The sequence below is a fragment of the Prinia subflava genome, chromosome 1, assembly GCF_021018805.1.
Source record: "Prinia subflava isolate CZ2003 ecotype Zambia chromosome 1, Cam_Psub_1.2, whole genome shotgun sequence".
NCBI lineage: Eukaryota > Metazoa > Chordata > Aves > Passeriformes > Cisticolidae > Prinia > Prinia subflava.
The window spans coordinates 84994718-85119730 of NC_086247.1; the positions used below are offsets into that span (position 1 = coordinate 84994718).

The window sequence follows — 125013 nt, forward strand, 5'->3', positions numbered from 1 at the left end:
GGCTGCCCTGGCATTCCATCTGCCATGGCTCTGCTGGGAGGGTGCTCGTGGGGACAGGTCCCAGTGCTCAGTAAAGGTCTGGCCCTCTGCGCTCTGGCTGCAGCCCAGAGCAGGCCCACCCGTGAGCAGGAGCCTGGCAGCAAGCGAGCTCCTTCCCCAGCTCTCCTCTCAAGTGAAGACCCTGAGCAGGGCTCTTGAGGAACCCAGCAAACCTTATGCAGAAGCCCTTGACAAATGACATTGGTAAAAACATTTTCAGAAGTGCATTAAGCACCTTAATGGATTTCTGGAAAGCCCACAGCCACCTGTCCACAACTTTAGCTGTCCCAAAACCTGTTTTCTGAGTTGGAGGTTGCTGGTGGCAACCATAGGTTTCTACCATGGGGTTTTCATGCCTCAGAAGTCTTTGCCAATCCCTGGTTGCAAGTCCCTGTGGAATGATGTCCTCCACTGCCCAAAGCAGCAGCACAACTCAGACCCAAACAAACCCAAGCTGTTAAAGCCTCCCAACAACACCACAGTCAACAGCTTCAGTCAACAGCTCTGAGGCATAAGGTTGAGTTCAAAAGTCATTCATACATCAGAAAGATGTCTGTGGATGTAATTGAATTAATTCAGAAACACTGTGGAAATTCAGGGCAGATTTCTGATTACTTTTATTTATTCCAACAAAGCACCTGCTCTGTAAGCAATTCAACATGACTTAAACAAAAATAAACAAACAATTTTACATATCATCTATTGTAGTAACTTTGACTTCTCGTGTCATAAGAGCTGCCTTCTCATTTTGGAAGGGTATTTTGGATTAGTTTCTCCATTTAAAATAGTGACTCCTAAAACAGTACTAGTCAGTCATGTATTTTCCATAATATTAATTGCAGAGACATTTGAAACTACTAGAAATAAACCAAACCGGTGAGCATAGCTATGTCTTTCAAGCAGAAGAGTCTCGTAGCCCAGCTGACACTATTTTAGGTGGATTTGGTGGATGTTTTGTTTTCTTTTCCTGTACTTCCCCTCTGCTTCACAGCCAAGAATATTTCAAACCAATTCCCATTAGGCTGCTTTCATGCCTCTGTACATCAGCCTGTGCACAGGACTGAAAGAGCCCTTCACCACATGTCCTCACTCCTGAGACATTATAGAATCATGGATTCAGTTACATTGGAAAAGCCCTTTAAAATCAGCAAGTGCAACTGTTAACCTAGCACTGACCAAGTCCACTGCAATGTAAGACTATGCATCAACTGCAAAATCTATTTTTTAGAAAAATCTGCAAATTGACGTCACATAAAAATGCTATTCTGTGGCTTTCCTTTGGAGAGAAGAAACTGGCAAGCACATCCAACCAATGTGGCACACAGGCAGTGTGGTGCCCTTCCCCAGTGTCCAGATGTCAGGCCAAGAGCTTGGAAACCCTGGACTGACACTTTCACCTCTGAAAACCAACAGCAATATTTTTATGGACTTCCTGCTCCTCAAGGAAGGAGACTCCTTGCCTCCTGATTGAGCTCCCCAAAGCATTTCAACCTATGGTATTCCAGCTACTTTCATCAGCAAGCGGCAGTCAGGAATCCAAAGGGAAAAAAAGAAGAAAAGTATAGGAAAAGAAAAAAATTAAGTGGTTTTCAAATTAAAGTATATATATATATATATATATATATATATATATATATATATATATAAGGAAAGCACCTGATGCAGGTTGTTGAGAGCAATGTGTCCCTTTACTCAGATAATCTGAGATCCCATCTTTGCAGGGCAGCTACCAAGGACTGCCCAGGACTGCTGGAATGGAGGCAAGGGAATCGTGGTCCCCTGCCCATGATGGGAGGCACAGAGTGGCCGTGTGTCCCCTGTTCCCTGGAGAAACAGGTCCAGCTCACTGTCACCCAGGAACCTGTGTTACCTTTCATCCAGTGGAAGAGGCAAATCTGACTTATAGGTTTTCTCATATCCAACCTCCTTTATTTGCAGTAAAAAGATGGAGTGACAGGTAGGAGCTTCAGACCATCAGCCCACCCAAATTTCTTCAGCTATGTTGTGTCCTCAGAGTATTTCCCATAAAGGCAGTTTATAGACTGCACTCAAAGACATCCTAAATATGATGAGCACTGACAAACAAAACCACTTACTGCAGTTTGATCACAGAATAAAAGGCCTAGCTAGGGATGGACTTTCACCATAGTGGAGAAGGGGGACTGCTCCAGAGCTGGTACCTGATTTAAACATGATTTATTACAAAAAAGAACAAGGAAAAGACTGAATTCCTGCCTTGGAAACATTCCGTGTTTGGAGTGCATTTCTGAACTGTGGGGCACACAAGGAGAGGGCCAGGATGACTGTTGTGGGACAAGTCTAGAGCTGGTGACAGGGGTGCTGTCACCTGTGTGGCTTCCTTGGGACACCGCTGGGATCACTGTCTTAAATCCATTCCTCCAGCAAGGAAGAAGTGAGTGTGCAGGGAACTGGGGAGCACTGAGCCCTGTGTGGCTGACACACTGTTTGATTCCTGGCACATTCTGAGCTTGTCAAGAGTCTGTGGCTGGATGACACTCCAAGTGCTGGACACCCTGGGACGCTGTGAGAGCCCCATGCCCAGGGGAAGGGAGGCTCCACTTTAAACACTTTTCTCTTTAACCTATTGTTGCCAGCTTTCACACTAGCAGATGCAAGCAGTGTGCTTGGGTTCCTTTTTGTCTAAGTTCAAACCCACATAATTTCCTGGGTTCAAAAGATCAGTTTGGTTTTGTATATTTTGGGGTTGAGGTTCTGTTTCCAAGGAAGTGAACTGCAAGGAACCCTGTTAAAAAACAAAATTACTTGGAGAGGGAGGGATTAGGGTGGCACAACTAGAAAACTCACTAAAAACTAAGCACTAAATATTAAAAACCCACAAGATATATACTGCATATGTATCATCCATTCTGCTCCTGCTACTACAATCGTCCTTTAAATTTAAAACTGTCTGCAGTTTCTGTTCTTTTGAACTGGAGCATCTTTCCGAAAAGCAGTGCAAAGCAAGAATTCAAATGACAGAGACAGGAACTCAGGTGGAAGGAAGCTTTGGGAAGTTTCACAAAAGTCACAAAAGGTGTGGGTGCCACTAGGATTTCCCTGCTTTAAAGAAACTGTGAGGATCATCAGTCGCACACTTGGGGCACATACAACACTGTATATATTGGAGCTTCACAATTTCAAGCATAATTCGGTTTCATCCTGTCTTGATTAGCAAGGGGTAAATCCCCAGCCCAGATTTACTGAACAGATGGTGATGACATGCAGATCATTGTGAGAAGGAGGTGGTGATGGTCTAGCAGTTTGTTACATTCTTCTTTCTGATAGACAAAAGAGGAACCCAGAGCCCCAAAGGAAAAATACTTAGTGAGCAAGGAGGTCTATAAATTAGTGTATTTAAATAAAAAGACAAACCAATTTATCTATTGCTCTTCTTTGGACAGCAACAAAAATAACGTGCCTACAGTTTTCTGTTGAGGAGAGACGTGGCTTATCTTTCACAGGGGTGCAATGTGAGTTTGGCTGAGATCTACAGGGAGTGAGCGATCAAGCCCTAAATGAATGTACCGTGGTATTTCACTTTGAAAGAAGCAGGTCGGCCCTATTAGATGTGCAGGAGAATGATTTAAAAGGAAACAAGTCTTTGTAAACAAGGATTTCGGTGGAGGGCGAGAATGGGGGGCAGCAAGTCAGAATTTCTCCTGCTATCAATGATCAGTCTAGCACGTACATAAACTGGTGAAGGCTTTCTGAAAGTTTTAAAAACATGTAACAGGAAATCCAATCAAAAATCACTTTAGAGCACACCACCAGATGAATCACTGGATGCTCAGTGGTTTCAGCTCTAGCCCTTGGATCAGCAGGCCACAAAACACTCCACTAGCCAGCTGTCCTGGGCAGGGGCTTTAGTGCAAGATCCTGCAGGGGGAAATCCATCCTTCTGCAGTCCTGTGACAACTGGGACATTTGTGTTACAGTCCTCCTTGTGAGGTACCTTTGTAAATGAGAGGGAATGAGAGGGAATAAGAGCATGGAGAGTGCTTGACAAGCTTGAAGTAACCCCTCTCTACTGGGATGTCAGCATCTTTCAGCCTAAAGCAGCTTTGGCACGTTTTTCATCCTGGGTGATGGAGGATAAACCCACTAAATGTGAGGGGAAATGCACAAGAGCTGAAATGTTGTCACAAGACAGGAGGGAACTTCACAGCACCGAGACGTTGTGGCCACTTCAGAAAAAGAGATTTGGCTGCTTTTGGAATGTCTTCTGGAACAATGAAGATGTGAAATCAGAATAATGATACACTGCTACATCTCCTCCCACCCTTCTTCATCCCAGATCACAGCAGCTTTTGGTGTCCTTGGAAAAGGAAGGGCCATGGCAAGTGTAGTGCTGTATCCACAACTGTCTCATGAGGGAACAGCATCTGGGACCACCAAGGGCAAATTTGCAAAGGTACATGGGGAAGTTCTCAATGGCAGTGAACTGCTGCTTTCCTTCCAGTGACATGGGAAATGCTCCCCTTATCAGACACATTGCCTGTGTGGCTTTATTTTGCTCTGTCTTGGGAAAATTCTGAATATTCTCTTAATTTTGCCTGACAGTTGATGCAGGCCCACGGTGCCTTCTGAGGACTGAACAGCTGCAGTGACTGTTGACAGCTGATGCTGCCTGGATGGCCTCCTTCATTGACTTTTGTACCAGGTTGCTCTTTTTTAGTGGTGAAAAAAGAAGAGATCTTTGCATGCATGGCTACTCATGGTTAGCATGAACAGGAAGGATGCTCTGAAGGGTGACTTACTAGCATGGGGGAATGCTTCCCTTTTGAAGCAAAATAATTTTTTTCACATTGTCAGTGATGAAATCTTAGCCACACACACTTCTGCTGAAGGTAGCTGCATGCTAGAAAACACCAAGAAATTCCCTCACCCACTCAGCATTACTCATTTTGTTACATAATTTTTTTTTCCTTTTGCTATGGATTTGGTCAATAAATACACTGGCCCTTGAAAAACCCAGCTGTCTGTTGCACTTGGTTATATCAAATGCAATTTTGGCTGTGACTGAGCAGGAAGGCACCATGGACTACTGGTCCCAGCAAGATGGCATGAATACCTTGCCACTGGTTTGATTGCAGCACCTCAGGCCTATTGTGGGACAGTTCACCTCTGGGTTTTCAGACCTACCAGCCTTACCAGGCCTTTGAAATCCTCTTGCCGTGCTCCCCAGGTCTCACTGTCCAGAAGGACACAAGTCACTGCCACTGGTTGCTGTAAGAAGCATGTTGTCAAATGTGCTACATTGTTTTAAACTTTTTCTAACCCTTTTCTTTCATTCAGTCCTTGCAGATGGGAGAATGTATTGGTGATATGAGAAGTGAGATGAAATCCCTTTGCACCTCTATGCAAGGCAAAATCCTGTTACATCTCTCTGTTGCTACATGAGCCTTTCCCCCACACTGGTGCTGCAGCTGTCTGCCTTGTGAAAGAGGGAAAAAATAAAAAAAGAAATGACCATTTGGTGGCCCTAAACTGCAACTCAAAGCACCAGAAGTCAGATCCTGCTGACACTGAACTGGGGGGGAGCTCCCCCTCTTTGTTCACTGGGAACAAAGTGTCCAGGCCAGGAGCTGCCTGTTGCACAGGGACGGACAGTCCTGGTCCTGCCAATGCAAGGGGCTGCCTGCTGCTACACTGCCCCAGTAGCTGTGAATTATGAGGTTTCCCTCCACAGCTGCAAGGCAATGATATTTTAAAAGACTTTTTTAAAAGGACAGACAGCATCCTTTAAGGGGATGCAAACAAAATTCCCTGCTGACACAGTAAAGCTTCTTGAGTACAGTAAGTGCTCCACATAAAATGGCAGATGTATTGGGTTTCTGAGGCATCTCTGGGGCAAGGACTTTACTGCCACAGTTGCTTCCAAGTCACCACAGCACTGACAGCACCACATGACTGACAGCAGTCCCAGGACACAGATTCAGTGATGTTGTTCCCAATCCATCTAAACTCCAGCCTAGACCAATATGAGTTTAATGTGCAATGTGTGACAGAGACCAGTGCCTAGGTAGTCCTGTCATCCCACACGCGGGATAGGTGTGTGCCTCCACATCAGGCACTCAGATAAAGCCCTGTCAGGTGGATTCTGGGAAAGCTCCAAGACTGGTGTTTATTTTTCATAAAGCAAATTAGGAACATATCATACAGTGTTGGAGAAGCAGCAGGACAGGCTGTCCTCATCAGGAAAAAAAAGTGTCTTACAGGGAACTCAAGAACATCACTATTGCTGCCTGAGGCTCATTTGGGAATCCATATTAAAAGGGCTCTGCTTGGGACCAATTTTTTCCTCTTCCCTCAAAGGTGGCCTTGAATCAAGTTCTCATAATTTTGACACTTGCCAGAGATCAAATAGGATCCTTTTAGCAACTCTCAGTCAATAAATTTACACTTCAAAATACTAACTCACAGTTCCAGAGCACAAAGAAGGTCACAGATGTCTCCAGGGCCTTGGGTGAGGATAGCTGTTGGTGCCACTAAAGAGCACAAGCAGACGATCTGATGTTACACCTGCAGTACTGAGAAGAACTGTTCAGCTCAGTGCACTTTCATGAAGCTCCTCAGACCTTAAGGTAGAAGAGGTTATTGGTTCCTTTCACCTTTCTCTATGGGCAGGAGTTTAAAATATAAAATATCAGCACCAAGTGGAGCTGCTCAGGAGAACATCAAAAGTCAGCATAGGCTCATGTAGCCTAAGTCTGCAAGTCCTAAATCTTACCATGGAATCACAGAGTACCACACTGGAAGGGACCTCAGGTCCCTTGGAAATCTGGTACAACCTTTCTTGGCAAAAGCATGGTCTTGACAAGATGGCTCAGCCCTGTCCAGCTGATTCTTGAAAGCATCCAACGTTTGGAGAATCCACCACTTGCCTGGGGGGATTATTCCAATGCTTGATTCTTCTCACTGTGAAACATTTCCCTCTTGTGACTAACAGTAATCTCCCCAAAAGTAACCTACGCCCGTTACCCCTCATCTTTTCCCCATGACTCCACTTAAAAGGGAGTCTCCATCTTATTTGTACTCACCCAATGAATACTGGGACATGGTGATAAAGTCCTCTCTGAGCCTTCTTTTCTCAAGCTGTTTGTCCATCAGGACCAGCCCCCGGTATGGGTAAATCCCAACCTGTGATACAGTCCTGGATTATGTGTTCCAAGGTACAAGATATTACACTTGTCCTTCAAAAGGTTCTTGTTCACTTGCTCTTTCAGGCTATTCAGCAGGGTGTCTCTACCTTCCAAAGTGTCCACTTCCCCTCTCAGTTTGATATCATCACCAAATTTCTTCAGGGCATCCTTGATCTCATCATTCAGATCACTTAGGAGGATATTGAACAGCGTTGGGCCCAATACTCTCTACCGATGCATTCATCCTTCCTCGTATTCCTGCTCCACAATACTGGAATGGTGCTCTAACCATTGGCCTGTCAAGTGCAGCTCACTGGCAGCCAGTTTTGTATTCACTCTGGACTAGAACCACCTGGTCATTATTGGGTTCTGGGGGGATTTTTGATGCACTGAGGTACAAGTCAATGTAATTCTCCAAGTGTTTCCTTTTCCTTTCAGTTTTCTGATTACATGCAATATTAGCCATCTTTTCTGCCCTCTCAGTAATTCCAGAACAGAACCTTTACCTCACTGTGTCTTTCTCAGGAAACTTACACGGCTCCTCAAAGTTCCTTCAATTTTTCCTTCCAGCTCCCACACGTGCCTATTTGTTTGTAGAGCTTTTCCCTTGCGATAAAGCAGCAGGAAAACAACAGACTAAAATCAAAGCCTGAGTTGGCTTTCCTCTAAAAACATCATTATGCTTTTCTCTTTGCCTTCACTAAACTAGAGCACCACAAACCCCCTTAAGATCAGCTTGTCTGTTATGACTGTTCACCTCCAGAGCTTCACAAGTGTGCACCATGGCTGCCCAACACACCAACAGTGACAGAAACTGAGAGTCACTGATGCAAAGCTCTAGAAGACCATAGGAAAAAGAGAAATTTGATGACAACCCAAAGTCCTACAATGACTACGAGCTTTTCTACTAAATGCTATGTATTACTTTTAAAGATGATTGCAGCAGATACCTGCATAACTCAAACTACTCTCTTGTTTGTTGTTCCTGCTATCAGATGGATACACCACCTTGCTGGAAGATCTTTTGAAACTTTAACTTTGTGCTATACTCCATTAGTAGTCTAGTCTAAATAAATAAATTATGCCTCTCTGGAGGGGATCTTCATAATCTCTTCCCACACCTAGTTATTACTGAGAGGTGGAAGGGAAGGTATATCATAGCAGGGGTCTTCCTTTTTGTGACTGCTATGACTCCACTCCAGGAATGGCTGTGTACCTGCAGGGCCTGGCCAAAGTCATCCCTGAAATGTGAAGCTGCTGTTCCATAAAGCTGCAGCAACACGGGACAGACCACGAATATTGATCACTCTCCTTTGAAGGATGGCCAAAAAGCAAAACTGCCAAAAGCATTGTTGGCTTCTGAAAATGTGCATTAAAGGCTTATCTTAGGGTTGCACTCAATGTTTACAGCTTCCCCTGCAGGTGGTCAGGCTAATCCTTTCCCAAACTGAACCAGCTCAGTGTCTCCAGTGCACAATCAGCTCCCAGCTCCCTGGGGTACAGCTCAGCCAGTAAACCATGCCGTGGGCCTGTCCCAGCTCATCATCCCTCTGGCAAGCCAGGGCAGGCTGTGTCGAAGCACAGAACCAGCTGGGATGCACAGCTGGCAACCCTCCTCACCGTGCAGGTTTCACTCTAGGTGATGGAGACACGACCCTATTTATTACCATCTCCCAGGAGAGTGCAGCCATTTCACACAACTCCATTGTCGAGTGCTTCCTTCAGGCATCATCTTGGCATCTTCTGTTGAAATGGGGTTTCTAGTGTGTCATTGCATCCCTGCTCAAAGAAGTAGCTGCAGACTAGCACTACTTACAGAAGGCTCCTTCTTGCTTTAATTGCAACTTCTTGTTTAAAATATCCACTGCCCATCTTGCCTTCCCTCTCCCCCACCAAGCACACAGGTGGAAATTCTCTTGCTCAGAGGTTCACAGTACTTCATGAAATATTAAATTAGAAAATGCCTGGTTTAGAACAGCTACTAATGCCTTTCTTCTACAGCCAACCACAAAGCATTCTTGTAACCAAAGCCACAAAAAAGGAGGTATTTTTAAATGAGCTGTGTGGATTTATTCACCGATTACCGTCTCTTCCTCCCCTTTATTGTTTCCTATCAGAGAGCAAATCACTCTCAGAGCACTCACCAAACCATGCTCTCCCTACTCTTACCTCTGCTATTTCCACAGCCTGGTCCCCACATGAGTTATTTTCAGCTAGGTAAATCATCTATTAGTTTATAATCACCCCAATATACAGGCTTACAATTAAAAATTGATTAAACTGTTCGGCTTTCTTGAACAAGTGATCAGCACAGAGTCCAGCAACCACCTCCATTCAGTCTTGAAGGGAGGGAGGAAAGCCTGGAGGGATTAATAGGCTTCTTATTGCCCGACTTAGTGCTCCAGGCAACCCCGGAGAGGACAAAGACTTTGGTCATCAGTAGAAAGACAGGGGCTTCTCCAATACACAGTTTGCATCTACTCTGGCTGGAAATTTAAAGTTTTCTTGTTTAACTGAGGTGCCCAGAGCAGGCACTGCAAGTTCCCCAACCCTGCACAAAGTTCAATGTGTTTCAAGCCACTGAGGCTCCCTGATCACTCCATCTGAGTCCCCACACAGTGACCTTGCCTCAGAAATTACCTGAGAGGGGGCACTGACGGCATTTCACAGAGGGCAATGCATTCAGAGAAAAACAGCTAAGTCAGGGGGGAGTCCCTTCCTCTGCAGCCTGGAGTTTCCAAGCTGTCTTTGGAAATGAATCAAATTCATGCCTTCCATGAAGCAGTCCAAAAGTAGCAGCAGCAGCTTGGCCAGGGAAACACTGATTTTGTTCTTCCTTCAGTTCTCATTTGCCAGAACAGCTTTTATTAGATATATTCACCATATGCACTTTCTTTCTAGAATAAGAAAATCAGGACAACACATTTTTTCTATCACCATAGCCATATATCCAAAGTACTGTGGAGAATCCCTTTTTTTTTTAAGTTTGCAGACCTTTTCCTGGAGTACATGGAACATATCAGCACATGCATCAGGAGCTCTAACCACATTACCCTTAGTTATTCCAATGCTTTTTTTGCCATGTGCTTTTCCTCCTCTGCCTGCTGCTCTCCCCATCATTCCTGAAATCACAAGCACATTACATATCCCAACCATTTAATTTTTACCTATGATTTTATGTCCAACCAATGCAACAGAGGAATTAATTTCATCTACGACAGTCACAACCAGAGTTGCTCTGGGCCTCTTTCTCTTCACTCCATTTTTTTCTCATATAGAAATTATGACAGCTGCACTTCATTGTTCATGTTGAAATACAGCAAGCGGTTCTTGGGGGAGTAAGATCTCGAATTTTCTCCCATCTACATCCAGCCACCATCCTGTGCACCTTCAGATGCAGGTGGGATGAAGGTGTTGGCACCCCCACAGCTCCTTGCCCCGCTTCAGGATCTCTCTGTTAAAAACATATTTTAACACCCCTGAGATGGAGGGCAGATTTGTCATTTGAGAATACACAACCAACATTGATGCAGTGCTTTTCAGCAGGGGCATCTCAAAGCTGTACCAGGGAAAGTTGTAGCTGCTTCCCCATTTTACTGGGAAAATGAAGCAAACCAGACTGAAACAACTCGCATAATCACACAGCAAATGATAGGAGATTTGGTAACAGAACCCCAAATGCGTCTCAGTCCAGCATTTTATGGATTGGACAAAGGTGACAGACTCAGTATGTCTTCCTGGTAAGTGAAAACCACAAGTCCTTTGTTTCAAAAAGGACTGTGGAAACTCATAGCCTGTCTAACTGCAACGCTGGTGCTCTTGCAACCCTTTCTATGCCATTTATGCAATTTGTGCATTATCAGGGAAGTATAATTCTACGGGAGAGAAGCCCAGCTAGAAACATGTGAGATCTCCCAAGGAAATATTGAAGCATGGTGACCAACCCAGGGAAATGAAGGTCAACTCAAAAAGAAAAGAAAATATTGTAAAGTATATAAGACTCTTTCAGTGACAGCAGAGTCTAGAGTGCATTACTATATTACATTAATATCCACTGGTGGTTATACCTTTTCCCATTTGTCCTCCAGACTTATTACTGATGGTTAACTTCATACAGCCTTAACCAGCGGTACACTTGCACAGCCTCCAAAAAATGTGTGCAAAAATAAGATTTTGTTTGTTTGTTTGTTTTTCTCTTTTCTTCTTTTGAGACACTGAGGAACTTCACAAGCTGTTTTTCTGGGAAAGTCACATGCTGCAGACCTAACTTGCAAAGACTTCCAAAATGCAATCCTTGGAAAAATACAGAGTGAGCATGCATACATACAGCTGTAATCCTGACACCTTCAACATATACTTCCTCTAAACACAGGACAGAGATTTCCCTACTTTCAACAAAGTCCCATCTTGCTTTAAAAGAGAAGGGAGAGAATCACATTAAATGTTTGCAATCAGTAGTAACCTGCACAGGATGCTTGTCCACCAGTGAACATTGCTTTTTGGCATACAAATCAGAAATAAAATATCCCTTTTTAATGTTTTCAGTGACAGGCTCATCATTGTCATGGATCAGTGTTACTTATCCAAAGCATCCAGTGCTGTACAAGAGCCAGAAGGCCACAGAGGATGACAATATCCAACAGAAGGCACATCAAGCTTTGGAGAAAACCACCCCAACCATACCAGGACAGATACACAGACAGCTAAAGTGTACTTGTTAATACAATTAATTAAATCAGCAACCTTATAATAAGACCATTTATTCATATAAATATATACTTACAGGAAACAAATTGTTTGCAAGCCACACAATGGCACTTACCCTGACTCAAGTGGTCTGGGATAAATACTAATTATTTAAACAACAAAACAAAACAATGCAAAACAACAAAAAACCAAACCAACAAACCCACACACAGGAAAAAAAAAAGGATGGAAGGAGGGAAATAAATGTAATAAATTGTAACAAAAATCCCATTTGCTGTATTACCTGCTGACAAATTAAATAAAAAGTCACTTCCAGAGAAAGGGAAAAAGGAGAATCAGAACTCAGAATTTCAAAGGGTCTATTTGTAAATGTCTCCTCTCAGGTCTAACACTGCTTTGCCAATGCCTGTATGAATAATGACCAATCAAGCAAACTACCTAAGAACACTTCACACTTCAAGTAGCTTCAATGTGTTGGTTCTGATCTCTCTACTTATAGTTCAATAAATGATGGAGGATACAAACCTGCACATTCATAATTGTCTCATCTAAAATGGAAACTGGGCTCAGGTCTGGCTGAAAATCCCACTTTTTGAGGCTGCTTGCAAGTGAGTTTTAGTCCCAGTTCACTGCAGATGTGTTTGGCTCACATGAGCAGAACCACGTCTCCTACAGCAGCTCAGTCTCAGGACTGAGCTATGCAGCTGCTCAATGGCAAAAGGACACCTCTTGCTCACACTTCATTAATGCCCACTCCTAATATTTACACTAGAAACTACATGGAAAACTACAGGAAGTCACCTTGCTACTCACAAGCTCCTCACTTTTGGTAAACCACAGTTGGCATAATTCACTAGAGCAAAGCACACATTCAAATATACAAAGAAGAATTTGTTCCTTGGCCAAGGGCAGAATAATAATATTGGAGAGAACAGCTAAATGTAGCAGTGAAATAGTTAAGCACAGGAGCTGGGCCACATGGAAAACAAGACCCACATTTAAAGCTCTGCTGGGAACAAAGTGTGAAATTAGCTGTTTCTGTCACGTGCCTTGTGTCTCCAGGGGTATCTACAGAAACACTGCACAGTGCAACATCATCTTCCTCATGCTAATATTTCCTACAGACCATCATCATTTTCCCTCTGCCAATGCAATCTCCTTGAGGAGGTGGAAGGACTCATAATTTGCTGGCAAAGCTGAAACTCCTTATCAGATTATAAGCACATCTAAGGACATGCAGGTTTGCCCTCTACTTCCCTCAGCCCACTGTATGGTGGGACAGGACTCCAGGAATCAGATCAAGACTGCCCCTTTCCAGAACTCACAAAAGCTCCATGTAACACTGGAGGGAACGAGATACACAGTCAGGAACAGCAATACAGCACCACGGTTCCAGCACCATTTTTGCATGTGATTTGGTTAAAAATTACCCTTGAAAAGTACTAAGTGGTCAACAGGAAGATTAAGCAGTAAAGCATTTTTCATTTGGAAACTGCTGTTTTCCTTCAGGCAGAGGAGAAGCCTTCTGTCAAACCTATGAGGTTTCCCTAGTTCAGAAGAGATTATACTTTAGGCATGTTTTCTGTCTCATCCGTGTCATAGCACATATATGTGAGACACTGCTATGGATAACAGATGGGAGAAAGAAGGCAATTACACTACTAATTCAAGTGTCACATAGCAGGCTGCACTGAATTTAAAGTGTCTTCATAGGACAACACGAAGAGGACAGAAACACACATTAATAAACTCCAAGTCATCCCCTTTACACTGAAGATGAATAATGTATTATGTATTATGAAATGTATTTAAACAAGGTGCAGCTATCCCCTTCAGAGATACCTACAGACACATCTACTTTATTCTAGTGGAGGATATTACAGATTTAGTTGAATGCCCAAGATTCTTTAGGAATTACCATCCACACATTCCCAATAGTACACAAAATAACAAGTGCTGGGAGAGGAAGGAGAGGGGAAAAAAGAGAAGATTCAAAACTCACTGTGCCTGAACATCTAATTCTGCCTTCATAAGGGAGTCCCACTGCAGAAACAGTTGAGCCTTCAGCAGTTATTGAAGTGGCCATGAGATTTGGCTATAATCTGACTGATAATACCTTCAGGTTGGGGGGCTTTTTCGTTTAGGTTTGGATTTTTTTTTTACAATTGCCCAAATGTCAGAAATACTCTCTTAGCAGAGGTAGTGTCAAACCAGAAATTCAGTGAGTTATCTGTGGGAATTTGAACAGGGCATTTCCTCCATTACACTATAAGTTTTTAATGTTTTCCCCTGAGAATCATCTGCCACTTACATCAGCTTCCTCTGACAGACCACTACTGAGAGCCTTGAGCACTGGCAGCCTGAAAACCAGGTAGGTTTTACAGCTGATTAAGCCCTAAATCAGTGTGCTATGAAAAAGAAGGTATTTCAAAATAATAAAAACGTTGGATTAACCACATAGCCTGTTGCAATGATGGGCCAACAACAATCAGTAAAACAGCAACATGCAAGATCTTCTTGGGAGACTCCCAAGAGGTGCTTGTGCTGAAGATTCTTGAACTCACCTGGAAGAATTCGGTGAAGAGAGGGGAAGTTTCACGAAGTCTGTGTGCAGGGGAAAAAAGTAATCCAAACACCAAAATGAGTTAGTCTTGTACTCTTACTGTACCCCCAGGGATACAAACAAGGCCAGTAGAAGCCTTCTGGACACGATCATTGATTTCAAGAAATACAAAAGCAGATCAGGTGTTAACATTTGATTTTATTTATAAAAAAACTGTAGAACGTATTAAATACAAACATTTGGAAAAAGCAATCAAGGCTTGTCTAAGATGCCCAGGAAGACAGAGAATCAAGAAGCTTACCAGATTTAGAGTTTTTAAACTAGTGGAACAATTGCTATAATTTTTTTCACTGACATCTTTATACGTGGTGGCCATTATAGCAACCAAAGTTATTATCCCTTTTAAAAAACAGATATGATTTGCCGTATCTTCCCACTCAACCACAAAATGTAAGGAAGCAACTTTTTCCAGGTTAAAAAACAGAGTAATAAATACTATTAATGCATTTACCCATTACCTACATTCTATAACACTAGACATTTGCTTATAATCACACATGGATATCAAGTTTAGCCCAAAAAAAATCGATTATACATTTCAAATCTGGATATCCAATAAGGTGTTATAAACTTTATACATTTTCCAGTGAACATCAAAATGAGGACAGTGTTTTGAAGTACAGAAACAAAATAACTGAATGCATTATCTACACTACAAAGGCCAACTGCTAAGAGGTGAATTGGGTCTAGTCATGTTCCAGATAGCTGGAAAGTCCTACAAATTGCCACTGAAAGGCTGGTTGGAAGACAAATCATGTCACATTCTCAGTCTGTGTTAGCTCCCCTCTCTCTCTAAAAGGCTAAAGGTGAGAACTGTAGCTCTCTCTTCTGCCCCTGTGGTGATTAGAGAGTAAGCCATCATTCTGCTCTCTACATGGACACACCAGACTCAGGTTTTCTTAGGCTGCTGTTGCTCTTACACTGCTCTTACCTGCAGTATGCAGTACACACAGACCCCTACACGAGATGCTGAAGGCAGAGACTGCAGAAAATACCCCTTCTGCCTTTCAAAAAGAGAGAAGCACTTCCACTCACTGACAATACGGCATTTCCTCCATCTTCCCAGCTTACCCTGTATCTGCTTTGGAGCTGCAGCATAACGCACACTGATGTGGCTACATGGCCCTAAAGCCCAACTCAGTTCCAAAGAAATCCTGTTCAGGGGACTGACTCTTTGGAGATAATCAAACTATTTAAAAAAAAAAAAACCAGTGCAGATTAATCTTGGACACATGAAAATAAACAGGTATCTCCCATTCTGCCTTGTATGTGTCAGAACAGTAAAAGAACTGCCAACTTACCAGCACCCACAGCGTTACTACTGAAAGGACAAGAGTGCCAGGAGTGGTACAGGATACACAGTGTTGGCAGCCAGCTGCAGGATGGGCTGGCTGGATACCTGCAAGACCACAGGCAGAATACTTCTGACAAAGCTGCCCTTCGGAGATGGGCTGATGCTGCCCTACGTATCGTATTATGAGTAGAGGGTTGAACAAATGGACCCGCATCCTGAACGTGTGTCAGACCCTGTTACCGAGGAAAACATTTTCCAATTATACCATCTACCCTCAGAGCACAGAAGGGACTGCCAGCGTGGACACTGCTGGGCTGGAATTGTTAAGTGATTATTTGCAGATCAACATCTTCAGGAACAGCTAAATACCTCTCTTACCAGGCAAACACAGAGCAACTGCTGGATATACCAAACAGGGTGTGGTTCATTTAGCTGCAAGCTTGAAAACAAAGTCAGTTCCAGCACTTTTCCCAAATCCAGCAACATCCCTTACTGCAACAAAGATATGACTATCCTGCTCTCATCGTGCTCAGTACATTTAAAGCACTTAGTGCAATGAGAACCCTGATGGCAGGCTTGACCTCAGATGAAATGGACAGGTCAGTTCCACCCCGTTCCCTTTTTTCCTTTTAGGCAATTATTGATATGCATGACCTGTATTTCACAAGTCATAACATTATTTTTAAGATACTTAACAACAGATATTTAACAGCCAAAAGCCTTGCCCCCATCCAAAAAATTCACTGCCACGTGCAAGCAGGAAATCACACACAGAGGAATCTTGTGGAGGAATGGGAGGCCAGAGTACTGAAGAAATTGAAAGAGACACAACAGTCTATTTAGTATGCTGATTGCTTCTACTCAGTGCTCAGCTTTTAGCCTGATATACACCACACTTGAACAAATGAAGGGTTTAGTTTTCTATCGTGGCTTTTGGGTGGTATTTTTAATTTTCTAAAATCTTCAAGAAAAGTGGGCCTTCCATCCTCCAAGTCAAAGACAAGAAATCATGATCTTGGCATCAGGGTCACCCCACATTACACCATCAGAAATCGATATACTGCCCAGCTGATCCCTACTGACATGTTTGAAGTTACACTCTCACAAGCCACTTGAGTCAGGCAATGGCTCCATTCCAGAAACACACAACGTTACCAAGAGCGGAATATGGCCCCTAGTTTCAACCTAGTTTAAAATATATTGTACAAATGCATTCCTATAAATCTGATCACAGCAAAATACATAGTGGTGTTTAAATGGCAGGACAATTGAATTCCAACAACTCAATCTTTAAACCAGTGAGAAATATGAGCATTTTTAAAAGAAAACAACAAACTTCTCAAATAGAGACATTTGTGAAATATACATGCACACGCACGCTCTCGCACACACACGCACCCACTTACTTCACTCAGTGTTAGATTAAGATTACACAAGGCAATTTTCAAGGTTGCATTTACAACCACAATGACAAGAACAGCATTTTTGAGGTAGCTGAAGTCAAAGAGCAAACCACAGCACAAGCAAAGAAACAGGTGCTCGCACTCACACAGAGCCCACTCTTTGGAGACGCGTTATCGTGCGCGCAGGGGCGTGTGCTGAAGAGGCACGTGTTCCGTGGGGAATGAAGTTCAGCGGCTCTGGAGACATGATAAACTACTCTCCAGAAAAGCTTATGTTGGGAGACCAGATGCACAGTCAAGGGACCACGGCTTAAATCACTGCACATCAGCTGAGCTGTGGTAACAGCCTGGGTGCTCTTGGTCTGTGGCAGCTCTGCCGACAGCTCAGTCTCACGGGCACTGAAGCAAAGACAACTGTGGCGGTTGAAGGTGTTATTACTCAGAGCTGTCTGTCCCACTTCTCTCCTAGATGCCACTGCTGGGGGAAGGTATTGGGCCCCTGTCTCACCTGCTCCAGCCCTCAGCCTAGCATTCAAGTTCACACCCACCTCCACGCCATTACTCGCCAGTGGACTGTGAGAGGAGCAGCAGAGACACAGACTTGAGTTCCCTTCCTCAGGTGCAGTAACACTTCTGCCACACTAAGAGTGCAGAGATGCCAAACTGCCACAGCTTGAATCACCAGACCTCATCTCTCCAAGCCCTTTGCTAGCCTACAACAAGAAGAGTTAGTTGAGCTAACCTCACAGCAAATGCCAGGCAATGTGGGCAGAAGGGGATATAGCTGTGGCTGGCAGACAAACTGCCCCAGCCACAGTAACTGGATCCTGTCTCTGGGCATAAACAGAGCTTGATCCTGCCCAAATTACAAAACTGTGTGAAACACACTCATACACACACACATACATAATGTCACCAAGAAGCTTTCCATAAATCAACAGTTTGCATGGTTTGCTGCTGAAAGTCTTGAAGATGGGACGGAAAACATGGCAAGATGTTCTGCAAAAGTGGAAAGAAAAAAAAAATCGACCTCTTGCAATTAGGTCTCTGTTGTGTAGTTGCTGTACGAGAGTGATGGCACAGATGAGAAGTTGTTATTCCACTGCCTTCCTCCAGTAGTCTGATGCAACTCTGCCTGCTCTTTGTATTTGCTCAGAAGATTTTTGGCTTCTTGCAGATCCTGAGAAGAGTTTTCCCCATATTCTTCTTTCAGCCACTGCCTGAACTGCAGAAATTAAAAATACATATACAAAATGATGAAACAATAACATGAAATTGATGGAGAAGTAATTCTTCTTCCTGTCCTACAGAATTTCACTAACCTTTAGGACCATACGCAGTTTTAAGAAAAGCACTCCAAATATTGCATGTCCTTCAACAGCAGCACAAGAATGCACAGCACAGGAGCACATATTTGAAACCACTGAGACCCCTTACATCTCCTGAAATGACACATCTGTGGAACAGCTTGGCTGACTGGAGTAATCGAGAGTAAGGAACACTCACTGGGAAAGGACATCCTGAACTTAAAATCTCCCTGTTCCTGCTGCATACACAAACAATAAGAGGAATTAGCATGGAAGCCAATATGATCAGCCAACATGCCCAAGTCACATTACGCTGAAAGAAAGTTGAAATCCAAAAGTGAACCACTCTTACAGGTTTTTTATCTTGAGCCCACAAACACCAGTAGTAAAAAATGCAGTGTGGGTATCCTACCAGGTGTCTTCTAGGAAGAAACAGCAGACAAAGAAATAGTTTTACAAGCTATAGAATAGGGCCCCATATGTTACCAATATGAATGACTGAATATGATACCTGGTAACAGATGTACCAGGCCCAGCTGATGGTCAGTCCAGCTCTGTATCCTGCCTTGAGAGGAACCAGATACAAATGATGAAGAAAGAATCGAGCAATGGCAGGGCAATAATGCTGGGACCTTTTCCCTGGTCATTTCCTCAGCTTGCGGCAATTTTCAGCTCAGGTGCTTTCAGAGGCTGAGGCAGTATCTTTGTGTTTGGTAACACAAATGAATTCTTTTGTCATGAGATCTCATTTTAAACCCACATTTTTTTACCACGAGATACCTGTATGCCAACAAGCTCCGTAAGTACATACTGTATAAATTACCCACTCCTTTTCCTTGATTTGGACCTGCCAACAGGTAACTCTGTCTCATAGGAAAAAGTGGAAATTTCACATGTTCACTTTTTCTATCCACTCAACTCTGACACTTCTTTGCCTGTTGGAAGAATTTGAGACCAGCTGAGGACAATTCCAGCTGAGGAACTGTCCAGTTCCTGACAATTTTGTTAAGCTTATCTGCAGAAGCAGCTAGTAAACACAGATTCCAACTGTTGTGTCCCAGTGGGGATAATATTAATTTTCCAAACCTTAATCTTCATAGCTTTGTTCTGTTTGAGGCTCATGAACAGCTTGATCCATAAAGATCATTTACTAGGTCATTGGGAGACAAGACCTCAACATAGATACTTCCTCCCATTCCTTAAAGAGGTCCTCAGGCAAATCTGAAGCCTCAGACTACCATGTGGAAGTTTGGAACAGGTGCAAACTGTGTCGTGACTTTTAGTGACTAAACCTCATCCTATAAGACCAGGACCTAGAGGGCAACATTCCAGACAGCCCACAGGATACCACCACCCTTTAGTGGCACAACAAAACACCAAATGCTGCTGAAATCTGAAAAAAGTTCACGCCCTTGGCAGATGGCATCATTCCACTGAAATCAGGTGTGTAAACAGACACCTGCTAAGGATGTGGTTGCTCTCAAGAGACGGTAAGAAACTACAGCCCAGCCAGTGAATACAGGTGGACACTTCTTTTTGCAACCTACTGCCTCCCCCTCAGTGAATAAAGACAGAATGCACGGTCCATGGTGGATGAAAAAAGAGAGACGTTACTGTCTTTATCAGGCTATTTGCATACAGCCTTAATTGTCATTGCTGTTAGACCAAACCAATTAGAGTAGAAATGACTGTAAGGGAGGAAGGAGACAAGTCTGGAAAGTCCCTCTCTGACTTTTGTCTCTTAAAAATCAGTTATTCTACTATTTACACCAGTTCCAAACAATCCAGGAAACATTCAGTTAAATATTAAGAAAACGCAAATATTTACAGTTGCTAACTGCATCATGCAAAACAAATGGTAATTTCTAAACTCTGAGCTTTCTGCAGCAGAATGAAAGGGACGGAATAAAAAAAAAAACCAACATCCTTTGTCTCATGTATTTTGCTTTCTGATTTTGCTTTGTTTCTGTTGTTATTTTTAGTAAGCACAATAGGCAAAAAAGCCCACACAACAACAACGTGCTGAGCAATGGAAAATGGAAGGGATGGCCACAGCAGGTTGGTAACATAAGTGGAAGTCACCAATCACCCACAGGGAGCTGGTCTTTTGCGTAGGATGGGGCTTTTCTGGAGTAAGAAACTAATTTTTGTTTTATGAAACCCCTTTGGCAGTCCTACTCTTTTGTTGACTCTCCTAGTCTTACAAAATGTTCAAAGGCTAATAAGGAAAAAAAGGGCGATATCTGAAGTTGCCCTAAACATCAGAAAACTCATTAAATCTTAGCCACAGAAGGTGAGAGGGGGTCACAACATGCAAATCATAATGAGGACTTAGTTTAACTCCTGGACAGGAAAGATTTGTGATGATGATTTCTTTCCTGCTTACTATTTCAAATGAATATGTTGAAGGGCCTTTTTGATGTGTTCTAAGAACTCACCCATTATCTTTTACCCCCCTAAAGGTGTTAATTTTAGCTCACATGAACTGTGTCTTAGCTCACATGAAGCAACCATGAGATTGACAGCACAGTTGGGCAGGAGGTGTTCAGATGCTGTGCCTCATCCCTTCTCCCACCTAACATTCCCTGATACCCTCAGATCTATCTGTATCTCCTTCATGGAGCAGGCTGGGCTAAGAAGCCATTCCCTCAAAACAAAAGCAGGGAGTCAGATAAACCACACCACAGACACACCACAAAATAATGAGAAGTAGCCCATGATCTGACTTGGAACTGTGTTTCACAGCTCCTTCTGTGCTTCATTTACCTGATCAACATCATGTTTTTCGAACTCCTGTAGCTGTCTCTGGAAGCCCATGTTTGGATTGGCGCAGGATCTCGCCACGCGGACAACAGACAGCGCATCTTCCCAGCCTAAGTCTGTGATGGTCATGATGTAGGCAACCACCAGCGTGACACTCCTGGAGACACCTGCAAGGCTGCAGGGAAAAGGGTGTGCAGTACACTGAAGCAGTGCTGTACTTCACCTGTCACAGCTAAAAGCCATCACTTATCATCACAGCAGACTGCTGTGTTGTTTGCCATGAGGAAGAAATATTATAATATATGAGTTAAATGGTTCTGGTGCTGCTTTTTCAAATGCAGCAGAACGAAATCTACATGATCAGGAAAGTGAGGTTTGGATGGTAATTCATATGAGACTGAAAAGGAAGAAATAAGCATGAAGTAGTCACAAGAGCACAGGAGAGTGCACACATTCTAAGTTAGAGTTGGGTTTTAAAAAGGCAGAAGTAAGTCACCCACTTTCTTTCATCTGTTTATATAGATCAGAGCACTGAAATAAGACTGTTTCCTCTCCATCATGAATGAAGGCTGCAATTTCATGGGGCCCAAATGAACTTTAACTGAACCAGTAAGAGGCATAAGTGTCTGGCTGCTTGAGTTCCTCTTTCTGCTATCCACTGCATTGTGCAGCTTAAACTCTCAGGACTCCAGTTTCCCCAGATGAAAAGCTGGGATAGAGTAAGAACCATTCATTATGCCTGGTTGGACAACACTGGACAAACTCAGAACTAATTCTATTGAGAGTATAAAGAATGTGTTAGAGTTGCATTTACCACACTAAAGAGTTACCAGACTCTTCCATAATTTTACGTTTCTGAAATACTTCACAAATTTAAATATATGTTTTTTAAAACTCTATCACTATTCAAACTACTTATTCCTGTTTTCCATACACCAAGACTGACCAAATGGCTCATGCCCTGTAATGAGTCAATAGCAAAGTGAGGATTTATGCTCAGAGCCTGTGTACAAGTCCAGTGTTCAAATCATGAGATGACTCTGATGCAGATATAGACTCAGATACGTCCCTTGGACATATAGCACAAAGACCACAACCAATAGCAGAGAGCAAGAAAAAAAACAGGGTGGGATTTCCTTTTCTATTTTTTACAGTCCAAAAAGCATCTCTCCAATCAGGATCTTGCTATTAACAAATGCAACATTTGAATGCTTCAGCAGTTTAAGGAAAATAAAGAGGGAAAAAAATCAATTTCTGTTCAGACATGTTTCTTTAAACAACTCTGAAGTCACCAAAATAGCTGTTGGAGAAACTAATCACATTATTAGGATTATGGGAAAAATACTTAGCAATACAGTGATTAAAATGATGGGAAATAAATAAGTCTCCAGCCAACACATTCCTAGTCAAATCAATCCTATAAAAATGTTTGATAAGAGAAGGTCAAGAAGAATTCCATGGGCTCCTTTCATCTCCAAGCAGCTGCCCACCCTAGAGACTCAAAAGTCCTAGCATAAGGCTTTAACAGCATTTGCAAATCTTCTGGGGCTTCTTCAATAAAGGGGGCAATTCAGTCCAAGAGGATTTTGCTACAGAGGGGAGATGCCCACTAATTTATTAAAATTATGAACATCTAAATCAAGGTAGAGAAACCCTTAAAAAGTTTTTTTTAGCAAGCAGTATACATACCAGTGAACCAAGCAGCCTTCACCTGCGAGCCGGCACTCATGGATAAATTTGATGCTCTCTCTGAAATGCCTCGCTCTGAAAACAAAAGCAGAAGGGGGATAAAGAAAGTGCTGTATTTAGTAAAATCACTACTTAGAAAGAGCGAAATTTATCCGAAAGCTCACTGCATGCTGTTTCTAGAATTTAGAACTGAGTACAGGTCTTATAAAGTAAAAGTTACTGTCTGCCAATGAAACACAAAACTCACTGGCATAAGTTATTCACCACTCCATCCAAGTAAGAAACGGGTATTTTAGGCACTATAGTGTGATAAACTTTATTCTGATGACTATCAAGTCTGTATTTTGGTTTGTGTTTGATTCTTCTTTAAAGCAGTGACTTGACCTCACACATCCTTGTGTGCTCAGATGGAACTCAGCACAGCTACACGAGCAGTTCTCCAGACATAATGTCTCTTTGGGAGAGACACTACCTGCTACCCAAACTTATGCATAACTTTACCTCCTCCTTCAAGACATGTGCTAGGGCATATCTAAACATGACGACTTTCTGCTTGGTTATGTGAAATCACTCCCTTTTGTCTCTGCTATGAAAAAATGCTCAATTCAAGACCTGTTTTCTTTAGTTCCTTACAGTCCTCTCCTTTCAGGCAGCAGTACCCCTTCTGCCTGTATTCAGGGTGTCAGCCTACAGCCCACCCGTTTTAAAGCAGCAGAGAAGAAAACATAGAGAAGACTCCATTTGCGAACTTCAGGGTTTCTGATCTCATTATCCTTTACACATGCCCCTCTCATTTTAAGTGGGGCAGAGTGAAGGATAGCAAGTGGGCAGCTGTTATCATCTGAGAGGCTATGCAGCACTGCCTCTTTGCATCCCAGTCCCAAGGTGCTCACCCCTCCTTTCCGACTGGGAAGCCTTTGGCGCTGCCTGCAGTTTGCCACAGCTGCAAGCAGCATCTCTTAGTTCGACAGAGCTGGAGTTCACTGTGGCCTTTGAGTGCTCCTGCAATTCAAGCTCAGAAGCAGTAGCAATGTGGGCAACATAGGCAGAGGAAAGAGGTTCTTAGGGGGCAGTCATTACCAGGCCTGTTGGCAAGGGCAAACCTGAAAGCACATTGCGCTCAACACCCATGAAGCACAATGTCCTGTATTCAAGATGTTTCCCCTTTCTGGGTGAATATTATACCACAAGGGTAAAAGAAAAAAACCTCAGCCCAGCACCAGCAGCCACACAAAAATCAGGAATACCCACATAAAAGGAAGCTTCCCTTCCTGCCTAACAGTACAGCTGCTGATACTGTAAACATTCCTGGCCTGAAGGACAACACTGATGCAACAGAGTGTCACTGCCTGCAGAACATGCAAAGGCAAAGGTATCTAACTGGAATAAACTAAAAGAAGATCCCAAAGCCCAGGACTCCCTATTCAATGCAGTTCCTGCATCACTGGATATAGCATGGAAAACACAGCTAGAGAAGACCTGAGCAGCTTTTTTCTCAAGGCTCAATGCAATCCCAAGCTTTAGGACAGCAGGTCAACTCAGGGTTTTATGTTTCTCAAGGAGCTGATGAAGTATATGGGATAAGTGAAGACAAAGCCTTACAAATGCATGTGTGTTTGGACTGCCATGCCAAACCACTGTCACTGGCTGAGTTCTAACAAATCATGGTGCTCAGGTCTGCCAGAGGAGCACAAGAGGTTTCACATAAATAAACGAGAGGACAAATGAGATCTCTGGCTATGTGTACAAGAGGCTTTGCTACTGCACAATGAAGATCTTAATTGAGATGGAAAACATTCACTCAGATGCAGCTTGGTTAGGTCTATATCGACAACCTGATCTTCTCTTTTCTCTTTCTCTCTAGAAAATGTGGCCAGGAGGGCAGCTTCATGCACCAGAGAATTCATTTCAATGGTCTCACACAAATTTTGGTAAGACACATCCTGAACTCAGTTCACCCAGTTTTCTTCATCCTTCCTCACTGCTGATGTGCTTTCAAGTGTGTTTACAGGCATTCATGAAAATGAGAAGAGAAACAGTCACATCTAGAATTAGTGCTGTTCTATAGCACCCTGGCCCTCCTCACCCTGAGCCAGAGAAAAGGAGGTATGTACTCCTCCACAGCCCTACGGCATCAGGGGATCTTCTGGAGCCACCAGACACAGCTGCCTAAACTCATTTTCAAAGTTATGGTAAAATCATGTTCAGATGAAAACTAAGATTGAGGACCAGTTAGCTGCGTGGCAAGGGCCAGACACAAAGAAGAATGTAAGTCTTACATTAACCACAAAACAGTTGACTATCATCTCTAACAGGAAAGCACTTGACAAACGTGTTGATTTGCAGCCCATTTGTTGGACTTCAGGACAATTTATTACACCGTATCTGGCTCTTATCTTCCAGCTGAAAGCTGGGTCCTGAACTGCATCATCTTCACAGTGGGAAAACACCACAGGAAGAACCACCACCAGTACAACGCCCCTACCAGGATGTTGTAAAAGTTATCTAAACTTACACATTAGCACACCGCATAATTCAAAACTAGACCAAGAGCAGAGTTATGATACCAGAGCTATATTTTCATTCTTTGTTAGTTGGACTTCTACTAATATTTATAAAGGTTAGAAAGACAGCATCCAAATCAGATAGGATGAAGCATCTCAATGTTTTTTTTCCTTTGGTGGTGTAAAAGAAAAAGCAATCTACCAAAATTTTCTCCTCTTAATAGGTCATCTGGCTTCTGTATCATCACCATTAACCACCTGACTGTTGGAGGTTAATTCCTTAGAAACACGCAGCCAAAGACAATTAACTGGAACAGGGCAGGAAGGGAAGATTATATTTCTATAGAAATAACTTTTTAGTGACGAGTTCTACAGAAGATGACATTTCTGGAGCAGTTACTGGCCCAAGGTAAAATTCTCACAGTCCAGGGAAAACATTGATTTAACATCTAGGAAGTATCTTGAGTCTGAAAAGCAATTGCTTTCTTCCTATGCTTGCTAGGGGCAGAACAGGAGAGTAATATAAAGCTTTTGAGACACTTTAGTGAAGACCCACATGCTAACAGGGGAATCCCTGCTGTATTTCCCTGGCAAGTCATTCCTCTGAGGAAAAGAACTCCACTAAACAAGTTTTCTAGGAGTAAATGTGTATTATGCACACAAGAATAAGTGTGGAAATGGAAGTGCATTAAGAGCTCACAGTCCCAAAATTCAGTGGGTAAAGGCTTCCAGTTGGTCCTTGCTGTTGGGAAACAGACAAGAGAGCAGCGTGCACCCTGTTAGTTGTGCCTGTCAACCATTGCTAAAAGAACACAAGGACCTGCAATACAGGATGCTGCTTGGTTAGTTTTTTTTTTCTCCTTGACGCCAGCAGAATCCATCTTTCACAAGAAGAGGGTAGACACACAAAGATGTTGCAGAGGGACCAATTCCTTTTCCTGTTCCCTGGCTATCCCTCCCTCCACAGTGGGCACAGGCAGTATGGTTAACCACTCCTAGATCAGACTGCATCCAGTCCTAACAGGCTGAAGACAGACAACTTCCCCTTGCTTTCAGAAGATTGCATGTGCAAAGCAAGCAATGGTGCTATTTGTGAGCATCATGATTTGATTTTACTTGAAGGCCTGGACTGTATAAAGCCAAAGAAGAAAAATCGGTTACTCATCAAGTTTTATTTTAAGTGATAGAATGTATCAGTATTAGAAGTAATGACGTTTGCTTGCAACCACCTGATACCAAAGCAAGTATTTTAGATGCCTGCAGTGTAACAGAAACAATACTCATGCAAATATTCTATCTTCTTACGGAAGCCTTAAGAGCCTTGGTACTGCGCCAGACAGCTCAAGCACAGGAGAGGATTTTTCAATATAACTCCTTGATATTTAACAGTGAGGGAATTGTAATTGATTATTGCTCATCACAAATGCCATCCTTTCTCTTTCTATTCCCAATTGATCTCTATTAACAAAAGAAGGAGATTTAGAAAACGTTGTCAAAAATGTTACACACCTCAAAATGGCAATGAACAATTAATGACATGTGAATGTTTTCTTCTAATCTCATATTAGCTTTCCTTCCCAAAAGGCTATTTATTTATTTTTATTCTAAATATTAAGGCCATGGAAGTTGTCCATGACAAAGGCAGTTAGCTATCTGCCTTCTCATTATAGACCTGAAATTTATGGGTTTTAGGGTGGTTTTTATTGCGGGTGGGGTGTGGTGCTCTTTTTTTCCCCTTCCCCTGAAATCGTGACAGAAATGCAGAATGAAAAGGCAAATCATCACACATCAAGTGCCACACTGGAATCTTTCTAGAATATGAGAAACACACGCCCTAAAAATATCCCCCAAAAGCACGAGCCGGAATATTGCTGTGATACCAGAGAAAAGCAGTGCTGCACTTCCTTCCATACCTACCAGGCCTCTTTCCACTACTTGTTTCTCTACCAAAACTTGGTAGCAGGGTGTGGATGAAACCCCCTCACCTCTCCCCAACATAAACAGTGAGCTCTGGAAGAAAGAGCTGGTCACCATCCAAGTTCTTGTTTTCATTTCTCTTTGGAATCAAGACTTGCTATGCTCAGTTAAAACCAGGGGTAAGTCAATGAGCATTACGTGCACTTTAGCAGAGATGAGAAAGAGCAAGGCTTGGACACCCTAGCTGCAGTACCTATGTCCTCAAGGTGCGAGTCACTGCAGGGCTGAAAACTCCCTGCCATGCCAGCTTGTGCTAAGAGCAGCAAGGACTTCTGAGGCAGCTCCAAGAAGTCCCCAGCAGATAGCTGCAGGGGTAGTTTGCACCCAGAGATTTTGTGTTGAAGGCCCACTGTGAGGAATTTATTTCAACCCTTGAGGCATTGGGCTTCAAACCTCTTTCAAATATTTTGTTTTGTTAATGGCTGCACTGAAAAAAAAAAAAAAGAGGAGCAAAACATGAAGATTTACAAAAACAGTGGCTAGAATAAACTGTGACTGAATTTGGCCCAGACTCACTAAGGAATTCCTGAAGTTTAAGGCCACAGATGAAGCATGTTTACATACTGAGCCTCCTACAAACACAAAAAGCAGGGTGAAATGAAGTGTTACTGTGTTTTCTTAAAAGATTAAACCTCACATTTGTGTCATACTCATTAGAGATCAGTATCAGGGCTTTCAGTAAATTTTAAAATAGGCATCATGGTACCATGGGATTTCTGGGGCTTTGTGACGTATTTTTAAAGAATACTTACAAGTTCTGCGAGGGTGAGTCAGCAGCAGGAATGCACAGATACTTCATTCCCTGCGAAAAGAAGCAAAAAGGTATGAGAAGAAAAGATTCAAGTTAAACACATTTATCCAGCACAGCACAAGTCCTGCTCTAGACAGATGGAATATTAATGATTTTGAGGAAACAACACCATCATTCAGACAAGCAGAGATCATCTCTATACAGCCAGATTTTAAAACACTTGCCTTCACGTTGCTAAGACACCAGCATATAGCTTAGTCATGCTTCTCCCAAGGCTCAATAGTGAGCTCTTAAAAAAAGGAGTATCTTTACTAAAAAGATCTAAACTCCTTTCTGAAAATATAATTGTTCTTACACTTCTAGGAAAATGAAGTTGCATCTTCTCCCACCCTTCCCTTTCTCTGAACAGATGTTACAACCTGAAATTGTGACATGCAGCTGCCTTTAAACTCACACAATCATTTTTCTTTACCCAGTTGATAAACCAAACAAAATATATTTCAAAGAACAAACATGTTTGTGGTATGGATTTTGGGTTTTTTATTTTTGGAAACCTTTAAGAAGGATTTGCACTTAATAAAACTCACTTAATAAAACTCACAGTTTTCATCCACAAAGTTAGCCTCTCTTTCTTAGTCGGCTATCATAATAAGTTACAAGATTGATCAAATTTCTGATGCATTAAAAATGTTACTGGATATATTTAAAACAACTACTAATATCTACTGCTTTGCATTGTCAATGCTCATTTCAACTGTCATTTTATTTTTGAAATTTTCTTTGCTCCTATGACTGTTAAGAAATAAAACACTTCTGAAAGCACATTTAGCTGACTTCTCAAATAGGACTTCCAAGAATATAATCTGCAGCTCAGACACACAAAAACTACATTATTCACTAGAACTCTTTCGAATTATCTCAGATGCCACATTATGAATTTTTCAGATGCACTTATAGAGATAAGGATTCAAGCAAAAGGATCATTATAAAATGCACCTTAATCTATCCTTTTGTAATGATGCACACCCCTGTAATAATTCCACATGTTCAACACCACACATGGAAAGTCACACTTTTATGTACAAGAGATCCTTTGCCAACAACATGAACACAATCTGCACCTACCAGGCATTTTATTTGCCAGCTGGGGGAAGAAGAGGAATTTTCACTGCTCAAGTGTGTGGCTACCTGAGGCTGCATCATCTACAACCCCTTTGCTTTGCTGGCTCAGAAACTCCTCCAGTTGTCCCCTACACACACTTTGTTTCTTCACTTGCCATTGCACAAACAGCAAGTCCTTTTACAAGAGATCCTGACCTCAGCACCACGACACACCTCTGCAAGGTGCACAAACTTCACCACTATGTCAGAGAGATTGTGGGAAACAATCAGAAACACACAGTAACAGTCAGAAACATTGAGGGAAACCAGGAGGGCTCTACAGCCAAAAGCTGATCCAAAACAAACTTTATACACACATTCATTTAGAAAGATAATGTAGCAGTAATACTAATATAGACATTGATAGGCTGCTGAGCCAAGGATAGTTAATTATATTGACAGATTAATTACCATAATAAGCATTTGTATGACACATCTGAGAGGTTTATCTTGGACACTAGTATCACTTCAAGTGAGTCACTCCAGTAAAATGAGGGCCTGAGACCCGAAAGTAAATTTACATGCTATTCTTTCCCCATCACCTCTAGCAACTCCATGCCATTGAAAAATTGAAAACTGAGGGCAGAAGATGGGTTAGCTGTGGAGTGCAGTACATGCCAGAAGGTTCGCTCCTCCAGCACGCACTGACGCAAGCTGCTCCGCAGATTTCAGAAGCTACGGCACATGCTGAGCGCTTTTCACAGGCTGAGTGCAGAGGGGCTTTCAGATCGTGTTCACCCTAAAAGCAGAAGTAGCACCAGCACCAATTTAAGTCCTGCAATGTTCTTTTTTTTGTCATGGCTGGTTAGTTCCAACTACTGCAAGCAAGCATGAAACCAGCACATGAGAGACCACACATGGTCCTGAATGGCTCATCCAAAGCCTGATCCTGGACATCTTCAGCACTTACAACTTCCAGTGAAGCCCATAGCACACATTTCACTACTGTGCTCACAAGTGATCAGCATCAGCCTGTCAGCTTTATTAGTGAATCTTCTCAGAAAGGAGATGGTTTAAGTTACTGGAATCTGGTATTTTGACTGATGTATATCACCTGTGTTTTTGGAAGGCTGTGGTGATGGACTCCTCCCTGTGAGGAAATAATCACACACTCAACTCAAAAATAGCTAGAGGTGGGATTTCAAAAGTACTGTGCAGTGACCTAACCCATCTCCCACAAAAATCAACACTGAAACTCTCAGCAACTTCGAGCCAAACACAGTTTGGCCAGAGCTGGTAACTCCTGAAGATCCCACCCTACCATCTAGTTTTGCTTCTCTTGGTTGAAATAATGATTATAATAATAGGATCAAATAACATTCATCATAATTGGATACTTGAAATATAACACCACCACAAGATTGTATGAGGCAGGTATTCATACATGAGACTCAGGATTTTTCAGGTAGATATTCCTACACTGATTACTGGAATTAGATTTTCCTCGCACATGCTGTAGAAACTTTCTCTTTTTTCAAACGTATCAGCAATAGGAAGACAATTGCTGAACCCCACTGCTTGCGACTCCTTTTGAAAAAAAAAAACTACCCAGGATCATAATATTTGTATATCTGTGCCCCAAGACACTACTGTCCTTTCTGTGCACATACCCTGCAGGTACCATCGAAGAACTGTCCCAAAGGGACCTTTTAAAGCACAGTTTATGCCAAGCAAACCAACAGCTACCTACAACATTTAATACAGGGTATTAGCATGGAAGAAAGACACAAACATCACTGTTTTCTTACCTAGCAGTTTGTTTGCCATTCTCAAACTGCAAAGCATAAAATGTTAGGCAGCAACAATCATTGGAACAGTGACTACAACAGAGTAAGCTAAATCAAAGACTGTTGAAGTGAAAATTTCTTGTGAAAATTTCAACAGGCTCCAAATCAGTCCCTAGTTAGCAGTTTCATTAAATAAACCTGAATCCAGTGCAGATGCAATATTCCAGGTTGAACTAAAATTGCATACTAGTAAAGATGGAAAGACAATTATGAATTTTATGTCAACCATATGGAAGTCTTTATTTACATATTTTTAAATTAAGGACACTTCGTTCCCTAAGAATAACAATTCTGTAAAATTACTCAGTGAAGGAAGGACAGAACAACTCAAAACAGGTATTGTGTCACTTCACCTACACACACTAAATTAGGTACTACAGAGCAGTTACTCATTTCAAAACATGGTATTTATTCAAAACAAAGGGAAAAGCTTGCAAAGCATAAAAAGTGATGAAAAGAGAAGTACCACTTAAAACACTATTTAAAATCTTATACAAAGTAATACAGTCCCTTGATTTATTGAATATTCTTGCATATATATTGTTATTCAAACATTTCTTCACCTGACAGCTATATCAGTCATGCTTTATCTCTCCAAACACACTTTTCCTCAGAGTACCCAACTAAAATCTAGCAATCCAGCCTTTTTAATTACACCGAATCTGTTTATTATTAGATAATAAAACATCCCAAACATATGGCATGGGTACAGACCCAAGCTAATAGGGCAATGAAATTCTGAAGACAGTATTTTTCTGCTCATCTCAATTCACTACTATTTTCCACTTGTTACTTTGAAATCACTGCTCACTTTCCTTTCTTCATCAATCACCTTTACCACCAAACACCCCTACCTTCCAACACACACACATACACTCCAGACTTTTTGCTTATTACTCACATGGTGATCCTAACTGATGCCCCCATCAAATAAAAGCAGTGCTTCCATTTCTTTTGGTGTATTTAACCTGTAAATATTGTCCCCAAAAAAATCAGTAAAATAAAATATAATTTACTTTTTTGTTTTCTGTTTCAGCAGAGTAACCACCAAAACTAGATTTCTCTCATAGGCCCTGAAACCGAGTGCTGCAGTTAAACGGATACAGTGAGAGCTAACAAAACTAGGGCAAGTATTCAGATTTCAAGATTGTCAAAGTTGAAACAAGGGAGAGTTAAGTAAAATTTCTAAAATTCACTGTTATTTGAGAAACAATGACAACACTGGTGCAATTTCATCACCGATTCTGGAAATAATAAGTCAGTTCTGCTGCAGTGAATATCAAGGGTTTAAAGCAGATTTCAGGTGCATGCAGAAGGTTTACACTACAGTCAATAAGGTATTAATGGAATGCTGTCAATATTCAAATTTCTTATTATTTTAGAGGTTATTCTGCTAAGGTTGGAAACTGAACAGTTATATCACATTTGGAAAAGTCAGTAAGACTAAAGAAAAAGACTTTCCCAATGTCATTAGCTTTTAAAAAAGATAATTAGGTCTTTGTTATTAAATCCCGTATTTCATTCAGTGCTCAGGAACACAACAGTCCAGTACACGGAAAACTCTGTTTCTATTCTACTTAAATAGAATCTTTAATTTTAAAAACTCCAACTTCATTTGAACTAAACTTGTAAAAACTGGCATTTGGGGTTTTTTGGTAGAACTTGTAGAATTTTGCAGTAGCAGAATGACATATCTCCAAGTGCCAAATGCCAACTAATGGGTCAATGACTGAAAACAGGACCTTTGCAAAGCACACACAAACTCAGTTGTATCATACCAAGAATTATTTTGGCTCTGAACAAGATAAAGTGCAAAAAGCACTGTAAGACAAATGCAGCACCTATACAGACGGCTGCTCTTTGGCAATGATCAAAGATATTTTGAAGTCATTGAGAATGATAATCAGTTTGATTACATCTTAATTATACTCATATATGTTTTATATGTGAAACTGTCCAGTGATTCTTATATAAAATGAGCACTCACAAAACAGCTTGCATGAGAATAAGAAGGACTAAAAATGCTACTCATTATTTCATATTCAGTGGGTTTTCCAAGTAATGTTTTTACAGACGTTTTTCAGAATATAATCTCTGCCACTGCTGTACATACATTTCTGAGGTTCTGGTTAGTACTGGAAGCCTGAATCTAGAGTATCAGACTTTAAAAGTTGAGGAGAGGGAAAAAGAACCTCAAATTACAAAATTTCTGCTCTCCAAGGGCAGAGAGTGGGGGGGATGGTCAGTAAAAAAAAAGTTTTAAAAGAGCAGTAATGTATTTTTGGCATTAAACTTCTTTATTTAAATTTATGTAAAGATACCATCAACGATTTCCAAGAAATTTTTTTTAAACATAAAACCCTAAACTTATATTTGTGAACCAAGATGCAAATAGAAAACCTCCAGCACCTGGCAAGTTCTTTCAGGTTAGTCAAAAACCATGTGTTAATTTGAGTCGTCACATCAACAGATGAGAACAGGAGGACTTATTTTTGTTTAGGGGCATTTCAGCAAAAAAGCTAAAGTGGGAAACAGCCAGCACAAGGCTTCCTCAAGCCAAACCAACGAGAGTTTATAAAGGGTTTAGTCCAGTAATGCACCGAACTGAACCTGCTGAACTGAAAACCGTTCAACCGTTTGTTTGTCCTTTCAGTTGCTTTCTGCAGCAATCACCATTAGTGCTGATTTTATTAATGACTCATAGAAAATGCATTTGTGTTTCAGCCGAGGATAATCACTAATTGGCTTCAGCGAACAACACACTCAGGTTTGGCTTTGAAAAATATTATAAAGGAAATTGCAATTAGATGAACAATATGAACAGTAGCAAACGGGATAGTCCTGCAATAGAATTCATACATTTCATTTGTGCTATCAGGAATAATACAATGTCGCAGATTTTTACAATGCTGGTTCATAGTTTTCTTAGGGAAGTAGTCTCAGTGACACTTCTGAAAAGCTCTTTAAGGCTGGAATGTGCCAAACACAAATATAAAGAGTCCTGTTAAAACCCTCCTTCCCCATCTGAACTCTCTAAAATTAAAGGAGGCAAATGTTGAAAATTTAAGGATTTTATTTTAATTGCACAGAGCTGTGGTTATTATTTCTAATTCTAACCCTGAATTCCAGTTCTAACCTATCTCATATGAAGGAATGCAGAGTGGGAGAAAACACTAATGAGTCTGTATGAAATTGTGATTTATCTCCTTTAGGACACACCAAGAGTATTTACAGGACTTGAGCTGAGAGGAAGGTCTTTGTTAGTCTGCCTTGACTACATGACTTATTCAAACTCCCGGGCATGTCAGGGCATATCTGAGCACTACCAATCACGCTTGATCCCCGAACCCTCAAGGGGGTCCCTGAGTACTAAAATAAAACAATATATCACAACTGCCTCTTTCTTTAAGGGAATGCTGGATCATGATCCCTACACCTCTGGAATACACTCACATTACCTTTTACAAGGGCACATAGTGACAGGACAAATGGCAATGGCTTCAGTCTGAGAGAGAGTAAGTTTAGATTAGGTACTAGAAATAAATCCCTTACTGCAAAGGTGATGAGACACTAGAACAGGTTACCCAGCGAAGCTGTGGACCCACTATCCCTGGAAATGTTTAAGACCAGGTTGGATGGTCTAGTGGAAAGTGTTCCTGCCCATCCATGGCAGGGGGGTTGGAACTACATGATCTTTAAGGTCCCTTTCAACCCAAACCACTCTATGATTCTGTGATTTGAAGTGTGAGTTAACACATTCCACATCATGTCCTCTGCAGAGGCAGGTCAAAGCACTTGTCCTGTTCTGGTTAACACCATAACCAAGCAATTAGAAACACCAGACACCTACTGGTCCCAACATCCCTCAAGTGAACAGCTCACCATTGAAAGCTCCAAGCAGTACCCATCCTCTCCTCCCTGCCACCTGCCACGACAGGAATGTGCTTCCCTCGAGACAGCTCGTGTGTGATGAGCACATCAAACTGTGAACTAATGTAGTGCATCACCACAGCAACCTCTGCCAGGGGTACCCCATTATGAAGGCCTGGCCTGACACACTTTAAAATCTGCTTTGTAAAAGTCTTTTGGTGGCTTCTTAGTGGGCTGCTGGGGTAATATATGAAAAATTAGTCAGAGCTCCCAACTTCACAAGCAGAATCAATGCCAGGCAGGGCATTACTTCACACTAGAATTGTCTAGTGCTGCTACACCTGAAAGAAAAATGGTAGCTGTTTTGCTCAGCATGGTCTTCTGAAACATCTCATGAGGTGAAACCCTTACCATGAAAAGACAGTGAAACATCACAGAAGAAAGTTAAGGGGTTTTGTTAGAAGAAGTGCTTGTACACTTTCTCTTGAAGTTAGCATAATGGCTAAAAACCAACAGCTTCCACCACTGGTGATATAGAAGTTTAGTGCTATGGATGGAAATGCAACAGTCCAACTTGACTAAATTATTAATTTGTAGAGCTGGTCTTAATACAACAGCCATGACCTTGCTGTATGATATTAGCACCTCTGATTTTGAAGGCTGTCTTGCCATCTCCCTCTTTAACAGCTCCCATAAGTGTTTGAGCTGGATCTCAATGACAACAGAGCCTGCACAGAGAACAAGTTGCCCAGTCATACCCAGTAGGGCCTTCACTTCCATGTCATCAAGATGCAATTTAACTATACATGAAAGGCCTCCTAAGGTTCAAGACTTCTGCATGCTAATATTGCAATACAGTTTTAACAGACTGCCTGTTTTCACTTCCTGAGCAGCACCTCTCCAGAATAAACATATGTTATTGTTTTGTGTTTTGTTAAAAAAAAATTTACAGCTGATGGGTTTCCCAGTATTTCCCTTTTTAGTTTTTTCATGTTAAGCAGTGATATGCCTTGGAGTCCAGATAAATGCTTTCTGGACTACTACCTGTGTGAGGATAATCCTCAGAGGGTGAGGGATGAACAGATCAAGGGAAGCCCTGCCTAGAAGGATTTGGGCGTGCTGGTGGATGAGAAACTCAACCTGGCCCAGCAATGTGTGCTCACAGCCCAGAAAACCAACAGCATCCAGAGCTGCATCCAAAGCAGCATGGCCAGTAGGGCAAGGGAGGGGATTCTGCCCCTCTGCTCTGCTGAGACCCCACCTGGAACACTGCATCCAGCTCTTGGGCCCCAACACAAAAACGACATGGACCTGCTGGAGTGAGTCCAGAGGAAGGCTACTAAGATGTTTAAAGGGATGGAGCACCTCCCCTAGAAGAAAAGGCTAAGATAATTGGCATTGTTCAGCCTGGTAAAGAGATAGCTTTGGGGTATCCTAATTGTGGCCTTCCTGTCCATGAAAAAAGCATACAAGAAAAATGGAGAGTGACTTTTTACAAGAGCATGTAGTGATAGGACAAGGGAAAATAACTTCAAACTGAAAGAGAGTAGGTTTAGATTAGATGTTAGGAAGAAATTCTTTACTGTGAGAGTGAGACACTGGAACAGGATGCCCAGAGAAGCTGTGGATGCCCCATCCCTGGAAGTGTTCATGGCCAGGCTGGATGGGGATCTGAGCAACCTGGGCTAGTGGAAGGTGTCCCTAACCACAGCAGGGGGTTGGGATGAGATGGTCTCTAAACTCCCTTCCAACCCAAGCCATTCTATGAATCTATGACTACAAAACAAATCACTAAAGCAGCTTTCAGCACTTCCAAAGTTATCAGCTGGGGAAATTGGAGGTAATTCCTGTTATACGCACACATAAAAATATTGAAAGTGCAGCCATGAGAGAAAGAAGTTTCCCCAAACCTGTGATAGAAGGAAAGAATCAGAAAACTTAAAGGAGATTAGGCCAGAGTTCCTTGGCCAAAGTTATCACATTTAGTGCTAACAGCAGGTATTATAGGTTTCTATAGTCAGAATCTAAATAGCTGCAAAAATGCAATCCACAAACTGTGCTAACCAGATTACTTGCATTGTGCCAGAGCTGCCAGTTCAGTTCTTCTAAAATAGCTGACTTTGCTTTCCATTTCTAAAAAAAAGCACACAGGTATAGTCTAAAGACCATGGGTAAACACGCAAGATTATCAAGCTCAGCTAAAACTGCATTAAGACTTACAAGATACAGCCAGGCTTGAAAAATATGAAGCAAGATTCCAGATCTTAATGCAAGCTGGTATGAATCCATTATCTATACCAGGTCTTCAGGCTATGACCATTAGATCTTATAAACATTTCTCACTTTTTGATAGGGGTTCAGTCATTTAGTTCTTCACTTTCTTCCAAAGGTCTGGATTTAGCAGCCAGTTGTACACTTGATTTTTAATTTGAAATCTTGATTTAGCACTTCTTCTTGTGATTTCTCCAGCAGCAAGCTTGTAATCCTTAATACCTTATAAAACAGGTATATCAAAGCATTCAGCAGTGATAAATCTGGTGCAGAGAAGTTATACATCGTCTCCATAGCATCCTTACTTTTCACCCTGTTTTTCTATTCCTCACACTTGCTGGTTCTGTTCCTGTCACAGTATCTTTTCATTGCCTGTATTCTATCAATGCATTTGACTGTTTCCTCAGGGAGTATGAGAGATTTTTCTAAAAGATCATCACAGAACTTTTAAACTCTGTTGTTCCTTTTCAGTTCAGCTTCTTAGATACTGAGTCTTTGAAACCCTATTTCTGTTTGGATAAAAATTTTAGAATTTGAAAGGAAAAAAAGTACCTAAAATTCTTTATAAGACAATCTGGCTGAGAAGTTCTTTATTTCCAAAGATGCAGATAATTTGTGCTGGCTTCATAAGCTGACAGACTGGGCAAAAAAGATTATAGAATAATAGACTGTGCCAAGTTGGAAGGGACCAATCAGGATTGTTCAGTCCAACTCCCAGCCCTGCACAGGACACCCCAAGAGTTACACCATGTGCCCTGAGAGCGTTGTCCAAAAGCTTCTTGAATTCAGGTTTGATGCTGTGCTCACTTCCTTAGGGAGCCTGCTCCAGTGCCCAACCACCCTCTGGGTGGAAAACTTTTTCCTATTAGGAACAGGAGCATGAATATTAACATTGTTAATGGCATCAGAATACATGGACACTTCCAGGGATGGGGCATCCACAGTTTCTCTGGGCAACCTGTTTCAGTGTCTCACCCTCACAGTAAAGAACCAACCTAAACCTCCCTTGACTCAGCTTCATGTTGTTTCCTCAAGTCCTGTCACTGGTCATGAGAGTGAAGAGATCAGTACTTGCACCACCACTTCCCCTTGTGAGGATGCTGAAGACCACAAAGAGGTCTCCCTTGAGTCTCCTCCTCTCCAGGCTGAACAGACCAAGTGACCTCAGCTATTCCTCACAAGGCTTTCCCTCAAGGCCCTTCACCATCCTCATGGCCCTCCTTTGGACAGTCTCCAATAGCTCAATGCCTTTTTTATATTGTGGTGCTCAAAACCACATAGAGTAGTTCAGTCAGCAATCAGCTTTTCTCTGCCTCCCTCATCCCTCCACCCACCTACCATATCAACACTTATTTAGGTTGTCAAATTCAGGAAAGAAGAGGGGAAAACCACTGCTCTGGAGACAGCACACACCAGATGAAGATGATATTGTTAATGGCATCAGAACACAAAGAAAAAACAGATAACTGTCCTCTTAGGGTGCTCTGCTTAACTCTGCAGAATGAGGGGGGGAAGATCAACATACTGAAATAAAAACCAAACAAATATTCTGTACAGAACTGCCACATTTCCATAGCCACAGAAAACAAAGAAAGAAAATTGGTATGCACACATGCAAAAAGATACTCTTAATGCAGTTCCTCATTAACAGAGTGAACAACAAAGGGCTTCTGGCAAGGGACAGTACAGGCATGCCCACATAAACTCTTGTTGATTTAAAATCTACATCACTGTGATCGTTATGATGTCTACCAGATGAGTGCAGTATACAAAGCTTCCTGTGACACAGCAGGAGTCAGTCTGAGAATGATAATGCTATAAAGAAATTAATGCCAAAGGACTCCACGACCACTGGCGACTGGTAATGGGATTCATACATTTACTAGATCAATCCTCTGGTGCAGATCAAGAGCAGCAGCAAATTTACTGGTAACTGACAAATGTGTGGTGGACTGTGAGAAAGAAGCTGCTGGTTTCAGTCCGTTTCCTGACTGATGGACAGGTGTCTGCAATGCTCACAACAGCCACCACAACTGGCACCTCCAAGTGTCTCACACAGACGGAGGACTGTGAAATGCTCTGGCTCTAAAATGCAAAGCTTAAAGGCAGTTATAACCCAGGCTTACCTGAATCAACTTCCACACAAAAATGGAGCATGTGAAAAAGCCACATTTACCTCTGGAAATATATTCCAGCAATCACTAACCCTCACGGTCAAAGTCTTCCAGTCTGAATCTGTGACACGTCACTTGCCAGCCACAATGACATGCAGTCCTGATGTGGACTTTCCACATGGGGACCCACAGAATGCCAATCCATCCCTGCCTCGCTTTGGGGATGACACCTCTCTGGGACAGGGTCTGAGTACCTGTTTGACAAGGACTCAGCACCTCTCCCAGGACTCATGCTGTTCTCCTTCCTGCATTGCAAACAGCAACTCCTGCCCAATGCAGCATAGGAAACATTCCTCCTTCTACCAGCATTTTAATCTGTGGCTGTGGGGAGGAATGATGAGAGGACTAAGAATACTTCTAAGTTCAGCTGCTTGGACATGACTGTCCACCACAACCTACACTTTTCACACAAGATGCAGCTGTTTTCAAGCTTCTGCATAATCCACATCAACAGTCTGTTTAGTTTTCCATATAACCACCCCCAGAACAGGGTTAAACACCTGGAAAACCCAGAGACAAACACCTCAATGGACTTGCAACCACATTCTTCTGTTAAGATTAACAAGATTTACCTTTACATACTTTACTTTGAGCAACTGGAACAAAAATTTTTGTCATCTGTAAATGTGCTGAGGGTGCACTTGATCCCTCTGTCTGTGTCATTGATAAAGACAATAAACAGCAGCAGTTCCAATACAGACCCCTGGGGGTTTCCATCTGGACACTGAGCTATTGACCCTCTGGGTGTGACCATAAAACCAATTCCTCATCCACCAGACAGTCCAGCCATCACATTCGTCTCTCCAATTTAGAGAACAGTGTTGTGGGGTACCATGTCAAAGGCCTTACAGAAGTTCAGATACAAGACAACCTGTTGGATGGATCCTACAGATCACTGCCAGACACGCTATTATCTAAAGGACACTTGGAGACATGTTTCCCCATCTACCTTTCAGTGTCTCATATTCTGAATAGAGATTTTAAAACCTAAACTGACAAATAGAACAGAAGAGGCAGGTGGCAAGAAATCTAATTATTGTCTTCTGTTTATGGCTTTTGTGTGGATTTATAAAACATCTGTGAGTGTCCCATGGGCAGCCATCCAAAGTGCTCCGGAGGAGCCAGCTTGATTCAGCAAGGCTACTGCCCCTGTGCATCTGTGGGTGCTGTTGGACACTGCTCTCACCCATCACATCTGAAATAACAAACCTGCTTCCACATGGCATGTGTGCCGTTCTCTTGGACATGCCACCTGCTCCCCATAGGGTTTTCCATGAGACAGATATTTGTATCACAGGAGCCAAGAACATGCATCTTTAAACTACAAAATTCTCACCAAAGAGGTTAAGACCCTGTATAATAATGGTGCACTTCATTGGAACAACAGCCTTAGAATGCTCTCTAAATATATTTCAAAATTGGTTTTATTAGAGGAAAAACTCCTTTGAAACAGTTTATACAAAAAGAACTAAAGGGCAATATGGCAAGACAGTTTAGGCCATCATTTGGTAAATTTCTTCCACTGTAAATCCGTTGAAGTCTTAAACAATTCTGTGTCTTGCATTTAATACAAGCTAGCCATGTCTAAAGGTGTAAGAAGTCTCAGAATACAACTAATTTTATACCTACTTTTTCCTGTTATTCCAGCTTGAAAGTACTCATGACTTCCTAAGGCCAAACTTTGATTATGAGCCACCCATGAATCAGACATCCCATAAGGGTTTGTAAATGATGACTGAGATACTGCCCAAAACTGAAATTCTATAACAAAACTCTTATTTTAAAGTATATCTCAATAGGCACAAGTAATCTAAACCAATATAATACTTTGTTGTTAAACTCTTCAATCATTTTCTGATAGCTTATGAGGAACTGAAGCAACCTGTACCCAAAACCTGCAGTATGTAAGTCACACAGGAAAGCATACTTTTTAAAAGGTACTGTGAGCATTTCAAACAATCAGTTTAAAACAGTCTGTAACATCACAGAGAGGGGCAATGCCTTGAGTTACTACAGTAAAAATAGTTTTACAATCTGTAGCAAGCTGGTGTTCACCAAATAGACTGATGTTTGTTTTCATTCTTGACCATGCCTGACACAGTCACATTGCATTCTGGACTATGAATGACAGAGTCAGATTGGGCATTTTCATTCTCTGCCCACCAGCACTGGGTACAGAATCAGTACTTCTGATACACCACTTTAAGTGCTCTGTATGGAGGCATTATTGCATCAAGAGTGATGAAACTTCAAAATCTGACAAGTAAGATGTGGGTAATTTGTGACTTCTGAGAGCTGAAGTATGCGTCCATATTCTTTGTTCCACAGACAGGCAGAAAAGACCAAATTGTCTTTGATAACGTACTACTAAAACACTACTGGCTTTTCAATGTCTAAAAACACTTACCTTCCTTAGCATGCACAGAAAGTTTTGTCTAATAAATTATTTGTAGCATTTCCTACAGGTACCTACATCTCCTACAGGACTGGGGAACACTGGAGGTAAAATATTGTTAGTTAAAGACAAAGGCAACTACTGCAGAAGCAAAGGCAGCTTTTTACAGGTGATCAGCATTCACATAAATGCACACACATGAAACAGGGTATCTCAGGGAAAATATATTCCCTTATCACTGCAATTGCATGCTTAGAAGTCGTAATAACATCAGATGATTTCTGAACACAAAAGTAATCACTTTCCAAGAATGAATTTTGGGGAGGAAGGTGATGAGGGATACACAGAGGGAAAACATTCCTATTTGATTTCAGGGGACATGAGAACAATCCCCAAGCAGAATATGAAAACACAAGCTGTTAACAAACCCACCTACAACCTGGCATGGATGTAAATACCATTTACAAAGTCAGCAAACCTAACAGAGGTTTTCAGAGGTTTTTTTCCTAGGCTCTTGTTCCTAGACAGAAGCATTCAGTCGCAAACAATCACCGCAGTAAGACCATGACTGATAAAGTAATCAAAATGAGCTCAGCTCCCAAACAAATGGAATTGGAAATCCTTACATTACTTTTGGAACTGGGGAGAAGTTTTAAAGGAACTATACTGCACGCAGAGAAAATTGAAGGCACAGTTGGAAGCAGGGGTGATTAAAGCAAGTCCATCCTCAACCAGACACTGTTCACATGCCATTGTAACTCTTGAGACTCTGCTGTGAACCAGACTGGGAAGAGATCTGGGTAAACACAATCCTTCACATCTCTTGTGGTAGTAACTAGAGGAAGAAATGGTGACCTGGTTATATTTAGACCACAAAAGCTCACAGTTCTATTTACCATGCAGTCACACAAACAGATGCACCACCACAAGCAAGGAAACGGTGTGTGAGATGTTAAAACTATCACCACCACCATCAGAAGCACTGGCCTGAGGCTGCAGCTGATGTGTGCCATAATCAGTCTTCCTAGTTTTCTAATCATAATAAAACAAAACAAAATTCCATTCATTTTAAAGACCAGCAACCCAGAGGCAACATGACATCTCCTTTACTCAGCACAAAAGTTTATCTCTTCAACTATGAGCACTCTTGAAATTCAGTCTGTTTCAGGCTTAACAAGCACCAGGCACAACCCAAGTCAAATGAACAGTGTAACAAAGTCGACAGCTAAAGCTCTGCTTTAGCACAGTTATAAACTCAAGGTCAACCCAGAGTTCACCATCACCTCGGTGTTGGGGTTGGTTGTGACTCCGGGAATACCTCTTGTTTGGCTTACCCATTGACTTGCCTGGGAGAAGTGGAAATTCTGTAGTTTAAGGACCAAAATCACTGGAGACATTTTGCACGAAGAAAAAGAAAAGCAGAGATTCCCAGCAGCATATGAGGGCTAACACCAACAACTGCCTTAGCCACAATTTTGCCACATTTCATGAGAAGTGGAACGCAGGGAAGGAATGAACAAATTTTAGAGGTTAATAGTTCCTGACATAAATCAAATAACAGGATTTTAAGATGTAGCAAAGCCCAGCCAGACTCCTCTCCAAGGTCAGCTGGTGTAAAGAAGAAAGCATAGCATTCCAACAAAGGAGACCTGTATCCTGTTCCCAGCTCCCTCCCTGCTCAAGATGACACAGCAAATACAGCTCCTCAGTTTAGTTTCCTTTCAGTAAAATGGGAATAATACTTTATGCTGAAGTGTTGGAGACTACAGATGCCCTGCTATTTTAGATCTATTATGTGAGGATCACTGGTTCCTCCCACACTCCAAGCCTAAATAAGGCCATTTCACATAGAAAAGGACTGCAAAACCATCTGCCATAAAGATTCAAGGAAGGGGCCTAAGTACAAAGAAGGGTTAGCACTGGGGAAGGAATGTTGTTTATGTGAAGCCTAAACTCCACATAGAAGGAAACTTACCTTTACTATTAAATTAATAACATAATCCCATTATTGTGTTATACAGATTGACAGTGTAGTTCTCTTCCTTTGTCAGTTAGATTTCTTGTTATAACAGCAGCGACAACAAAACCTGTGGCTGGATCTCAACACTACAGCTTTCAAGAATAATAGTCTCAAAACACCAATTTCACAGAACAAAAAATTAACCCCAAGATAACTGTAACAGTCAACTGCAAAGTAAGGATTTACTGTGGAGTCCCCCACAACTCTTACCTCAAGCATAGGGCGGGCACTGTCATGGATTGAAAGAATGTGCGTAATGTTATTCTTACTCAATTGCTCTACATCTCGGGCATCTGTGAGAGAAGGGGAAAAAAGGAAGATAATTTTTTTAATCTCTTCAAATAGCATTTCCATTGTGCATGTTGAAAAGTTACTTATTGTTGATATATTTTTGAAGCTGCATAAAGTCAGGCAAAACCTCAAATGCAGCTGTTCTAGAACACCATTAGCAGAGTGGGTAACGAGAAGAGACACTTCTAACTCCAAAACAAATTATATACTATATAAAGACCAAGCTTAAGTGACTCAGGAATGTGTTCTCAAGTCAGAAGTTTCATGTATTTTGCATCTGAAATATAAGCCTGTGCATGCCTCTGTGCAGGTGATGGCCATCTGAACACGCACTCAAAGCTGTAAAAGGAATCTCTACCCACAAATCCCCCTTCAGGGAATACATTTTCACTTGGGAAACAGACCCTGTGACATCCAGGTCTGAGAAGGGAAGACAACTATATCACTTGAACTGAGGTCCCAGCAGACAAGCCAAGACAGTAACAAGATTCTTACTTTCTATGAGCTAGTAGAGAAAAATGTGCATTTAGCCAAGACAAATGATAATTTTAAATCTAAAGAGAGACAGGTGATAAAGATATCAAATGCATGAAAAAGCAAAATGCTACAGCAAGGAAGTGCAGTTGTGAAAAGGTGGTTCCTAGACCTGTAACCAAGGGGTTTCAGACATTCAAAACTGGAAAGAAAACTAGGGTGAATGAAAATTTGATGCTAGATATGGTAAAACCATAGGCTTGATTCTATGAGAAAAAAGGGTAAAATAGACTATCTGTCATCAGTGAGCAACTTTCCCCATACCAAACTATCAGCATGTCAGAAAATGACCTGAAAGAACCACCAATACAGGTACAAGTTAGCTGGTGCCCATTTACTTTTGACCTTCTTGCTTGAGAATGGCACAGCACACCATGGCAAGTGCAGCAGTGGTTTTGTGATGTGAACACCTGCCTTCAAAATCTGCCCATACAATGTGTTCACATTAGGCTGGTTGCACACAAAAAGACAGCACTGACCACAAAGGTTTCAAACCGGCTCTCTCTAGGTACAAAAATAATAGCATCACCTGGACGTTCTTTATGTACATGCAAGAGTTCAATTAGCATCTCTTGTGCTGTCTTATCCACCTACTATAAAGTTTCACTGCCTTTTCTGCATCACAAAGAAGAGCTGGACATTTAATTATACTGCCCCATAGACAAGATCCAAGTGAGCACAGTAACAAGCAATAATATTTAAACTTAATCCAATTATGAAAGCTTCTCTACAGTTAATAAAATGAAGAAAAGAGTCAAAACTGCAAGGATTTTACTCACTACTGCTCAAGCCTGCATGATCAACACAGATGCCTAATCCTTCAGGAGAGAATTAACACAAATTCTATCTGAAACAGAATTAAAGCCTAGCTTCACAGAACAAATAAAATTTCCTAAAAATCTCAGAGCAAACATTTCAAAGAAGAAATGCTAATGCTTGCCAGGCGAGGTCCTCTAATCCACCTGACCTTCAAATTTTTTTAACAGTTTGCAGGACAGTCTCAATTCCTTAGAGAACCCTAAGCAGGGAAGGATTTGGAAGGCCAGAAACCAGTCTAAGTGCCCCTAAAAATCACTGTTTTGTAACTTACAAAGACTAAGGGCAGACTTCAGAGCCTGCTGTCCGGAACTCACAGTGTTAATGTCCACTTAACACAATGAGGTGCTCTCTCTAATTATGAGTAGAACCCATGTGGTAAGAAATGTCTTGCTGCACAAAGCAATCTGCTTTAAAAGAAGATAGGATTCAAATTAAATGCTGACTGCTTTGAACCAGTTTGAAAGGCCTAATAGACACAGTAAAACTCAAAAAGACTGAAGCACCTTAGTTCTTCAGTTAACAGAGATTTAGGCTAAAGGAATTTCAGCAAATCAAAACTATACAGTGAGATTTCAGATATTCCTAGAAACAAGCTAGAAATGGCCATGCCCAACCTACGTCACCAGGTAGCCAGCAGGTCCTTAATATATTTGGGAAATAACCATTCAATTCACTAACGCAGAGGAGAAAACGCTTCCCAGCTACTATCTGGATCTATAAACTTCAGTTTATAAAGGGGAAATTCCCCTGGTTCCCCAGCACCTGCCTTAAGTCTCCACAGATACTACAGATAAGGCTATTTAAACAGCATTACAAATAAGATATCCTGTCACTCAGTCTTGTACCATAAATAACAAAAAAAACCTTTAGAAGTTATGTAAAGAACCACCAAAAACCAAAAGAACCACCATCACCAAAGCAATTCTAACTTCTTTGAAGTAGCATAATGCTATACGAGCACATGCAAGCTCACATTTTGAAACCACAGTGTGAAATAGCCCATTTTCAAATATTAAGATTAAACGTACCTATCAGAGCCCCTCCTGTTGATCCTCTAAAGGGTGCTTCAAATGTAGTATTACTCTTCACAACGGGTTGCCTAACATTCTGTTTCATACAGCAAAATGCTTCTCAGCTAATGCAGATTTGGACTTTTGAGTAAAGCCTTTGGGAAATTCTCTCCTCACACAAAATGACACAATTCACACTGGGGAAGTCTCCCTCTCTCCCTCCCACATTTAGCCTATTTTCCCTCAGTTTCATCCCCTGACTCCAGGCTTAACCTCTACTCATGCAGAGAGCTGCAAACACTTAAATACAAAAGCAATGCCAAAGTCATCACAATGGGACCAAGGCCTGTGGGAATTTGTCTCCCTGCAGCTCTGGGAAGCCTTACTGTGTGGCTGGGGAGCAAATCACCTAGTGCAGTGTGCTGCCATCCCCCATCAGCAAAAGAGACACTGCTCCAACCACTGCAGTGAAGACACATCAATGACTGAACAGCTCCAATACGACAGTGGTGAAGTATCAAATGTACCTACAGCCATTCTCTCTTACTTCAATATTATAGTGCCTCCAGAGAAATGCAAGGTGAGGGATAAGGACTTCTCTCAGAGAAGGCAAGTCAGCCCAGCATGTACGACAGTATTAAGTCTCAATCTGCAGAAGAAGAGAGACTACAATTTCATCATCATCAGATTTTTTTTTTTTAATTATATAAAGCAAATTCTTGTCTACACTTTATTTTCTACTTTGGGGAGAGCTAGATAGAGAGACAGCCACCTAAAGAAGAACAACCTCTGCAGTGGTTCAGAGCACTAAAAGCTATTACTGAGAATGGTTTCCCATCAGGAGAGCTTTGTTCCTGAATCCAGTTATGTGCAGTTCCAGACACACACATGCACAAACTGTGTACATGAACAAAAATGTACACACCCCACCTCTCCTGTCTCCAGATTTTCTTATCAAACCCATTTTGTCCCATCCTCTCAAAAGGACCTTTTTGGGAAACAAGAAAGGTGGGGAAAAGAGGTCAGTACTCTGTTTAATGGAGTATCAATAAATTGTCTTCCTTCAAAAGGTGAACTTGAAAAAGAAAATGGTATCTCCATCCTCTCCTGTTTTCAGTACCTGATATAAAGCCTTAGGAAATTGAACTTAAAAAAATATATACTAAACACATGAGAACAGGATTAAATGGCTTTAGAAACACAGCAGAACTGCTTAATGGGCATTGCCTTTTTATACACTTAGTAATGGGAAGGGCAGAAACTTCCCCAAGACTCTGCAGACCATCCACAGCAACACTGGACTCTTTGGGGGAAATTAAACCTCATATTGTGGCTTTCCCCTTCAAATTAAAAAGCCCCCAAATATTCCATGGAAAAAACCTTGAATGGTAACAAACAAGGAAGAACATAAGATTTTTAATATTCAAGGTAGAAACACTCTTGAGTTTCTGGTTTCTGCTACTACCACACCTCTTGGTTTGGAAGCAAACTGAACACTCATTAAGAAGAAATGTTCAAGTTTCTTCTCTCATCAGAAGAAACAGATTTTTTTTTTTCATTTGTGCAGAGAATCAGGCTATCCTGTCATTCCCTTAAGGAACAAAGCAGCCATTTTTGTTGTGAGCACAGGTTCAAGGGACATCAGGTGCAAAAGACAAGTAGGCATGCAGTCCCACAATAAATTCTTTGTCTTTTGAGAGGACTACATTTCATCTGTAAGATACAAATGAAACAAAACTAATTTTCTCCAAAACTAGAGGCAGAAAGAAGAGTTAACTTCCTCTTTGTCTTCCCTCATTTTTCCCTCTTAGCCCCCTACTCTCCCATTTGCAAAAATTTCTCCTTCATTTTCACACAAAAATCCCAAGAGCTCTGTTTCCTTCTGGGTTTTCAGACCAGACGCAGTCTTGTATTTTCTATGGACATCTATGGTTCTTCTTGAATTTTTCTGCCCTCTAGCTGTGCAATCTCAAATATACCCTCTCAGGAGCATACCACACTTTTCATGTGCCACTGATGAGCTGAATCATAGAGCCAGTAAGATAAAAAGCACTTGAACACATGCCAAGATCTCTGCTTATTCAGGAAAGTTTTTCAGAGACATACTCAAGCTCTGTGGACTTAGGGGGATTTCAGGAGATACTTCAGTGCTTTCCATAATCAGCACTACATGTAGCTTTCTACCCTAAAGACCCTTAAGGTGGTTATTAAAGCCCTTCCCAGTGTATGTGCTTAGAGATTTGTGCAGCACCAAATGAAACAGAAGCAGCAAGCTCTGCTCCCATTTCTCTCACAGGTTTATGTCACAAGCTGTTTCTGGGCCTCAGTTTATCTCCCAGTCAAATGCAGAATTTTCACTGCTCTGTCATAGACTGTATTTAAGTTTACTAGGTCTAAAAGTAGAAATATAGCTGAATGGTGAATAATAATTCCTCAATCAGAACAATTGCTGAACACCTTCTCCAGACAACAGCCCTCCAGATTTAGTGTTTAACATCTCAAACATCCTACTTTCACTCAGCAGAAAGGCATCCATCTGGAAGAACTGTGCATCTTCCCAGCCTGCCAGTGTTCCCAGAGGTCTCCCATGCAGCTGCAAGACAGGAGCGTCAGTACGATGGTACTTTGATTGAGCTCTGGAAACTGTGCCTGCCCAGGCTCCCTGAGGAGCAGCTATCCTCCAGAGGGCAGATCAGAGTGATTTACAGACATTCCCCTCACTCAGCTTCAGGAGAAGCTCCCTCCTCTCCACCCCTGCTCAGGGACTCAGACTGTGCCTCAAATTCTCAGCCCTGTGTCTGGGCAAGATGCACAACACCAGGGATTCCTCCTCTTAGTGACAAGATGCAACTTCATTTAATTTCAACCTATCAGTCTTAAGTGAAGAATGGGAGACTGGTCAAAAATGCATTACAGGAAATAATTTTGTAAATCCCCATCTTTATGAGTAGCTAGTCATTTCAGCTGCCCAAATCAGAATACTCTGACCAATCCCAACTGCACGTGCTGCTGAGTATTCCTCAGTCAGTGATCCCCTTTGTGGCAGTCTCAATGCTCACTAATCACTTTTTTAAAGAAGTGTCACAAATCAGAACATGCCCCAAGAACACCGGGATCAAACTCCTCCAGAAAAGTACACTGGTAATTAACCAACAGCCTGTTCCTAAATGGGATGAGTTCACTGCACAGAGAGCTTGCTGCAACTGCTCCTAAGCAGTGAGGTAAGGGGGTGTTGAGGGACACGGGATGCAGAAAAGGGTAGGAACTGTAAAAGTATGCTCTTGTATTAGTGAAGTACTGCAACACCTACCTTTTCCTCTCCAGGTATGGTAGTTTATCTGAGATTAAAACAGGTACTTGTGAGGGTAGAACGTAATGATTGAATGCAATATGAGCAAAGGTCACAGCAGTAAATAAACGGACATTTTGTTTGTATCTTTAATTAATTTAAAAAACAGACTCCATAACATAAACACTGGGGGTTAAAGTCAACTCGTCTTTCCTCTCTTTTATGGAGCTAAGCAGAAGCATTACACCCTCTGCTTTCTTTCCAGCGAGGTTCCCAGGAACACTTCCCACTGCCAGCACCTCCACCTGCATGCCTCTGCTCTCGGCGCGGGCGTGCCGTGCCGTTCCTGGGCCGCTCCTGAGGCATGGGGAGAGCGGCGGGCAGGCCTGGCGTGGGCAGAGATGCTGACTCACTCCACAACCCTGGCCAGCTCCCCTGCTCTGAAAAACAGAACTGCTCCAGCAAACAGATGCTCCGGCGGAGTTTCACTCCCCTGGGCAAGTGCTTACCAGCGGGATGGCCACGGTGAGAGGGACAGACTGGGAGCCACGTTACCAGGGCCCATCCTGCCAGACTACCTGACATCTCCACTACCCAACAGCTTCCCAATTCCACCCCCTACCTGAATTACTTTAGGAACAGGAAGGAAAACAAAAAGAGGAAGCAACATGGCTGTGACCAAGTTAGTTAATTTTGTCATCCGACCATACAGTTGTCCATCCAAAGGGCTTTCAAAACTACCCTCTTGGCCTTAGTTTCATTTTTTCCTATAATTTTTCTTTTTTCTCCTTTCATTATCAGCATAAAATCACCTCTATCCTCTCATTTTCCTTACTATGGCACAATTAACCCCCTTACACAGTAGCCACTGTATTTCTGTTTATGGCATGGTAAAAGACAGCTTTTAACCTCACATGTGCCTCCGGGTTGCCTTCCAAAGTGATCAGCTCCACATCCCAAGGGGCAGCAAGCACTGGATCCACAATATGGGTCAGCAGATCCAGAAGCAGGAAAATCAGGCAAAAAACACTGAACTCACAGGTTTTGGGATGGGGAGGTAAGGAAGCAAGAGTGGGCATGAGGCAGAGAGAAGGTGCAGCACCATCCAAATCCACTGTAGATGTTGCAAGTCTCAACAGACTGGGTGGTATCAGATAGCCCTGGAAGGACCAGATATCACAGGAGCCCCTGTGAGTCCTGCTTTGCTGTTTTACCCAAGCATAGGAAATATGGGGTCTAAATCTATCAAAACAACTGTACATGCACAACTGTTTTACTTCTGAGTAGGGAGTCAGCCAGAACAGCAGCTAACAGAGTGCTTTGAGAACAGACCATTTATTTGGATGTCTACGTAAGGTTTTGTGTTTTCTAAATGTGACTGTTTTTCTGTACACAAAAAATAAACCTCATGCATAAAGGAAAGAAATCCATAGAAACTTACATCTGCAGCAGAGACTGTGGGTATCAGTGGTCAGGCTGCAACCAGCAGACCTATCAGTCTCACAAGCGGTGATAACAGAACTCTTTAGCAGTTGTTATAAATAACCAAAATAATGAAAGCAATGAGCAGAAGGCATAGTAACCCTTTACTTATAAGGAGGACTTGCAATAAGCCTTACAAAGAATCTGGCTCACGGGCTTGCTTGCCAAGCACGGGAATCATTTAAGGCAGGCCAGTGTTTAGGAATTCCAGCTGAAGCATGCTCCAAGGAGATGGTATTCATTTTACTTTCCTCAAAGTGCTTGCAGCACAGCACACAGATGAGAGAGCAAATGAGTTCTTCTTTAAGTGCTACCAGGTGAATCCAGACATGAAGCAAGATGGGGTTAAAAAGCTACAGAGATGCCAGAGAATTCTGAGTGCCTGCAAAACAACACCTTCAGACCCCTGCTAAGTAATCCTAGAGATAATAGTAAAACTAATCTTACCTTTAAAGTTGCCAATGAACAAGCCAGGCAGAATCTGTGAGAAAGAAATATAGTATCAAATATAGATATCTTGTGGCAAGACAATTTGACAAAGTTCAATTTGCATACAGGATGGAACATACTACTTTAGCAGACTATTATGAAATGCCATCTAAAACATGCTGACAACATTTCATGCCTCTTTGCAACCTTCTCAAACCAGATAGCTCTAGGCACGCTGAGCTTTGACAGCATTCCTTGGCAGACAGGGGTTGTTAATCGTGGGGATTCTTTCACTTAATGGAGGCTCTCCAAGGACAGCAAATGTGGTTTACAAATTATGAAGTGGCCTCGCAACACAGCCCTCCCCTGCCCCCCGCAGCAGGGTAAGAGTTACCCTCATGGAACTAATGATGAAACTTCACACAGCAAAGGTGATTTGCCTAAAGTTGCTAAGGAAGCTGGAAAAAGCCCTGCAAAATTACACCCTTTGAAGCTTTTGAAGTGCAAAGCCATGCAAGTCAGGGCTGCAGCACTGTGGAGCTCTTAGAGGAAATCACTGCAAACAGTGACTTGTGTGTTCATATGGAAAGGGAACTGCTGAAAGTCTGTGAAATGGATGTTTCTCCAGCTCTGCCCACCCACCCCACACTCTCAGATGCCTGACAGGTGTCAGTTACAGGACATTCTTTAACTGGGGAGTTTCAAGGTCTGCCCAAGGACCAGCATGTGCAGTCTGAGGGCACGTGCATGCACAGACAGAGGCAGGTGACACCACAGTGCTACCCCCTCCCACCCTCTAACAACCCTCCCAACCTGGGAACAGCAGTAAGGACATCAAAACAACCCCCAGGCACACTGAACACACATTTGCCAGCCAAGATTTTTATTCTCTTCCACCTGAAGTCTCTGACTTACACCCACATCCTTTGAGATCAGAATTCTGGTAGTGAAACCAATATGATCCACTTTTCTTCAGTCCATGCTTAGCATACCACCAATGCACCAATGTCAGCACTGACTTCCTACAGCCTTAGCAACACCCCAGTGTCACCACAACAGCAGCAACAGCCTCTCAGGCACAGCTATCTAAAGGGAAAACTCCACCCATTCAGCTCAATCCGGCAGCTGCGAAATCCCCAAAGTCATGAAGGACTTTTCATCAGGGATTATTGCCACAGCCTCCGTTTCAGCGCAGCCTTCCTGCTGAAAGGCGACCCAGCTCACCATGCACAGGTTAGCAGGGCCAGCAGAAGAGCCTGTAAAAGAGCCTCTGACCTGCCCTAACTTCAGGGCTTTCATCTGATGAAAGTGTCATGTTCACTGTTATTTATCAAGGCTGCAGCAACTCTTGCACTCCTTGCAGCTTTGGTTTGTGCAAACATTCCTCCCTTTAGGCTTTGCTGGATAAACACTCCCTGCCTGCTGTGTCACACCAGCTCCAAACACAGGGCTCAATTCTCCCCTGAACTCAAAAGACAGCTTTTCTGGGACCCTTGCTGTACCTTATCATTTGTAGACCCCTGGCTTGCAAATGAAGGGCTGATTGACAGCACTGGCTCATCAAGAAAACAGTTCTTTAGTCTTGGGCACCTGTACATTTTGCAAAGATAAGCTCAGACAGCCTTCTCTTTTTTCCTCCCCTCTTCATTTGTACAAATTCAACATTCTTATAAAGACAGCAAAAATCCCCAGGGCAGATTCCAAAGCCAGGGTATCATGTAGGATAAAGAACCTATACAACATCCTGCTGTCCCCTTCCATGTGCACAAGAATCGTGGTTTCAAGGGACAATTCAGTATTTTAAGCACTATTGATGACACTGCTAGGTGTGCAGCTCTAACGCTGCATCCCAGGCTAGGAAAAGAAGCCTGTAGCTGTTGTAGAGAGGACAGTAATCAAGAGTCATTGCCAAAGAGGCTAAATTCTGCAAACAAAATCATGTTCTAAAGCAAAAGGGACTCAAATTATAAATGAATTTCACCAATGAGATCACCCCAGTGAGCTCCCTCAACTTAAGCATAAAAAATGAAAAAAAAAATAAAGAGGCTTTCTGGTATTTTAAAATAGCTGTCTGGTATTTCCTATCTGCAGCACAAATCTTCCATCACACCACCACTGCTGTAGACTACAGCATTTTAGACTCCAGGACATTATTTCTGCATCAACTGCGCATTCTCAAGAGAGAATAAAAGCCTAATTTCCAGTCACAGTCATTAAGCTTTGACATTAGAAATTAAAGATACTGAGAAACACTGGGGGGTTGCAGAAATGAGGTTTCTGGTTGGCAAAAGAGGAAAAATCCAGAAGCCTGCATTTGTGCATGATGAAGCAATGCTGTATGCTAGACAGGTAACTAGGACACCGTGCAACCAAGGACAGCTGTTATCCCTGTTGTACTAGTCATTCTAGAAGCAAGAAACATTACTATGGGTGAAAGCTACCTGGAAAGAAGTGAATCTTCATGTCATGCTGACTAATATTTCAGCACTCGACTATGGCTGGGAACTTTCAGCTGTGTCATCTCACACTGCCTTCAGTAACTGCAACTCCGGGCTGTGCACGATGAAGGCTGATGGCTGCCAGGGCATGTGAGAGAGCAGGGGTGGGAGTCTGAAGAGTTGAAAAATAAGGTGGTTGTTTTCATGAACTTCTCAAACACTGCCATGTGAATAAGAAAAGCAGCCTCTTTATATGATCCAAAACACTGAGAAAATGACCACAGACCAAATAACTGATGTAGAAGAATGCACAACCAAGGGACAAGGACACCAATGTCTGTCTTAGCTTGTACCTCACGAGAGCAGCTCATGTTCTCCACCTCGCACAGAGACTGAGCCCTGGAACAGACAGCAGTTGCCAGTGCTTCTGTCAGTCCTCTCTAACAATGCACCTCTCTGGAAAACAGCTTAAAGGGCTACTTCACTGCTGTTTCCTGTATGAACAAATGCTTATAATAAAGCATCTAACTCCTTGCCCAACACTGCTTCTGGCTGTGTTAGTACTGAAGGGCACTCCAGAGAAGTCCATAGGGCTTTCTCAGAGATGGTGGGGCACTGTAAAAGGAGAAGACAAGCCTACCTTCATCCAGTAGTACAAGAGAGTGGCACACATCAGGGAGGGGATTTGCTGCTGACAAGAACTGGCACAGCTTCTCTGACTTCCATAAAATTGGCTGCCTCAGCTGTAACTAGCCACACTGGTTTAAATTTCTTATGAATCCACTCCTACAACAAACAGGGCTTATCTGCCCTTTTAGTAGAGATAACACTCGAATCTTCTGAAGAGTTTACACAAATAACTGTCAGTTAACTGTAACAGCACTAAACAACAACTAAACCCCAGGAAGAGCTCTTCACCAAGATCCTGTTCACAGATAGTCAAATCTTGTTACCATCTCAGCCACTAGACTTCAGCTCCTGGAAAACATCTTTCTACATTTTAACCACAGACTTCAACTTGAACTTTGAATGCAAGTCAAAGTTAGACATTAACCATGAACACAAATCAGACTGCTGAGACAAGTTCCTAAGTCAGACCCCATTAGTCATTCTGTAAAATATACATCTTACAAAGACAAGAAAAAAAGGTTAAGTACTGAAAATTAATACTAGGCAGGTCAATGCACATTCACAAGCCAATTCTCCTTCTCTGAACAGAATAAGAAAGGTATGTATGAACAAATGCTTTCAGTTTAATTTGGGAAATGTCAGAAGGCCTGGATGGGCTTTAGGAAAAAAATGGGCCAAGCTAATTTTACAGAGAAAATTAGCAACGAAAGACACACCCCACCTGAAGAGAATGCCTGGCCTCCGGTCCTTATCATCTAATGGCCACATAAAGTCACGTGCAATTTCTATTTGCTATGAAATACGTCAGTATCATGGGACACAATAATAAGGAGGGGACCATGCCATTGCGAAAGGATCAGCATCCAGAGGCTGCAGCAGTCCCTGGAGCTCTTTCTTACCACACCCATTACAGGCCATCATTAATCCTCTTCCCTCGGTATCAGTACAAAGGGACTCCTTAAATGAAACAATCCACCATCAAATAAGCTGATTATTTTTTCCTACCATCCCTATATAGCTCCACCACAAGAAACACACTTCAGCTGGAAACTAAGGCAATTTGTATTGACTGACTGCACTGAGTCAAGCAAATACCTCCTTATGCTGTGCTGATGGCTCCATGCTCCCCCTTGCCCCTCCAGTTTTCCGACTCACAAGATCAGAAGGAAGAGATGATCCAGGGGCACATTCAGAAGGCAGCAAGTTCCAGACCAACATGTGGGACCCCTGCAAATATAAACTCTGCTGGCCAGTACCCAGCATGATTGTAGCCAGGCTCCTTAAAGGAGCCAGCCCTTCCCAAGCTGCTGAACATCTCAACCTCTTGGATACAGCCATAAGAAGGGAGAGAAAAATCCAAGTAGTGTTATGCTTGCCCTGAAAGCACCGGGTGGCACATGTCAGGGCAACATTTAACAGAACTAAAATGACCAAACTGGCCAGTCACGGACTGCCAATTCCTACCCACATAGTATCACAGTAAAATGTAATGCAGCTTCAAAGGGCTGAGAGTTGTCCTTTCAGTTTTATTTACTTTTCTCCCCAGACTTCAACTTAAGCATCCAATATTGCATCTCTCTAAAGGTTCTGATAATTTCCAGCATTCCAAGAAAAATACTATAAACATATCAGAAGCCTAAAAGGAGTTTCTCTAGCTGTATTTCTTCCGAACTGGCCATTTCTAGAAGGCTAATAATGAGTAGTAATATTACAGCATTATTCCCAGAGTTTGAAAGCAAAAACTGAGAAAAGGACCAAGGGAGGTTCTACCTCCTATGCACTAACTCATTTGCTCAGCAGCCAGATCTTTTCCCTGCTGAAGGTTTCTATTTCAATGTCTCTACCCATTGGATGGAAAATCTTCCCCTTCCAGGTGGCACACTAAGCACTCTGGATGCTCATCAACCTGACTTCCAGTGACAAGGATGTCAGACCGGGACAACATGTGAGGAGCTATTTCTAGCTGTTCTCCTCCGCTTTGTCAGAGGCCACGCACACAGCAAAGCTACTCCCAAAGCACTCAGAGCAGGATGTAAGACAGAGATGACTCAACTTCTGTTCCTCATAGTAAGCTATATATAAAAGACTAGTTACCACCACACTTTCAGACCTGGGTTTTAAACAGAGGTGGAGATACTGAGAAAAATCACAGTGGTCCCTAGACAACCACTGTGACACGCCAGGGGAATCGGTGCGTACAATAAGCCCCTTACTGCCAAAAGGCCAACACCCTTCGCAAAACAGATCCATCTTCCTTCCCCTTCCTCACTGCGATCTCCACGGGTGCCGAGCGCTTTCCTGTCCCAGCGGCACCGGGCGGGCCCAGCCCTCCAGCGACAGCCCGTGTCCAGCGGCTGCCCCGCGCCTCGGGAGCGGAGCGAGCTTTGGCCGAGTGACACCGTTCAGTGCCGCGCTCGCTGACAGCCCCAGCCCGGCTCCTGCCGCCGCTCGGGGGGTGCCGGCTGTGCCCCAGGGCAGCCCCTGGGGCTGGGGGACGCACAGCGGGCACTGAACCCCGGCGGCACGGCGCCCTCGCCGACCGCCGGGAACTCGCTTGGCCCGGGAAGGGGAAGCCCAGGAGCATCACCGAAACCAGGGCCCCCCTCCCCCGCCCGCCCGCGCTGCGGCTGGGGAGGAGGAGGCGGCGCGCCCCGAGGGAGCGGCGCGGCCGCGGTCTCCGTCCCTCCGCCCTCGCCCCGAGGCGGGGGACCCCCAAAACCGAAGGGAAAAGCCCTCCTGCCCTGGCCTTTGTTGCTGGAGCGGGTGCCAGCGGCGCAGGGGCGAGACAAAGGCGGGGGCGCCGCAGCATGCCGGCCGCCCCGAGGCGGGGAGGGACCGCCACCCCCGGCCCGCAGCGCTGGCCCGCACACATGCACTCGCGCACGGCGACAACGACGAGCGGGGTTACCTTGTTCATCCCATTCCCCATGGCTTAAGCGACCCGCACGCCAACACTGCGGGAGAAGCCGTCGGCCGCTGCTGCCAGCGGCGGGTCGGCGTGCATGGGATAGTGCTTGCCGAAGGGGGACTGGGGACGGGCTAATTGCTAATTGAGGGCGGCCGCTGCTCGCCGCTGTCGGACAGGGCGAGGCGCATCCCTCTCGCCCTGGCCGCGGCCGTCGCGCTCCTGGATGCCGGGCGGCTGGAGGCGGGTTTCCGCTCGGCCGCCCCCGGGAGCGGCGAGAGCCGCGGGGCCGCACTGCCAGGAACCACCTCCCGCCGCCGCCGCCACCGCCCCACGCGCGGTGCGGCCGCCGCGGGCACCCCTGGGGCTTGTAGTCCGCGCCGCAGCTCCGCGCGGCCGCCGCCCGCCCCGAGGAACTACGAGTCCCAGCGACCCCCGCGCCGCAGCCCTGCCCCACCTGCCGCGGCCGGCGGGCGTTCCGGGCAGGATGAATAAGCGCCGGCCGCGGCGAAGGAGGGGCGGCAGCGGCGGCGGCCCTGGCCCGTGTGGGTCGCTCCTCGGCACGGACCGCCCGCCGCCGGGGCGCCCAGGAAGGGCAGGGCTGCGGCGTGCGGTGCGGGACCCGCCCGCCTCTGCCATCCCGAAACCCGTGTGGTTTCGGCTGCGAAAGGAGTCTGGCAGGAGACACCCGGCCTTGGGCTGCTGCCGCAGCCCCAGCTGCCAGCCCGTGCCGCTCCGCTGTGCCGGTGCCCACGCGGGAAGCAGGGCCTCCCCCGGCCGCCCGTGCCCTGCTCGGGAGCCTGCGGTGCTCCTGCTCTGTCATCCCAACCACGCTGCGGGCAAGCTTGGATCGCGGGCAGACAAAGGACACTCATGTCCTCAACTCGAACAGACAGACACGGGAGAGAGCAAATAGTTCAAAGCAAAGATTATCGCAAGATCACAGTGTCTGAGACGAGGAGACACTTCTGGAGGCTGCCTGGTCCAGCCATCTTCCTCAAGCAGGGAAGGATGCTTTTTGCTGAGCCGTGGCAGGCGTGGCTTCAAAGCCACGCTCACTATTTCCACCTCATGGTTTGCTCCCTAATGCACAGTTAAGCGTGACATGACAGAGCCGTATCCCTCTACCCACGGGGATGTGGTTTTTTAAGGTGTGGTGACCGGGATCTGGTGGTTGGTGAGGGAAATTTTCTCCCAAGAGTTAATTTGATCGGGGATTTATACGGTTCAAATATACAGGATACTACTGCCTAAGGTCTCTCCCAATAACCAGTGTGGTAACACTGCCTAAAAAACCTGAAATCCTTAGTGGCTCAATTGTATGACAAAGGAGGATGCTGCTGTGCGGCCACCATCAGATTCCCTGTGCACTTACACCTGTGTCAGTGGTAGATGCGTGTAGAAAGTGAAGATGTCAATTTTTGGGCACACCTTGCTAGGACTAGGCAGGTCAGGGGCATCTGTAGCGCAGCACGATCCAGTGAAAGGGTGAAAGATGCAGAACATGGTAAAGCCAATGGGCAGGAAGGCCAGGTATGAAATAATGGATTGATGAACTCTGTAAAGGATAGAGTAGTGACAGGGCACTCTTACCTAGCATCAGTGGTTGCCAGTACAAGCAAACTCCAAGGGAACAATTTCACAACCTCCAGCTGCAATCAAACATTGGTGTCCTCACACTACCCTTGGCAGCACCTCTGTTCCCCATTCCTTACCCTTGACACCTATCTGACCCAAGACCAAGCTAATTAGAAGAATGAACCCTGTAGAAAGCTAAAGAGTCACAACCCCTCTCCCCGTGGGGTCAGACCAGTGCACACAGAGACAGGGATCAGGACCAGCCTGATCAAGAGATGATGCTGTTCCCACAGAAGCCAATGGCATGCCTGAAAGCCAACAGAAAATACATTTAGATAAATTAAAAGATGGAAAACCATTCCTGAACCTCTCCCTCCCTGAGGCTCAACAGAGTTTGAGGGCTCTATCATACCATCACCAGCCTCAAAAACATCAGAGCAGTCTCTCTGTAAGGCCAGGAAGAATAGCCATCAGATTTAATGTGCTGCCCTTCTCCCTTCTCCCTCCCGACTGCTGAAAAGCACAGCAGTGAGCTTTATCTCAGATATTTGCTTTAATATTTCATTGGCAAATTTCTCCAGAATGTAATTTACTTTATTCTCATGCCATGCAAACTATGAATGAGGTCCGAACAGTATGAATCACAGCTTGCCATAATAACTGCTAAACACATTGTATCCCCAAAGTGAAAGTTAGCAGAAACTCTGGCAAGGAGAAAAAGTAAATAATATCCATAATAACTACAGGGATCTGTGTTGTGCGAAGAGGTCCAAGATAACTGGAAGGCCTTGTGATCAATTTGCTGGAAGCCTGGTTCATCAGTTTACTTCCCCATAACTCAGTTCCTTTATCTGAAAAACCTAAATAACAACATTTCTGACCTTTTTTCAAAGAGCCCTGGAAAAGTACTGTGCATGGGAAGTTCATGTGAAATTATTGTATTAGACAACACAGATGTAATACAAGTATATCTAACTTAGTATCTGACATTTTTCTGAATAGGAAGTGTTAAACATCCTCATTCTTCTGAATAGCAAGGGTGATCCTCTGTTTCAGTTTCAAGTTTTGTGACTCTCTTCGGGATGCCTACTTCAGCCTGCAATGTTTTCCCATATTAAACTTTCATTGCATGCATGCAACATTTTACATTGAAAGAGCAAAAACTGGAGTGGAAGAATATAACATACCAAAATTAAAAAGCAGTGAGAGGAAATCCACTTCTCTCTTAAACATTTACCCTTGTGTGTAGTGTATCGTTTGCCTCTCCACACATCTACAGGGGGAATCCTGATACTGTTGCGCAACCTGCCTCTCATACCCAGTTATTCCAAAAAGTAATTGTTTTGGTTCTTCAGCTAGTTGTTTAATAAAATACTGCAGAATGCATTTATGGGGGCAGATCTTCAGTATGCCTAAATCCTCATAAGGTTCATTGTCACTTCCCAAGATTCATTGTTACTTCTTTTATTCCTTGTGCATAGTATCTGCATGGTTTTTAATATTTCGAAAGTTCATGTTAAAAAGCAAGCTATCCTAAGATGACTGGAGTGAATAAATTAACTCAGAAAAAAGCAAAAAGCTCTTGCTGAATCTCATAGTTTTCAGTCAGTATCCCTGAAAAGAGATCACTTTAGCATTGCCTGTAATCCCACAAATCCAGGGATTTTCCTACTTCTTTGTGATATGAGGATCATAAATTGAGTAATCCTCACTTCTTGAGTTCACACACAAATGTATCTGCCAATGCCAAACCTTCAACAGCAGAGACTGTATTCTAGGCAGTTGCCTGAAAACTAACAACCAACCAAACTGGTAACGAAACTGAACCTTCTTAAAAATTCGACAAAACTTCTGCTTTGACAGTATGTTGAGCTTACTGTGTCAAAAATAAGTAAGTAAATACTCTCTCATTCTTATCTTCTGATCTGACTTTCTCTAAACCCTAAGGTCACATGCAGCCATAGGCAGAAGAACGTGTCAGCTATCCGTGATCTGTCAGGAACTGATAAGACCTGGGCTGGGTTCCTGGGAAGCAGCCTCACAACTTAGTTCTCAGAGGTAGCAAGAAGGGAGATAAAAAGGATGGTTAGTCAGAAATAGCCAGTGGGATGGTCTTCCTCTGAAACAGAGCAATTTGACAGAAAGGAACTGTTTCATCAGAAATAAATAACAAAACTTTAACATTTAAAAATAGGGTTGGGTTTATTTTCTAACTGCTGAGAGGGAGATCAATGGTAAGGAAAGACCTTAGAGGACTCATGCCCTTTCCTTTACTATTTCTACTTGGCAATAAACATTGCCAAAGCATTTCAAAACCTGTTTTCTCTGGATAGAAGAGATAACACCTTGATTTACTGCCATGTAGCCTCAGACCAAAGTTCATTAATCATTTGATAAATTCACTGTCTGAAGGCCAAATATGACTTTTACTATATCTCTGTGAATCTGCAATAGCTTCATCAAAATCAATGATTTTGCAGCAAGCTTTAAGCTCCTGAAAATGAGGGGAATTACCACTGTGGTTTACTTCAGTGAAAATCAGCTTTCGGGAAGCTGCTCTCAACGGGCAGAGTAGCTGGCAGACTGTAATTCTGCCTTGTACTCCTCTTGCTACCTCTTTCCATTAATGGATAATATCAGCAGCTCATAGGGTATGCCAGGATGTGAGGGCTGAGCCAGCAGATGAGACCGAAGTGGCACAAAAAAGGGCTTTGCAGAAGGCAGGGGTTTAAAAAAAAAAAAAGGGAACCAACAATTCAGACAGAAGGAACAATGCCAGAGAATGGCTGAGAAAAGCATGTAGGATAATTTAGATGTAGGTTAGCTGCCATGGCAACCATGTACCAAATTACTCCACTTCTGTGTCTCTAAGCCAAAACCTAATTTTGTTTGTATGTACTGCAGGCTTTAAAACAAATTAAACCACCTTAAAACACATGAGGGATTGCAAATGACATGCAGATACTGGGACTGCTGTGGGATGCTTGGTTTAAATATTTAGAAAATAGAGACAGAAAAAATAATAGCCCTTGAAAATTTTGATTTCACTAAGTGGCTAAAAATATATAATTTCTCTAACATTCATAGCAGGCAGTTTTAACCCTACATTTGTACTGCTTTGCCTTGCACATATTTATCAGGTCAACCTGACACTTTTACCTGAAATGTGTTTTTAAGAATGAAAGTGGTCTTAGCAGCAGCTCTGTTTATTTCTCACTGCAGGAAACTGCCATGTTGTAAAAAGAAAAAGACATTTTCTTTTACTCCAGGATTCTTTGGAAATACAGTAAAATCTTAGATCCCTAAGGAATAGAAACAAGGCTATCAAAGAGCATGCTGCAAGGCACATGCATATTATTAGTTACTAAGAATAGTCCATTGCTGAGTGTGAGTGAAAATATCCAAATGCATTCCCTTGATAAGTTAAGCATGTATTCCTCTCTCTGGGCACACGTCAAAGTGTCCTCAAATGGAAAAATAATGTTATAATCGCCTAACCTCTACTTCCAGGCCACGTACATGTAATCCTAGAGAAACAGAACCTTCACAACGCCTCTGTGGAGGAGGCCCACAGACCACTACAGCCATTGGATTCCTCTTCTAAGGCCCATGAAAATTCTTCAGAGTAGAAAGAGGGCAGCTTTTGATCTTCCCACTGAAACCTGGTGAACACCATTCAGATGTTCAACCATTAGTTGAGAGGCATTAGGGCTTGACCCCCCCCAAAACCAGCAGAAATCTTTGAATCAAGTGCACAAAAAAACTGTGGTCAATGCCAGGAGATGACTCCCATCCCTCCATCATCACATGATACTCACTGTAGAGTGTGGTATTTGGTAACCAGGGCCTGCCTCCAGGCAAAATGCTGAACAGAGATCTTTATTTTCATGGCATTTTCCCAATAACTTCTCCTAATGGGATTTGTATTAACATCTCCTGTGTTTGAAAAATTGAAAATAGTTCTCAATTCCAAATGATGATTTCATGGCCAAAATTTAAGATAATAGCCCTCAAATACCCCATATGAAAAAACTAATACAAATAGTCATGTGACCACATTCTCCAAGAACATTCGGTTACCCAGTGAGGCCCTTGCACTCTTGCTTTTGTGGCTCACTCTTGATACAAGGGTGTTATCATGTAGCATTAGGTATTTGATTTTTCTTGCAGGGTTTTCACTTGCTTTCATTATTTTAGCCTGTTGCAGCTATCTGTGTCTGTTGCTCCAAAGTTGCTTCCAAGTTACATGGTTACCTAAAAATTCTGGCTCCAGTGCATCTGTGATTCAGCATGTCCAGGACACTTCACTGTGCTGTCTGGGAGTGATCTGAGGCACAGCTGGGAACAAGAGATGAGTGGGAAGCAGAGCACAGAGCAGGCTTACAGCCAAGAAACCTGCCTCTTGGAGTGTGTAGGTGTAAGCCCTTAGGATGTTCTCAGGTTAAGCAGCAAGCTCAGTGCCCCTTGCCTTCCTGCCTCCTGCAATTTATAGTTAAAATGTGTTTTCTTTCTAAGTATATGGCCACCTGAGACACCCTGGATCAGTATGATGGCAACTGCTCTCAGCAATGGTTAAGTACCTTTGTGAATGTGAATCATGTCAAGCTCAGGAAACAGTAACAATGCCAGGACTTCAAATTCTGCTGTTTGAAAATTCCTGTTCTTCTAACATCATCCCGTGCTGAGCACCGTGTCTCCTGAGGAAAGTATCCACTGCTGACAAACCATCCCACTGGCGTGACCCAGCGTGACCCAGTTAAGTACAGATGGACACTGGATGTTAACATGTAAACCTGTGCTCCACTGCACATGGTGTAAATTCTGAGTCATTAGACCAAAGATATTTCAGGTATTATAATATCCAATGTGACTTGTCTGGCATTACAGGCACAGTCATCAGTAAAGCTGTGTCACAGAAGCATTATTTGTCTGGGGTGGCTGCTGTTTGCTTTCAGGTTGGCAGTTCATTGGTCTTCTTTTCTACCAGTGCCTCCTTCCAAGGCAAAAACTGCTGTAACTGCTGATACTCTCTTCTCTGCTTACACTCTGCTCTCTAAGCTGGTGCTGTCTCTTTTTGCATCTACTGGACACCTTGCAGTTGCAGGAGATGCTGCTACGTCTGCCTCTGAACTCTCCGGGTGTTACTGTGATGTTTTATTGTGGCATTTTGGACTGTCAATCAAGCCCCGTGCTAAAGTACCAGAACACCCAGTAAGCTTCTAAGCTGGCAAGGGTTTATCCAGGGTCTCCTTGTGGTCTTTTCTGAGGCTTTTTTTGTTTGTTCTGATGCTTTGATCCTTTGTCTGGAACTTGAGACACTGGTTCTCAGGTTGTGTATCTCTATGGTTTCGCTTTCCTTTGTGACTCCAGGTTAGACCTACTCTCTTAAAATGTTCATTTGACATAAAGATGTAAGAGCAGCTGTTCTAGGCCATAGCAAAGATCCATACAGACATACATACATCTTCTCTCACCAGTGGCAAGTAGTGGATACCTATGAGAAGCAGGGTGAGTAGGGTGAGTACAGAAGGTTCCTTCCTCTTTTATATCTTCCAGTTTCTGGCAACCAGCAGGTCAAGTTTGTGAGCCAAGGGCACACCCAGTCCCTGGACTGAATGTTAAGCTGGTGTTTTTGTGGTAACATTTACAGTGACAGCAAGATCTCTTTCTAAGAGACAACTGCTCATTCAGAAGCAATTATTAGGGCTGCATTTATTAGGGCTGTATTTTTTTCATATGCACTCTTTTGTATTTATCAGCATTGTATTTTTCTGCCATTTTACTACCCAGTCAGTTGATAATGTGAGGTTCCTGTGTTACTTTCTCAGGCAGATTTTGGTTTTGATTGTTGGAAACAGCTTTGTATTATTAGCCACTTTGGCTGTCCATCATCTTTTTCCAGCCCATTTGTGGATGTGTTGGTCAAGGCAGGACCTGTCATGATCTCCTGTGCTTGCCTTTTTGAAAATTCCTTTAATTTTGAAAAATGATCAGCAGCTCTCACCTTTTTTTTTTTTTTTTTTTTTTCATCCTCTATTACTAAATCACAAAAGGATCGTTCTTCTAACTACTCCTTTTTTATGAGCCTTCTGAGGTTTGGGGAATCCTGTGAAAAAATTCTGAAAAATGCCATTATACAAATGCTGGGGGAAACTGGAATAGGGAGAATGGTGGAGAGCAAGGAGATGTATTTGTCTTTGAGACCAGAAAGGTTTTAGTCTTCTTATGTTTAAACTTCTCCTTAACCTAACAAAATGGTTTAGTCTTCCAGAGCACTATTTGTGAAAAGGCAGCATGTCTCCAGTGAAATCCATCTGGCAATGCTGATAACGTGGACTGAATGTTCAGCTTATTAGTAGAATTATTAAGTTTCTTTTCATTTACTCATTTCTTTGAACCTGGTTTTGTAAGCAAGAATACTTTTGTCACTTCATAGTGGACGATTGTACTTTGTTCAGAAAGAGTCAAACCCACTGGGAGGGAATGCAATACTCAAACTCCAGTTGGACTTGAGTGGAGTTTAATGGAAGTTTATGCTGAAGTCTATGAAGGCACAGTCAGGGTTTGCATTTTTCGCCAAACAGGAGCGGCTTATGCTGCCAGTGAAGTCAGAGTAGCTTAGTCACTGATTTCAGTAGGAAAGAGAACACCATTTGTCAGACAAGATTCCCTTGACCTATCTTTTTGTAAATAATGAAAGAAGATGTTCAGGAAATTTCACAGTGTCTTTTTTCATTTTATTATTATTCTACCTGCTTTGATGGTTACTTTATTTGGCATCTGTCAGAAAATGAAACTCAGTTTATACTCTTAATATCCAAATAGAGCTATAATGCATGTACATGGGCTTGTATTTAGGAGTGGTGCCAACAGTGAGTAATTTTAATATATAATATGGTTGATAATATCTGAACAAATATTCTACAATAAGTCACTATAGAAATGAAGGTAGGTTTCCTGTGTGGCTTACAATATTATACTTAAATACAAAAGAAACCTGACTGGGTTTCAGTTATGAAATAATAGATACTGAGCCATTTTCAGGTTTGCTCCATATTGCCAAAATGTTTAAACAGGTGTGTTTCACAAAGTTTGTGAAACAAAAGTTCACCTCAAAGTAAATCAACATTAGGAAGCAAAACCAGTGCTGAGTGATAGTGCTTAAAAACTGAGAAACAAGAGTGGTTTTAAACAGCAACTGAAAAGATGCTTTGATGTTTTTTAAAGCATTCCCCTATAGTCTAAAAACATGTTCGAGTTTTCTGTGACTGTGTACAAGACACGGCATCTTTTATCGGTGTAGTTCTGTTGTTTGGATTATGTGCATTAAACATTAACTTTTTTTTTGTAATATGAGCATATCAACAGTTTTTGAAGAATAAGAAAACATGCTTATGAACCTAACTGCTAAACCCCACTGTTTTTTATCTAGAGCATTACCTTATATGTACAAATGTGGAAAAAGGGCAATAAACCTAAAGGCCTTGTTAACTTCTCTTGACCAGCAATTATACTTCTGGTTTGTAAGTGAATGCAAGGGTAGGCCAAATATTATTTGCTGAATTCAAGTGACACCTGTAATCAATACCTTAACTTGATGACAAGTGAGAAAGTACCTTTCCCTTGCACTGTGAGCTGAACACCTCCCATTGCCACAGAACCACTGGTGCCCTCCCTCTGAAACAAAGGCTCAGCAGTAGCACAGGCAGGAGGAATATTTGGGTCAAATATTGCTAGCAGAGGCAGAGGTGGATAACATGACCTGAGGAGAAATTAAGAAAATCTTAAGAATTCTGTCTGATTTTACATACGTCCCTAAAGCCTTTAATTCATTTGAATTCACTGAAGGCAAATCTCTTCATGCCTTTAGGTGCACAGAAACCTCGTGACAGCAGGGCTTGCATTGTGTAGCTCTCTGACATGACTTAAGAAGATAAGACATGAACAATGGGGAGTTATTAACATGAATAATTTTACATGCAAATTGGAAGCACTGCAGAACAATAGGTTGGCTCTGGCTTAATGGCACCAGGTTTTCTGCAGAGTTGAGTATAAAATATCACAGTGGAAAGAAATAATGGAGTCAAAAGCTGCTAGAATAAAACTACTTTGAAAATTTAGCTCAGGCAGGTGGACCACAAGATCCCTTTTCCTGGAAGTCTTTCCAGAGATTTGATGCCCAGAAAACATGCCCGGAAAGCCAGAGCTAAAGAAAAACCACAGATTTTCCAAACCTGAAGAAGTTTACAAATACAATGCATGAATCTAAACATCTTCATCAGATTCACCTTCATTCCTCACCTTGGGATCAGCAGGATTATGACAGATGCATTTGCATCTATATTAATCATATGTGTTGCATCCTTCAATATGGAAAAAGAGAAGCAACATAGAAAGATGAGCAAGTGAACTTTTCTCCATGTCTCTTTGTGTGTGTTCGTATTCAGGAGAAAGGCTGTAGGAAGGAGGAGGGCTAGTGGAAGATGTAATGAAAGCCACGTGTTCCTTGGGGTAGGTAGATGCTGATCTGATTTTGCCCAGACTGTATCTCTGTTATGTGTGATACAGTTCACAGCTGAGCAGCGGAGCTGGTGCTAGTCCGGGTGGCAATGTCTTATATTGGCTGAAACACCAGTCCCAAGAAGCTCAAGGGAAAAACGGTTCTCACAAAAGAGAACAGCTGTTCCACTCCCTGGCTGCTCTGTCCTCTCCTTGCTGAAGCCTCCTCCACTTACACACACCTGACACCTGTGGGAGTGATCTGACAGAAGTGGTTCCATTTGACATTTTGCTGGACAGTCTATGGAGCAGCAGGATGCTCTCTGAAACAAGCAGACCTATTTTGATTTATTCACTCCAACAGTGTGGATAATTTTAGAGCACAAATGACAGAACATAATTTTTTTGTGCAGTTCATCAGGAAACAGAACAGGGCAAAGCACCAGCTATTGAGGAACAGGAGCTGTGACATGCTGCCCGTGCTGCATATTCAGTGCCTCTCTGCCTGTAAAAGAAATTCCAAATAGAGCATTCATAAAAAAGGTTGATTTTGCTGAGTCAAATCAAGCTACTGTATGACTGTATGAGTTCAAAAACTCCCAATGTAGTTAATGTTCTATTGGAAACCAAAAGGTGACAGTCAGCCAGTTCCAGTCCATCAAGTGCAACACTGACTGAAATCAGCAGAGCTGTGGCACTTGCCCCTACGTCTGAAAGGTTTCCAACAAATTGCTGACATAGAAGAGGTCACTCAACCATTTCTAGTGCTAGGGAGGAGTGAGGGAGAGATAGAAGGAATTATACCCATAGAACAAGATTGCTGTATGTCTGTGTTTGGGAAGTCTGCACTGCTGCTGCCTCTGCGAGCCTTTCTGTGGTTACAGGGAGGATTTCAGTCTCTGTGCTCTTTCTGGTGCAATTGGCAGTCTGGCACCTTCAATGCATCCTTGATTCTCTACTGAAAGTCTTGATGCTAATTCATAAAATTAAGAAGCTGTTTTCCTCTGCCCATGTGAAATGAGAAAGAAAGTGTAAATTTGTTTGCATGTCGATTTCTGTTGCAGTGATGAATCATCACTCAATACAACAGCTTTTGTATTTTGTACACAGGCTTTATGCCTGTGTGGAAGAAAGATTCAGCAGTCTGATAGCATAAATCCAACCAGATCTCTAGAGTTTGTGATGGCTTCTTTTCTTCTTGAAACTTTTCTCCAGAATATCATATTATATTCCTTAATATCTTCTATGCAAACTCACCACTTTCAGAGTGACTGAAATATAATGTGATACAAAAGGAGTGGTCCTGTATAAATTGAGTCAAGGTGTTAAAGTCCTTGCTGTAAAAGCCTGAACCTTTTCATGCAGAACTGAATCAAGTATCACCTCCTTTAGTTGGTCACCAAGCTGCACAGAGGTAAAATCAGGGGAAAACCACTTCCTCTGCACAAGGGATGGTGACATCTGTTCCTACAGAAGGTGGAATTCTTCCATGGTGACTTCAGGACAGTGTCAGATTTAAACTGGCCTCTGGCTGTTCTTGGTTTTAGACACAGATCTCTTTTTAGTGAGCCTTCAGTGACCCTCTCATGATGTTTGTTTGGTGGCTGACAAGCGAGAAGGCTGCAATTTCAGCAAAAATGCAGGAGAAATGATGACAGTTGCATGGGCAGCAGCAAAGTCAGAAGCAGTACACTTCTTGGAAATGAAAGACAGGCTTTGAAGCTACTTCAAGATTAAGAAACAGAGGAAAACTATCCAGTTCCTGAGATCAGGCACTATCCTTAGCTGCATCCAAACATCAGTTTAACTGGACTGTCACCTCACAGCTACACTCACCGGCACTTTGGCAGTGAAGCCTAGATGCACAAACTTGTGAGGAGCTAATGTATACTCCAGCAGGTAATTTAAACTTAGACAAGGTGCATGTCTCTCCCTAGGACCTGAAATTTTACTCAGCAGCTGAATAAACATCCAGGATACTATTCAGCTGTAAGCCTGATGCATGTGTTGCATGCTTGTTGTGTGCCTGTGACATTGAAGCTAATGTTTAATTATTTTGTGGCCCCCTGAGACATCCTTTTGGTAATAAAGTAGTTCTGCCTTGCCTTGAGTGTCACACTGCCTGTGGCATGGAGCTGAAAAAACTGACCTGATCTAGCACCTATACAAGTACACGGCATTACTAGTTGTGTAATGCAACTCTCAGTCTCAAATATGCATTTTTCCCATCACTTATGCATTTTTTCCATCACAGTTAATATTCTGAGTAGTTTCAATTGTTATCTATAGGTAGAATTTTCAAAACCGCAAAGTGTCAGCCTAACTCTGCTTTCAACAAAAATGACAGTATTTTTATTGACCTTGAGTTTGGGTAATGATTGTGCACTATAAAGCATTTCATCTTGTATTTAGCCAAAAAGAACCTCCAAAAGAAGACCTCCTCCTGAAAGCAATTGGCCAATTAAATCTTTCTTTTTGATTCCGTCTCTGCTTCCCCAGAATTTTTTAAACGTTGGGAAAGGTATCTGACCATGAACATATCAGAAAAATGAGGACAAAAACCTGGTTTAGAAATGTGGACACATCAGCCATTGAAAGGGATAACATCTGCAAAATCGTATAAACATTAACTGTCTGTCTAGCAGTGAGAACAAATTTTAAGTTTTCTTATCCCTAGTGCTCACAGGAGCCTTTTAGAAAAGTCTCAACTCTTTCTGTGCTGTACTTCAAGGGCTTACACAAAATTGCTTTTGACCTGCCATTTCTGAAACTTCATTCACTGACAACTTCTGGCACTTTGTCCTAATGCTGAAATCATCCCCTCAAAATTAATGATTGTACCATTCTCCAGCATCCTACATGGTCTTCTGGAGTTCCACGCCTGGTCATAGGGAGGGTGGCTAAACACTTGAACAGGTGCCCAGAGAGATTGTGTGCAACCAAAACCCAACTGGGCAAGGCCTGAGCAACCTGGTCTGTCTGTGATCTGTCTCCTCCCTGTTTTGAGGAGGAGCTTGGACTATGTGACCTCCAGAGATCCCTTCCAACTCCAATTAGGTCTTGGACTCAATGATCCTGCTTGTTTTTCCTATGTACCACCCACTGCTATGGGACATCTCACATAAAAATGCAACTATTGTAGCTCTCCCCTGCTAGCCTTGGCCTTTCACATTTGTTTTTTCCTGGATCTTCCCTCTGCCTTCCTAATAAATACCCTGTTCCAGTATTTTCTCAGGGTGTCTAGCCATCAGCTTGAAGACAACACAGACAGAACTTCAAGCCTTTCTTATAAAATCCTCAAGCTCAGTCTCACTGTTAGGTACCATCTTATCCAGATTTTTAAGACTACGTATTTAAGCTGTATTTAAATATTGCTGTTTCTTTGTACATCAAATCTCTTACACTCATCCCTCCATTTCAGTAATGAGGGACATAAGATAGGGTTCCAGTTATGTGAGCTTTGTATTAGTATTACATCTACTTCTGTACATCATTTTGGGGGAGTTATTTGGTTGGGTTTTTTCTGCACTTTTTCATGACTCACTTGAGATATTCTACAGTTTCACAGATTTTTTTTTTTTGCTTTCCATTTGTTTTTTTTTTTTCATTTGTTAAAAGACTTAATGTTGTCAGAAAAAAACTTAAAAGGTAATTTCTGTAAACTAAAATTAAGATTAATACCATGGTCTTAGCTCTCCTAGTTCTCATGTCATGTGACAGGAAGGGTGGTTGCAAAGAGAGTGGATTTAAGATTCATAGCACTTGGTGTTGTTCCCTGCAGTTCAGTAGGTCCACAGTGCAGAGCTTGATATGAAATAGCAGTGCTTCAGTTGGAATACATGAAGACTTTAAGACATCTAATTTACGTTTTGGAAGCAGAGGACTTTATTTAAACCTGCCTTTGGTATCTGTATACCTATTGAAGTCTAAAGGATAAATATAACCAAAAGGTAAAAACTGCACCTCAGAAAAATAGTCATAACACTGTTTCCACCCTCTTAACCTTCTTCTGGGTATGACAATCTTAACATCTTTCCAGCAAAGAATATATTTTATGTTTCCAAGGCATAACTGGATATCCACTCTTTTGAATAAGTGGAGAGATTTAAACAGAAATTTAAAAACCAAACAAACAGAAAAAAACACCAAAACCAAAACCCAAACAACAAAACACCACCAAAGTGTTGTACTGCTTCAGCTTTCTAAGGGCAGCTGTTTAAGAAATGCATCTTTTATAATGCTACAGCCTTTCAGAAGAGATTCTACTTTCTAAGAAAATAAATGATAGTAACTTCTGTCATTTCATCTTGGTCCTGTAAATTAGACTAGGAAATGCAGCTGAAACTAAAATCTTCCATACAGTTTCTGTTTTCTGAGAGTATTTTTGAATGTCAGGTGACTTATGTGGGTGGGGGAACTTCAAGATTAGCTTTAATCAAATCTCAGCTTTTGATGGAACTTCCCAAAGCCTTTCTCACCCTTTGCTCCTGACTGAAACATTTTGCTAGTTTTGGGTGCATTCCAATTAGAACCTAAAGTGTTTGATTTTGTTTTGTTTCTTGAGATGTTCCAAGTACTCCCAAGTTTCATTTCACCATTCAGATCTATTCCTTTAGCCTCCTACAGAGAAGCTAGCTCTAAAACGTTCCCTCTGTATCTGAGATACAGACCACATTCAAACAAATCTGGTGATTTCCAGAAGACTTTTAGTCTGAATAAGGAAGAAAAAAAAAATCTTCCACCACAGGCAATGAAGACAGAATTAACAGGACTGAAGAAAACAGAACCTATAGTAAAAGCAGCTTCTTGACATCATTTTAGAAAGAAAATATGAAAGGTAGCTTTTCCTATGTTTCTGTGTAGAAATATCACTTATTCAGTAGTGGTCAGCAGAATTCTACTTATTCAGTAGTGGTCAGCTTCTAATATAAGAGAGTAGGTTCATAAAGCAAGAGTTGGAGAGTGAACAAATAATCCAGAACAAAGTAAATGCTTTTAACCATCTTTCTCACCTGAAAAAAATATTAATAAAAGAAAAAGGTAAATGTAAAGTTAGAGTTGGAATTTGTGATCAAAAAGAAGATATTTGGGACAAGAAATTTATTTCACACAAAAAAGGCCGAGCAGGAAAAACTGTCAAAATGAGTCCTTACAGCTATTTAGTGTAAGGACTAAATGTAAATATAAATTAAATATAATGGGTCTCTTTCCTGGCTGAGAACTTTCAGGAGGTCATAGAACATGTACTAAATCATACCAGAAGTCATCAATTTCTTTTGAGTGACGACTGGTTAAACACACTGTGATTTTCCTACTCACTTCAGCTTGCCTTCAATTGCTCATACCTTTTCTTTGGCTTTCTCCTTCTTCTCGCTTCACAAGCATAAATTTTTATCTGCTTTCCTCATTTAACATCTTGTCTTGCCATCATGATCCTTTCCTATTCCAGCTCCTGGTCTCTTTTACACTTTCTTGCATCTCTCCCCTTCTCTTATTCTAAGCTTTTCTTATCTGACTGTTTCTCCTCCCAACACAAATAAACTTGATTTTATTCTATTCTTAATTCTGCTACTTCTACAGATTTTTTTTCTCTCTCATCTCTATTGGAATAAGATTCATTAGGAAGCAGATAAATACAATTTTTATCAATAAGGCATAATGCCTAAAATTATGGCAAATATTCACATACAGGACATTGACAGAAATGTGAGCAGCAGACTTTTCTCTTTGAAATCAGTGCACTGTAAACAAAGCTTTTCCTGTTGATTTTAAAGGTGTATTTTTTCTGAACTCTGTCAATTATTTCTAGTTGTTACTTTCCAATATCTGTGTTATTTTTCTTTCTTTTCACTGTGTACCATTTGAATAAATTGCAATCCCACAATGTACCATTATTGGTTTGGGTTTGTTTTGATTAGTTTACATTGCATAAGTGAGGTTTTTGTGCTGGGTGGGGTTGGTTTTTCTCCAAAACATCTACTCAGTTTTTATTCCTTATCGCATTTTCATTTCTTTCAGCTAATTCATCCTACGGTACCAGTGTTCTCCCTTAAGTAACTGCAGCTATTTCTTGCAGGCTTGATACTTGAAATCTTTTCGATTTTGTAACGTGGTCTCTACTTAGCAAATGCACCTAACTGATGATTTTGGATACTCCAGGTATGCTGCACATGGCACCTATAAGCACCCTGTCTAGAGCTGGCTTTTTAATTGCATCTCAAGCCCCCACCAGTTCAGTTCCTGGAAACTGAGCTCAACTAAACTATATGATGTTTTCATCATAGTCTCTAATGACTTCTAAACAGCAGCTTACACTTCTACCACTGCGGGCTTCCCCCTCCTGTCTGCTGGTTGTTCTTGGCACAACTACATCATTTCTGAAAAATTCACACTCATTGGCTTCAGGGTCCCCATTCTCTCCTGATTCTCCTCCACCCTCTATAACATCTCACAAAGCTCTTTGGAGGCATCTTCATTCCACCCCAACACTGCAAGGATGGGGTGTTCTATCAAATCCTGGGCTTGGTCCCCTTCTCTTCTTCTGCCCCTTATCTCTGAATAATCACTCCCCTGGTTCACTGAACAACTTCATACTCATCACTTACAGATCCACATTTCCACTCTGGGCGTGAATCATTTTAGCCAAACTAATAACTCAGCCTGTCTTTCCGACATCTCATTCTGGATGTATAATCACCGGTGGAAGCTTCATATGGTTAATCATTCTCCCCCAGTAATTGCTTACCCTAGCTTTGGCAATGCAGCCTTGCACCATGCAGGTGTTCCAGCAAAGACAAACTTTCTACAATAAGATTTTTTTATTTCATCTCACTTTTTCAGACACCTCTCATCCTTGCTTTTTAAATCATGTGAAAATAACCCAACCAGTTTTCTGTTTGCAGGACCCATCGCAGTATAGACCCTAATCTACTGACTGTGTGTTTCCTATTGAAATGCTGACTATGAGAGGTCTTCTCAAATATCTTGTTACACAGACACCTGTCGCATTTTGAGACTTACACCTTCGCTTTTTTTTTATCCTGCCTACATGTGCCTTCATGTTTCCCTGTAAAATGGTCAATTACAACAAATATTAGTCCTAATTACACTGGCAGATAATTGAAGTTCCATCTTCCTTACCAGACTGCGTTCCACTGTTATGTTTTTGGGTTCTCTTAGATTATAAGCTCCAAGAAGAGAGAATCACCTTGAAATCAAAGGGGTTTATGGTACCTGAGCAAAACCTCTTAATTTTAATAGAATTATATGCAAATTAATAATATCTTGTTCTTGTATTATTGTATTGTTCTATACAGAGTTCCTAAATACTACAATCCTTCTGTAAATTACACATTTTCCAAATAAAATTTACTTCTAAAATACTCTGGGCAAGACCTATAAATGCTTGCACATTTCAAATAATTGTGTATCAAGTTATTTACTTTAATCTTATTTATTTGTTAGAGTCGATGTATCCCATATTTCACCACAGTCCAGTAAAATGACAGCATAGAACATGTCTGGAAACCGTGGGAATCAATAAGCAATTAACAAGTACAGTACAAATCTGTTCTGATGAGCTCTCTAACACTCATACCTGAGCAGATTTATTTTAGAATACCTGTTTTTTATAAATCAGCATCCAGTGCATTGCAAGATAATGCCTGCATATGCCACTATTGGAATATGATATGAGTGCCAAGTGAAGTGACTGTGCTGTTGCATGAGCAGAAAAATAAAAGCATTTTGCATATAGAGATTTATTTAAACAGTAAAGATGCTTGATCTATATATGAAATTTTATAACAGTTTAATTAGAAAAAAAACCTGCTACAGAGGAATATCCTAAAATTGCCAGAAAATAAAAATGTGAGTTGGTAACTAAAGAACATTTATAAATATACCATGTAACCAGTTTACTGTACAGAAACATATGCAAGAAATTTAGGAAAATATGACAATAATAGAAATAGCTTAAGGAAATAGAAATTCTGCATATTATGCAAGCTTCTTAAGAAGCAGAAGTAATTTGACTTTCAGATTTTTTTTCTGAATTTAATGAGTTTGCTTTCACTAAATTATGACATGATGTATTTAATGTAACACTACACTCTGCTGAGTGACATACCTGATCTAAGGAGGTGCCAAGGTAAGGAAAATAAAAGAAACCTGTGCTTTTCACCTTTTAGGGAAGTTCTTACAGGATTCAAAATTTATCAACATTTTTATCAACATTTGATTATTTCTTAATACATCTTCTGCTGTCATCTACCTTATAGTTTTCGTAAGATGGGAAAAATACAGCATTGTCCTTTTTCTAGTCCTTCATCTATAGCAAGTTCAAATCACTAACATTTCCATTATAATTCAGCTAGAAAATTATATTTAGGTCCAAAGATCCTGTGAAAGAAATAGAAAAACTTCCTTTGGTCGAGATAGGTTGAAAATTACTTCTTTTTCTGAGTTGTTCTCACAGAACACACTGCTTAAATGAAAGCAAACTTATATATAAATTTTCACCCAAAACACAATATAAGATAATGTCCACAGTTAACTTAATCCAGTGATCTGTAGTCATAATTGGACCTGGAAATAAGTATGGGAAGAATGGGTTCGATTTCTAGATATATTCAGAAGCAACTGAGCTACAGAGCCTGGTTCCTGTCACACTGTACCTGCCCGTTTATTGACACATATGCAGGCACAGATATCTTCCCCGCATAATGTCTCACCAGTCTGTGACCCAATCTGGTACATGAAATGCCTACATCCCCACTAGTAAACCTAAGATTTATTTTTTAATTCTGCAAATATCAGAGGACTCTTTTCCTCTTCTTTCATCTAATGAAATCTCAACACATTCATTCAGCTTTTCCCCACTGCTTTATGAGGCAAAATTCCCATCACTTTTCACAACTTGCTTTTTCACCAACTTCCCAAACTCATTATTTCCAGGGAGTGGGACCAAGGTGGCCAGCTTGTTTCACCAGGGGACAACTAGTAGACTTAGGACTCAAGTCTACAGGTCTTCCAAGTTCAGTTACATCTACTGGTGTGCACTGAAGATTGCCTACAGAGATGCCTTGGTTCCTCTGAAGCAATTTCTAGGTCCTTTACACCCCTCTCATGTCTTGTCCAGCTGCCTGGGACTCCCCCAGCTGTGGCTGAATGTGGATTTCCCCATAAATGGGGAAGTTCCCCAGAAGAGACAGGACTCACAGGGAAATAAATGCAAGTCTCCAGTTGTACTGAGCATCAAAAAGATTCCCCAAGGGACTAACAGAGGGACAATTATTTTCTTCCTATGAACTATCTCCACTCTGAATCTTGTGTGCACCCTTCAGAAAGAAGGAAAAAAAAACAGCACAAAAAGCAAAGACTGAAAAATAAGTACAAGAATCTCAATAGTCTAGCAGAGGATGCATAGTCAGAAGTGGAAGCCAGGATAAAGAGGATCATGCATGCAGATATGGCATTTCTGCCTAAGACTGGTTTGGAGAAAATGGCCTGGACCCCTGGAAGCTTGACCTCAATAAAGGCTGAGGAAAAGCTGAGGACTGCATTCTGCTCTATCACACTTGAGAAGCAGAGAGGAGAGGAGAGATGAAACTCCCAGGAAAGCTGGAACAGGGACAGTTGACCCATGTAATAACTTTCATATCCAGCCCAAGATATTTCTGGAGGAAGTAACTCAGAACAAGAGAGCAGGATAGGTCAGTCCAGCTGACCTTGGAAGGGGTACGGCTGTGCCTGCAGATGCCTTTTCATTGTTAATGATGCTCCTTTCGTGAAAATGCTGCCTGTTGCTTAGCCTGATTGCAACAAATGAATCCAGTCCTACTTCTGAAGAGTCAATAGGACTTTGACATTAGTGAGATCATGAAAACTGAGATCCGTGCTGCACCAGACATTGTTTTACTGCATTTAGTTTAGCCTCACTGAAATATGGATGAGGGCAGAAGATAATCTCTTCATTCAGTGTATTTTTTCTCTAATATCTATTACTTTGAAACTTCTTTTTTTCCACTTTATACTGTGTTCTGTCTTCACAATTCACACACTTTCTATTCTCCATATTCTTCTTTCATTTTGGTTTAATGATTCAGCCACATCTTCTTTGGGGTCAAAAACAGCTTCACATGGTATGATGTGTGAAATGTGGGGGCATTTACAGGAACTTGGAAGCATTTCTATAAACATTCCTATCAAAAAAAGGAACCTTTTAAAAGAGAATTTGGGGTAGGGCTTTTGGGCTTTTTTCAGATTAAGTAGTTTCACAGAGTGTCTTCAGTGGTTTCCCTTTGTAGAAAGAAAGAAACTAAAAATAATCATTGTTAAAGCTTAATGGTAAGATCTGAATAGTTTCAGAATGAGCTTTAATTACCTCACACAGTGATTTTGTGTCTGATAGTGACATCTTTTGTTTACACTGAAGTAGTGCAACCAATCTTCTTTGGATTATTGCTTTGAAGAGTAAACTTTGTAGCTGCAGTTCAGTGGATGTACATTACATAGCATGAATTCTTTCACCCATAATTCCAGTTTTGTCTTTTCTCTTGTGTCAGTGATGAAATGAAGATTCAGACAAACACTAAAATTAATAACTTACATATTGTGTATCTGAATCAGATCCTGAAGCTTCCAACTTGACATTCTACTTCCTTTCTTGTCTCTACATTGCATCTTGAGAAGAAAAATTTCCACTAGCTCCTTATGCCACAGATACTAATCCATGTCATTACTTTCTCCCCCTTTTTTAAGAAGGCATGACTGAGACAGAGCCACAGGGGGAAAAGAAATCTCTATTAATAGTTTCCTGTGGGTGTCTGTCAATATATCCTGTCACAGTCTAAATCAGGGACTGACTTTTATGTGAAGAATGCAAAAATTAAAGAAATTAAAAATTAAGAACATCAATCTCAATAACTCCATTTAAATACTCTCTTCTTTTGCATATACAGACATTTTGATAGTAACTTCATTACCAAAGAAAAAAAGAACTTTAATCAATCATAAAACCAAAAATCCTAGAAGGTCAAAATGCTGGTCAGAGTAAAACAGTTATTTTGCTATTTTGCACTAAGAACTAAGAAGCTCTTTTTTTTTTTTTTTTTTTTTTTTTTTAATGAAAGACAATAAAGCAGTAAAATGAATATCAGTTAGAGACTGAATATTACTTTACCTACATCAGTCTTGCCTGGAGAAATTTGGGTCCATATTATGCTCTCCTTCTCTTCAGGTTGATGAAATAAGCAGTGAACAAACAATATAATGGAATATTTAGACCCAAATTCCCAGAGACCTCTGCTTCTTCATTCATTATGTCCTCCAGAAGGCATCTGCCAATTGTCACCAACAAATAAAGATTTATTTTCAGACTTATAGACAGGTGAACCTTCCCTTCACCAGCCACCATATGCTTCTTACTCTGGGAAACCAATAGCTGTGTGGCAAGTGAAGAGTCTGCCACTTGAATTCAAACACAAAACCAGAAAAACCTTCTCTGCTTCCCTAAGTGGGCACACTGGACCTGTCAACCAGATTGTGCAAAGCATTTGCACCCACACAAAAAGAGTGGAAAATCTCTACAGTGCTGTCCCAGTCTAAGAAAAAGGATTCCCTTGCAATTGCATGTGCAACTCTATTCTGCTGTTGAAAACTTTTCTGAGGGGGAGTAGTGAGACAAGGCAGAAAGCTGGCTTAGCTCCTGAGAGTGCCAGATGGGAGAGAAAGCTTGTGATGAGATGCAAGCCACTGAGAACAACTTTCCAGGAAGGGAAAGTCCCAGAAATTACCATCAGGAAAACAAGCCTATGGGAAAAGCAAGTCACAGTCTTTTCCAACCAAAATTAGCCTCACTTTAGGTATCATTGAACATTCAGACTCTTGTCCTGAAATACTGAAGGGAATGACCAACTACCAGGTACAGATGGGGGCAACCAAGCAGCTTAAATTTTCCAAAACCTTTGAGATAATCTATATGCCTTTCCTTCATGCCCAAGCCAAACATCTTCTAAAGAAACTCTGTTAGCACTCTAGGGTTCACACAAACTATTTGCTATTGATACAAACATAATTCATCTCTTTGTTGTAGCAGGGCCACAGTGATTTTCAAATCACTTCAGATTGGGAAATGTACCAGATATGACAGCTATTTAAAGAAACACTGCACAATTTCTACTACACTAACCAGGAAGCAGATTGCTCCCAGAACACAGAATGAAAACAAAACCTTCCACAGCAGAGCCACTTTTATTCTCTTTTCTGTCATCAGTTTGTTGACTGGTCCCTGAGAAACTTCTCTTTACAACATTGCATTTTGTGTCATTCTATTACCTCAAACTCAAAACCTGGAGGAAAGCACAAAATTATTAAAGATTATCTCAAATTTGAGGCACCTGCAAGATATCCAAAGTGGTTTTGCCATAAACTTCCTCTGATTAATGCTGGGCAGCTTGTTTCATGATTGTGTAGAGCCTAATGCAAAAACAATTTTTTTTTCCCCAGAGTATAGTTACATCAAATACCGTGCCAGTGGAGTAATTTAGATACCATAAAACAAACATAAAAATTTGTTTACAACCTTTAATGTGGTCTTCAGAGAAAAAGTCCAGGTGATGGGAAGAGGGGTTGCCCTGCACTGGGAGCCGAGTGGTAACATTTAGGAGTTTTCCACCATTAATAACCTCATCGTGACCTGTGAGTTGCAGGGAGCGTACACAGCGCCTTTATCATCCTTGTTACCTATTGCTTCTCACTTGCAGAGGATGTGGGTGCTGTGGGTTACCAGAAAATGTTGCTAGAATATGTTCCTCTTGCTTGAGAGCACAGTTCACAGTGAAACCGACCGTTCACAAACAATTCCATCCCACAGCCTTGGGTCTCATTCATGTCTGCATGGGAGTTACCAAGCACAGCGCTGGGACCTGCACAGGAGCACTCCTGTGCCCAAGGCAACCTCCCTTCAGGAACAACGAGCTTAAAACACTGTTCTACTGCCCTGTGAAGGAGTGAGAACACGTCAGGGATCTTCAGTCAGTTTGGGCAAACGTTGGCTGTAAAAGTCAGTGTGGTGGTCAGCTCAAACCATTAGTTACGGATTCCCATTTAAATCAACCTGAAATAAAATTGAACTGCAATTTCATTCAGAACTTTCTTCTCTAGCCAACAGGATACCATCATTCAGCGCATTAAATACTATTTATCACCTTCCTGTATATTTGGCAAACCATTAGATCCCTGGTAAAGAATGGAACTTCATAAATGTGAGATGATTACTTTCAACTTTGCCAGGAAACTCCTAAATTTACGTAAGGCATTGACCTTAGAGTGTATTTGTAATATATCAAAAAACAGTGCTTATTGAGTCTCCCAAGTTATCTCCATGAAATTAAATTTTCTAATAATGCAAGGGAGAAAAAGCAAATTTTTAGAAAGTAAACCTTGTAAGCCCTACAAATAAAAAAATTGAAGAACTACAGTTCTAGATGGAGGAAAAATCCTCTCTATAAAAAGCATCTAGGAGTCCACAAAGCATCCAGGAAAGGTCCAAGATCACAGAATGAGTAGAAAGACATTGATTTTACTTCAAGTTTTTAAAATTTTATATGCAGTCAGTGTATCCAGCTTTTGGACCTTTTGGAAATACTCATTATATAAGTTTAGGGAAAATGGCTACCTCGTTTTTTGCTGCATTTGCTAAATGTAATTATTAAGCCAAAAATTCTACTTTGGGGAAAAAAAAAAAAAGATAAATCTGTGCTTTTGTGCAGGCCTTATACTCCCTTTACTTTTATTACATATGAAAGTACACACTTTTCATGTAAGTACAGGCATATACATACATACGTAGTGACTAAAAGCAAAAAAAGTTCACAGAAAATTAAGCCAGTTTTATGTGACTGGAGATGTGCTGTGTTTAATCTTACATATTATCTCATTGGAGAACTGGGTATGGATGAACTATGCCAGCCACACCCCTGAAGCAACAAGGCAAGAAGAGGTGCCTCGTGTAACATCTGTAGCATCCCCAGCCCCCTAACTGCACAGGATGAGTGGGAGGGATGATGATTTTCCTGGGGGTGAAAAATACCAGAGGGCATATTTTTTCACATTCCTCTAAATAAGAGGTGGGTCTAGATTTGCTTCATCATCAAGTGGGGGCTTCCTTTGATGGGGAAATCCTTAGCTTCTCTGTCATAGTGATTTTCCAGCCAGGTCTGAAAGGGACTGGAGTAGTGTCTACAAATCCAACCCATGACATGAAATTGAATTAATTACAGAAAGATCAATGAAAAAATTCTTAGCATACTGCATTTGTGTAAAAAACACACACACACAAAACCACCCTCAAAATAAAACAATCACCCACCAAAGGCAGCTCATTAGTACACAACTATCCTATTTCTGATCTGTCTTTGATGTCAGGATTCAGCTTCTTATAGTGAGCACAGAAGTAATTGGCAGAAGTTCAATTTGTATAAATTGTAACATATCAGCAAAACAGTATAACTTCATGGAAAACATCAGCAGCAGACTTCCTCCTAGTAATAGTCACAAGCTGAATTCAAGCAAGATCAAGAGGAAATCATACTGTTTCAATTTTTTAGAAGGACACTTAGATAATTCACTAGAAGATAGTGTTAGCCTTTAATAAAGGGGTATGGTGAGATTTTAGATTTTTTTGGGTTTTAATTTGGTTCCAAAATAAATCACTGGAGTTTTGGTTTAGGGTACATCTCATGTTTATCTCTCCACACACTTCTAGAATTCCTTCAATCCATAAATCAATTTCTTAAGAGAGGAGCTTTTTAGCTTTTCCTCCTCTCTTCTCAGAACTCAGCCATTCCAACCCAGAGGGCTCATGTTTCGAGGCAGCAAGACTTCACACTCATCAGTAATCTTGACATTTGCTCAGTTATCAGGAAATACCTCTGTATTCAGACAAAGCTCTTCTAAAACAATAGGACAACAAGAAGGCAGTAAAATTGATACAAGACAGCATGATGTACCTGTTCAGATTTTTGAGGTGAAATTACGGATCTCGGCATTTTCTCAGGAATTTAGATTAAAATCATAATACAAGTGTGGTCAATTCGCTGCCTCTTGGAAAAACAGAATCCTATTGCTGGGACCATGCTGGACCCAGGGAGCATTTGTAGGGAATAAAAGAATAATAAAATCAGAACCGTGCAGCTTCACTCTGTTTCTGAAGAATTAAAGGAAAGGTGTTATGCATAAGGTTCAGGAAGGATATTGAAGTGGCCAAATTTGTGTTCTTCAAAGCCCTGGAAAGCAAGGTGGGAGACTGATGAAGAGATGAGTATACTCAGAGAGGAAGCAACCATCAGGGAAACAACAGCAATTGCTCCCATCATTCTTCGGTTGTCCCAGGAGCATCTGAAGGCTTTCCTAAGCTCCACCATAATTTATCTGCCAATTCTTCCATCTTTTTCTACCTCTACCCACTCTTGACATCCTTGGGCTGTACTGGCACTGGGCTGATTCTGGCCAGTGTGTTGGAAAGTCACCACAGGGAACATCGTGGCACTACTCATGTGTGAGACAGTCTGGGCCACCAAAAAGGGAAAGGTTTTTCTAAACAGGCATGGAAATGAAAGAACGCCCAGTCACAGACTACAGATACAAGGAAATGAAGGCTCAAACAGATCCTGGAGAAAGGGAGGCCCACAGGCTTGGTGGTACTTTTGTTACTCATAATGTAATTTCATTATGTATGTGGTCCCTTTGCTTTCTCTCACAACTTCCTTTTCAAAAGCTTGTGCAATACACGTGCTAAGATACCACACTACTCTTGTACTGGGACCAGCGTCTACATGGCTGCAAGACCGCTCAGGATCTGCCCCTTCTTAATCCCTTCATGCAGCCTCCACCATTTTTGTTGCATTTTCTAAGTGAGCTCCCAGTCTATTCTCTTCAGAGTCCTTCAGCATAACCCTCAGCAAGGCAAATACAAAGTCAAACAAATCCCAAAGTATTCAGCAAGACTTAGATACCTCCACAGCAGCCCAAAAGAGGGAGGGAGGGAGGAAGGGAGGGAGGAAGGGAGGGAGGGAGGGAGGGAGGGAGGGAGGGAGGGAGGAAGGGAGGAAGGGAGGAAGGGAGGGAGGGAGGGAGGGAGGGAGGAAGGAAGGAAGGAAGGAAGGAAGGAAGGAAGGAAGGAAGGAAGGAAGGAAGGAAGGAAGGAAGGAAGGAAGGAAGGAAGGAAGGAAGGAAGGAAGGAAGGAAGGAAGGAAGGAAGGAAGGAAGGAAGGAAGGAAGGAAGGAAGGAAGGAAGGAAGGAAGGAAGGAAGGAAGGAAGGAAGGAAGGAAGGAAGGAAGGAAGGAAGGAAGGAAGGAAGGAAGGAAGGAAGGAAGGAAGGAAGGAAGGAAGGAAGGAAGGAAGGAAGGAAGGAAGGAAGGAAGGAAGGAAGGAAGGAAGGAAGGAAGGAAGGAAGGAAGGAAGGAAGGAAGGAAGGAAGGAAGGAAGGAAGGAAGGAAGGAAGGAAGGAAGGAAGGAAGGAAGGAAGGAAGGAAGGAAGGAAGGAAGGAAGGAAGGAAGGAAGGAAGGAAGGAAGGAAGGAAGGAAGGAAGGAAGGAAGGAAGGAAGGAAGGAAGGAAGGAAGGAAGGAAGGAAGGAAGGAAGGAAGGAAGGAAGGAAGGAAGGAAGGAAGGAAGGAAGGAAGGAAGGAAGGAAGGAAGGAAGGAAGGAAGGAAGGAAGGAAGGAAGGAAGGACAGGACTTGTAAACAACTTCTTTTTTCACAACCTCTTCCTGCAAGCCAGCATTGTAAAGTGAGAAGATGCAGAATCAGGCTGCAATCAGGATGCAACCAATTAACTACACAGGATTTTCATTCACAGGGTTCAATATTAAGGCTGGTACTTTGAAAAGCTTTTTTCTGCTGCTTCCCCCCCACCCCCCCCCCACCCCCACCCCCACCCCCGCTGCGGTAGTTACATGAAAAAGACACTATGGAGCAGACCTGATCTCAACTCCTCTATAACAGCTCCTCCATAAAACTGTCAACTGGCAGAGATTGTGAGCTGTTTGTTTTGCAATAAAAACAACTGTCAAGAGTCCTAATATTACTTATTAGGAATATTTAACTACAGTGTTCCATGGCTCAAATCCTACAGAGGCACCTAGTCCCCACTAGGTGTGTCCACTGAAATTCTGCTACTAGGTTCCTCTTAGATTTAACAACAGTAGCAGTTCAAATCCCAAGAAATTCAGCTTATCCTTCCATCTTTCTGACTACAAAGATGAGATAAAATGTGAGGCTTTTTCTGAATATGGTTTTATTTCCAAGGTAGAGTTTTGGAATACAGACATGGAGATATAACTTCATTAAAAACTGGGTTAAAATCTTTTGGCTTCACTTTTGTAGAAGAGGTGTCTATAATTGAAGCTGTACTTAGACTGTCTGCAGTAACTGTTAGCTATTCTAATTAATGCAAATCCAGGCCCTCTTAAACTGGGTGAGTACTTCTGACATTAAAAACTGACAATAACACTTAAGATATTTATGCAGGTAACAGAAATGGCATCTTGGACTGCATATGTTGGCCTTATAAACACATGCTATCAAACAGTAAAAGCTGACATGACCTACTGAGGTAATTCAGCTAAGTGCTTAAACCTTGTACCCCACAGATGTGAAGTAAAGGCTTGTACTCAGTTTAGAATGAGCCCTTCTGTTGACAAAACAGTGATTTCATTTGATAAGAAGATTTACATCTAAGACTCATGGTCTTATTTTCATGCTAGTTATTTAGTTTTGTTTCTGGATCTTACAGATTTATTCTTGGTTTTCATGCTGACAGCTGTTTTCCTGTTAGTCCTGTACTATCTCTGAACACAGCACAGGTTGCTCTAGTTGGAAAATCATGTGCAGAGGGAAACAAAGGCTCACTTTCTCTTCTTTCACATTGCATGACATCACTTACATACAATCATTTCTCTCCACACACCCACATTTGTTATATAAGTACCAAAATTATTACTACGATTTGGCACATGATACTGCATAGTCCTGGGCTCCGGGAAAAAGAGAGTCAATCTTTAAAGCCCAAAGCCCAAACTTGCACAAGCTGCAGCTCAACCCTTGGCTTTGCATGTGTCTTTCAAGCTCTAGGAGAAGCCAGAGGAAACGTTCCTGAGCAGCAGCACTGCTGCAGCATGATTTCTGCATTTTTTATGCTGCTGGCTCTGAGCCATCTCACCCTTTGCACAACATGTCCTACAGCACAGAGGGGTTAGGACATGTTGTGTAAACGCACGTTTGACCTAAAACTGTTCATCTACACAGCCCTCAGCCGTAAATTTTGCAGGGGACCAGGAAAAAATGATGCAGCCTAGACATCTGACTAGACCACTGCCATTTCCTTCTCACCACACAAATTCTCCACCCAAAGAAGAGATCGCAGCAGGGTTTAGAGGAAGGGGAACAGTGCAACTGTTCAGTACAACTGTTGAGTAGGATGGTATGGATAAAAAAATTGTCAGCAAGGTGCTCACTCACACAGATCTTGGAGGCATACACAAGCATGCACTCCCACATCTGTTTCAAACAAATGGTATTTTCATAATCTTTTGTATGAATCCCAACATGTAATTGTAAGCAGGCAGTTTTCCAAAATACAGTTGCATTGTGGAAGTGAGAAAATGAATAATAGATGCTATGTACTACACAAAGAACTATGACGGTGTCATTCTTCTCTAGAGACCTTTCAACATAGTGCAAGAATGATTTTAGGTTTTATACTGCTTCAGGGTGGCAAGTCAAGAAAGGAGGCTGGATATGGCAATCAAAATGAAATTGAAATTTGTCTTTGAGAACAAGACTTTCCAGAAACAATGTCATGAGGAGAGGACATGGGCATTAGAAAGTCAAGTATCAGCCCTCATCAGAAACCATAAGAAGAGCTTTAGTAGTATTACCTGCTATGTCCATGCAAATAAAGAAATTAGTCACTACAACATAAAGGATGAAACCATTACAATTAGTGAACACTGCAGGCAATATATTCACACAGCCTTACTCCAAGTCATGCCCCAGCACATGTAAGGCTCAGCAGAAGCCTGGCATGTTTCCAGCAGGCCTGAAAACATCACTGTACTTCAGAACATACTGCTGGGGAGAATGGTTTGACTAAATGCCTCTGCAGCAAAACCACCAACACCTACGAGGTTATGCAAGCAGCTCAGGGTTTGTTCTATGATATTGTTAGAGCAATGCTCAAAGAAATTCAAGTGTGATCCATAAACCATCAGGATATGTATTAAATTACATCCAAATCTGCCTGTACTGCAGCAGATGAAGTAAAAAGTTTGAAGTCTGCCATGGAACAGAGGTGTTTGATGGAGAGCGGTGTATGCACAACTTGGTTAAAGATTTTGGTAGGGAAAAAAATGGAAGAAATTGGTTTCTCTTAGTCCCAGGTTAAATGTTCCTGTTCAAATCCTATTATATCACTAATAAAGCAGATGATTAGTTATCCACAGAGGCTTCTATTACCTTATTATTGTTTTAAACTCAGTTCCATGACTCGTTTACACAGCTCAGGAACATGTCGTGTGTGTTCCTGTTCCCATTTCTCTCATATTTCTGTTTATTTTTTCATTTCCTCTCTTACAGTTAAAATAACTTTGGTTGAAGAGATAACCCTATTACGTGGCAGCAAGGCCTCCCAAGATCAGCTCCAAACCACCACCATAATTTACAGCTCTGCTGTGGAGCAACATTCAGTTGCAGCGAAGGTATTCTTGAGCAGAGAGCATCCAAACGAGAGCATCCAAGCTTTGTCACTCTTGGCCCCTTTTCAAGCTGGGGGACAGAATGCTGTCAGCCTTCGTAGCACTTGTGGACTGTGGTTCCCCTGAGAAACAGCAGCAGCAGGGGAGATGCCCCTCCTCCCCTCACTCTTCTGAAACACTCATCTTGGACATTAGCTGACCTTTTGAAATAAGCATTCATGATAACCAGCATTTTCATAAGCTTAGCCTTAAAGCCTGTCTTTCAAAAGTAGCCTTTTGTTTCTGAGTGCTCAACCTGAGCTTGCTCTCATGAGTGCCTATTGCCAAGGGATCTCTAAGGAATATACTGAGGCAGGGGCTGAGTGACCCTTTGGTGGTCCCACCCCATCTGTTTCAAGATAGGCATCCAAAAATCAAGATAAATGAACTTGAGTGAATGACTGCTCAAAACAGGAGTCTATGCAACTTTCCCATGGCCAAGGAGATTGTCAGTGGAAGAAATGAATTGTTCTTTCTTCCCAGATTTGCGCATATTCCCCTGACTGTCCTACCTCTAAACCACAATAATTTTTCATACATGTGCATTTACTATCACAAACACTAATGCACACTTTTCCGGGAACAATTGTGCTATCATCGCAGTAGTTGGACAGGGGGAAGAAGTTACACATACGTGGCTATGCTCTCTTCCCACAAAGTAAAACTGCAGTAGTGAGGGATTCTGTTATGGGACAGAGCAATTAAAAGGGAGAAAAAGAGGCTATGATGTCTCTTTATCCAAAAACTATGGAGAATCCTTTATGTTGAGCATTTGAGTTTGCAGAGAAAGGAGAGGGAAAGAAACTTAACTCTCTTTCAATTTTCTACTTGGGGTTTTGCTGTAAGCTTTGACTGCTGCTACATTGCTCATCAGGTTGAGCCCCTGAACCACAGAAATTAATCCCAGAACAAACTACTTTGGCTTGTGAGGTGGTGTGAACACAGAATGCTAGATGACAATAGGCCACAGAAAAGGTCACAAACCCAATGGGGGAAGCAATGCACATGTTGAGTGCTGTGAGAGTCATGCTGAGTAGCTGCACGGATAACTGAGTTTGGGGGATTTCTCAGCTCTGCTCATTGCTCTTGGGGTTTGCAGTACTGCAGGTAGCAAAGAAGAGAGGGGGAGGGGAAGGGGCTGGGCAGCCCAGATGTGTGGCAAGGAAGTAATTCTCAAATGTGAGGGCTCTGTGACAGCAGTGGTGGATCTGCCCTACTAGTTAGGGCACTGCAGGGAAGTAACTTTGTGCTTGTGCCTTTTGCGTGGGAGGTCTGGGAGCAAACGGGGATACCCCACAGCAACATGAAAAAAAAGAAGTGTGCATATAGCTGTATGACTAATGACCCTTAGTGCCTGGGACAGACCTTTCTGAGCCAGACACAAGTCTTTGCCAATTCTTTCATGCAGACCGAGTTAGAAGCCATCTAAAGCAATGGGGCACACTGAGTTGTGTGAATTTTAGTTCATATTATAGCAACAAATTTCATATTTCTCAAACCAGAACTCCCAAAACACTAAACACAAGCAAGTCAGTGAAGTAACAAGTTGTATGAATATGTGATTTTGCATTGCTCTAACCTCCACTCAGTCAATTGCCAAAACCTTTTATTGGTTGTTCTGTAAAGCTGTGACATTCTACCCTTCAGAGCAGCTTACCAAGCTGGGATCTGCACGTGTTCTGGAAGAACCCCTGCTTATGTGGGAACACCTTCCTCCTCTCCCTGCATGGGGAGGAGGAGGCGTGTAGGGGTACTGGTTATGTTTCTGTCAAGATTGCCTTTTCACACCTCTGATAACTGGGATCCTGAGAGGGTGGGAGTAGCTATCAGATATAGTAACACTCCAGCCCTGCAAAGGCACACATTGTATATGAATGTTTTAAACCTAGTATTTATCCAAGAGAATCACAGATCATGAGCAGCCAGCCCATGGTAGTGCACAGACCCTGACCTGCCCGGGGCTAAGAGGTTGGGATGCTAGCAGTCATTTTCCAGGGGTCCACCAACCAACCAAACCCCAGCTGCTCCCCAGGTCAGCCCCTTTGCTGGCTGCAGCCTGCACGGGCTCCATTGACAGAGAGAGAAGAGCCACCACGGACATCCCGGCAAAGAGGCTTCGGACTCGGGAGCCACAGGGCCACAGAAAGGCAGATCATCTGCAGCTAGCCAAGAGCAATGCAAAAGCAAGTAATACCGGGAATATGTCTTGAATCATGTGCATTCCCCAATGATTTACATCCCAAGGGGACAACTACCAACAGGCCTCCACTCCCATACACAGAAGCTGGCACATATCTTTCCCCAAGTGTGCACGTGCTGATTATTTTATTTTTCCCCTCCTATGTTATAGCCCAATGATTAAGACTGGAATTGAAACCCTGTCCCCATGGAGAGAATTTTATCACAGGTTTCACACTTCAGGGCACCTCAGCCACCAAGCCTCACGAAACTGTAGAAGAGCAGGAGGTGAGCACAGGGGGAAGTCAGGGCATCTCTTGCTGCAGAGACTCCCACCCGCAGGAGAGCTGAGGCAGCAGCAGCAGCTCTCACACAGCACGGCTGTGGCCTGCTGCCTGGCCCTGGTAGTGCAGAGAGGAGTTTGGATCCCAGCTCTGGCTCCAAGGATTTTCCCTGCATTTCACGCTACACAATCATTACCTATAAAATTCCAGGTCAAATCCTAAGTCAGAAAGTTTTCTCCATGTGGATTTTGAGCATAACAGATTGGACAACACATAGTTTAAAGGGCTGAAGTTTTGTCCATAGGCAGATTGGAGGTGGTTGTTTCTTTTTGTCTAGTCTCCCTTAGTCTCTAAGCATCAGTTTGCCCATCCATCAAACATAAACCATTATTCTTGGTTTGCATCAAGTCCTATGATGACAATATCTGTTCTATGAGTAAACTGTTAAGGTACAGGTGAAATCCAAGGTATCTGGCTTCTTTATCTGACATATAAAACAGATCAAGAAAGGATGGTGGAATTAACAAAATAGCGACTCGGCAAAGCCACACTTGGCAAACAAAAGAAAGATTTTGATGCATTTCCTTTTTGTTTTGCAGCTACCCGCAGAAGGCAGAAAGCACACTGGCAGCGGGGTGCAGCTGCTGCTCCGCGAGGCTCAAGGCGTTTAGAGCGTTTCACGGTGCCATTCTCGGCTCTCCAGCACCCCCAGCTGGGCTTCGGCAGGGCCAGCGCCACCCTGATCATCCTGTCGCTCACAACAGGCTCCACGAGTTGGTGTCAGGCCACTAAAGACAATGAAAAGTTGCTTTGCTCCTATTGAAGCTTTAGAGAGCCCGGTTTTGGCAGAAATTTAGAGGGGCATCCCTCCAGAATTATGTCCTCTGCATAACACCATTCTTTTGCATTCTGGCTAAGTAGCTGGATTTGTTTAGAAGTGACTCAATTGTCACTGAGCTCCTCACTATTTCCAACGCCAGGTTGTTAATCCTGAGCCTGGCAGGACACCGGGTGTGTGTCAAACAATTTTCCTTCGATGACTCTTCTACCAGGATGGCTAGTGCTCAGCTCATGGGATGGTGCATTCCTGTACAGGACCTGGTCCCGTATCATGGCTTGATCCCGAGTCAATGAAAGGCACAAGAGTAACTGGAAAGCAATCACCAAGCTACTGTCACGGGCATGTCCCATGACAAAGTGCCAGGATGAGGTCATGGCACACTGAGCAAGTAGGTGCTCCCTCTTCATTTCCCTGGCTTTTCTCCCCATGGGGTTTGCAGGTGCACAGATTGATCTGTCAGCAGAGGTTTTAGACTAGTATTCTGGCATGTAAGAGGAATCTGTAAAGATTCCTTTGGAAAAAATATCTAAAATTAGTTGCTTCTGAAATACAGAATGTCACACATGTCAGTGGACTCACCAGAGGGAACACCTTATGTATGTTCTGCTGCCTCTCTAGGGCTGATTAGCAGTATAGGATTGTTATCCCCCACCACAACAGACTTCAGCCAGCAGCTGGGCTCCTTTCCAGCATCACTTTTCAAATCTAAAGATGCACCAGCTTGAATATGAAAACAGAATGCCAATGTGATGTATGATCTTTTCTCTACAATAGACAAATGCAAATCTTGCATAAGGGATAAAAAGTAACTTTGATGTGCAATGACTATTAAAACAGGTCTCCCAATTTTTGTTTCATTTAAGGGAAGAATTATTGGCATAGAAAATCTACTTAGTCCCTTGTTCACCTCTCTTCTGGAAAAGGCCACAATTCTTAAAACTGTGTTTTGAACTTTTGTTCAAAGTCAGATAGGTAGAGCTGTAGAATATCAGCAGATTTTAAAATACTTTCTCAGAAAACCAGGCTCAGATATATTCAAGTTTTTTAATATCATAGCTAATGCATTGCCGTTTTCAGTTCAAATACTTCATAACATACCTTGCCCTGAAATTAAGCTGCTTATTTATTGCCTCTTTAAGTACCAGTTAATATTAATTTTGCTCTATATTTACATTAAATATTCAACAAGTAGTTGAGGAAGAGTGCAGACACTTCCTACTGCCTTTTGCAATCACAAATGGGCAAAGAAAGACAATCACATTTAGCTAAGATTCTCATTATTCAGATGCAAAGACAAATCCTAGATATTTGTCCTAGATATGTGTCCAGTCTTGTGCTTTACACACAAGGACTAAAATCATAGTCAGATTTGAAATTTTAACCTGCTTTCAAAAGAGCATCTCAGGCCAGACTCCTCAATCAAAAATTACAGAAGGGATTAAAAATTTGAAAGGAACAGATTTGTATTTGCCTGAACTAGTCTTCTTACACCCTGGCAAAAATCTGCTAGCAGAAGCTGCAATTCAGTTTCCAACAGATAAAAGCCTTAGATATATATTTCATTTATATACTTTCATAGTGTTAAATGTTTAACATCACAAAGTTTAAAAATAAGCTAAACAACTGATAAGAGATGTTTTCCGGTACACTATCCCTGTTCCTGGTTTGATTTTGATTTAGAGACTGTATTGCAAACTTGTTAACCCCAGAGGTTACCATTTTCAATTTCTGCTACTCATTACCATACAGACAGGCGGAGAAGAAAACAGGTCACAGTGAGAGGCTGTTAGTCAGCCAGTCCTCCTGCTTCCTTCCTTCCTTCCTGTTGTGCAAGCCCATGAACTTCTCTGCTCTAAGGAGAAAGAACCATACAAGTGTGACTGTCATCTTTATTACATGACAAAACAAGCCTAGGAATAGCTACAGTGTTATTGTCACACGTATAAGGGTAAAGACCTATTTTCTATTGGGTATTATGTCTCAGTTTCTCCTTTTTTCCTCCTTTTCAGTGCAGAAGCACAGTACTCACTGCTTAGAACTGTTCCCCCAGTGGCTGTATTCTCTGCAAAAGTCACAGAAAACTAATCTTAAATAGGATTTATTCCACTCTGACGGTTTTTAGCATCATTTTTCCTTGCTGTCTGTTAGCACTGGCAACAAAGGTTCTTAAAACATTCTGTCTGGGACAGAATTTGCATTAGGGATTGTTCGTCCTGGGTGGAGGCTTCACTTCTGCTGTAAAGGTAAACCCTCACACTGGGCGCTAGAGGGCACAACAAATATCCTTTAGTAACAGCCTCTTAAAACCTTGATACACTAGTCCAGAGACGGAACAATGAGTACATTAAACTTCGCATCAGTCCTAGGAAAAAGCGTAAAGGTAGTTAAAGTAGTTGCTGCATGGTTATATTCTAATGTATTTCATTTATTCTAATTAATTTCTTTTCTAAGATAGATGATCATGCCTTGCACTCTACCCCACACTATGCAATTTGTATGAAGAAAATTCACACGTGTTACATCCCCCTGGGGAAATGGTTTCTTCTCCCTCAGGGACCCCTGGAACTCCTGTCATGTAGTCTGACCCTTCCTTCCCCTTCTGACCCCATTGGCTGTGTGCCAGCTAGCCCCTCCCTCAGAGACCCTAAGAAAAAGCCTGTCCCCCGGGAGCTCTCTCTCTCTCCCGGGACATCAACCTGGAATAAAGGACTTGCAGCTAAAAGGGTAAGAGAGCCTCTTTTGAATCCTTGTCCTGTCTTTCTTGATATAGTCCTGCTGGGCCTGAGAAGGGCTGAGCTAGCTGAGACCCTTTGAGGGAAACAGGATTGTATCGGTTGGCGCCCAAGTGGGTTTAATTCTAGAAACCCATGCGGAGCTGGAGACTTTTATGGTCTTAAAAGCTCTTTGGGAAGTTCAATTACCCTAGGCACTTTGGCCACATGTTGTTGCTATAGGTGGGTAGGGATAAGCTCGTAGCTTGTGGTTGCCCAGTCACGAGTGAGCTAAAGACAGGACCTTCAGTTGCTTCTGACTCAGCATATGATACCACGGACCAGGTAAAGTCCTCCGTTTGATCGGTACCGCAAACTGGGAGGGCGGAATTTTACCTTTGCTAGTAGCAGCGGGTGGGTTTTAGGACCCTGCTGTGGCGATTTTTTTTTCTTTTTTTTTCTTTCGTTTCTGATTGCCGCAGCCCGCGGACCCGTGGGGCGGCTCCGCACAAGGAGCCCTGCTTTTTGGGGAAACCCCGGCCCGGGCACGTATCCCATCGGCCAAGCAAGGCGGCGGGGACCCCCCCGGTGCCACCGGGGCTGGAGAAACGGCGTGGACGCGTGACCGCAGCCCCCGAGTTTTCCCCGCCTGTTCTCTCTGGTTATAGGAGACACAGGAGTTACATACAGCTGACTGTAGCAGCTGGAGGCTGGATTTTGAGCTAATAGCTTTCAATAATATCGAATCATGGGCATACAGCTGTCAGCTCCTCAAAAGAGTATATTAAAACAACTCCAGGACCTTTTAATTAACGTTAAAATTTCCAAAAGGCTGCAAAAACGTTTTGTTCGCTGGTTAGAACATGAATTTACTGAAGCTGAATTGCTGCAGATAGATACTGTTTCCTTTTGGGATTACGTGGGTACGGTGATCACAGATAAAGTCCAAAATAATGATCACGCCGCTTCTGTATTTATCCCAATATTTTTGCAAGCTCGTAAACATCTGTTAGAGTTAAACAAACCCAGCCAGGAGCAAAAACTTACCCCATGTAATCCTCCCTCTGATCCACCTTTATACCCGGGTTTACCTTTGTCCCGGGATCCTTTTAACAAAGCCAGTTTCTCTCCCCATGATCTCGGCGGGGGGGCAGGGGCGGCCCGGGACTTCTGCGAGGCGGCAGGGTCCCTGGCAGACCCCCTCCACGTGGCTGATAACAATGGCGGCTGCCATGTGCCCCGACCATCCCCCCACGACCCCTTCCCCTCCCAACCCCCTCCCTCAGCCCCCGCCCCCACCCCATACCCCTGTGCCAACCCCTGCTGGCCTCCGGCAGCCCCACCCCACCCCTCCTCCCCATGCCTCCCTCCCGGCTGCTGCGGCGGCTCAGGGGGGGCCGGCTCCTCCTCCTCCTGCCTCCCTGGCAGCAGGGAGAGGGCCGCCCCCCCCACCCTGCACGGCCACAGCGGGGGGTATGATTGCCACACGGCGGGGGGAGGGGGACAGCCTGGGCTGCCCAGCCAGCGCGGACAGAGCACGCTTTTCCTTCCCAACACACAAGGGACTGCTAACACTGTAACCCCGGTATCCCCAGACACGGGGGGTCCGGCAGCAGCTTCCAGACCCTTGGCAAATGCAGATGAACCCATTTTCTCTGTAGCTCCAGTAGCATATGTAGGCAGAAGGCAGGGTTCTCGGCAATACCAGCCACTCTCCTACCAAGACAAGAAAGAACTATGTAAAGTACAACGTGAGTTTGGCAGGGACACCCCCATCTTTAAAGGGATGTTTAGAGCCACATTTGATTCTAATGAAATGGTCCCTAATGATATTAAGGACTTATTCAGGTGTCTGTTATCTCCCTCAGAGTATGATCTGTGGGACAATATGTGGAAAAGAGCTTTAAGAACACTTTTACAGGAGATTCAGCAAAACCCTAATATGGCTAAAGACACTGAGAATAATGATATTACATTTGAACATCTTTGTGGTGAAGGTGTCTGGGCTTGCCCCGAAAAACAAACCCGAGTATTATCCAAACAAATTTTACTTAGGATTAGCAATGTTGCAGAGAAAATGTTTTATCAGATACCATCAAGGGACGGGAAAGGAAGTTATGTTAATGTTAAACACTTTCCTACGGAGAATTTCTTACAGTTTGTTGATCGTCTGAGGACACAGGTGGAACACCAAATACCAGATCCCGTGGTGCAGGCAGAGCTGATCAAAGAGATGGCTCAAAGAAATGCTAATGAGACCTGTCGTAGAATTATCCTCACTCTCCCCTTGGACCCACCACCTACTCTGTCCCAGATGATAGAAGCTTGTTCCAGACGGGCAGAATTGTTCTGCACAACTGAAAGACACTCTGGAACAACACACCCACAGCATACAGCCCCTGCTGGACCACACCCCAGCAGGCAACAGATGCCACCAGACCAGCTGCAGCGCATCATCTGCCTCCGCTGCAAGAAACCGGGACACTTCGCCAGATCCTGCCCCCAGACGCAGAAGCAGAAGAAATCCAACAAACAAAAAAACTGAATTTACAGCGCGTGCCCGCGGTTGATACTACAACGCGCAAAGATATAAATGTAGCGGGACTCACATTGGCAAAAGCTTCTCTCTTAAAGAAAAAGGGGGGGGAGGGCAGGTCACGGGGTGTGGGGGTGCAGAAAAATGTAAATGTTAAATGCTCAACTAACAAGGTTTGGCAGCCACTTGGCCGTTTTAGACTTGTAACTACCAAAGGTTTCCATTTCAGATCTACTGAGTGGATGGTTATAACAGTTGACCTGTCTAACATCTCACAGGACCTGACGGTTTACCACATGGGATTGGACAGTGAGTATTTTGTTATTGGGGACACGGCACACACACCCTTGGAAATTGAGATAGCTCCCATGACCATAAAGGGAAAAATAATAGGCCTCATGTTGTTGGCTCGTTGTTCACACCCACCCTTTTATCTGATAGCGGGGCAAATTCTTGCCCAAGCCATTCCGGTTCCAGCAGAGATCACAGCAGACGGTAAATCACCAGAGGTCTACTGGACAGAGGTGGTGGGGGAACCTAAACCCTCTATGATGTGCAACATTACTTGTGGATCAGAGCGCCTCCAAGTGGCGGGAGTACTCGACACGGGAGCTCAGGTCACCGTATTGCCACAAAGCATGTGGCCTTCAAACTGGGAATTAGAGCCGGTGGCAGGCAAACTTCAGGGCATAGGAGGAATCTCAATGGCAAGGATTTCGAAAAACGTGGTGCAAATTGAGGGACCTGATGGAAAGGTGGCGAATGTCCGTCCTTTCGTAGCAGATTATAACGCCCCACTGTGGGGGAGAGACACCATGTCTCAGTGGGGAGTCCGATTGGTCATTCCTAAAACACCCCAGGATTTTTGCAAGTAGCCACTGTGGAGCGCCCTACCCAGAAGTTAAAGTGGTTAGAAAACACCCCCAGATGGGTAGCACAGTGGCCGTTGAGTAAAGAAAAGCTCAAGGCGCTGGAAAAACTCGTGGAAGAGCAATTGGCTCAGGGACACATTGTGGAGACAACTAGCCCCTGGAATTTCCCGATCTTTGTGATAAAGAAACCGGGAAAGGACAAGTGGAGGTTGCTCCATGATCTAAGAGAAATTAATAAAATAGTAGAAGACATGGGACCCCTCCAACCAGGGATGCCCACTCCAACAATGCTCCCCCGAGATTGGAAATTGGCTGTCTTAGACATCAAGGACTGTTTTTTCCAAATTCCATTGCACCCTGAAGATGCCCCTAGGTTTGCCTTCTCAGTTCCCACTGTCAATAGACAGGCCCCAGTGAAGCGTTATCACTGGAGGGTCCTTCCCCAGGGTCTCAAATCGAGTCCTTTCATATGCCAACAATATGTAGCCTCATTACTGTCTCCAATACGCGCACAGAGGAAAGAAGCCATCATCCTTCACTACATGGATGATGTGCTAGTGTGTGGCCCCAATGACTCTATACTCCAACACACGCTTGACCTAGTGGTTAAAGTTTTAACCTCTGCTGGATTTCAATTACAGGAGGACAAGGTTCAAAGGATGCCACCTTGGAAATACCTGGGCTTGCAAATCAGTGCAAGGACTGTAGTTCCACAGAGCTTAGAAATTGGCTGCAATCCAAAAACTCTAGCAGATCTCCACTCCCTGTGTGGGTCCTTGAATTGGGTAAGACCCTGGCTAGGCCTCACAAATCAAGATCTAGAACCCCTCTTCAATTTATTGAAGGGGGAGAAGGAGCTGACGTCTCCCAGGGAGCTGACCCCAGAGGCGAAGACAGCAATTGAAAAGGTACAAAAAGCCTTGTCAGAGAGACAGGCTCACCGGTGTGAGCCAAAGGTGCCTTTCCAGTTTATTGTTCTAGGAAAACTGCCACACCTGCATGGCTTGATCTTTCAGTGGATCGAGGAAGAGAGAGATTCACTGTTGATAATAGAGTGGGTTTTCCTCTCCCACCAAAGATCCAAGACCATCACAGAGCCACAGGAGCTGATAGCACAGCTGATTCGGAAGGCCAGGGTAAGATTGTGTGAATTGGCAGGTTGTGACTTTGCATGCATTCACCTCCCGGTCAGACTTTCAGAGGAGGGAAAGAACTCTCCTGAGAGATTGACCAAAGAGATGTTTGAGCATTTGCTGCAGAGCAATGCCAGTCTCCAACTATCTCTGGACAGCTACAGGGGACAAATATCAGTCCATGCCCCGTCCCACAAGTTGTTCAATGAGGAATTCCACCTTATTCCTCATGAGAAAAGGAGTCGGAGACCACTCAAAGCTCTCACAGTCTTCACAGACGCATCGGGTGCTTCCAACAAGTCCGTCGTGACTTGGAGGAACCCACGGACTCAGCATTGGGAAGCTGATGTTGAGTTTGTGGAGGGATCCCCCCAAGTGGCTGAACTGGCCGCAGTGGTAAGAGCTTTTGAGAAGTTCTCAGAACCAATCAATTTGGTAACCGACTCTGCCTATGTGGCGGGAGTAGTGTCCAGAGCGGAGCAGGCTGTGCTCAAAGAAATAGAGAATGAACATCTCTTCAGGTTGCTTTCAAAGCTAATCTATTTGGTTTCTCATCGACAGCACCCGTTTTACGTGATGCATGTGAGGTCACACACTGATTTGCCAGGTGAGATCGCAGAGGGGAATCGCCAGGCAGACTGCCTTGCTGCCCCAGTTGAAAAGGCACATCTCCCTGATGTCTTCCAGCAGGCAAAACTGAGTCACCAACATTACCATCAAAATGTGCCAGCCCTGATCCGACAATTCCAGCTAACACGGAGCCAGGCTCGAGCCATTGTAGGTACCTGTCCGAACTGCCAGCTCCAGGTCATGCCATCGATGGGCATGGGGGTGAACCCCAGGGGCCTGGGCAGCTGTGAGGTATGGCAAACGGACATCACACACATTCCTAGTTTTGGTCGCCTCAAATATGTTCATGTGAGCATTGACACATATTCAGGTGCAGTGTATGCCTCTGCCCACGCAGGAGAAAAATCTATACATGCCAAGCAGCACCTAGTGCAAGCCTTTGCAGTGTTGGGAATTCCAAAAACAATCAAAACTGATAACGGCCCAGGGTATGTGTCCAAGGAGTTCCTAGAATTTGTCCAGCAGTGGGGAGTGGAGCATAAAACTGGCATCCCTCACTCCCCCACAGGTCAAGCTGTGATCGAGCGCGCACACCAAACGCTCAAACAGGTTCTGGCTAGGCAGAACTGCTCGGCTTCGTGGATGACACCACAGCAGAAGCTCTGCAAAGCCATGTTCACCATCAATTTTCTAAACTGTTCATTTGAAAACATGAGTCCACCTGTGGTACGTCATTTTAACAGTGGTGATCAGTTTAAATTGTCTCAGCGTCCACCGGTTTTGATTAGGGATCCTGAAACTTGGGAAACCAGAGGTCCCTATGAGCTTGTGACCTGGGGTCGTGGCTATGCATGCGTGGCTACTCCCTCAGGCCCTCGGTGGATTCCCCAGAAGTGGGTGAAACCTTTTGTCCCCAAAAATCCAGCTCCAGCAGAAGGGGACGAGAAGCAAGTGACTGATGCTTCGAAGAGAAGACGCCGCCGGATGGAAGAGAAAGATCCTCCTTAGAGGTGGATTCCTTCTGGCAGAAACAGGAACTTTTAACATGTTTTAAAAATGTTTATTTTTCCCTTCCAGAGAAAACCTACCTCCCACTCAACCCTATGATGAACCCCATCCAAGTTGTCATCCTGCTAATGCTGAACAGTCTGGCAGCTGCATGGATCATCCCTCAGCCACGTCAGAACGTCTGGGTAACCCTGGCACAGACACTTCAGCAAGAAAACATATGTTTGTCCACTGCAGCAGCTAAGAATCCTATGTCTACCTGTCTGGTAGGAATTCCTTTGCAGGCTGGAGAATTTCCAGCAGGCTTGGACAAATACAGGTCCAACGAAATTCCAGAGGCACACACTCCACAACCACACCAAGATCATCAAAAGCAAGGTGTGTTCACCCTGAACCCCTTAGCGGAATGGGTGCAGGGTTTGCCCAGGGTAGCTCATGAACCCCAGGAGTTAGAACTATTGGGTTCCTCCCCTGCCACATACTGCATCCATTTCTCTGTCATCCCAAAACCCTCTAGCACTGACGAGTACCACCTTATAAAGCAGTTCCGGGGAGAATTTACTGCAAAGAGGTGGTGTCATAATATAAGCCACATTGCATCAGACAACCCATCCCACTCCAAACCCAGAAGCCTCCCTAGAGGATTGTTCTTGGTTTGTGGGGATCGGGCATGGGCAGGAATTCCATCCCGGCTTTTCGGAGGGCCATGTACCATAGGGCGATTGTCCGTGTTGACACCCAACCAAACTTTAATTCGTGAATGGACACACAAAAACAAATCGGCTGACAAAATTAAAAAAAGGAGTGCTGACAATTTGGACCCAAATTGTAATTCAGACATTTTTCATTGGGCAAAGTCAAAAAGAGTTGCTGTATCCCTGTTTCTTCCGTGGGTAGCAGCAGCCAAAGCTCTAGGTGAATTGGGCCACCTAGAGTGCTGGGTGGTCAAGCAGGCTAATTTAACATCCATCGCCATCAGCTCCCTCCTAGAAGACGAGGAGATTACCAGACAGGCTACCATCCAGAACCGTGCCGCTATTGATTATCTCTTGCTATTGCATGGACATGAATGCCAGGAATTTGAAGGACTCTGTTGCATGAATTTGTCCTCAAAGGCTCCAAACATCCATGCTGCCCTCCGAAGCATGAACAACATGATCGGACAAGTGAAGCAAGAATCAGAAGATTGGATCAAGGAACTGTTCAAGGGCTGGGGACTCACTGGGTGGTGGACTTCTGTAGTCAAAACAATTTTGTTACTTTTTGTTATCCTTTTCCTTGTAACCATAGCATTCGGAATCCTACGCTGTTTGATTTTCAAGGCTATTAATGGCCTCATATCTTCTACCTCAGAAGTCAACCATATAGAGTTGGCAAATCTAAAGCGGTCCGGTCTCCCTACCAACCATAAGTGGTGGGAAACCCACACTCCGTGTTAAACAGAATTTGAGAATTTCTCTCTGTATCTTTTTAAACAAAAAAAGGAGGAGATGTTACATCCCCCTGGGGAAATGGTTTCTTCTCCCTCAGGGACCCCTGGAACTCCTGTCATGTAGTCTGACCCTTCCTTCCCCTTCTGACCCCATTGGCTGTGTGCCAGCTAGCCCCTCCCTCAGAGACCCTAAGAAAAAGCCTGTCCCCCGGGAGCTCTCTCTCTCTCCCGGGACATCAACCTGGAATAAAGGACTTGCAGCTAAAAGGGTAAGAGAGCCTCTTTTGAATCCTTGTCCTGTCTTTCTTGATATAGTCCTGCTGGGCCTGAGAAGGGCTGAGCTAGCTGAGACCCTTTGAGGGAAACAGGATTGTATCGCACACGTACACACACCAATACATTATTAGCATTTCCACACAAATTTATACAACAACTATGGTGCACCTCAACCTTGTGTGCTGTGTCATCTGATAAAGTGGGAAGAAATCAACCTAAGTGCTGCACGTGTTTGTCCTTTACAAGGCATCTATAATGGCTTTGATTGTGTTTGTGACTCAACTCGTTGGCTTGAAGAAATAAACCTGGCTGTTTCAGAGTGGTTTGGATGGAAGTGCTCAGCTCTCCTCTCCCGGATCCAATGACAGTGGGAATGGTTCAAAGCTGCACCGGGGCAGGTTCAGGCTGGGCATTAGGAATTTCTTTACCAATCATTCAGTGTTGTTTCCCACTAATCCTCTCCAAGGGATTTGTTAACAAGAACCTGGGTTACCCCTCACCTTCTGCAGTGGGTCACTACAGCACCCAACTGCATGTTAAAATTTTTAGCAATTCTTGACATAAAGACTGGAGCTTTCCTGTTCCAAAGTCATCCCAGTGCCTAAGTAATAAAATGATGCCTGCTTTCTCTCTTTTCCTTCACTAAAACATAAAATATTTTTCTGCAATGAAACAGCTTCAACAAGAACTGATGATGTACCACTCCAGAATAAATAACTTGTAGAGTGATGTGGGAGCCATTCTTTAAGAAAGGGCCTTTGGTTTCCCTCAAGCTGGAGACAGAATTAAATCCAACCCATGAATACTGCAGCTTTACAAAAAACAAACAAACAAACAAAAACTCACCAAAAACAAAATCCAAAAACACCAAAAAAACCAACCACCAAAAAAAGAAAAGAAAAAAGAAAAAAGAAAAAAGAAAAAAGAAAAAAGAAAAAAGAAAAAAGAAAAAAGAAAAAAGAAAAAAGAAAAAAGAAAAAAGAAAAAAGAAAAAAGAAACCACAAGTATTTCTGCTCTCCTCTGCTATGTGTGCAATGTCTTCCCCAAGAAAAATCAATACAAAATCAAGTTTCTTACAGTTTCTTGATTAGATTTTTGGAGAATAAGAGTTATTCAACTTCGTTAGTGGGTTTGGGGCTACAAATCAAGAGTAAAAGTATTTTAGATACCAGTAGGGAAGTGTACCTATAATATATCTGAAGAGTAGTATTTAAGCTACAAACCTGGGCCTAATTCCTCCAACAGGTAAGTCATTCATAGAGCAGAAGGGTAGTTTCAAACCTCTGTGAGAACTAAGACCAGCACAGTGTTTCAAATGATGCTCAGGAGGTTAGACAAGTGAAAGTTATTTTTGGTCTCTGTGAACCTAAAGAGATCTTATGGAAGACAAACCAACCAGATTGCCCGCACTTTTAAAATAAAGGGCTTTGAGCTGACCATCACCACACAGGATAAAATCTTCTAATTATGACAGATAATTCCACACAGTCATCAGCGCAACACTCCATAGCGGTCAAAACCCCACAAATTATACATCAGGAGCTTCTGGGACCACAGAGCAGAAAATCATCTGACTACTGGGTATATCCAAGGCAGTCAGCAGTGTGAAAACTGTGTGTAGAGCTGGTTCCCTCGCTTCAAGAACTGATACAGCAAAACTGGAAAGGGGCAGAGAAGGGCACTAGGAAGGAAGGCTTGAAAGTACAGAGCAGTTTCTGAACACAAATCACCGCCGAAGATTGGGAAAGAGATTCAGCCGACACACTCTACAAGCCCACAAAATCACCAGCGGACAGGGGGAAGAGCACAGGCTGACCCTGCACTGCCACTCTCAGTACAAGAACTACAGCTGGGGGTATCAAATCGAACTAGATGCAGAGAGGAAAAAAGCCGCAGCCGTGGCTGCGGGCGGCGCCGATCCTGATCCCGCCCCGCGCTGGCGCTGCCCTGGGGCCGGACCGGCCGGGCCGCCGGGATGAGCTGGACTCGATGATCCTTAAAGGCCCCTTCCAGCACAGAATACTCAGAGATTTTTTGAAGTGCCATTCCCCGCCCCGCCTCAGTCGCGCTCCGGGCCCCAGAAGCAGGTAAGGGCAGCCCGGCTGGCGCTGGGGCCGGAGCGCCCGGGCTGTTCCGGAGCTGCTTTCCAGCGGCACGGGACCGGGAGCGCCGCCGTGCACCCGGCGATCCTCCTCGCACGTGTTCCTGGTGTTTCTCACCAGCAAATCTCTCCCTGGAGTTCTCAGGCAGTACCACATCACCAAGAGAGCTCCCCAGCGCTCCCCAGCCATGGCAGGTAAGAGCAAACGCGGGTGAAAATGCTGCTCGCTCCAGCGTGGGCGCTGGGCACCGCAGGGATGGGGCCTCTCTGCCGTGTTTAGTTGGGACACCGAGGTCTTAGTTTTCCAAGCGACTGAAATGACCTCAGTAAACTCTGGTCTCTCTAAACACTCTGTCCAAGTGCCCTCAGCACTATCTAAGGGGAAACAATCTGGCAGCTTTGTAGAATCAGACTGAGCACCTTGGCGAGGTTGTCCATCTCCAGGCACTCCCTAGAGGTCCCTGTTTGCTGGGAGCTGGCAGGAAGAGCAAAGAGGCAACTGCTCCTTATGTTCCAGAATAAGATGTATACAGGGGTTTAGAAAGTTTGGATCCATGTTGAACCTATGAGAGCATTTGACCCGCTAGTTTTAATTGTCTTTTTTGCATAGCTCTTGTTTCATGGACAATGTGCACCCTGGTGAAATTATTACTGCTTCTGATTTAGGTTTAAAAGGCGCTGTTGTTTCATCAAATATACAGCTTGGCTCCTACTAGTTCTCCTTGACACTGTAAACTTGTCTGTCACTCTGCAGGTGTTGCTCTGGGCTGAAGCTGAGTCCTAGAGAAACTGACCTCAGCAGATGTCTGAATTTTTGTCTTAGCAATCAGAAACTAGGAGCTGCATGTTTTGCAGACCCAGTCATTTTCCATAATCCCTATAAATTTTGCTCTCTGATTATCTATAAACACCTGCTCCTACATAAAAATATTTCCTCTTTCCGTGTTGTCTCAAGAAAAGGGGCAGTGTTTTGCTGATGTTGGGCAGTGTGACCTGCTATGGAACACCCCTCTGTCCACTGGGATCCACCCAGGAAAGCCCAGAGTAGCCCAGAGTTGCTGGGCAGGGCACATGCAGCAATCAGTGCCCCAGGAGTCACTCACTGCTGCTGAGCAGGACTCAAACGCTGCCACTGCCACTCTGCTTTCACGGGGTTTGTGTCCTTGGACAAAGACACTACAGAAGGAGAGAGGAACAAGCCCCAACTCTACAAACTCTGCTGCAGCTGCCTCCTAGATTCCAAATGGTCTCCTGGTCTTCTTCCTGCCTCCAGGGAAAAAAGTCCTGATAGTCTATGCGCATCAAGAGCCCAAGTCCTTCAATGGATCTTTGCTGGAGATTGCTGTGGAAGAACTGAGCAAGCAGGGCTGCAGTGTCACCGTGTCGGATTTGTACGCCATGCAGTTTGAGCCCAGAGCAACAAGAAATGACATTGTTGGTGAGACCAGACAAAATGTTCCTTTTTCAGAAACCAGGCACTTGAAATCACCCTGTCAGGTATCAGGAGGCTGAAAAAAGTCTCCCTGAAATCTTCCCCATGCTGTGCAACCCCAGCTCTCAGTCTGTCTTGATAGGAGAGGTGCTCCAGCCCCCAGATCATCAAGAGATTAATAAGAAACTTATTTCATTAATAAGAAACTTATTCATGACCAGACATCTACATTTCTAAGAGCCCACTCCTGAACATGAACTTTGTATCACACTGAGATTACTGACAGGAAGAACACATTAGCACATGTCCATAATCACTCTCCAAAGTCCATTTCTCCTGGGGAGGAAATGCCTTCAGATACCATCCTGGGACTTGCTGCAGTTTAGTTCACGAGGCTACAACTGCCCCTGTCTTCTGCTAGAGACTGATGATCTGCTAGTGGAGTCAGTAGAGCTGGCCAATAGTGGTTCCCATCCCTTGGTGAATTTCCCAGTTATAGAGGCTGGAAAGCAGCTCCATGGTGCTTGTGAGTGCACGATGGCCCCAGTAAACCCTAAGGCAGAGGCAGAACAATGAACAACATTCTCTCAGATCTTCCACCTGCATCCCCAGAGTCCTGAGGCAAGCTTAGGCCCTCATCTTGCACTTCCTGGCTGCTACAGGAAGGTGAAGCCTTAGAACTCTGAGATCCTACATTCCTCTCCATGTTAAAATCAAGTCACTCAGCTGTGATGATGCTGAATCTCCAACAAAGACAAGAAAGTAGGAAAAATGGAAAGCAGTGACTCAGTTTAGAACTGAGAATGGCAACCTGCACTCAGCTCTTACCTGGTGCTGACTCTGGACAGGGGCCAAGGAATGACTGTTCACTTCTACCCACAGGTCGCCTGCACAACTCCGAAGCGTTCAATTATGGTGTGGAAACCTGGGAAGCTTACAAGAGAGGAGCTTTGTCCAAAGACCTGGTTGAAGAGCAGAAGAAGGTGCAGGAAGCAGATCTGCTGATTTTTCAGGTCATTATTTCCAACAGAATTCAGTTGTGATGGTCACTTTAGGTAATGGTAGAGTAAAACCTACAGATCAGTAGTACAATTACCTGGGTCATTATTACAGCCAGCCCAGTAACTGAGTAGCACAAAGATGCAGGTTGAACCAGTAACCCCAGGAACTCTCCAACACTGGGCCAAACCTCCTGATGGATGCACAAAGACATAGGTGACCATGGATGTCAGGCAGGCTGGCAGAAAGCAGAGCAAGGATTATTTTCTGGGCAAGGAGCCGGGGGCAGCCAGCAAAGTCAGGGAATTGGGCTTTCCCCAGGAGACTGTCCTCATTTGTTGCAGAGTTGTAGAAGCACTGCTGGGAATTGCTGATGGATTTTTACAGCTCATGTCTATTCTCCACTATGCCAGCTCTGTCCCCAGTGTCTACAAATGCCAAAGAACTGTGGAGGAAAATAGTACCTTTACATTTCTTTGTGTCCCTGTTGGCCTTAGATGTGGCTTGATGGCGTGGTGTCAGCAGTTTTTGAAAATAAGTCTTTCCTAAGATCCCATGGCATTTGTCAGCACACTGTCAGATCAGAACTGATCACCAGATGTCAATCCTGCTAATAAGAGATTAGATTCTTTTGCATTTCAGCCCTAGGAGACATGATTCTGTAGTCTTAAATCTGAGTTAAATGGCACCCTCCTACTTCATCCTGTTCCACCTTTAATCTGGATGGAAGCCCTCACATGCACCACGCTGTTGGTGTGCTGGAGGTGCTCAGCTCTGGCCCTGAGGTTCTCTCCAACAGGAAGCACTTCAGTTCCTTCTGCCAGGCATAGTTACTGCCTCTCCTGAGAGAGAGCTGGAAGGAGGCATGTGCAGGATCTGAGCAGGTTCAGAGGACAGGATTGTCCTGTAGACCAGGCCTAAGGCTGGCCCAGACTCTCTGTGCTGACCAGGTCATTTTCTCTTTGCCTAGTTTCCCTTGTTTTGGTTCAACATGCCTGCGATCCTGAAGGGCTGGATGGACAGAGTCTTGGTCCAAGGCTTTGCTTACGATTTGTCAAAGGCTTATGATGGTGGTTTGCTCCAGGTATGTTTTTGGAATTGTTTTACAAAGGTCAAGGCTTGCACCATGTTCTGTGGGGCCTTGTTCATTCTTTTCTGTTGCAGTTGTTTAAAGCTCTCACTTTTCACTGCTCTGAAGTAATGCTTTGGTAACATGTTGAGTGATTTTCTGGGTGGTTCACACTGTCTGGAGGGTAAGAAACTAAGGAGACTGCAGCCTTTCCTAAAGATTTAAGGGATCTCCTCAAGATCTTTATTTGCCTACTAGGTGGACTTTACTATTTTTTAGAAGTATCAGAGTGCACTATGATAGCATACAGTTTACAAGCAGTTTAAATCTATCCATTTCATATAACTACAGTCTTCCCACCACTGTAGGACTGTTCTTATCTGTAATGACTGACACACTAGGTGTCAAAGTCCTGTTCTGGGATTAGATTTGTCAAAGGCTGGAGTTGAACTACAAAATTTAATCAGAAATCTGAAATACTCAGAGTATGAGCCTCTGTCACAACTATCTACTTTGAACATTTTCCTCTGTGTAGTTTTTTATTTGGTAGGAGCAGTACCTCTCAATGTCGATTCATACATTTTTAATTCCCCACAGCACTGGCAATATCCCTGGAAAATTGTGGCCCACTATCTCTGATAGATCTTATTTGGTAATAAATGCTGCATCAAAAACAATATTAGTTTCACATTTCTTTCACTGCATGTTAATCTCTGTTAGTTCTTGTGTTCTTAACAATTTCAAACACTTCAGCTTCTTTAAATTTCAGAAATGGCTGTTTCACTGACGAACGTAGGCATAATCTCCAATGATCACAGCTGCATATGCAGTGGAGGCTGAAGATATTTGGGATACTGCACTGGAAAAATGTTAGTTTGATTACAGAAGCTAAAACTGAGATGAGAGAAGCTGAGCACATGGTTAATACCATAGTCACAGGAGCAGAAGAAACATGGTGGTTAAGCAAGCCCAAGTTTGAAAGGGGACTTCAGCAAAAAAAATATGCAGTCAGAAAGGACAGGAATAAAGGTTTTCACAGTAACTGAGGGCTTTCCAGCCACAGTTTTCCAAATGTTGCACAAGGAAGAACAAGGACCAGCCCTCCTTCACAAGGGTGTCAGACACATAATTTGTGGGTTTTTAACCCATCTCTGCCCAAAGCCCAGACACTGAGTCCAATGATGTAATTGTATAACATCAGTCTTTGCCTCAGAACTGCCAGTCCTTGGAACATATGGGGAGGAAGAGGATATGCCTCTGCTCTAGAAACTAATGTTGTCCAGGTTCCTCCAAGAAACTTTTGAACTATTCAGCCACTCTTCTTTAAATATGTCTAACTCAAGCACCACTTTCCTAATTCTAGGGCAAATTATCCTTGTTTTCTTTCACCACGGGAGGAAGCAAAGAGAAGTATGCAATCAGAGGTGATATTCGCTATCTCCTATGGCCCATGCAGGTATAATATATGAATATTTGGTTACTGTTTTCTTTAATTTTTACTATTCCAGCTATTTATAAACAATTGTTTTACTGATTATTTTATACGAAACATAGTAAGAAATAATTAAGCTGCCTGCTCCAAGCATCTGCAGGTTATAAAATGGGCTCTAAAATCCCGAGATTACTTCAAAAGTCCATAGAGTTTTAAAGTTGTTTTGTCCCCCTTCCTCCAACCTGCAACCTGGGGAAAGTTTCTGCTGTCAGCTTTTCCAGTGTCTCTGGCATTACAGGATTTCCTTTAGCTCCAGCATGCAGGATTTCTGCTCCCTGTGGTTACCCAATTCACACATGGTCTCCTCCCCACTGCAGTTAGCAGCTCCTTACCCCTGAGGAGCTGTCCAGCTGCACAGCTCACACCTAAATGTGACAAAACCATGAAACAACTCTGAATTCAGAAACACTCAGAGTGAAAAGGGCAAGCTGAACTGCCACAGGCATTAGCCTTCATGCAGGATCATAATGGTTAAGCCAGAGGCAAAAGCTTAAAAACCAAACCAAAACAAACAAACAACAGAAAAAAAATCCTAGAAACCAACATGAAAAATGTGAAACACACGAAAGTTCAGGAGCAATCTGAGGAGGTTCAACCCGGACAATGAACTTTAGACTGTCTGTTATCACAAACTGAACAGTGTACAGCATCCAAAGAGGACAGTTCTGTGTGTTTAACAGCAATTTACTTCCCTTCTTCAGACAAATGCACAGATTTAGAGAACTTGACTGATATTGGGTCAAAGAAACAGAACAAATTAGAATCTTCCATGTTCCTCTAATGAAAGTAGAAGAGTAAATATTTCCTGAGGCATTTCTTTCTTTGTTTTGCATCCAGCATGGAATCATGCACTTCTGTGGTGTCAAAGTCCTTGAACCTCACATCTGTTATGCTCCAGAGAATGTCTCTGAGCACAAGAGGAAGGAGATGCTGACTGCCTGGACCCAGCGTCTCAAGACTCTTTGGAAGGAAGAACCCATTGACTGCTCTCCTGAGTGGTATTTCAAGTAGTGCTCAGCTGCAAGACTACAGAGAGAAGAGTTTTTTTCTCCATTCTTTTTTAAGGTTCTGTCTAAACACCTGAACACTAATCTTCTAATTCAAATCTATTTGAAGAATCTTGAATACTACATCTAGCAGTTTAACTGACAACATGGCATTTATCTTCACTGCTTCCCAAAGGATTCCCTTCCAGGATGGGTGCAAAGCTCTTTGTGTTGTTCTCCTTGCTCACATAAACAGCATCATCCTGCCTCCTTGTGGCTGATAACACATGTGATATTTGGCAGATTATACCATTGCTGCTTGTCAGACTGTACATGGCCAAGTTTATTTTAACACGTGTTGTACCAGTTGCCACTTTTTTCCCTTTACCGGGAATATGTTGCCCACATCCAACTTGTCATTTTACAGCCACTTGTCATTGGTTGTGAGAGCACTACACTTGTTGTGCCTTGGAGCTTTGAAACCAGATCATGGGTAGTGTTGCAAAGGGATGTACCATTGCAAAGTGTCTTAAACAGCTGGAAAGCCTTGTGGGCAGCCTTTGGCTTTTAGACATATTTACAAAAAAATGGTAAAGCCATAACAGATACCAGAAAATTGAAAAAATATATGCAAATTTTGTATATTGGTATGTGCAGGAATTGCCTTCCTTTGTAGACAACTTCCATTTGTAAAGTATGCAGCTTCCTAAAATCAAAGGGACTTCTCTACTTTGATTATCCTTTGTAGAGTCAAAATGGAATCCTGTTTCTTTCCAGCCCTCTCACAGCAGTCAGTGTTCCGGTTTGCTCCTCTATGAAGTGAAGGGCCACGTCCAGCAGACATTTCCCCCGAAACAGAGCTGCTCCAAGCTGTTGCAGATGTCTGCTGTGGGACATGTGAGCCAAAGTTTTCAGGTTCCACAAGGGTGCTGCTGTTGCAATGCTTTGGAAGCCATCAGCTGTGCAGTGACAGTGGGTGCTGAGCCAAGAGTTATTGCCCTTGTCCTGATGTGCTTTCAGTGCATGCTATGCAGGGCACTGCGCTGGGCTGCACATGTGTTGTGACACATGCCTTTCCAAAACTCAGAAGAATTCTAGAAAATATAGAAAACCAACAGAGACTGGTCTGAGATTAGTAAGGAGAGAGAAAAGAAGTGGCAGTATTACTTCCTTAGCAGCACTGGAAATGTTACAGCCATTTTGAACTAAAGAATGATTGTCCTTCTAAATCAAATTTTGCTAAAAGTCAAATGTCACCCTGTCAAACCAGCACTGATTTCATGAGAATGAAACTAGAACTAGGTGAGTAATTTGTAGCTGCACTTCAGGTTGGGGAGAAGGGTACAAAGGAACATGCTTTACACTTCCATTTAGTCTGGGGATTTGTTTTTTGCTGGAGGTCCTCCTCCCCACAGTTGTCTAGGCAATGCTCTGATCTTTTTCCCTGACAATTTTTTCCAGAAACTGTATTTCTTTTATTTGATGTTCTGAAATGGCAGGTCAAACGTGCTTGCAACTGCAGAACAATAGGGAGAGACAAACAGATACCCATCTGAACTACGTTACCAAGAAGCCTCATAGCCTAGAGAAAGCAAGACTGATGTCTTGCAGTAAGCTGCCTTTAATCCAGGTTTCAAAAAAACTGACATTTAAAGCCAAGTGTAGTTCATTCTGTGCTTTAATAATGGGTTCCTGAAGCAACATCACTGAGCTGGGCTGTCTACTTGCAGAGGAATACACTTTGTAATAGACTATTTATCAAAAGTTGTTGCTGAAGAGAGAAACAGCCAATAACTAATACCATGCACAATGCAAGTACTACTTCTTTTCTTTCTTTAAAGAAAAATCCTACTGTGTTATTAGATATTTAAACCCTAAAGAGGCTATATACTACAGAAGAGATGCAAAGAATTTAAGCTGATGCTGCACTCAGGTCAGTGCTGGATAATTGTCTCATCATTCTAAGAGTACTGAAATGCTCAATTTCATGCAGCTTGAGTACATGGGAATTCGGATATGTTTGAAAAACTCAGGAAGGAGAGAAAAGACCAGCTTCTTCCCTAGGACTGTGGAGCCAAAATACCACACAGCTGTTTCTGAATTGACCTTGAAATAAGAAAGCATTTTGTTGATGTCCGACAGAGAGAATAAACCAAGACCTAACCAGCTTGTCCACACAATAGATCACCAAAAGTGCAAATACGGTTGCACCCCAGTGAGACATACAGAGCAAAGGTAGATCTTCACTGGAATTCAATGAGAATCCAAGAGAAATCCTCTCAATATACTCTATGCATACACCTTGTATTTCTGCCATCTGTTGCTAGGCCACAGCTCAGCATCTGTGGGAAATGTCAGGTAGTGGTCTTTTGAACTTAACTGCAGTGAAGATTTGTAGCTGCAGTCATTCACCAAGCACAGGGGTTCTCAAGGCCCTTGGAGCCTCCCATTCTGCATTCACACTGCCCAGGGGGATGCAGCCCTTCTCCACAAGCATCAACTCTGTTGGTTGCTGCAGTTTCTCCTACCTCATCCCTCTGAGGGCTCAGAGAAATACAAATATGAGTTTTGTTGCACAGATGATGCAAAACTAGCAAAGATTACATCTTCTTTCTCTAAAATCAGCTCTACAGCACAATAACATCATGGCTGTTGAGCAGCAGGGGGGTCAATCAGACCAGAGAATACTTTACTTTTAGATTAAAAAGTAGATTACAGAAAGATTATAGATAAGTATCTCCTTAGAGTTTTGTCCTCTGATGATCCCACCTCCCCAGAGTTCTGGACAGGGTATAGAGCCCAGAATTAAAATTCCAGCATTGAGTCATCTCCAGAGCTGGAAACCTCCTGTGTGAGAGAACACTCATCCTTGCTGGGCCAGGCAGGGTGTTAAGCCACGGACAGCCAGAGAACAATTGTGCTCAGGTCCCCACAGAACTTGCAATTCATCTGAAAAATGGAGAGGGTAAAGTCTCTAAAGAGATAACTGGCTAGAGGAGGAGAGGAAGGAGACTTAAAAACTAAACACTTGTTGGCAAAACTTACTACTACAATACAGCCCTTAAAGCTAATACCATGAAAACAAAGTCACCTTTCCATTACAGCACAAGCTTACTGTGATTGGATTTTTAGTTAAGATTAAGGAACGAGGTAACTATTCCAGGTAGCCTTGGTCTAGCACTGTGGAGACTTGATGCTCTTTATTCATCAATCCCTACAATTTTTCCAGTGGTGCAATGAAACCTGCAAATTTCACACACAGAAGTTTTCATCTTTCTGGCAAAAAACCCCAGCTACATGTCAAAGGTATGACTTCTAAGCACATGCAAATAAATGCCAATATCTCCCTTTCTTTGCCTAGTACCTGCTGGCAAAACCACACTGAACGAGACTTAAACCTTCCAAACAGCAATTGGAATAAGCAATTGGATAAGCAATTCTTATCAATTCAGACATCTCTCTTCCTGCCTTCAGCCCCATAAACAATGCAAAGGTCAAAATTAGAAAAACTAAAGCAAAAGAAAGCTCAGAAGTCAAATGTTATCAAAAGCTTCCTGTAATGTTTGGGATTGCAGCAGAAGATCAAAACTGCACCATTGGCCTACCAGAGTTATCACATCTGTATTTGCATTTGCTTTACTTACCTGACAAATATCCCATACTCTTTGGACAGCACGTTGAATAATGGCTCTCCTTGAGATACCCCCCACTGTGGATGGACACAAATTTGCTGCATTCAAGCTACAGTGAGCTCAGTGTGGCAATCCAGTATTTTCTCCTGAGTCTCCTCTTTACAGTAGGTGTGATCAGCCCTTGCATCAGGAGCTGTCAGAGCATTAAAATCCTGCCTCAATATCAGCTGATATCCAGAATGGGTGGAAAACAGGACTGGTCCTGCATCAGTTCCACTAGTTCCACTGTCAACTTTTTTTTTTTTTCTTTTTTTTCTTTTTTTTTTTTTTCTTTTTTTTTTTTTTTCCCCAGGGGAAACAATTGCACTCAATGGCTCTTTCTTTCTTCTTTCTTTCTTTCTTTCTTTCTTTCTTTCTTTCTTTCTTTCTTTCTTTCTTTCTTTCTTTCTTTCTTTCTTTCTTTCTTTCTTTCTTTCTTTCTTTCTTTCTTTCTTTCTTTCTTTCTTTCTTTCTTTCTTTCTTTCTTTCTTTCTTTCTTTCTTTCTTTCTTTCTTTCTTTCTTTCTTTCTTTCTTTCTTTCTTTCTTTCTTTCTTTCTTTCTTTCTTTCTTTCTTTCTTTCTTTCTTTCTTTCTTTTTCTTTTTCCCAGGGTCTTGGAATGAAGGTGTTTATTCAGTTTGTCCAACAGAGGGCAGTTTTGATACTCAGAGACAAATCTTCATCTTGAAAGTGATCACCAGGGCTGTCCTATCTCTCCAAACCCACAGCCCCGCACCCTTCTGTGTCCCACCTGTCTCTCCCATGGGACACCTCAGAAAGCTGGGAGGGAGGATTCCCTGCTCCCGGCAGGTGCACGGGTGGGCCAGACAAGGCACGAAGCAGACAGTGCCACCCCTGGAAGAGCAGATGAGGGGAGATGGATGGTTTAGGAACTCACATACTGCGTTGCCGGGAGACATGAAGAACGAGCTCTGGACTTGGAGAACAGCAGAGACCCAGAATACAAAAACACCCAGAGATGGTGTGGGTGTCACATGCTGGCACAGCGGCGGGGGCGCGCTCGGGCCGAGCGCGGCCCCGAGCGGAGCGGGAGCCGCGGGCGGCGCCGATCCCGATCCCGCCCCGCGCTGGCGCTGCCCCAGGGCCCGGGGCGGGCTGCGCCGCCGGGAAGGGCCGCTCGCAGCCCGGCCGCAGACGCGCTCCGGGCCCCAGGAGCAGGTAAGGGCAGCCCGGCCGGCGCTGGGCGGGGGCACCGGGGGCTGTTCCGGAGCCGCTCTCCAGAGCGCGGCATGGGACCGGGAGCGGCGCCGTGCACCCGGCGCAGCCCCGGGCCGGGCGGCCGTGCCGCGGCCGGAGGAGAATTCCTGCTCCAGGGCCCGGCCGAGAGCCGGGGGCCTCCCCCCGCCGCGGCGGGTCGCGCTTGGCCGGTGCCGAGTACCCTCGGCACGGCACCCTCCTCGCACGTGTTCCTGGTGTTTCTCACCAGCAAATCTCTCCCTTGAGTTCTCAGGCAGTACCACATCACCAAGAGAGAAGCTCCCCAGCGCTCCCCAGCCATGGCAGGTAAGAGCAAACGCGGGTGAAAATGCTGCTCGCTCCAGCGTGGGCGCTGGGCACCGCAGGGATGGGGCCTCTCTGCCGTGTTTAGTCGGGACACCGAGGTCTTAGTTTTCCAAGCGACTGAAATGATCTCAGTAAGCGATGCCTTGGGAAACTCCCGTCTCTCCATACCCTGTGCCCAAGTGGCCCCAGGTCTACCAAAATGGAAACAAATCAGCATTGTTGCAGAATGAAACTGAGCCCCTTTTGGAGCGTGTGATATGTCCAGTCATTGAGCTCCATTTGCTGAGACCTGGCAGGAACAGCAAAGTCGTAGCTGCTCCTGAAATTCCAGAGTAAGGTGTGGAGCAGGGATTTAAAGAGTGTATACACACATTGCATTTATGATAGCATTTGACCTGCAAGTTTTAATAGTCTTTTTGGCATAGCTCTTGTTTCATAGACACTGTGTACCCGCATCCAGAAGCAGTGCTGTAGAGCAACTGAGTTCAGGAGGTGCCTGAGTTTTTATGTTGGTAGTCAGGAAGCAACAGCTGCATGTTTTGTAGACCCTGTCATTTTCAGTAGTCCCTGTAGATTTCCCTCTCCGATTATCTATAAACAACTATAACCCCATACAAAATCTTTCCTTTGTTTTCACTGATGAATGTCTTTTAAGAGAATTGTTAAAATTGTAGGGGATATGCTCAATAAAACTTTGAGCACACCATGGAGCTGTTTGAGCAAAACCTTGTTACACGCCTCTTAGATGTTCCATCCTTACACACCTGCTTGGCCACTCACCTTACCTAGAATCCTCTTCCAAAGCAGTTTGAGATACATATGACAATCTAATCTCTGAGAAAAAAAATTCCTATTGCTCTCCACAGAAGTCACTGTGATGGCGCTGAAGTGGGACAGGAGCATCTTAAATGTCTATCCCAGTGCTGTAACTTGCACAGCACTGAAATGAAAGATGATGAGGGGATCCCTCATACCAGTAGAAAGGTGTTTTGACCTCTCAGTTGTTGTTTCTCTGACACATTGGGGCAATCTAACTTGGCACGGCTTTTTGGGTGGTAGAGGAATCAGATCAACAGGAATGTTGTCTCAAGAAAAGGGGCAGTGTTTTGCTGATGTTGGGCAGTGTGACCTGCTATTGAACACCCCTCTGTCCACTGGGTTCCACCCAGGAAAGCCCAGAGTAGGCCAGAGTTGCTGGGCAGGGCACATGCAGCAATCAGTGCCTCAGGAGTCACTCACTGCTGCTGAGCAGGACTCAAACGCTGCCACTGCCACTCTGCTTTCACGGGGTTTGTGTCCTTGGACAAAGACACTACAGAAGGAGAGAGGAACAAGCCCCAACTGTACAAACTCTGCTGCAGCTGCCTCCTAGATTCCAAATGGTCTCCTGGTCTTCTTCCTGCCTCCAGGGAAAAAAGTCCTGATAGTCTATGCGCATCAAGAGCCCAAGTCCTTCAATGGATCTTTGCTGAAGATTGCTGTGGAAGAACTGAGCAAGCAGGGCTGCAGCGTCACCGTGTCGGATTTGTACGCCATGCAGTTTGAGCCCAGAGCAACAAGAAATGACATTGTTGGTGAGACCAGACAAAATGTTCCTTTTTCAGAAACCAGGCACTTGAAATCACCCTGTCAGGTATCAGGAGGCTGAAAAAAGTCTCCCTGAAATCTTCCCCATGCTGTGCAACCCCAGCTCTAAGTCTGTCTTGATAGGAGAGGTGCTCCAGGCCTCAGATCATCAAGAGATTAATAAGAAACTTATTTCATTAATAAGAAACTTATTCATGACCAGACATCTGCATTTCTAAGAGCCCACTCCTGAACATGAACTTTGTATCACACTGAGATTACTGACAGGAAGAACACATTAGCACATGTCCATAATCACTCTCCAAAGTCCATTTCTCCTGGGGAGGAAATGCCTTCAGATACCATCCTGGGACTTGCTGCAGTTTAGTTCACGAGGCTACAACTGCCCCTGTCTTCTGCTAGAGACTGATGATCTGCTAGTGGAGTCAGTAGAGCTGGCCAATAGTGGTTCCCATCCCTTGGTGAATTTCCCACTTATGGAGGCTGGAAAGCAGCTCCATGGTGCTTGTGAGTGCACGATGGCCCCAGTAAACCCTAAGGCAGAGGCAGAACAATGAACAACATTCTCTCAGATCTTCCACCTGCATCCCCAGAGTCCTGAGGCAAGCTTAGGCCCTCATCTTGCACTTCCTGGCTGCTACAGGAAGGTGAAGCCTTAGAACTCTGAGATCCTACATTCCTCTCCATGTTAAAATCAAGTCACTCTCAGCTGTGATGATGCTGAATCTCCAACAAAGACAAAAAAGTAGGAAAAATGGAAAGCAGTGACTCAGTTTAGAACTGAGAATGGCAACCTGCACTCAGCTCTTACCTGGTGCTGACTCTGGACAGGGGCCAAGGAATGACTGTTCACTTCTACCCACAGGTCGCCTGCACAACTCCGAAGCGTTCAATTATGGTGTGGAAACCTGGGAAGCTTACAAGAGAGGAGCTTTGTCCAAAGACCTGGTTGAAGAGCAGAAGAAGGTGCAGGAAGCAGATCTGCTGATTTTTCAGGTCATTATTTCCAACAGAATTCAGTTGTGATGGTCACTTTAGGTAATGGTAGAGTAAAACCTACAGATCAGTAGTACAATTACCTGGGTCATTATTACAGCCAGCCCAGTAACTGAGTAGCACAAAGATGCAGGTTGAACCAGTAACCCCAGGAACTCTCCAACACTGGGCCAAACCTCCTGATGGATGCACAAAGACATAGGTGACCATGGATGTCAGGCAGGCTGGCAGAAAGCAGAGCAAGGATTATTTTCTGGGCAAGGAGCCGGGGGCAGCCAGCAAAGTCAGGGAATTGGGCTTTCCCCAGGAGACTGTCCTCATTTGTTGCAGAGTTGCAGAAGCACTGCTGGGAATTGCTGATGAATTTTTACAGCTCATGTCTATTCTCCACTATGCCAGCTCTGTCCCCAGTGTCTACAAATGCCAAAGAACTGTGGAGGGAAATAGTACCTTTACATTTCTTTGTGTCCCTGTTGGCCTTAGTAATGTCTATATATACTCTTCTGTCCAAAGTTAGATTAAATTTAGGATGGGGCCATAGCTCAATTACGCATTTCACTGTAAGTCATTGTCCTTTTCATACTATCACTTCCCAGATACAGTAAGACATGCCCTGCAGGAAGTGGTTGCCCTCTGTTTTCCATCTGTAGAATTCTATAAAGAATTGAGTGTGCTCTGGTATAGAAAAAAAAAAGAAATTTAAAAAGCCTCTAAAGGTGATCAGAAAGGAATGCAAAATTTGTTACAGACTAAACTCACCACTTGTAGTGACTGGTAGTTGCCCAGTTTCTACTTTGTTTTTGTCTTGTGCATAAGCCACATGTGGTTACATGTTTATAGAATTTCTTCCTCTGTGTGCAGAGTGTACAAAGGTTTACGGCTAATGATGCAGCCTAGTATAAGAGCCCATAAAGCAGTCAAGATAATGCCATGAAGACATGAGAGCTTTGAGATGCAGTCCCATGGGCTAACTGAAGATCTAGAAATCAAGGGTCCAACTGTTAAAGTCTTTTTCCTCTCAGTAAAGGGATTTGGGGTCATGGTGTCAGCAGTTTTTGAAAATAAGTCTTTCCTAAGATCCCATGGCATTTGTCAGCACACTGTCAGATCAGAACTGATCACCAGATGTCAATCCTGCTAATAAGAATTTAGATTCTTTTGCATTTCAGCCCTAGGAGACATGATTCTATACAGTCTTAAATCTGAGTTAAATGGCACCCTCCTACTTCATCCTGTTCCACCTTTAATCTGGATGGAAGCCCTCACATGCACCACACTGTTGGTGTGCTGGAGGTGCTCAGCTCTGGCCCTGAGGTTCTCTCCAACAGGAAGCACTTCAGTTCCTTCTGCCAGGCATAGTTACTGCCTCTCCTGAGAGAGAGCTGGAAGGAGGCATGTGCAGGATCTGAGCAGGTTCAGAGGACAGGATTGTCCTGTAGACCAGGCCTAAGGCTGGCCCAGACTCTCTGTGCTGACCAGGTCATTTTCTCTTTGCCTAGTTTCCCTTGTTTTGGTTCAACATGCCTGCGATCCTGAAGGGCTGGATGGACAGAGTCTTGGTCCAAGGCTTTGCTTACGATTTGTCAAAGGCTTATGATGGTGGTTTGCTCCAGGTATGTTTTTGGAATTGTTTTACAAAGGTCAAGGCTTGCACCATGTTCTGTGGGGCCTTGTTCATTCTTTTCCATTGCAGTTGTTTAAAGCTCTCACTTCACACTATGTTGAAGTAGTGTATCATCCCTGCTTCACACAAGACACATAATTCCTTTGCTTTAACCTATCTTTTCCCAAGGACACACAGTCCCCTCTCTAACTGTATGACACCAATCTTTGCCTCAGAACTGCCACTTTCTGTAAGGTCTGGCAAAGAAGAGGTCACCCTCTCCCCTGGAAATCCATGCTGTCCAGGTTTCCCTGAATATCTCTTGAACTGTTCAGCCACTCTTCTATAAATATGTCTTAATCAACCACCACTTTCCTAATTCTAGGGCAAATTATCCTTGTTTTCTTTCACCACGGGAGGAAGCCAAGAGATGTATTCAAAAGAAGGTATCGGTGGTGATATTCGCTATGTCCTGTGGCCCATGCAGGTATAATATACGAACATTTAGTTTTTGTTTACATAAATTTTTTCTTATTCCACCTATTTTTAACAATTGTTTTATTGGTTCCTTAATATGAAATATAATAATTATTAATCCACATATGTATTTCCCACATATTAATCCACAGATGTGTCAGTTCCAAGGTTCTGCAGGTTGTAAATTGTTACATAAAATCCTGGGACTACTGTAAAAGTCCACTTACTTTCGAAGTTGTTTTGTCCCCCTTCCTCCAGGTCAGAATGTAGAGAAAGCTTAACACTGCCAGTCTTTCCAATTTTCCTGCTGTTACAGGATTTCCTTTAGCTCAGCCATGTAGGATTTCTCTTCCCCATGGTTTCCCAGTTCATGTAGGATACAGGGCAGGAGGAGACCCACACATTACCCTGGCAGTAACAATCAACACACAAAAGTTAGCATTCCTCTTCTAGTAGTTGCTACTGTTTTATGATAAGTATCCAGCATGGTTTGTGAAATACAAGTGGTAAGGCAAGTTTTTCCAGCTTCTTCCTGATGCAATAAAACAGATGAGGTAAAATTCCATGGTCTCCTCCCCATGCAGTTACCAGCTGCCTGCTCCTGTGGAGCTGTCCAGCTGCAGAGCTCACAGGTCAACATGCCAAAAATACGAAAGACAACTCTGAATTCAGAAACACACAGAGGGAAAAGGGCAAGTTGAGCTGATTCCACAGGCACTAGCCTTCATACAGGAACATTTGGCTAGGCCAGAGGCAAAAGGTGTAAAAAGCCCCATCGTAGATGTAGATGTGGAACACTTCAGTTAGAGACCAATCTGAGGAGTTTCAAACTGGACAATGAAATTTTGGCCACCTATGATCCTTGCAAACTGAACAGTGAACAGCTGCCAAAGAGGACAGTTCTGTGCAGATAAAAATAAATTCCACAGAGCAGAATAAATGAAGTTGCCCTTATCTTTCAGTATCATTTATGCCATTCTGCTGAATGCTTTCAGTAGTGACTGTCTGGATAGGTAGTCAACGTCTGCAATTTATTTCCCTTCCCCTGATAAATGTGCAGATTTAGAGAACCTGACTGATATTGGGTCAAAGAAACAGAACAAATTAGAATCTTCCATGTTCCTCTAATGAAAGTAGAAGAGTAAATATTTCCTGAGGCATTTCTTTCTTTGTTTTGCATCCAGCATGGAATCATGCACTTCTGTGGTGTCAAAGTCCTTGAACCTCACATCTGTTATGCTCCAGAGAATGTCTCTGAGCACAAGAGGAAGGAGATGCTGACTGCCTGGACCCAGCGTCTCAAGACTCTTTGGAAGGAAGAACCCATTGACTGCTCTCCTGAGTGGTATTTCAAGTAGTGCTCAGCTGCAAGACTACCGAGAGAAGAGTTTTTTTCTCCATTCTTTTTTAAGGTTCTGTCTAAATACCTGAACACTAATCTCCTAATTCAAATCTATTTGAAGAATCTTGAATACTACATCTAGCAGTTTAACTGACAACATGGCATTTATCTTCACTGCTTCCCAAGGGATTCCCTTCCAGGATGGGTGCAAAGCTCTTTGTGTTGGTCTCCTTGCTCACATAAACAGCGTCATCCTGCCTCCTTGTGGCTGATAACACGTAATATTTGGAAGATTATACCATTGCTGCTTGTCAGACAGTACATAGCCAAGATTATTTTAACCTGTGTTGTACCAGTTGCCACTTTTTTCCCTTTACCAGGGAATATAGTGTCCATACTCAACCATTAAAAGCACAAGACTGATTGTGAGAGCACTACACTTGTTGTGCCTTGGAGCTTTGAAAGCAGATCATGGGTAGTGTTGCAAAGGGATGTACCATTGCAAAGTGTCTTAAACAGCTGGAAAGCCTTGTAGCAGCCCTAGGCTTCTCCAGATATTTATAAAGCAATCCTAATGCTATGACCGATACCAGAAAATGGAAAAATTAAATGCAAATGTAGTGGTATGTGTGTGAGTTGCCTTCCTTTGTAGACTACAGCTCCCATTTATAAAGTATGTGTCTTCCCATCATCAAAGTAGAGAGAAATAGGAATGCTGTCTATTGCCTGCCCCCTCACACCAGTCAGTGTTGCTGTTTGGGTGTGGAGGGTATTTGCTTCCTCTCCAGCATCAGCATTGATGGGCTTCCTTGGAGATCTCCAGCACCAGTAGTTGGTGAGGCAGAAAACTAAAAAAATCCAAAAACCTGCAGGTGCACTGTCTGTCTGTGGGTCAGGATCTATGGGACAAACGAATTGTCTGGCTCTTAATAGTCAGGATTTTTACCTGGTGCTGTAGCAGGATTATTTTTGTGCTTTAGAGTTGTTAACCCTGTTTGCACATATTGCAAGGGGTGGGTTTCTCAGAGAAATTTCTGGCTTTGACCAGCTCACCTAACTGCTGCCTTTGCACTTTGATATTAAAAGAATGTGGCCTCAGTCAGAACCAGTCTCCTGAGTCACTGTCAAATGACACCTAGGCCTCTGTGCATCTGCCATACCTGCTTTGTGGCAGTCTTGTCACACCCCAGCCTTACAGTTCCTTAGGGACTAACTGGATAATCACCATGCTGAGCCCAGACTCTGGAGGCTCAGTGTAAGCTGATACACCAGACTGGGAAATGCCACCACAGGGAAAGGGTCATGTGTTCCTGTTTGCTCCTGCATGAACTGAGGGACCATGTCCAGCAGAGACATTTCCCAGGAAGCAGAGCTGCCCCAGGCTGCTGCAGATGCCTGCTGTGGAGCATGTGAGCCAAAGTCTTTAGATTGTAGAAGCAGGAAATTTGCTTTGGCTCAACAGCTCTGTTACAGGAAAAGGAAAGTGAAGGGTAATAAGGAAGAAAGTGCTACACATCTAAGTTGTGGGGAACACAGATTCATGCTTAAAAGACTTGATGAGAACAACTTAAAGTTGCCAAGAGAAATTTTAGGACAGATTTTAAAATTGCATAGAAGAGAAATCATCCTTCTATTCACTGTGTTCAATTAGCAGACTATTCAGGAAAGAAGGAAATGGAGGTGAAAGCAGAAGCTGCAACTGTCAAACCAGCGTTACTGCTTTGGATCAGTTGCAGAGCTCAGTGGGTTAACTATTAGATGAAGAATATCAGACTGAACTGTATGTTGAGGATACTGTGCTTGACACTATCTGGCAGACACACGCCAGCTTCCACACATATGGTAGCACTGAGTTGTAATAAGATGGCTGAGATTTTTAGTACAAAGTATGTGAATGGTTGAAATTAATACAAGTTCAGTTAAAGGTAAAAGAAAACTAATAGACTTATTAAATTCTCATTAATGCTAAAACTGAAGACTTCTGCTCAGATAAATTCGTTATTGGGAAAAGCACTTAAAATGTACCAATCTTTTTGTCCATTTCAAGATAACCTTTCCTTCTTCACAACCAGAATTAAAAGATTTTTCTATAAATTCAGATTGCATTTCTGGATCTGTTTATTTTCCCTGTTCATTTAATGAAGGAATGTCAAAACTGGCAAAACCGACCTCTATGCACATACAAATAAATGACAAGTTCTTTCTTTGCCTAGTGCTTTTTGGTGAGTCCCCACCAAGTGAGACTGACACCTTTTAAACCAAGCAATTCTTGTCAGTTCAGCCATCTCTCTTTCTGCCTTTAGACCACACATTCAGCCCCGTACGCAATGCAAAGACAAACAGCAGAAGAACCAAACCAGACAAACCAACTGACCAAAGAAAGAAAAAAAAAACCCTCAGAAGTCAAATGTTATCAAAAGATTTCTATAATGTTTGGGATTTCAGGAGAAGGCCAAAACTGCACAACTACCGGGGATACCACATCTTTATTTGCATTTGCTTTATTTACCTGACAAATGTCCCAGACTCTTTGGACTGCACGTTGAATAATGGCTCTCCTTGAGATACCCTCCAGTGTGGATGGACACAAATTTGCTGCATTCAAGCTACAGTGAGCTCAGTGTGGCAATCCAGTATTTTCTCCTGAGTCTCCTCTTTACAGTAGGTGTGATCAGCCCTTGCATCAGGAGCTGTCAGAACATTAAACTCCTGTTCTGTCTCAATATCAGCTGATCCAGAATGGGTGGAAAACAGGACTGGTCCTGCATCAGTTCCACTGGTTACACTGTCAACTTCTTTTTTTTTTCCCCAGAGGAAACGATTGCACTCAGCGGCTTCTTTGGTTTTTTGTGGGTTTTTTGTTTGTTTTGGGTTTTTGGTTTTGGTTTTGGTTTGGTTTTGGTTTTGTGGGGTTTGTTTGTGTTTTATGTTTTGTTTTTGTTTGTTTGTTTTTCTTTTTTTTTTCTTTTTTTTTTTTTCTTTTTCTTTTTTTTCCCCCAAGGTCTTGGAATGAAGGTGTTTATTCAGTTTGTCCAACAGAGGGCAGTTTTGATACTCAGAGACAAATCTTCATCTTGAAAGTGATCACCAGGGCTGTCCTATCTCTCCAAACCCACAGCCCCGCACCCTTCTGTGTCCCACCTGTCTCTCCCATGGGACACCTCAGAAAGCTGGGAGGGAGGATTCCCTGCTCCCGGCAGGTGCACGGGTGGGCCAGCACAAGGCACGAAGCAGACAGTGCCACCCCTGGAAGAGCAGATGAGGGGAGATGGATGATTTAGGAGTTCCCATATGGCATTGCTGACCATCAAAGGGAGAAATGAAAAACGTAATTTGTGGGCTGCTATTGCCCTACCACGTTGATCTGCTGCTGCTCCTCTATTATTGCCATGTTAAAGCACCACAGGGAATGCAACAGTTCCCCAGAACGGGAAAGATCACAGTGAAGACAATAGACACTCATCATAACCATGCTTTTCACAGAAGAATGGCAAACAGATGGCCCTTATGGAAAGAAGGTGCATGAACTACACACCTGACACCCGGAGGAGGCTAAACTAGGTGGTTTAAGGTGATCCTTTTGGTTATGTATTCCTGGAACTGTCCCCAGGACTATCTGTGACAGTGACTCTGTTGACAAACAGAAACTCCTGCCTCAGCGCTTCCTAAAAAAAACATCCAAACATATGCAGCACCAAATCTTCCAGGGAAAAAGGCATTTCCAACATGCCTCGAATTCCCAAGATGCTTTCAGTCTCCATAACGTCGCCAGATTTTACAGATTCATAGTACCCAGAGAGCTGAGGAACCGACGGAGCTCCCCGGAGGCACCGATCCGAGTGCCCCGAGAACTCAGGCAGCGACAAAGCCGCACATAAGGCTCCGGTCGAGATGACCCCGGGCGCTGAGGAAGCGACGGGTCACGCCTGTACCCGCGATCGGGGTGCCCGGGGAGCTGAGACACCGCCGCAGCCCGAGTTTACGGCACCGATCGGGGTGCTCGGGAGCTGAGGCTCCGACGGAACCCCCTGTGCGGCACCGATCGAGGTGCGCCGGGAGCTGTAGCATCGACGGACCCCCCGTTAAAGCACCGCTGGGGTGCCCGAGAGATGAAGCAAGGTCGAAGATCCCCCCCCCGCGGCATCGATTAGGGTGCCTTGGGAGCTCAGGCATAGACGGAGCCGCAATGCACGGCACTGATCGGAGTGCCCCGGGAAGTGAAAAACAGATTTTTGTGCCCCTGGAGCTGAGCCAACGCGTGAGCCCCAATGTGCGGCACCGATCGGAGCGCCCC

General features: G+C 43.1%; 3 protein-coding genes across 7 annotated transcripts; 2 read left to right on the forward strand and 1 right to left on the reverse strand.

Moving 5' to 3' along the window:
* Nucleotides 1–14650: 14650 nt before the first annotated feature.
* DUSP22 (dual specificity phosphatase 22) lies at nucleotides 14651–58075 on the reverse strand. Of its 4 annotated transcripts, none has more exons than XM_063401392.1 (7): nucleotides 57729–57891; nucleotides 51771–51804; nucleotides 44109–44191; nucleotides 28222–28271; nucleotides 22989–23063; nucleotides 21303–21474; nucleotides 14651–18454 (listed from the first exon to the last, which is right to left on the reverse strand). In XM_063401392.1, the coding sequence occupies exons 1-7, from the start codon at nucleotides 57747–57749 to the stop codon at nucleotides 18269–18271; spliced, it is 621 nt and encodes a 206-aa protein (XP_063257462.1). In that variant the 5' UTR covers nucleotides 57750–57891; the 3' UTR covers nucleotides 14651–18268. The 4 variants fall into 4 exon arrangements, with proteins under 4 accessions (XP_063257462.1, XP_063257444.1, XP_063257454.1 ...); XM_063401374.1 differs by lacking the exon at nucleotides 57729–57891 and adding an exon at nucleotides 55916–55957; XM_063401384.1 differs by lacking the exon at nucleotides 57729–57891 and adding an exon at nucleotides 54831–54927.
* Nucleotides 58076–103184: 45109 nt separating this feature from the next.
* On the forward strand, nucleotides 103185–109699 carry NQO2 (N-ribosyldihydronicotinamide:quinone dehydrogenase 2). The gene is made up of 6 exons (XM_063401429.1): nucleotides 103185–103737; nucleotides 104816–104980; nucleotides 105857–105987; nucleotides 106944–107057; nucleotides 108406–108498; nucleotides 109372–109699. The coding sequence occupies exons 1-6, from the start codon at nucleotides 103731–103733 to the stop codon at nucleotides 109543–109545; spliced, it is 684 nt and encodes a 227-aa protein (XP_063257499.1). The 5' UTR covers nucleotides 103185–103730; the 3' UTR covers nucleotides 109546–109699.
* A 4160-nt stretch (nucleotides 109700–113859) lies between these two features.
* Nucleotides 113860–122813, forward strand: LOC134552638 (ribosyldihydronicotinamide dehydrogenase [quinone]-like). 2 transcript variants are annotated; one of them, XM_063401405.1, is made up of 7 exons: nucleotides 113860–114369; nucleotides 114662–114714; nucleotides 116124–116288; nucleotides 117167–117297; nucleotides 118797–118910; nucleotides 119286–119387; nucleotides 120562–122813. In XM_063401405.1, exons 1-7 carry the CDS (start codon nucleotides 114170–114172, stop codon nucleotides 120733–120735), a joined length of 939 nt encoding a protein of 312 aa, XP_063257475.1. In that variant the 5' UTR covers nucleotides 113860–114169; the 3' UTR covers nucleotides 120736–122813. The 2 variants fall into 2 exon arrangements, with proteins under 2 accessions (XP_063257475.1, XP_063257484.1); XM_063401414.1 differs by having other exon boundaries at nucleotides 114045–114369; nucleotides 114655–114714.
* Nucleotides 122814–125013: the final 2200 nt, after the last annotated feature.

Coding starts and splice junctions, on each gene's coding strand:
- DUSP22 (XM_063401384.1), bottom strand. CDS start 54,863: ATGTGTGCCACTCTCTTGTACTACTGGATGAAG. Junction 51,805..54,830: donor TCTTGTACTACTGGATGAAG/GTAGGCTTGTCT, acceptor TCTTTCTCACAG/ATTCTGCCTGGCTTGTTCAT. Junction 44,192..51,770: donor GTTCATTGGCAACTTTAAAG/GTAAGATTAGTT, acceptor CTTCTCTCACAG/ATGCCCGAGATGTAGAGCAA.
- NQO2 (XM_063401429.1), top strand. Junction 107,058..108,405: donor ATGATGGTGGTTTGCTCCAG/GTATGTTTTTGG, acceptor TCCTAATTCTAG/GGCAAATTATCCTTGTTTTC. Junction 108,499..109,371: donor ATCTCCTATGGCCCATGCAG/GTATAATATATG, acceptor TTTTGCATCCAG/CATGGAATCATGCACTTCTG.
- LOC134552638 (XM_063401405.1), top strand. CDS start 114,170: ATGGTGTGGGTGTCACATGCTGGCACAGCGGCGGGGGCGCGCTCGGGC. Junction 117,298..118,796: donor CAGATCTGCTGATTTTTCAG/GTCATTATTTCC, acceptor CTCTTTGCCTAG/TTTCCCTTGTTTTGGTTCAA. Junction 118,911..119,285: donor ATGATGGTGGTTTGCTCCAG/GTATGTTTTTGG, acceptor TCCTAATTCTAG/GGCAAATTATCCTTGTTTTC.